We start from the raw sequence: 121896 nt of genomic DNA, 5'->3' as shown, positions 1-121896 counted from the left end.
GGGGTTTTTTTTGTTGGTGTTGGGGTTTCTTTGAGCGGTGGGGAGGGGGCGTCCGGGGTGATGAGGGTTTTGCGGGGCGAAGGGTGAGATGGTTGCTTTGAACTATTCTCTTTAAGAGGGCTTTGGTGGCAGATGGAAACCGGGCAATGCAGCTAAGGGGCTGTGAATGCGATATCACAGAACTAAGCCGCCTGTCTGACCCCGAGAGGGGATCCCGGAGCTCTCGGGTCTCTCCCGCACAGGGCACAGAGCGCTGCAGGGCTGGGCTGGGCTGGACCACGCCCGGGCGCTTTCCTTCCCCTGCAGGCACTGCAAACCCAGCCTTGGTTTTACTTCTGCTATTGCCAGCGTGTAGCGGCGCTGGCCAAGAAAAACACGGCTTTGTAAAGTCATCTCTTTGTTCCGACACTGTAAGTGCTCATGGCTGGCTGCGCTGCACTCCGCAACTTCAGCTGACTGAAAAGTGATGACGTAGGAAAAGAATGCAGTGACTAATGATGAACTTTTCGCATACTTGGTAAAATTTTTACTTCCTTCGAGAGGCGCTGGCACTCTGCCGCGTCTTACCACAGCGCTTAATGGCACTCCCTTTCCGTTTCCTGATGGATTGAGCTGGGTGGTAGCCGGCACACAGAATCAGCTGGCTCTCGATACACGAATTGACGTGCCCATCAGCAGCTTTGCTGTGTTTCTGAGCCCCTAACCAGCTGTTTGAGTAGCTGGGATTCCCTGCGTGTAACAGGAAACAGCAGTCGGATCTCAGCCACTGAGTCGTGTGGAGGGAAGAGTTTGTGGGGCAGAGACTGAAACCCTGACAAGCTGCGACTTCCCTTGGGCTTTCTCTTTCGACAAATTGCATTCTTTCCTTTGCAGTGGCAAGCTCCAAGGCGAGCACAGGGTACCTCATCCATCCCTGCCTCCTGCCTGGCTGGCTGTTCCCTCTCCACAGCGACAGGCTGGTGTGGCAGCCTGACACCAGGACAGGCTGATCCCCTCTCAGCAGCTGTCCTGTGATCTCCCACACTGAGACGTGTTCAAACTTTAACAGGTGTTATTGCCTACGCGTGTTGATTTGCACAGCCAGGTTTTCAGCAGCAGCGCGGTCACAGAGGTGGCTCCTGTGAGAAGCTGCTGGAAGCTTCCACCATGTCCAGCAGAGCCAAAGGCTGGTGGCTCTGAAGATGGACATGCTGCTGGCCAAGACTGGGACAACGAGAGAGGCTGGTAACATCTCTGGGGTGGCATATTTAAGAAGCAAACACAACAAAGTGGGGCATGCACAGTGTTTTTCTAGCCAGAGAAGAGGAGGAGGTAAGAACATGTGAGGGAAACTCCATGGAGACACCAAGGATAGTGGAGAAGGAGGGGGAGGAGGTTCTCCACGTGTCAGAGCTGAGATTCCTCTGTAGATCATGGGGATGACCATAGGGAAGAAGCTGTGTCCCTGCAGCCCATGGGATCCACAGGAGATGCAGAGATCCAACCCCAACCCCTGGGGATCACTGGGGATGCAGAGATCACCCCCAGCCCATGGGGATCCCTGGGGATACAGAGATCACCCCCAGCCCCTGGGGATCCATGGGGATGCAGAGATCACCCCCAGCCCCTGGGGATCCATGGGGATGCAGAGATCACCCCCAGCCCCTGGGGATCCATGGGGATGCAGAGATCCCTGGGGATGCAGAGATCACCCCCAGCCCCTGGGAGGTGCCCATGCCAGAGCAGGGGTGCCTGCAGCAGGCTGTGATCCATGGCAGAGCGGTGGGAGAGGGGCCCTGCTCCCAGGCTGGAGCAGCCTGGCCCTGGAGGCTGCAGCCGTGGCAGAGTGAGCCTGGCACAGCAGCTTTGGGAGCAGTGTGTGCCTGTGGGGGAATCCAGGCTGCAGCAGGGGTGGTTTGGCTGCTGCTTGTGAGAGCACTGCAGAAGTTCACTGGGAGCTGTCTCCTGTGGGAGGGACCCCACAGCCTCACAGGGAAAGGACTCCTCTCCCTGAGCAGCAGAGGAAAATCTTGGTGATGAATTGACCAAAACCATCATGCCCTGTCTCCCTGTACTGTTGGTGGGAAGGAGGGAGGGGCTGGGGGAAGGAAGAAAAGGTGTTTTAAGGGCTTATTTTACTTCTCATTATCCTGCTCTGATTTTGTTAATAATAATCCACTTTGTACCTCTAAGTTGAGGCTGTTTTGCCCTTGGAGTATTTTCTTCTGGTCCTTAACTCGTGAAGCCTTCATTAAATTTTTTCTTTCCTCTGTCCAGCTGTGGCAGGGGAGGGCAAGTGAGCAATTTTTTGTGGGTGCTTGGCATTTGGCCAGCATCAAACCATGAGTTTCTTGGTGGAGTACGTGGACATCAATTCCGCTGCCTCTCGCAAAAAAACTCAGGTTATATTTTCACAGATGCTTCCGTGCCAAAAGTTTTAGATAATCCTTTAAGTGGAATTTTTAAAGTTGGCATCCCAGGATTTCTTTCAAACAGCCTTGGGGTATCTACCTGAGACAACAATAGGCACTGAGATGTCTTTGAAATCTTGTCCTCCAGTCCCACTAATTTTCCGTGTTTATTTTTTTTTTTTTTTTAATAAATGTGAAGGCCTAAAAGTCAGTTGCATGGTTTGGAAAAGGACAAACAATGGAAAGGAAGACTTTATAAGAGATACAAACTACCTGTTCTCCTTTAGCAAAAAGAAAGAACCCTTTTCCACTGAATATACTAAGTATATTTGCTGCCAGCAATTTTGGTGAGGCTTGCTACCTTTACCCACAGCTTTCTAGGTATTTTATTATTTTTTGGTTTATGTATGCACTGTATTGGAAATAGCTTTTTAACTCCAAAAGCAGAAATATTATGGTGTACCTGGCTACTGTATTAATATTTTAGGAATAAAATAGTGAAGTTCACCATCTCTTCCTTTATTTTGGCCTTACCTGTTGCTTGCAGTGATTTGTGGAACTGAAAGCCCCCAAAAACCCCAAACTAATAACATGATAATTTGGTTTAATAGGTTGACATAAGTCATGCATCACCTTATCAGCATTCCTTATTCAGAGCGAAATGGAAGGTGGAAGGGAAAAAAGGTGTGTGCCCTTGGAAGGAAGCGTGGTCCCAGATCACTTGGGCAAGCTGTGAAACCACTGAGTCGGACAATGGCTGGTTCAGCTCTGAATATGCAAGAAAACTCAGCACTGGGTATTGCCCAGACCTCCCCTGCGCCTCCACCGATTCCTCATTCTGGAGGAGCATCCTTCTGTCCCATCCCTACCACAGGCCACTGTGCAATTGGCACAAAGTCAGTGCTCAGCACACTATCGGCCTGTGCAATTACAAGAGGCATTAAAATCTTCTTTGGCATGCTGGCTGAGGCACTTACAGAGCTTCAGGTATGGTTGGGTTTGCTGCTGGGTGGAGCTGGGAACAGTGACCATGCAATTAGGAGGAAAACTGAGCAATGACCATGGCAGTTCTTGCTCTTTCTGGCTCTTGTTGAATAGCAACTCTAATTGCATCTTCTGTGGCCACACAAGCATTTATCCAAGATATGTAGTGCTAGGAGGAAATTAAAGGCTTAGGAGTACAGCTCTGAAACAGAGCATTGTGATGTGGTGCACTATATGCAGTCACAAGCTGTTCCAGGGCATCCTTTGGTGCACCCAACCCATCCTCTTTGTTCCCACCATCCTGCATTGGGACATGAAAACCCCAACTAAACATCTTGGGCTTTGGAGACCAACCAGACACATTTTTAGGTCTTGCTCCTGAAAATATACTCCTTGAAGCAGTTATGTTGCACAAATAAAGGCTTAGTACTGTATATAGATCTGAAAACAAGCCCAGCAACTCAGCTGACTTACTTGATTAACTTTTTATTAAGAATTCCATTAATTCGTATTGGTCGTGAAAGTGCTGTTGTGTTACAGTTGCCTAAGTAACAAAACTCCCTGTCAGTTTGGTGTGTAAAGTGGTACTCAGGTAGTAGAAGATGAATATACAAAAAGTCCATTTGAAAGAAGGCCTGAGCTTATAGTAATGAACAAAAAATGTATTAAATAAATTGTGAGAAATGCCAATCATTTGTTTTTAGAATTTTTAAAAGTTTAATAATAATAAAATGGTTATAAAATAGTAATACAATAAGAGTAATAAAAATTTAGAGTCAGGACAATTACAAGACAATAAAAAGCAAAGAATTACAGATGTCTGGATGTTTTTGGACACTAAGCTGCCAAAAACAAGCCTTGTGAACAAAGGAATAGCCTTAAAAGCAGTAGCCTGTTGCATATTCATATATTTCATACATGATGCATAAATTCCTTGCAAATTAAGAACGTTCCCAGTTTTTGTCAACTTCTTCCCCTTAATCCTGGTGGTTCCATAAAGATGGAGAGAAGGTGGAAGAATGTCTTTTCTGATAAGGAGGGGGTAACTCTTTATGTGCCCTTTTGCTGTTATCTCTGTGCAAACAATTTCTTGATTATCTCATCTCTTTCTTTAGCTGGTTAAAAAGTATTTTAAATAGCATAGTTTCTATTTTAACATTGTGCTATAACCTAGAAATATATTTAACATGCTACTTAAGAAAATAAATACAGCATAATTTTCTAACATTACACATAGAGTATTCATTTTAATATTTGTGAAAAGCCAATCATATGCAATAAAATATGCATTTTTCACATACATATAGTGAACAAAGACTGGTTGAAAGTGTCTCAGATGATTGAAGGAAGGAGTAAGAAGCTAGGGCTGTTAAACATGGCAATGGTAGCAGCTCCAGGATCAGGGACAGCAGCTGTGAACGGACCCTCACGAGTTAAAAGTTACATTTCTTCATAGTGTTATAAATGGAAATTTATTCAGACAGATTAAAAGTAAAAATAGTTTTAGTAGTGGTCAAATTCTATCTAGCCAGCCATGGAAAACACAGTGCTGAACCCGGGAATTGACCCTGGGTGTGTGACAAGGAGTTGACCTCAGCAGAGGTTTTCCTCTATGCCCACACCTCCATCCTGGCACAAGCAGGATGGAAAATTATAGGGAAAATTCTGCCTGAGGCCAAGATTTTGGCAGTCTGTCTTTTCTTCCATCCAGAGTTCATAGGTTAATAAGATTTTCTTTTTTGGTGATGAGGAAGAACAATTCAATGTCCGGAGTTGTTGAATCCCTTGATGAAATTTACGGGAACGCTGCATTCACATGTGTCTGTCCGAGGATTTCCATGGTATTCATCTCGGGTCCATGATATCCATCCCAGGTCCATGATATCCATCCCAGGTCCATGATATCCATCTCGGATCCATGATACCCATCTCGGGTCCATGATATCCATCTCAGGTCCATGATATCCATCCCAGGTCCATGATATCCATCTCGGGTCCATGATACCCATCTCGGGTCCATGATATTCATCTCGGGTCCATGATATCCATCTCAGGTCCATGATATCCATCTCGGATCCATGATATCCATCTCAGGTCCATGATATCCATCCCAGGTCCATGATATCCATCTCAGGTCCATGATATCCATCTCGGATCCATGATATCCATCTCAGGTCCATGATATCCATCCCAGGTCCATGATATCCATCTCAGGTCCATGATATCCATCTTGGATCCATGATATCCATCTTGGATCCATGATACCCATCTCGGGTCCATGATATCCATCTCGGGTCCATGATACCCATCTCGGGTCCTTGATATCCATCTCGGGTCACTTACGCCATGACCAGCACCTGGGCATCCCCAGATATGGCCATCTCTTGGCCGAGCCACTCGTAAATTGGGTTTCAACTTAACCAGGTTTTCCTGCGAGGTTGGGGGGAGGGGGGGGGGGGGCTTCTCATGCAAACGAGCATAATATAACAAGTATCCAGTATTACACATTTCATACAAGGAATGGCGCGAATTATGTTTACTACACATAACAATAGCAGCTTTTATGGGTGTAATTTTTGGGTTTGCGATAAGTGCCGATAACAGAGGGCTGTTTCAGACTGAAACGCTTGCGCTGCGCCCAGGCGCCTTACGCTGCTGGGGGTGCACACGCCGCTTGGGAGGGGACGCAGGCGGGACGGCCGAACCCAAAGCACACACGGCGGGCAGGCGGCTCTCGGGCACTCCGCCTAATTTCGGGTTTGGCTGCGCCCAGGCCAGCCCAGCCCCCGGCCCGGAGCCGCCCCGCTCCGCCCCGCGGGCAGTGCGCATGCATGGGCCCGCCCTGAGTCACCGCTCCGCGCCCGGCGGAAAGGCGGCGGGCGGCCACCATGAGCCGCCTGGGGAGGAGAGCCAACGAGACCCTCATCGAGATGGCTCTGTCGGCGGACGGTAGGACAGGCGGCGAGGGGGGAGATGGTGGTTCTGTTCCGCCCCTGTGCCCCGCGGGGCGAGGAGCGAGGCGGGCGCAGGGTGAGGGTCTGCGGGCTCTGGCTCCCCCGGTTCCTCTGCCCAGCCGGCGGCTGTGAGGTGGGGCTGATCTCGGGTGAGTCCTGGCCTCTCCCGCGTCGAGCCTTTAATCCTTCGGCTTTCACTGGAGAAGAGCAAAACCACTTCTCCGTGAGCACGATCCAGCTGTGACTCGATCTTTATAATCCTCAGATAAAACGAAGGCTCTCGTACCAGCGCCCTGCCAAGAACAAAAGCTAGAGAATCCGCTTGATTCTTATCTTTACGAGACAGAGCAGATAGAAAGGTCCCTCTGCCGGACAGCAAACTTCAGCCGCCCTGGAGAGCAGCTGGGACGGGGGCTGGCTCCCAGGGCTGAGGTGGCCCTTTCGGGGTGGTCCCAGCGCCTGGGGAGGTGTGAGCAGCCTTCCCCCCTTTCCTCCCCCTTTCCTCCCCCTTTCCTCCCCCTTTCCTCCCCCTTTCCTCCCCCTTTCCTCCCCCTTTCCTCCCCCTTTCCTCCCCCTTTCCTCCCCCTTTCCTCCCCCTTTCCTCCCCCTTTCCTCCCCCTTTCCTCCCCCTTTCCTCCCCCTTTCCTCCCCCTTTCCTCCCCCTTTCCTCCCCCTTTCCTCCCCCTTTCCTCCCCTCGCCCCGTCCCAGACAGACCCCGCGACAGGGCATCTGCAGCCACTGGGTTTGTGCCCAGGCCTTGCTTTTTAGCTGTAGCCATGTTACAGTTTCCAATTCATGTCAGTGTGGGATGTCATTACTTAAAATAAATGTGGTCCTGTTAGGATTTTGTGAAATAACGTGACGCAAGTGTGTGTTTATCAGCACCTCACCTGGCAACGTGAATCAACAGTCTGAAGCAAGAGAGCATGTTGATGTTTTCAGAGTGAGACTGTATAGTTTTGGGGGTTTTTTTTCAAAAAAGGAAAATGCTGACCTAGAAAAATTTCTTTTTTTTGGGAATAATGCTTTGTCATCAGTCCTAGAAGTGAAAATCTTAAAGCAGGAAAGAACCACTAAGTCCCTGTGTTGGCTTCTTGGGTTATCTGTTCTCCTTTACAACTTGTCTGTTTTAGAAAAACATATATAGAGCCATTTTAAACACCTCGAGCACTAGCGGCAAATCATGATTTTCAGAATATTTGTCAGTCTTGTTTCAGAGAGGTGTGATGGCAACATTGGCTGTGAAAGGAACCAAAAGAGGAGCTTTGTAGTGGCAGCAGGGAGGGGTGTCCAGCCGTGGGGAGGCAGCAGGTGCCAGCCAAGCTTTGCCCTCGCTGAGAGCGCCCGGAGGAGCTGGCAGGAGGAGCCGGTGGAGCTGGCAGCTCCTTGGGAACCCAGCAGATGGACACTGCATTCTCCTGGCCAGAGATCCTGTTCCACAGGCGATGTGAGAGACCTGAGTCATTGCCCATCCCATTGCCCGGGGGCGATGCAAAGTGCTGGGACTGAGCTGCTCCCTCTGTGGGTTATTCTTCTGAAGTAGCTTGAGGCTAAAAAATATTTACAGAACACACAAAATATTCCTATTTAGGGAATGATTCTGTGAAGTCAGATTTGTAAACTTCATTCTGCATTATTCAGTTTTCCCATGAGCCTTTTGGGGTTTTTATAGTAAAAAATAGAGAATATAAGGAGATTTGAGGGGTTTCAGTGTTCAAGGATGATTAAGAAGGATTTGCCATATAGTAGCACATAACTCTCCATACAAAATCATATTCTAATTCAGTTCAATTTTGTTAATTAACCACTTTTCTTAAAGAGAAACAAATTGAATATGGGGTGAAGTGAGTAGGCTTTTTAAAAGTTATGTTAATTTGTTGCCCAAAAGTCTCTCAAGGTTAAAAAGCCCACAGAAAATTCCTTAAATTATTGTTTAGAAAAGCTAATGGTTTACATATACTGCCAGTAGGAGTTCTTATACATCTAAACATATGCTTTGTACCTTTTAGGAAAAGCCTCTTAAGGCTCTAGGTATCTGATGTGAACAGGGAGGGCCTGTGCAAGTCAATAGGAACAAGGCAGGAGAGAAAACATCTGTTACTCATTTTCTTTAAAGACATGTTTCTATTTGGGTAGTATATGTCTATGTAATTCTGATTTACTACTGTTGTTCATTAAACTTGATTTCCGGGGAACAGGTTATGGGGTGCAAAACTCTACCAGCAAGAGAAAGTTTAACTTGCCTGTTTAGAGCCTGTATGCCAAAACTTTTACCTTGAAGGAAGCATCGTGGCTTCCTGTTGAATTACATCTGTGTGAGGTAAAAAATTCCAATTTTGTGTGTGTGATTTTGCTTCCTGTTGGAAGGTGTGTGTCATTTACCCCAAATATGAAAGTCTAAGAAAACTGAATTTGAAAAATTGAAATGTAAATATTAGAGGAAGGAGGCTATATTATGTTGCTAGGATTATTTATGTTTGCGTTCACTTTCAATAGCTTTTTTTCCCTAGCATGTTTAGGCTGCAGTAGCTAAACATGCTGGGGAAATGTTTATATATTTATATATATCCCAAGTCTGCCAGTTTTCTGGAAGCTGGCTGCATGCCGTGATTTGAAGTATGCTGCCTGTATATGCATGGCTCCTCTTCCAGAACTTCCAGGAGCCTGATTTGCACTCAAAACGCTCTAAGTGATCTTAATTCAAATGCTTACTTAGGTTGGTTGTCATCTTGCTTGCTTCCCTCTGAAAAAGGTGGAAAAACCTCAGCAAAAGGCAGTGGTGCTTGTGCCACAACAGTGCTTGTGCCAGTGTGTTGGCATCTTGCATTCAGGGCCAAATCCTGCTGTTATTTATTAAAATGGTACTGAACTTGATTGATCAGAATTCATACCAGTAACATAAAATACAGGCCTCCGTTCAAAACTACATCTGTCTCTAATTACTGTCATAGTGTATGTAGTAATTTCTGATCTATTTGTGGAAACGTTGAATGGGAGATCATGTTCCCACAGGCTGAAACCAAAGGGTTTGTTAAGAGGAAAGCTGTTTGGTAGTTAATTCCTAGGTAATGAAATAAAAGCTCCAAGAAATTTAGACATAGTTCATAATAGAAAAGGCAGGGGAGAAAATACACTTTTAGCCCAACCAGTGTCTGGTTTCTGAGTGGAATTTCTTTACTGGCAGCCATGTGTCACTGCAGGGGCACAGTGTAAATATAGGTTGTTTATTGGAAGTTAAACCTCTTTCTAACAGAAAACCCCTGTTTGTAGCAGGAAAACCTGCTTTTGGGAACTCATCCCAACAACTTGTGTCATATCACTGTATAGCTATGGTGCTTCTAATGTGAAAATGAAAATGTCAAGCCCATTCCACTGCAGCTGGATTTTTCTCCAAAGATGGTGTCAGTTTAAAAAAAAATTGCTCTTGGACAGCATTTTCATTTTAGGTGAGCACCCTGCATACGAGATTAAACTCACTGTCTGCAGTTCAGTGAATAGGAAAGGAAGGATTAAGTCCCCTACATGCCATTTAAATCCAGCAGCAATTTTGTGGGATATTCAGGCCACATTTTGGAAAACTGGGAAATACAGCTGGATTCCTAGAAATCATTAAGGTTGAAAAAGACCTCTGAGATCCCTCAGGTGCTGAGCTGAGGGATGGTCCTGCCATGACAGATGAAAGCATTTTAGTCTCTTTGTAACAAGGGACCTACAATTTCACTTTCCCGCTCAGAATATGAAAGAAAATGGTCTGCAGCTGTCTCTCCCATTCCTGGAGGAATGGTTTGGCTGAGTGAGGGGCAAAGATTCTGGATTGTGAATGCCAAATAAACACCCAGAAAGCCACTAGGGTCTCTTCTGGTGTAGGGCAGAGTGGTGTTCTCTCAGTGACTCCCTCTCTATCAGTTTGCTGCTGAGGCATTGCCTGGTGTGCTGTGCTGTTCTGAGGTGTTCCCTACAGAAATAAACTGATAACTGGATTATCAAATGGAAGTACACTTTAACCTTTATGTACCAAGACTTAATAATTACTGTGATACAAGGATAAGACAAAAGAGCATTGATGAAAATATCCTTCAAAAATTGTGCTTGTGAACTGTTGGCATATAATTTGTGAAAAAAACCCCAAACAAGCGAATAAACAAAACCACCAAGAAACCAAATACAATGTCTTCATATTTTGTATCTTTAAACCAATAAGTTGCATATGCACATGGAGAAGACAAATAGTCATCTAACCTAATTGTGTCATCAGGAAGGTATAGGTAATGTGAAAATGTGATCAGCTGTTAAGAGGCGAGGTAATAATGCAGTGAATTTTTGCATTAGTTTTTATTGTAATCTGGGGATTGAGCCAAAGAGCAGTGTAATTACCAGGTTGTATTTTCTTATCTAGTAGTAATTTTATTATATTTGCTGATAGCTTTCCACGTGCATGTGTGTATAAATGCAGAAAGGGGAAGGAAGGTTCTTGTGTTCTATTGCTAGGGATAGTTCTTGCAGTTATAACAATAGTTGTAGAGGGATTTACTGTTATTTGCTGAGTACTGAAGCTGAATAACATGTCAGAAATTATTTCTAGAATAAAGTTTGTCCGTAGTTACACATTTTGTAGCCTTGTTTATTTTGTTGTAACAACTATAACATTTTGTGTTAGATTAAACACTGTGTGGGGCAGGAAGTGAGTCTGTTGGGATTTGTTTATTTGAATTTTACTATATAGATATATGTTTTTTTATTGAAATCTAAAGTTGTTAAAGCTGTGATGTTCATGCCTTTGTTCACCAGTGGCTCTCAGCGAGGACCAGTAGACATGGTGAAGTTCCAAACATATTTTTTAGGGAGTAGATCTTTGCATGAAGGGCAGTCTTCTAACTGGAAATCCCAAGGGATTCTCATCTTCTTTACTAGGCTTGAAAGGGTAAATATGAAATTTGAGGCCTTTGGCAAGCTAGCAGAACCCCAGCAAGCCGTGTGGGTAGGGCTCACGATGCAGATGGTTGTCCTTTCATTGCTGTACTAGCCCTAAATTAGAAAGGGCCCTGTGGTTTGTTATTCAAAGGGGTTGTCTTAACTGTTGGGTAGGAAATCAGAAAGTCTATGTTTGCACAATTTATAGTGTGCTAGAAATATACCATGCCAACAAGTAATGGTTAGCAGATGTGGATTTCAGGCCACTTGGTTCTGCAAACCACTTTGACTACTTTAGTTCTGTTAATTGACTGGTGCTTACATACAAAAAGTTTAGGCAATGGAAGCCATGGCCCATTGCCCTGATTTTCTTGATTGATAGGAGCAGTTTCTCTTTGGGATCAGTATAGGAATTCCATAATTTTTAAAGTAATTTGGACAAAAATGCCGATTCTTCTAAGTCTTGCAAATCTGCCATTTGTTTATAAAATGTCTTCCTGTACTGGTATATTTTCATGTTGTGTAATGTGAGAAAATGAAATACTTGGTGAATACAGTAGCAAAATTTACAATGATGCATTTCATTGGAAGCATAACCAGAAAAGTACTGAGTGAGGTAGAGCATAACGAAGCAGAAGGAGCAAAAATTTGCCATTTAAATTTGCCAAATTAAATGTCTGGCTAACATTAAATTGAGGAATACCACCAGAGGACAGTAAACTTGAGGTGATTTTTTAAAAAATACATATTGCTATATTTACATCATTCATTTCCTAGTTTATGTATCCCTTTTCATTTACAACATCTATAGAAGATCTGTCATACAAGGGTAGGAATGTAATGTGTGTGCACAGAATGAATAGTTCATTGGGCCCTCCACTAGTTTTGGATGCTTGTGTACTGCAAACATGGAAAGAAATTGGAGACTGTTGCCTAAGGGTTTGTATCAGTGATTTCAGTGGAAGTTGGAGAAATGCATTAATGAGTGGTGCTGTGAAGTGATCATTGTGTCTCTGGGCACACTGGAAAAGCAAGTCTGTGCCTAACACTTGTTGAAGTGCTTCCATTGGGCCGTGGTGAAAAACATTCCCGCAGTTCCTCTTTCTCCATTGTAGCTTGAGGGAGAGGCAGGAGCACCTGGCACTTCCATGTGTGTGCAAGGCCATTGCTGGAGCTGTTTATTGCCTCTGCAGTCAGTGCTGATAAATCCGGCCCTGAATATATAAATACTCTTAAAGGCAAGCAAGCACAGCCCTAGTGCTCATGCTTTGTCAGAACTCCTGCAGTCTGGTGTTTCTACCATCCTGTTCTGCTGAGATTTGTTTGGCATTCTAGTCCCTCATACTTGCATGCATGTAAATGCTGTGCACTTTAAAAATACCTGACTTAATCAATCTATTCCTACTCTGGGCTTTCTTTTTTAACTGCATTTGAACCTGTTAATCAGTTTATGTGTCATTCTGCAGAACAATGATACCTGGGAGGTCTGAATGCTCACAGCATGCTTTGAGTCCTGCCTGTGCTGGTACATAAAATATGGTGATGATTATTACCTGAACTGCATTAAAATGCCATTCAAGTTCTCTGTTACAACATTATGTTTGTGGGTGTTTTGCTAAAAACAGATTTTCACAACTTCTCTTTTTATTGAATGTATTCCCTTTTTTGCTATCCCAGTGGCTTTTAATCAAAAGGGGAGGTGGTTTTGTGGTTCTTTAAAAGGGAGGCAGCTGAAGGTAAACATCCCATTTTGATTTAAAATACCCAGTTACTATACTTGAGATTAGGACTAGAACCACGTGTTTTTTCCAAATGCTAAATGAGATTTCATTACTATTAGGAACAGATTTCCAAATATTGATGCCTATGTAAAGTTCTTTTACTTCTGATGTGTTGATAATTACGTCTTCTCTGGAAGTACTTGTCTAATAATAAAACACATGAAGAAAATTACTATGTCAGTGAAGCAGCCTACACTTGAATGCAATCTTCTTCTCTTAAGGAACTAACAAGATTCTTTTAAAATATTCACAATAGATTTTCTTGGCTTTACTAAGAATGTTTTCATTGTTAAATAGTTTTAAATTTTTAGAAGCATCTCTGTGGGTGCATGCATCACCACTTCAGTCATCATTTTAGGATTGAACCTTTAGCTCAGCAGCAGTTTTACTCTTCAGACAATACCAGCTGGAGTAGCAACCTTATCTTGCTTTCTTACAAGTCAGCTCAGTGGGTTTCCAGTTCCCAGTGGCAGCTCCATCCAGCTGTGGAGGATGTGATCAGTATGTGCCTAAGTTTAGTTGATAAGTCATTTTAAAGCTGCTTTCCTTATATATGAAAGCACTTGAAATAGTCATTATGATGCTTACTTGGAGGAAGCAACTCATTTTTCTTTCCTGCTGGCCAGGCCTGGTCATTGAATAATGTCAGGGGGTTTATCAAGATAGTAACTTCAAAACATCTAGGCATAATGTTTTCTTTCATAGCATGCTAAAGATGAATATTGGGAATTTTCTTCATAGTACAAAGTAGCTACTTCATAACAACTGCAGTGTAAGTTTCAGGATTTCTTAGGATTTTTGTTGGTTTATCTGTTTGTTTTCATTTTACCTGGACCATCAAAATTTTGCTCTAGGGATAGGCATGTGTATAAACTAACATGCCAATGTGTCAGACATGTGTAGAACAGTGTCAATGGTCTGAGAGCTCCTTGCTTGGTTTTTCTGGCTGAAAAGGATGCTGTTATTGTGTCTCTGAAAATTGTGGAAATAATTGAAAGCAGAATTTTGGAAACAATACTGAAATAGCAGAATCAATAATAATACTGTCTTGCTGCTGCTAAACACCTGCATGAGAATCCTGTCTGTGGTTTTTCCTGTGGAATAGCTGTATCACAGGTCTTAAATGTGCAAATGCAAATGATTTTCTAGTTTTAGTAACAAAACAAATTTTGATCCCTAAAAATGTCTATTCATCTGCCACCTGATTTTTGAGGCACCATTTACATATGCAAATGTTTTTAGTGGTATGAACAACCTGTCAAGAGCTCTACTTGGTGCAGATGAATCAGGATTATAGAAGTTTGAAGAAAGGGAAGCTTAAAAGCCTTCTCTTGCTGTGTTTTCTGATGCAGAGTTGCTCTGAACTGTGCCAGACAGCAGCATCTGCACACCAGCTGCACCATGCCCAGCTGTACCTCAAGTGCAGCATCATCAGCCAAGCTTTTTTCTTTGCCACCTCCCAGCAGACTTGGACTTACTGAGGGTGCTGAAGTAAAAGGATTGTCATCTTCCAGCGAAATTGTGGGTGAGATGCAGTTAAAGGGGCTGGAGCATCCGTGGCTGGGACTGTGCTAGTTATTATAACAGCCAAGGATTTTTTCATTGGCTTTTGAAGATGAGTAGCACAGTCCAGCCACACCTGCATGGCTAAAATCCCTTCTCTCCCTAGCAAGGCATATTTCTCTGTAATACTCTTTTGGTGACCAGACTCCTGTATCCTCCAGAGCGTGCTTCTTCTCCAGCTAGGAGAGTGCTGGAAGCTGAAAACGTTCTTCAAAGCTGAAAAACCATTCTTCCAAGTGCACCAATAGTTGAGTAAGAAGTCCTGTGGTTAGGTCTGTCCTAGGGCTTTTACTTGCCTAGTCGAGGCACTGCTGTTGTGGCCAGGATGTGACCTGTGACAGGTTGCATTCCTCCAACAGAAAGTGCAGTTCCTTTTCTGGTGCTGCTTGCCTAGCTGCAGCTACTATCAGAAAACAGAGTCTGTGGGAGGCCTTGACTTACAATGCCATCCTTACTTTTTTGCAATAGCACTGAACACATGTACTTTTACTTTTTCCTAACTCATCAGTTTTGGCATGAAGAAAAAAGAAGTGATTCTGGCACTGTGAACAAATTTGAAGTATTGTAGAATTTCTGATTATTTAATTGCACAGGGAGCTATTTTTATGCTTGTTACATAAATCATAAGATTACAGTAATGAAAGGACCTGTTTTGTGAATAAACTACTTATATTTTAAGAAATTAAATCAACCTTGATTATTTTCTTCAGTCTTCAGTACTAAATGTTCATTTGTGTTGTGGGCTACTGTTGTTCTTGTCATTCGGGTCTGTAATTGAAGTAGAAGTGGTCTGTAATTCTTAGGGTGGCATACCAAAAGTTTCCAAGTAGGTTGCCCTGCAGCTGGGTGTAGTTTGGGACAGCATATGTTGCCTTATATTGCAGAATTATAGGCCATAGGAAGGTTATTTATTTACAGTAACGTGCACACTGCCAAGGCAGATGTGTTTAAGGAGTTACACATAATAGCTGTGCTAAAGACACCAGTTACACTGGGAAAGAGGCATTTCTTTCAGGTAGGATACATGCACTCCCATGAACAACAGTGATTTGAACAAATAATAAAATTACACATTTCTGAAATAATTTAGTGAGGTTTAATAGTCATGGAGTTGCACTGGAGTTAGTTTTGAACAAAAAACATTTCAAAGAGTTTCTGCTATTTATACAAATTTTATAATAAAGGGCCGCTTCATTTAGTAAGTGTCCTTGTTTGTTGTTCTTGGTGTGCAGATATTTTTAGATCTGTTTATATACCTAAAAGCATGTAGTGTTGAAGAATGAGGGCATACCCTTAAATAGGGAATTTTATCAGAATATTATTGTTTTACTCCCATCTTTAGATATGAAGCAGTAATTTAATGAAGAATTTCAAAAGCCTTTTCTTGACTAGTAGAAACTGTTATGGTCCTCCCCGCAGCTGATAAGGAAAAGTGGCATCCTTGTTTGTGTTGCTGAATAAAGCCTGGACAAAAAGGTGAATGTTGGTGTTCCAAGAGGAGCCAGTGCCATGCTTTCTGTCTAAGTTGCAGTCTCTGGTGTCCAGGGCTTATTCTTTTGCTTTGTAGAGTGGCTGTATTGTAAAGGATAGAGAAGAATGATGAAATGAGTTCATGTTGAAGTGAATTTTACTTCTGGTTCTTACTGAAGTGTTTTTTCCTTTCAAAGATGACATTGCGATTCTCACCAAGTTCAAGCCATCACATTCAGAAGGTATTGTACTAACACGTGTTTTACCTTTCTCCCTTCTTCTGTTTCCTCTATCCATTTTTCTGGTTTTTTTTCTGCTTGGAGTCTATTGCAAATCAGACTTCAGTTAATGTGAGTCATTGGTATCACATGTGAGCCAGGTCTTTTGCAATGTGATTTGCAAGTCAGTTGTTGGCTATCTGTTGGCAGCTCTCCTGCTTGAGACCTAGCTGTGCATTTACATTCGTGGTGCTTGGTGCAGTTCTGGGATGAGGCCTCTTTACACCTTCCTGTGTGGTTTGGGTGTGCATTGCTTGTGCTGCCTGTGTTCAGGAATCTGATTACATGTTTTACAAGGAGTGGACATATTCAGTATGTTGTACTTTTCAGTTAATATATGTCTTGAGTTCTCTTTTTACTTTCTCGTGTGCTGCCCTAGGGTTATTCAGGTTTATTCTGGTGGAGCAGAGATACCAAGAGGATTTCCTTCCACAAGTTGCATAAGTAATCAGCTGTGGTACTGGGAAGGCATTTAAAATGTGGAACTCTCAATTTTATTTGTTCTCAGGTTGGACTTTCACAATTACAGAGAGGATAAAATTCAGAATGGCTGCCCTCCCCCACTCCAAGGCTGTCATAGGCCATTGAATCTGTTCAAGTTCACCGAGCAGTATAGAAAATGGAATGTTCCTGCTGCAGGGACCAGACAGTTTCTGGCCTGGAATAGGAGAGTTGTGTGACAAAACATCTGTGTTTCTGCTCCTGGGCCCTGGGCTGATACTTTTGGCCAAGTCTGCAGTAGCACCTGCCTCCCAGGGCTTTAGACAGCACAGGTAGCAGAGCGTGGTAGGGTTGCTCCCATTCTCCCTGGTGTTCAGATTGTCTCTACTAATACAAATTTTCCAGGTATAGTTTGCCTTAGCAGAATAGCATGCAACAGTGTTAACTGTCTTGGCATTCAGAAACTTATTTGTTGTATTTTACATACCATTGCTTGGTTTCTCATCATACCATATGTATAGCTAAAAATTACAGAGACCATTTTCTGTAAGTGAACTTTGAAGGAGAAGAATTGTAGGAAACAAAATGCTCTCAAGGTGTACTTAAGTAGCTTATTATATATTTTTGAAGAACGACTTTATATCCTGCCTGGATGCAATTTTGACATCAAATATTTGCAGATTACAAAAAGAAAATAGGCTCGTTTTATTGGCAGAAATAATGTAACTATAGTTGTCTTGGCAGTGGTCCAGTGTAAATCTGTCCAGTCTAGACTACTCAGCAGTGCTTCCTTAATGGAGGAAGAAGATGAATCCTCTTTTCTGAAAGAAAGAGACAATGGTATCTCTAGACACAGTCTAGATTTTGATCAGCTGTTTTCAAAACTGCTTATCCTTTTCTGGTGGAGTGATATAGATGCCTGATTGAAGAGACTGGTCTGCCTAATCAGCAGAGATGGTTGCTTACAAAAACCTTCTTGGAGCAGGAGCCTAGCTTATGGGCTTGTTGTTCTCCATAGGAAACTGGTGACAGTGTAAAGTCAGAGGCACAAACCCAGCCAGTGTTTTGATCCAATTTAAGATTATGAAGGTACTGAATAGGATTTTCCCTTTAGCATTAGCATTTCACTAATAGTGTCCCACAAATACAATCATTTCACCAAAGAAAGTCATGTTAGAGTTCACTACTGTTGTTAAAACAAAAGCTGTTTTTTTTTGTTTAGTTTGTTTTATCAGCTGTTGTTTTGGACCTGAGATTTTTAGGGTTTGTTTTTTGAACAAGAAGCTAAGTAATAAAGTTCATTTTACTATTCTTGATCCTGTTGTCATGCCTCCATGACATGGGCATTTGTAATCTTGAGGTTATGCATCGACTCCTTCACAAAAAAACCACACCCTAATTTGATCTCTAGCAAACACTTCCACAAGTAATTTGACTTCCATAACCAAGGCAGCAAAACTCTGAGTTGAAAGCCTCTTAGACCTAGCAGATATTTGAGACAAGAAAGGTAAGTGATGACAACAGATTTTTTTTCTATCACAGTTAAAAATACATTTCTGTGAATGCAAGGTTACACCAAGGTAGTACAGACTGAGTATATTGTGTCTTGCAGCATTTTTTCTCAAGTATTTTTGCAGTTGTATGTATTATGAGTATTATTTTCCATCCTTTACTTGTTCGTAGTCCCATGCCTTCAAGGTCCACATCATTTTCAGATAGAAAAATATTTTTTAAAAAGGGATGTATTTATGTGAATCTCTTTTTCAATGTTCCTTAGGGGAAGAATGCAATGGACCTGAAACTATTTCAACTGCAGGATCAGAAATCCCAAGCAGCTCTGAGGTAAGGTGCAGTAGGAATGGTGTTAGTTAACATACTGCTTGGTCAGAGGGAAGAATAGTTGTTGTGAAAAAGACAATTAGCTTTCAAATCTAATTAGATTGTCTTGTACCTCCTTTTTATCCATGTAAAAACTTTCTTCCTGTATTGTTTTGAAAGAGCAAAGCCATGAATATGACGTGACATTCACTGAGTCTCAGAAGAGACTTACCAGTGTTAGTGCTACAGCACTGGTAGAAAACAGTATGAGCTTAATGGTGTTCCCTGTATCAGTCTTGAAATGAGAATCACAGGATCTTTAAATGTTTTGACAGTTGGAAAAACACACTGGTCCTGCACAAACCAGGTAGTTTGTTTTGTGCTGTGTGTCATATTGCTGCCTTGCTGGGGAAGTCAAGGCACACTAGAGTTACATGGCTCTGGGAACCTTGTGACAGTGCAGTAAGAGTCATGAGAAAGCAAATTAAGATTTGAGTAACTAGAGTACCTCATTATGTGCAACATGGAAAGCATCACCAGCTATACATGTTTTCAGTGCTTCATTGCTTAATATGTACAGTACACAATGTCTTGAAGAGGTATTAGTGTGGCCAGTATTCAGTTGAGAAACTGATTCAAAATGAATATTGAAAATATGTCATCTTTACATTGGTATTTTATATTCATTCCTATTGTCTGATTTCTTTATTGTTGTTACATGCTTAGAGGAAGACAGGAAGTTTTAGATAGGAAACGAAACAGCTGTTCTGTCATCTCAGACTGGCCATGAGCACTGATCAGAAAATATGTCTGTTGAATTGAGTGTTGAAATACTGCAGCTGTTCTGCTGAGTTTCTTAAAAGTGAAACATGTCCTCAGCATCTTCTGAGGACCAAATCTGGAGTTGTTCACACAAAGAACTCAGAAGGGCTTCCTAGATTGCACAGGTCTTGGTCTTCTTAGAACATTCAGACATATCATCCCAATGTTTTAATAAATTTACCAGTTCCATTTTAAAACTTGTTCATATGTTCATGCTAGTCCCTTCTGAATCTGTTGTAGGAGTTGTAAGCATCTTTTTCTCCAGGAAAGTTTTCGGTGAATGGCCATATCAAATGCTTCACTGAACAATGGCCATCATACCATGATTAAGCTGATCCTGAGCTAATTATTAGAATCTCTGAGTGGATGACCTAATAGGAGATGACCTATTTCACCAAAGCTTGGAAAAAGTCAGTTCCTGACTTAGGATGTGTGAAAAGGCAGGAAGCATGGGAGAAAGAGTGCAACATGTGTCATATATGTAGGGAAAAGGGATTTCAACCTTGTTTGAAGGATGGAAGATTGATGATGGGGTGGGGAAGGAGAAGGCTTTGATCTTCAGCACATTCATGTCTGGGAAAAATTTATGTGGTATCCTCTCAAAAATCTCTCCTTGGTAACTTCATGCAGCCTTTTCTCTTATCCTCTGCTTACATGTTTCCTTACATAATTATTTTTCTTTATACTTTGTTATTAAATGTCACAAAGTATTGTGATTATTATATTAGCAATATCAGTAAGTAGTTGATAACTTGGGGTTTTTATTTTGTTGTTTTCCTTGTTCCCTCTGAGACGGCTTGTTTGGCCTTAGTTTGTTTCTGCATATCAGGTGTTTATCTGATGTTTGCTTACATTTAAATTAGCACTTTTCAGTGCTTTGCCCTGTCCTACCCAATGAACCCTAACATGTCATTTATCCCATTTTTGCTTTCCATGCATTAGCCAGACATAAAGTTACAGTTACTCTTGATCTTCTTGCCCACACTCTTATCAGTCATGACAGGCTTAGTTCTTGATGATTAATATCCTAGAATTCAGGTTAAGTCTATATTTAAAAGTTCTTCTATTGATTATTTGCAATAGTAAGATAGACCCTCATATTTATGGGATTTTTTTTTTTCATATAGTGTTAATCTTTTGTCTTCATGTGTTGTCACAGTTTCAGTTGTCTTCTGTTTAAACTGGAAGAATTTCTTTTCACTCAGTTATTTTCTAGGCTACCTTTAACATGCTTGATACATTCTGTAGGAATTCAGCAGAACCTTCTATACCAGCATGGTTCCTCCTCCTTTCACCAAGGCCCTTCTGAGCTCAGGTCAATATGCTTTGTTCTTGGCTTGACAGGTAGCAAAATTATTTAATTCCCTATTAAATAATTTTACCTCTATGATAGGCTGGTAATTTTCTTGTCACTTAATAATGTTTCTGCAGTTAAAAAATATGAACATTTTGAATTCTTAAACCAATCTACATTAAGTAATTTTAAAACAGAAATGGAATTAATTTAAAAAAACATTAGGAAAGAGTGAAACAAACTTCCATTCCAGTCACTACTTCATTATGCTTAGGCTGTCTTTTATTTTAGAAGAGAAGAAACATAACATCCAGCAACAGTAAGCTTCTGTTCAGCAGCACAGGAAAAAAGCTAAGGCCTTATTGTTGATTTAGCAACAGAAGAGGGATAAAATAAATCTAGATTTTAATATGGAGAGCAGGAACATTACCCACCCATAATTCAGTGGTTGTTTCTTTCTTTCTTTTGTAATCTGCAAAGGGATATGTGATTTGGATATAAGGAACGATGCAAGTAAAGCAAAAAGTGAAGAACAGTCTGTAGTTAAGCCTGCCAGCATATATGCAAAAGTTGGATGAAGTCCAGAACTCAAAAAGCATTGGAGCACCAATAAGTGGTGCATTTGGTCCTTCATGATTTTGCATTCTTGCCTATTTCACCTTGGATTTTTTCCATTTTTTTTTTAAACTGCTTCTTCTTGAGTCTCATTTTTCTTATTCTTGAATCTCCCATGGGACCAAAAGAAATAAGATCACTTGGACTTCATCAGCTTTTCATATTCCAAGACTTGCAGCATAAATAATTTCTAAATGCTTTGTCATGCGGGGAGGCAAGATGTTTTCCACAAACAGCAGACTGGATAAGGGGAGAAAAAAGGATATAATGGGAGTATTTTCAAATAATTGCTGCAATGGGGACTGCTTCAAATTATGTCCTTGTTAAATCAGTAATACTTAGCCACTTCTGTTAGGGATGGGCAACTGTCTTCAGTGAATCCCTGCATAGTATCTACCTGAATCAGTCTTTATGGAGTTCTTATTCCAAGAAATACATCAATGCCTCTGAAATCCTTTCAAGCAAATTGGAAAATGAATGAAATAAAACCTGAGAAACTTTTTTCCCTCTGTGCTTTCTATTTGTGCAGGAAGCACACTAGAAAAATACATGATGGTGTGTCTGCTCAGGGATTGTAATTAGTTCAGGTTACTAAGTAAATGAAGACTAAATACACTGACAAAATAGAGTTCCTGTGCCTAAGAGGAAACAAGATCACTCAGTTATTTCAAGATTGGAGGAAAGGTTAAAAATTTGAATTTGTATTACATTTTCTAATAGTAAAAGTTCAGGCCATTCAGGTGGGATGAATGTAAAATTAGTACAGCTTTTATGCAAAATTGAATCACCCTGTTTGTAGTTTATCAACATCTGCAAAGGTCCATCTATACAGAGGGCTATTTGTTATTCCAGTTAAAAAGCACAAAGTAATGTAAGATGTTTTCTTGGTATGTATGTGGACTCTGCCTCATAAAAGACAGGAGATTGCACTACTGCCTGAGTAAGATTGCAGGAACTGTGCCCTATTCTACCTGTAAAGAGATTTTGCACAGTTGAATTGATTTTGCACAGTTATACATTAAATTTTTACCTTTCCATTAATTTCACACCAAGAAAATACTTACTAAAAATTCCTGTTAATCAGGATTTTCCATAATGTCACTAGATAATGAGAAAATCTGTGAACAAGCTGTCTTTATTTAAGCCAGGTTAGCAGAAGTAAATTGATAAATTTATTAAAGCAGTGCATTTTTACCACAATTACCACTTGACTCATAGGTTGTCATTTTTCAGAGCAGCAGGTGCTGCAGGTGTTCCAAATTAATTGGTTGAGGTGCTTTTTCTGAAGAAACACCATCACATTGTACATTACTTCTCATACTTGTTCATTTTTCAATTCAGACTTGTGGATCTTCAAGTAGAGAAACATGAAATACCATTGTTAATGTTGCAAAGATAACCAAATTGGTTTCAAAATCTAGAAAGAAGTAAAAAAATTCTTCCAAGTCTAAAAGAAACACGAGGGCTCTTTTGGGGAGAGCCAGAGTGCATTAAAGACTTAAGAGAGTGGATTCCAGAGTGAGAGGGACCAGCTCAACACTGCTGCCACACTGCCAACCTTCTCAGTTTTCATCTCAGCAAATTTGGGTGGATTATTTGAGTTGATTCTTGTTTTGCACGTCATGTGTTACCAACGCTGGAGCTCCTTTGTGCTGTACACAGACTTTGGCATATCATGAAAAAGCAGTGTGTTCCTATCCTCCTGCTTGAAATGTGCAGGAGAAGGTATGAGCACCAATTTAAAAATAGTTAATCCTAATGACTTGAGCTAATTAATTTCTGACAGTTACACGGAGCAGGGTAAGATCCCACGACTAACAGGAAAGCATTTAACAGGATGCACAGGAAAGTACAAAGGCCTTTGCCAGCTGTGTCTTCACCTCCCAGCTTTGTGTTTCACTAGCTGTAGTAAAATTCTGTCTCTGAGTGAAGCAGTGTGGCAGTAAGGACCAGAGGGTGGCTAAAGCCTGTATTTCCATCTAACCATGCTGGTTAGAGGTGGTGAGCAGTGGGTGGGAGCAGCAGGGGATGGAGAGCTGGATAAAAGCAGATGGAAGGGAACCAGAGTGGCTGGAGGGGAATGTGTGCAATGGGAGGTCAGGATTCCATCCAGCCATGGAGGAGGTGGTGAGCAGGGGATGGAGAGCTGGATAAAAGCAGGTGGAAGGGAACCAGAGTGGCTGGAGGGGAATGTGTGCAATGGGAGGTCAGGAGCCGTAGGGCAGCATTGAAAAGCAAGGCTGTGCTTTCATCGGTGTCAAGTTTGTGCAGTGCTTTCCATGGCAAGTATTTATGGTGTATAATTGGAGAAGAACTTCCTACTTAAGTGTCTCAGCCCTTAGTTCTTTACTCAAGTGCAGGTTTTTCCAGTAGGATCAGTGACAGGAGGATTGGACCTTTAAACCCAGTTCAGACTACCTTATGGTAAGAGCACAGTGCAGCTATTTATATTTGCACTATTTCTCAGGGGGATCCCTTGCCAAAAAACAGATTGATCTGTTTATTTTACTGCATTCTGAAGAGGATATTTCTGACTTATTTAGATAAGCAAATATCCAGACATGGCATCATTCAAAAAGAATGTAAAGATGTGTGCATTTATTACTTGATGTGTAACCAGGACAGGAATGGACCTCAGTGATTTCTCTCAAGAAAAACTGTATTAAAAGTGAAAAGTATTATTTTAAAAATGATAAAACAGTAGTTTATGAAAATTGGATTTGGGGTAATAAACTTTCTGAAATTTTACATCTCTAAACCAGTAAATGATACAGTAATAATAAAATTCTGTTAGTATTCTTCTATTGAAAGTTAATTTAATTCCACTGGGAGCTATTGCGTTTTCATAATGGACTTGCACTGTTTGGTTGCACTTTTTAAATCTGTGGTTTGTATTCAAAGCACACAAAAGCAAGACAAAAGTGTGGTAAGATACTGGCTAACAGAATTGGATATGGAGAAATTGGATATGGATTCCAATAGCAGCACCTGATCTCAAAACCCATCGCTGCTGCAAGGCCACAGGGGTGGCAGGAGCCAGAGAGCTGCTGGCCGTGTGTGCAGGATGGCTGTGCTCAGCAGAGGATCTGCTCTGGGTGTTCTGTCTGTCATTCCTGTGTGGATCCTGCCCTGAGGCTGTTGCAGCAGCCTCCACACTGACTTACAGGAAAACAGCACCCAGATTTTGTACAATTAAAATTAGGGCAGGGCCTCGCTGGGTGTGGATCAGAACTGGAAGCTGGGAAGCCCTCGCTGATCTCATTAGGTATAACTGCAATTACTGGTACCAATTTACCTTGTCTGCACTGTGAGTTTAAGGATTCGTCTCACTGCATTTGTTTCCCTTCAGTGTACACTGTATAATTGCAGTTTGTAGTTAAAAAATAGCCAGGTAAGGAGCAGCACATTTTTTTCCAAATGCCCAGTCATCTATGCTGTGTACATTTTCTCTCTTTGGGATCAAATGAAATAAGAGTACTATTAACAGTTGTCCTTCACCAGTTTATAAATCTGTACCAACTTGTTTAGACTGTATTTCTTCTAAAGGAAATTATGAGAAATACTGTTTAACTCTTAGCAAAAGTTGTAATTATTACTGCTTAAAAATCAGTATGGACCATGTAAAAGTTGGTTCTGTAGGCTAGAGACCAACCTGCTCTGCAGAATAGAGGTTTGTGTAAGCTCTATCTCGACTGAAAATACAAGTATCACTCAGAAGAGCTTTTCAGCAGCTTACAGCAGGAACTACACTGTTTCTTCTGAATTAGCCTTTACTTTTAAATCTGAATTAGCCTTTGCATCATCGCTAACGACGTTGTTTTTCCCGTGATGCCACTGGCAGGGCCTAAACAGCACTGAGACTACTTTACTCATCCCTGAGCATCAAGTGGTAAGCAGTAAGAAGTATTCATGCTTCCTTGCATGAATTTGTGTGGCGTCTCCTATTACAGTATGCCAAAACGTCCCTCACCAGAAAATTTTCCAGTTTCAAGGATGCCATCCTTCTAAAACCAATTTTTTCTAGTTGATAAAAATGAACATGGTTTTGCATTTATTCCTAGAGATGACTTAAGAGATAAATTCAAATAAATCAAAAGGATAATGGAAAAAATTGAAAAGTTGAGATTGGTGGAGAAAACTGGAAAGTTTGCTTTTTTATCATTGTTTTGGTTTGATGGGATATGGGATGTATTCTGACTCTGGTGTTATTAACAGTGTGGGATTCCTTTTTATCATGATGGCCTGAGGGTTCTGTGAGTCAGCATGATACTTTAAAATGTTTTAAAGAGCAAGAAACAAACACTGACATCATTTGAAATATGTTGCCTCTTTTTTTTGATTGTAGTAAATAATAAGGAAAGGCTCAGGATAGTCACTTACTGAAATTCATAGACAAGATAACTATATAAATTCTCAAATATATCACAAAACTTAAAATAATCATTATTGTTTTTTGAGAAAAAGTTAAAGAGTTGTTTAAAATAACTGAAGAAGTACATGCTGAGGTGTATTAAAACTGTCTGCTTGCTCACTTTGGGCTCTGGTGTCTTCCATTAACATGTATGCTCTCCTAGCTTACTTTTTATTTTTCTTGGTTCTGTTCTTGTTTAATGTATTCTTTTATCCTGAGAGGCTTTTTATGTGCATTTATATTTCAGTGCAAATATCTTGGTGTCTTAAACTGCTTTGAAATGCATGTTTTCAAGCTTTCAGATTTTAATGTGGTTCAGAATTGAAACAGAGTGAAGGTGAAAAAAGCAGCTTGCAAGTTTCAGCTACAAGAAATACATGGGATTTTGTGTTTCTTGGAATGGGAAAGGTTATAGTTTTGTGTGCAACCTTATAGCCTGCATGAAGTAAAACTGGAAATTGGGATGGGTGGTGTTAAGAGTGTTGTTAATACATGTCTTCAAAGTGAGTAAGCTCTTCAGTTGCATAGATTCCTTCAGGGAAGAATAATGATGAGAACTTCATGGAAAGGGTCTCTGGTAAAGTGGGAAAAGAAATATGCCATTTTGCTTTTCAGGAGTTACCTGTATATTTGTGTGTGTTCTGTAAATGTATTTCCAGGAACATTTATATTATTTAGATATATATTTATAAAGTTATGTGTAAGTTATAAATATATATATATTTATATTTAGTGTAGCAGCACTTAAATCCATGTGGTTTTCCTGTAGCATGTTTTAATTCAGTGAAAAGGAGGAGTATAGAAATATCCCATGTAAACTGGGGATCTAAGTGAAGGTGATAACTTTGTTTTTAAGCCATTTAATGTTTCCTACCCTTTCAGTTATGGAGACATTTCTCGTATTTTGATTCAGCTTTCAAACCTTATAATTTTGTCCATTTTTGTATTCTGAAAGTTTTCCTGCTGTAGATTGCTAATTCATAAATTACCTAATTGCATTTTAATGTAGTTCCTTGGGGTTTTTGTAGTGTCTGTTTTATGTTTAATTTGCTGTGTGATTATCAAAGGTTTGCAGTTAATAAAATAAATATTGTGTTTGCAGACTGTATCTTTTAAGCCAGCAAAATGTTATAAATCAGTTTAATGTTGTAGTTTCAGGTAGATTTTTTGCCTGGTAATGTATGACTATGATAAACTAATTGAATGGTATGCCGATGGAGGATCATAAAAACCGTTTCATGGTATTAATGTAACATATAGTCTTTCTTGTTAGTCACAGCCAGAAGTGCTTCCCTCTGCTGTAATTAATGAAGCTAATGGGTTCCTCCATCTCTGCTTGGTTACTGAAAATGCTGCTCTAAACCACCTTCCCACAAAAAAAAAAAAAATACAAGATACAAAAAGCAGAAGGGAAAAGGGTGCTCAGTCAACCTGCAAACCTGCAGTCCCTGCTCTGTGGGGTTGGACACTTGGGAAACCTTGAGGTGTGAGGCACTGGATTTGGGAACGGTGTTTCTGAACATAAAGAACTTGCAGTGTTCTGACTGACTAATAATCTGAAAAGTATTGCTCTAGGACAAGTTGAGGTGTGGACATGGAGAGGGCTGGGATATTTATTAACAGAGTGTATTTGGAGGAAGCTCCTGCCAAGCTGAGAGCTGTGTAAGTGACCTGAAAGGCTACATTTCCTGTTGGGTGGATAACCAGAAATAGAAGTCCCTCAGAGTCCCATAAAAACATACAGGAGTAAATAATTCAGGTATAATCCGCAAAGCATATTTGTGTTTTGGGTCACTGTCAGTGTGCCAGGTGAGGCACGGAGATGCTGAGCAGGCTCAGCTTCAGCCGCAGTCGTTCCTCCAGAGCTCTCTCTGTGCCAGTGGTGGTTACTGCCACTTCCAGCAGGGCTTCCCTCCCCAGCTCCCTGTGCCCACTGTTTGCCTTGGCATGGAGAAGTGTCTCAGAGGCACCTGTGGAGGGGGCCAAGGACTCCTCAGCAGCACGGAATGGCAAGTCTGGGTGGATCTGGTTGCCAGCCAGCATTTACACACCGTGCCCGAGCCCGTCTGGGCAGAACGGACCACGGGCTCTTCACCTTGAGCTGTGCTTTGTTTTCTTGCTGCCATCTTGCCCTCTCCTGTCACCTGTCCTTTGAGCCAGGGTTTCCTACTGCAGGGCTTGGGACTGTGTCTGAGGTGAGTATTGCAAGCCTGGGTACTTGGAGGGTTGTGTGGTTGGATGTGGTCCAATAGCCCAGCCTCTGCTGGGTGTCTAGAGAGAAATCATCAAATATAGAATAACTATAACTATCAATATAATACAGTATGAATCCTGTTAGTTTGCACTTACGCCACATGAAAAGAAAGTTTATCTCTTCATGATAGACCATTATAGCTTTCAATTAGCACATGTCCACAAGCTGAGTGGTCACAGTTCTTAGAGAGATAACTAGGCTAATGAGTCTGGAAAGCTATTACAGGATAACAGGAAGACGTTATTTGTGTTTGGAACAGGTGGGTTTTGTAACTTGCTTTGTAGTTGATAGATTTATTCAACATTTTGAAAGCCTTGGTAAATGCTGAATGTCTGCAGTAATGTGATTGCATAGAATCCTAGAGTGAACTTGGATTGGAAGGACCTCTGGATGTGAACTTGGATTGGAAGGACCTATGGATGGCTGGCCCCCTACTCAAGGCTGTGCTGGCTTCAAACGTAGATCAGGTTGCACAGTCAGTGCAGATCAGTCCTGGCCTAGGATAATCAGGCTGTGTTATCTCTGAGGATGGAGATTTTGCAGTACACTCTGTTGTACCCATTCCCACTCAACCACAGCTTCTCCTCCAGTAGGAATTTCTCCTGTTATAACTTGTGGTTGCTGCTTCTTGAGTTTTCACCATATGCTTCAAGGCTCCATCTCTTCTGTAGTTCCTCATTGGGCGTAACTTAATTAGTAAAAAGCTTCAACTTGCTATCTGTACTGTGTTGGGAAGCTTTAATTTGGTTACTTGTATTAAAGGCAGAAAACATTTCATAATATTTTCTGTGATGAGGTGTACCTTCATTTAATGACTACAGGTTGTTGAGGATCACTAACTGCATTTATTCCATTCTGGAAAGAGCTGTTAAGAAATAAGATGTACAAATGTTTAATGATTCACTGATAGAATCAATGCAAATTACAAACTTTTTGCATACATTAAATTTGTAGGCACACATGTATGCACAAACCTTTGTGAATGTGCAAGACTGATCTTGTTCTCCTTGTGAAATCCAAATGCAGCAAAATGGAAAGGAATAATTTATGGGTTAATAAGCAGGCCTGTCACTATCCACAATGAATAATCCTGTGTCTCAAAGGATAATCTCCAGAAGGAGAAAGAAATGATAAGTATAACCCTTCTAAAAGCAGATCCAACAATGACTACTGCATCTTCTTAAATTGATAGTCAGACCTTTAATTACTGAGGATTCTGATACATCCTAGAAAATGCCCAAATTTTGATGGCAGTAAAGATAAAATACTTCTTCAATTGTATTGAATAATCTAATTGTAACTATGCAACCCAAACAATTTGGGGTGCTCTTTTGGCAGGAGCTTTTTTTAAGTAAATATTGATTATAATTTTAATTCTTTGTGTATATGAATTTAGTGCACTAGAACAATTTCTGTGCTTGTGAAGTCACTGTCTTTTTTTAATCAGGGATTGGGACAATTGCTAACATTGTAAGTTTGGGGTTTACTTACTGTAATGCTGAATAATCACAGAACTGTTGATTTTATATAGATGTTGGCATTGGTTCTATGCACTGTTTTAACTTCATTAACTTAGAATCTGAACTTGCAGTTTGCATGTAGTCGCAATTATATTTGCAAAGAAAGACCTATATCTCTAAGTACAAAATATAGTAGAAAAATGCCTTTTCTTTTCTGCTCTTGGATTCCATGATTTTTGTGAACCATTTAATAATGAAAGATGATGTGCTGCATTTGGAAGCAAAAGCATTTCTGAGGTAGCTGTCCTGATTTCAGCCATATGAAGTAGTCTAATTGATCTGCTGTAACTATTTCTCAAGAAGATCAACAACAAAAAACCTTAACAGATTTGCTGAAGAGGAAGGGCAAAGAACGGATGGCAGCATTTTCAGGAAATAATCTCCTTTAGCTTTTTTTGTGCTGCATTGATTTGCAGCAGTGTTTTGTACCTCCCCAAGGGCTAGGATCAGAACACAGGAGTTCTCGTTAATGGATGGCTGCTTCAAGTGTCTAATTTCAGCAGTTACTAGTGTGTCTAATGGAGATGCATAAAGTTGTGCACCAGCAGGATTTTCAATTATTTTTATTTAATTTAGCCTATTTAAAGATAAATACGTGAATTATGTGGATATTATTGCTTGTAGTTTTGTCAGCTCTGGAATGATTGCTATTTGTCGTTTTATGTCCCAGTTGGTCCCACCAAACATGAGCATTACAGAAACATGCATGCACTATGCATGAAGCCAGTGCTTTGGTACCTTTGCTCTACACTCAAAACCACTTTTTTACTATTTTTAAAATCTGCTGAAGTACCCAAATGATAGCAAGTAGTATTCTATAATAAGTCATTGTCTTAAAACATTTTTACTGCCCAAACGGATTCCAACCCAGCTTTGCCTTTACTAAAAAAGACATGATAATCATATTATTTGTGGATGCTTGTGTTTTTCTGATGTTTGGAGGCTTTTCCTGGCTTTAAAGGACATGGATTTCTTGCTCACTGGGGTTGGGGTGTATTGTTGGCTCTTGGGGAGGAGCAGTGGGCCTGCTGACTCCTTGTTGGTTATTCCAGCAGAGTGGAAGGAAGTATAATCTGTTCCTGAAGCGACGGCTCAGGGTAAAGCAGTGATTATGCAAGTGGCTTGGATGCTGCAGAAATAACATGCTTCACTGTGTGCTGCCTTTTGTTAACTGGGAGCAAGGGTCACAGTTACAAATAAATATCCTGTGCTTTCTCAGGGAGCACATGCATCCTTGCATGGCATGAGAGGGAAAAGACAGAGACATAGTACTCTGCTTTGTTCCTACTCTAATAAAATAAAACCCCAATTCAGCCCTATGCAAATACACTTTTGCTGATATGTGTGGTTGAAAAAGTAACAACAACCTTTCTCAGCACAGAGTTACATTTAAACTAGAATATTCACTCCCATGGAAACCACTTTGCTGTGTCTTGTATGTGATTTGATAGAGCTGAATATTGATATGATAACAAACAATATTACCTAATGATATAACTTCCCTAGGAGAGTGGGGTTACAGGCTTTTATTTGCCTAACATTAATTACTCTGGCCTACTAGTGAAAAAGGTGGATGTTGTTATTAGGACATTCTGGCATGTTGGTAAATTAAAATATGACCTTTAATAGATCAATTGGAATACTAATTACACTGTTACATTGATATCTTTTATTAGGTGTATTTTTCCCCATGAAAGTAAATACTCAATGTTGAAACATCCCCCCTGTATTTTTGTGAGCTATATTTGTGTGGTCATTGCTGGGACATATGTCTCTGTGGTGATTGATTTAGTGAATGTTGTTATGTAGAGAAAAATGCATGGAATTTACATTTTGCTACCTGTTTCAAGTATTCACAAGTATTGCTACACTAACATATATATTTTTTTTCTGTACCAGTTATTTACTTGTAATGCTTGTGGATATATGCAGTTAATTTTGAAATCACTTAAACTAGATGTATTCCTTGGTAAAACTTGCCCAGATATATCTTCATCTGTAAAGCTGAAGAACTGTGGCAATGTGGGGGAACTTCTTTGCCTTTTGTGGTATTTTAGAGAAACAGCAGTGCTTGTTTTTTTATATTCATATGCCTGTATCTTCTACAGATTGATAAAAGACATCAAAGCAAAGATTCTATTTTCTTCAGGGATGGTGTCAGGAGAATTGATTTTGTTCTCTCCTATGTGGATGATCTTAATAAGGAATGGGAAAAAAAGTTGGTAAGTTTTTCTTTTTGAAGTCTTCTTAATTTTTATTTGTAATAAGATGACTATCAGTTACTAAATCTTTCAGATCACTAGACTCATCTGGAATAGAACTTGCCTAAAAAATCTATAGCTATTCCATATATGAACATTTCTGTGTAATTTACTGTTGTTTGTCAGGATCCATTTTATTAGATTCTTGTGTCTATGTTTATTGAATTGATCACTCTTCATTACTTATGCTGAGCAATATATTATACAATGGAGCAAAGTAATCCAAATTATTTTGCTTCTTCATTTAACTGTCCAGCTAAGACTTTGGAGAAATATTTGTAAATACTTGCACCTGTAAGCACTTTCAAATGAAGGAGGACTGTTCTTCTAAATATGCAGACTTCATCCAAACGAGATTTAACAATGACTAATTTTTCATACCCTTTGGCTATAGTTAGAGGAGAAATAGATTCTTAGCTCCAAGACTTAATGCAGTTTTCGTTTAATACTTTTGAGACTCTTTTCTTAAAATATACTCTGAGTAACACAAACACAGCATGTTCTCCTGGAGCTTTTCCCTGTGTTTGACGCACTGTCTACATATGTGTGTTCATTCTTCTAGAAGAGTATTTAAAGTAGCTTTGATAAGAGCTCTCCTATGTAACAGAGCACAAAATCAAACTTTCTCTAAAATGCCACTTAGTGATTATCCTTGAACTTGCCAGCAAGACCCAGTTGCCTGAATGGTAGTATTAGTCAGATGGAATCAGTTAATGACAACTGTTTGTTACATGCTCACACTGACACATGAGGTCTCACTTGCCTAACATAAATTCAAGTTATATAAAAAATTCAGTATAATGAAAGGCAGTCAAGATGACAAATTTTATATAAAGCACAATATTAAAAAAAATAAGGATTTAAATTTGTTTTTTCTCTGTATTTGCTACCTTCTTTCAGAGTCAAGAAAGGTTACATTTACAAACTAGTCTCTCTAATATATAATTCAAAAGTTTATTCACGTTAAAAAAATTTAAAAAGGAGAGAGACACTAAAAATTACATTCTCAAGTAATCATATGTTTCTGAAAGATAAGGATATCTGAAAAAAACTAGTTACACCAATGCTTATGACAAAATCATGATCAAAACTATTGGTCTTTGAAACAAAGAACAGTTAAAATCTTTATCTTGTAATACTGAAGTATTTCCTAATTAAAAATTCAAATTTCCTTTGGAAAAATACTGAAAGATTAGGCTGTTAAAAAAATTGCATATTGCTTTCATACTTTTATGAAGAAAATACTGTTTTCATTAAGAACTTCTGCTGCCTGTCTTTGCATCCAAATACAATCCAGCATAGAACACAGCCCCACTATCCTACTCTTATTATGTTAAAAAATCCAAATATTTGTCATGTCACTGTTTGATGCTTTTCCCAGATTAAGCATCTCAGTCAGTTTTGCTCAGCTAGCCACATTCTAAAGATTTTCTTGGGTTATTTGATAACTATGGTACCATAGGTTTATATACAAGCATACATTTTCAAACTCACCCTGACTCTTTGTCAGGCTGTAGTCCTAGCTAGATGCTTTCTTCTCCCCTGAAGCAAAATGCATTTCAAAAAGGAAGAGAAGGCCACTCAATGGAGGGAGAAGAAAGACACCCATACAAAACTTGTCAAAGCAGCTCTTAAGCTTTTCCATTAGTCATACCTGAATTATTTAAAATGAGAGGAGAAGTGAATACTATTTAGGTTATGTTTTGGGTGGGAAAGAAGATGAGTCAGATGATCAGTTCAGGCACTCACTCATGGTGTGTGCAGCAGTTTCCTTCTCACTGGTTTATTGCCCCCTTCTCATTAGGGGGTAGTAGGAATCTTTGCCAGACCACAGTCCGTGTCCTTGAGTGTCATTATTGACTGAAGGACTCACATGGGAAAAAGCCCAAGTGTTAGTAGCTAATATTGTCCTTCCTCTTTGACATAAAAATGCTCTTCCTAGGAGAATATCTCTGTCTTTCAGAAGGCCTAAGCATCCACATTAAGTCTTGTGATATTTATTTCTGTGTATGTCTGTTCCTTGCAAAACAGTTTATGGCCTCATGGAGGGATGTCAGGGGCCATGTAGATAAACTCTGTGGTCACTGGACAAACAGTCATGGAGATACCAATTTTTTTGCACAGTTTTCATGTTGCATATGCCCTACAATTATGTTCACCATAGACCTTTATGCAATTAGTATGTCCATAAATTAGTGCAGACTTCTTAGCATACAAGTGCTGTGCTATTGTCTTTGTGGTAACAAGATTTAAATATTGATGAACTCTGGAGTTTGTCTGGTATACACTGTACTTGCTATTGTACAGTTGTCATAGAAAGAAATGTTTGTTTTATGGCAGTACAATGATGCAGTGAAATGGAACAGCTAAGAATAGAAGTGTTTATATGAGGAGAACAGTTGTGACAAAGGGTTTTGTTTCCTAGTCTCAAGGATGAGAGACTAGGAATTTTATTCTGCATTTCTAAGAATGGGATAAATAACTTCTTTGTGTTTCAGCATATCCCTAATACAGATGTAAGAGACAGAGTTTTCATCTTCTCTCTTAGCTTCATGCAGAACAACTTTTAACTTTTTTGATATTCCCAGATACATTCCAACTTCAACTGGAATGCTGTTTTGAACTTGCCTTCAGCTATAAGCTACATGAATAGATCCAAACCACAATGGTCTCTGAATAAAAATTAGGATTACAATTTTTTGAGACAATATTATTCCTTAAAGCCTCTAGCGCATGTGGAAGTGTTTCACCACCATATGAACATAAAAAAATAAATAGAATTTATAAAAATATCTAACAAAGTATTGATGTATGACCACAACATACTTCTTATTGTCCATAAGTCTATTTCTTCACAAGAGCTGCGGAGCATTAGGACTGTGCAAAGTAACTCCACTATTATGTTGACTGGAAGTAAAGACCAGTGAGTGACAGGACTGAAAGGAATGGCAAGAAGCTGAGTCAGGGGAGGTTTAGGTCGGGTATTAGAAACTAAAGTTTTTTTACCCAGGGGCACTGGAACAGGCTCTCTAGGACAGTGGTCACAGCACCAAGCCTGACAGAGTTCAAGATGCATTTACACAACACTTTTAGGCACACAGTGTGCCTCTTGGAGCATCTTGTGCAGGACCAGTAATTCATAGAGTTAAAGAATCACAGATTATGCTGAGTCAGACTGGACCCACCAGAGTTGGACCTGCACTGTTACCCATTGTTGTAACAGCATTGTTATCACAATTGGGTTTTAGAGAAGTTATCTCTCTTCCCTAGGTACCTGATTATGCAGTGTTTATAATAGTATTGCTGGGCATAATAGTACTGCTGGACTTTGGACTTTAATCTTAGTGAGATGGTTCATTACAGCCCAGCACATGTTAGATGATAAAGTTAGTCTGTGCTTATCCCACATTATGTGAGATAGCCACATAATATGCTGGATATGATGACTTACAGAGCTTCCCTCGTGCCTCTTTGCAGATTGGCATCTAAAGCAGAGTCAGAAATATAGGTACCAGGGATAGTTTATTAGGTTTGGAGCAGTAAGCTTAAAATTGTAAGTACACATTAAAAACAACCAGCTCTGGTCCAAGGATGGGTTTTGTTCATTTTAAGCTTTTGGTGGTGACATGAAGAAATCCAGTATTTGACAAGAAAAGGGAGAGGATTTTTTTTTTCCCAGCAGATTGATTTCATTTTAAAAATATTTTTCCCATTAACTGGAAAGTATAGTACATTTCATAGGTTTCAGGAGGGGGCTTATTGGAGAAAAGCAAGGTAGTAAAAAGAGCATAATTTCTATTAGAGCACTGCAGTTGGTCACACTAAGTGTATTGCAAGGAAAGATAAGTAAGATGGTGCCAGACCCTTTGGCTCTGTCTGTGCTGGAGCTGCACAGCTGGAGAGAAGCTGGCTGCTGTCTGGTGGCAGAAGCCTCTGACCTGACTTGCTTGGCTCTCTTCCAGTGTCTGCTGGAGAAAGAATGCACACCAGTCTGCTTTGTTAGGAGAAAAAGTGATATAGAGTAGCATTTAGCTTTGGGTATTATGCTTGAATGTCAGCTTTTCTGTAGCATCTTAACATAGATTCTTAAATGACCTTTCTATAGCATCTTAACATACATTCTTAAATCACCTTTTAGTTGTGGTGTTCTCTATCTGATTATCATGTCAGCAAACCAGAGTTTTCTGACATGTTTATACAGTTGCATTTAGGCAGGTTTGTAGGAAAAATAGTGCATGGAATTGCTTTTGCCCCCAGCATGTGCTAGAACTCAGGAGTTAATCATATTCATAAGTTTATATAGTCCAGTGTCTAGTAATACTTGGCAAAATCAGATGTGACATAAAAATGGGTGGCCACTAACACAGGAAAACATCTGAGGGCTTGGAAAGCTATTCTTCAGTTTGCACTCATTTGCCTGAGTAGGTTATGCAAACTGAAATGTAGAAATGGCAGTCCTCACTGACATGCAGGAAAAGAAAACTGGGTGAAAACTATCATGTTTTGGGGTTTTTTAAGATGTTTGAAAGCTATATTTTAAGACTTTTCAATAGTAGACATATTAGACAGCATGGCAGAGTTTAGCTAGAAATAAATTTGAGGTCTAGCTTGTTCATTTTAAAGAGAGTAGGGCTTAATAGTTGGCTTAATTTATTGTTATTCTGGCAGTTCAGCAAATTTTGTATAATTAAGAGGAAATTAATACAGTTTCTCAATAATAGCAAAAATTATACAGAGAGGGAGAGGAGGAAAATGTTCTTACCTAAAGACACAACTTAGGAATTACTTCGCAAAAAAAAAAGAGTTCAAGAATATCAAGCTCACACAAGTCATGCAGCCACCACACACAGCCGTGGGCAGGTTTGTTATCTCTGCATGAAGTCCATGCTTATTTTATGCAAGCTAAGCACATGCAGTGATTTGTTGGTTCTTATCAGTGATGTTTGTGAAATACTGTTTGAATTGCCTGTAATCAGTACTTGAATGTCTGTATCAGGCATAATTGTGTAACTAAATATACAAAATAAATAGATGAGGTAAATGGATGAAGCTGTAAGCACTCAGAAACTGTAAGCTTCCAGAATTTTTCTTTCCATCTTTCTCTTGGAAATACAGCTAAACTCGAACACACCCCACACACCAGCCCCCTGAAGTCAGAAGTGCTCAGTTGCTTCTCTGATGACCCAGAAAGGCCAGAAAAAGCCTTTTCCTACCCAGTGGGTGCCCTGTGGCCAGTCAGTGCAGTTCCTGGTGGGCTCCCACCACAAAGCTGGCCCTCACTAGCAAGTGGCCTCTGTGTATGGGCTGGTTTTTGTCAGCTTGCTTTGAGAAGGTCACATAGCCTTAAGGGGTTGTCATCAGGGCAGCTGAGAGAAGTGAAACCCAGTGAGTCATTGAGTGATCAATTAGTTGCTAACTTCATCAGGTACTGAAATGTCTTTGTTTCTCTTCAGGAAAGGAGAAAAGAATTTGAGAGCAACCTGCAAAAGGCTGGTTTGGAGCTAGAAACAGAAGACAAGAAGGTAAAAAAGAAGAAAAAAATAGGACCAAAAATAATAGGACCTGGAAATTAATAAAACACTTTCTCTGAGAAAAATTATAAATTATACTCGTGGATTTCAGTGCAGTGTGACTAATTTAGGGGAAACAAGGTTAATTTGAGTGCTTTTTCCTGATACATTGATAAGAATTGTCGAAGCTTTGATTCAAGAGGAAGCTTTGGTTTTTGCTTTCATAACAAGAATGCAAAATAGCTGTAATTTGGTTTATAGCCACATAAATGGGAAGTCTGCTTACAGCTGATTTTAATCCAACCTAACAATGATAACAAGTTTGGAAGGCAGAGAATGGATTAGTTGTGCCCACTGGATGTTGTAAGTATAAGGAAGGACCCTGTAACCTTGAGGGTGTTTGATTAGTGGTACTGTTTGCAGTAATAACCGGAGACCTGTGATTTTGATTGATGGAGTCAGCATGCCAGAGGCTGAGTTGAGTAAAATAACCCTTGATGAAGTTCAGACTGTAACATCCATAGGCTGGGAATTCACTGAGCAATATTAAAAACCCTTCTGATTGCCAGCTTCTACTGTGAATGCAGAGCAGCACTAGAAGAACTGCATGTTACATGAAGTTTATGACAAGATTATTCTATGTGTTTCCAGTGTAATTAGAATTTTTCATGCTTCAGTGTATGAGATGAATATAGTTTGAAAAGCCTTTGTGAGCTTATAGGAGTGCAAAGGTTATTGTTATGAACAGCCAACCACTCAGATAAGGTTTTCAGTAAATATATATATACACACACACAGAAGGTCCTTCTATTCCCTCCTACTTGATTTTTAAATCCCTTAAAAATACGTAAAAGACAATACCTTTTATATGAAATATATTCCCATAAATCTTGCAATAAAACACAGTTTGGTCAAATGTCTGATTTAACTTTTCTGGAGCAGGAATCTGAAGATGGAAAGATTTTTTTTGTGAAGATCCATGCGCCATGGGAGGTTCTGATCACATATGCAGAAGTACTGAACATTAAAGTTCCCATCAGGGAAAATGACATTCCCCCCATGGTGGAGAACCCCCTGGACTGTGTGCTTTTCCCACTGAGGCTGCCTGAGAAGGTGATGCACCCTGAGCCGGATTATTTCACGGCACCGTTCAGCAAGGACAAGCAGGAGCTGTACCTCATCAATGATGAGAGCACTTTCTTCTCACCTTCCATGAGAAACAGAATAGTACGTATGTGAATCTGGCTGCTTTTGGTTACATGTAGATTTACAGGAGTGAGTATAGAAACCATGGTAACTGAGGTACAGAGAGGCCTGGGTACCTGTGCATCTTTCTTAGAAATACAGAATAATTGTTGGAACCGATCTTCTGGATGTCTACAAGGCATCTGTGCCCCCAGTATTCTTGTATGAGATAAGGCCTTCTGAAGAAATACCTTTTACTCTTGCATGTTGTTCTTGCAGATTATACACAGTTCACATCTATTATAGATTTCTATTAAATGGCCTTAGAATAGGAAAGGTCTGAAATTCTCATTCTTGTATCTCAGGTTAATTATATTCTTACACGTTGCCCATATGGAACAGAAGAAGGGAAGAAAAAATTTGGGATTAAGAGACTGCTAAACAATGGCACCTATACAGCTGCATATCCTCTTCATGATGTAAGTATTTCAGCTTTTTGCTCCCTTGAGCATTTCCCAGTGTTTGCACTCTTTTACCTACTGTGACATTTGCTGTTCCAGGAGATATGAAAATATACACAAACCTTTCAATTTGTCCCAGTAATTGATTCTGTTTTATAACACAAGACATACCTGTCAGTCCTACTATTTGGCTTTTATGTGCTGAAATGTTTCTTCCTATGGATGAGTTTTCAGAATATGTGTCAGTCACATCATTTCTTTAGAGACTTACTCCATGATGTTGCTGTAATGTTGATTGCACGGACCACACAGTAGTACCTTAGATTATAACAAGGAATTAATCTCTACTGTAGATGAATACCTTCATCAATGTGTGTGCATAGGGTGTGCGCACACACACATGCTATAGTTACACAGTACTGCACACTACCTGCAGTTACAGAAAAGCTCTTGGCATCACACAGTTTTGGGACTGAAGTCAGATAAGTTGCCTGAACCCTGCCACTTCAGTGTGGGATGGTGACTTGTCCATCTCCCAGTGACCTTTGGGTGCAAATACTGAATACTGCTAATGTGGTAAGGATAGTAAATACTATGTTTGGCTTTGCTGTAAGGTCAGTTTTTAATATGATATGTGTGGATTTAGTCCTGAAACTCCATGGAGAAAACAAGAGAGAGATGGGTTACAGTGTTTTACGTGGGTTTTTAGCTTTAAAATTTTTTCCTCCTAAATTGTGATTAATTTTTTACTTAAATCTTAAAATTCTGTGTTTTTCAAGGTTATTTCAGATGTCACTATGCTTTAGTGAACTTAAGTTGCTTATTTATATCTCTGAATTCTACCATAAGACATTATTAAATATTGTATATAGATTTATATTTTTAAATGTTTGAAAATGTTTTATTTTCCTTAGAAAAAAAAAATTAGCATATGGATGTTCCTTAGGTTTTCAGGAGGAAAGTTTGGCTGATTAGGATCTAGAATGCTAGTGTAGGCTGGGAGATACTTTGTACTGTTGGGATTACCAAAACCACAGGCAGTAAAAAGTAAGAATCTCTTCTATACAACTACAACCTACTTTAAATGCTAACAAATCTTATGAAAATATTCTAAAACTTGAGAGACAGACTCAAAAATCTTTGTCTAAAAATAATTATTTAATCTTTCAGAATATTTTCAAAATGCAAACTTTAGGTTACTTGAACTTCTATTGGTTGCTTCCTATTTAGAAACCATTTTTCATGCTTTTCTTTGTGATTGAGAGACATTCGGAAAAAAGGAAAACCATGATCACAAAATGAATAATCGACACAGCCAAATATTTCTAGAAGTGGAGTTCTGGGGCACAAGATAAAAATGCAAAAGCTGTCAGAAACTGTGGTTATTTTACACTGTTTAATTTGTAGGAAAGTGTGGATATTCTCAGTTCAGTCAGAGAGAGAAAGAGAAAGATTTCTCTAAGAGAAAAGCCTGGGAAGAAGTCCTTAGAGAGGGATATAAACAATCTGTTATCTTGCTTTCTGTCCATATTGTTTATAGATAAGTTCTGCCACACTGACCTAAGTCCAGCGCACCAATCAGGTGAAATGTTTTTACTTTAAGACCAATGGAATTAATATTCACGTTCTCTATAAAAGAGAGAGGTACTTTTGAATAAAGATCATTCTTTGCCCTCTGAAGATGGAGTCACTTCATTCCCATCCCTGCCTCAACAGCGACAGCAACAAAGTTCCAAATTTTTCATAGTATTTGACAGTTGAGATACCTGACAATGACCAACACCACAGTCTTAAGAGGGGTGTAGCACCACTCCTGTTTGTCTCTTTGGATGTAGTACGTGGGGCTGAGGTGTGTTCCCTTGCTGTGCTTTGCTCTCAGTGCCAGTACTGGAAGAAGGCGAGTGACCCGAACTGTGACAGCGAGCGGTACACGCTCTACATGGAGTGGGCCCGCTTCCTGCGCTTCTACAAAGAGCAGCCCCTGGATCTCATCAGGTGAGGTACTGCCTGGGGGTCTTATGTGTCCTTGCTTTTCCCTGGAATACAGTGGATGTCATCTGTAACGTGATCCTGCTAGCAATGATGCCTTGAGAAGGCTGACATAGAACAGACCCTAGACAGAGCTAAAGAATAAAGTAGGTTTTTATTAAATGGATCCACCTTGGGCAGCACAAGAGCCCAGCCAGGGCTGCACCCAAGGTAAACCAAAATGGTCACAAAATGGACAACCGCTCACAAGGTCTCACACTTGTCTAAGTTTTGGTCTGTTAGCATGTTGGAGTTAATTGTCCAATTATAACTTCAGGTTATGAAGTCCTGTTGCCCTGATTCTTAAGATTTTCTAAATCCTTCTGAGTTTACATTCTTGTAGAGAACTTTCTTACACAACTTTCTGTAAACAACCTATTGCTTTGCATTCCTCCATAGAGGCGGAGAAACTTGATGTCCTAGTAGTTTGTCCAATGTCTTTGGAGAGGTGGCACATTCACCCTCCAATCCACTGTCACCTTTGGAAAAATATAAATTCTGGAGTCAGAAAATAAACGTCCTCTTTTTCACCTTTGCAGTAACAGCAGCTCGCATCGTGCCTTCACGTGTCCTGTAGTGACAAAGTCCCATCCTTCTTGTTTTCTCTCTTTAGTCCACATTGTTTATGCTCTTGGGCCTGAAACTTGTATAGGCTGTCCTTGGTCCCCAGCTAGAGAAGGAATTGTATTATCTAACTACTTGTGAAGAGATCTTACCATCACTTAATATGAAGCTCAGAGCTACACACTAAAGCAGCACAGAATCTGAAATATATAAAAGCCAAAACTTAAGGCATCCGGAAATCTTTGCCTCTTTTAATATCCAGTGAGAACTGGATATTAATTGAGCACTATGTTCTGGGAGAGCATGACAGGGCTTTCTACTCAGAAGTGGAAAAATGCTTTATCTCAAATCAAGCCTCTTTCCATCTAGCCAGTCTTCCTGGGGTCAGGTGTATTACAGGTAATTCAGGTGTTAAAGAAACACATGCATAGAATACCTCATATTTTTGAAACAATCTCTGCAAAGTTTATTTGAAATGTTAAAATTTCACTGTAGATTTCACTCCAAAATTTCACTTGAAAAAAACACAGATAAAATCAGTTTGGAAGTCTGATTCTTAGTTCTAACCCCAAATTTAAACTCACTTAATATCTCTTTGGTTCAGCTGATGTGATACAACAGAATGTTGCTTTGTTCACAGGTTACACTTCCTTGTTTGTAACACAAGTGGTTGTATTTCTGTGGGTTTACCTATTTGTTTTAACTGGTCAGAACTGTTGTGCTGTTTCATTTGTATAACTTCTAGGAAAAATCAGAAAGTAAGTCTTCACTTACAGTATCCTGTTGAAAAGAGAAAAGAGCGATTTTAATGTTAGTTTCTTCTAGGAGGAAAAAAGGGACAAAAGAGGCAATACTTCCTGATCATTCACCTTGTTCATACAGCTTGAGTAACTTCTCATGGCCAGTTTCAGCCCTCATTTTCCACAGTACCTCAGTGCATTTACTCTTCTGTTAAAGGAGAATTTTGCCAAGTATTTCAATTTTACTCTGGCCAGTTTGCTCTACTACAGTTTTAAATTTTGCTTTGTATTCCTATTAATTGCTTTTTTTTTTTTGTATTCAGAAAGTACTATGGTGAGAAGATTGGAATCTATTTTGCCTGGCTGGGATTTTACACTGAGATGTTATTCCTTGCAGCAGTTGTTGGCTTAATCTGTTTTCTTTATGGTTTGTTTACAATGGATGAAAATATGAGCAGGTAGGTATAATGTTGAAAATCTCCTGGGCAAAAGCTAAGCAACGTGAAAATTTTATTCCTGTAAAAAAGTTTATTCTTGTTGTTACTCAACAGGTAACAAGCTTTTAAAGCTTGTCAGAGCAGACAAATTTGTTCTTCAGCTGTCTTTATTGACTATAAAGGGGGTGGACCACTAATGCAGAACTTGTGACTATCAATTAGTAAGACTCAACTTGTAGGTGAAAAGCAATATTTTGTTAGCCGTAGCTTTCTGTATTGGAGAAGCTGCAATATATGAAGACCTGAGAGTACCCCTTAGATCTCCCAAAATTGTTTGAGTGTTTAAGCTCAACTATGTCATCTGTCTTGCAGAGCAGTCTGACCTTTTTGTGCAGGTCATGATTTGTACTAACCAAAAGCATGAGTAAAGCAGATCAGCAGTGTTCTCCCATAAAAGAGGGATCCAAGAGCTTAAAAGCCACAGTTTGGTGGGTTTTTTTTGAAGCATAGTATTTGTTTTATCAGAAGTCCAAAGATTTATTGTATTCAGGGATTGGGGGTGGGGAGAGGAAAAGAGGGTTTACTTCTCGTTGCTCACTGTTTTCTGTAAGAAGGCTTCCATAAAATTTTGAGTTTTAACTATAAAAAATTACAAGTTAAAATTCTCACCTATTCTGTTGAATAATGTAACTTTGAGACTTGTATTTTAGCTAGGTTAAGAATTCATCTGGGAATACTGTTATAGGTATTGAGATTTCTCTGAATACCAAAGGACTATGATAGAAGTCTAAATTTTACCCACTGTCATTGAATTGAAGTAACAAATTTTACTGCTGATATCAAAGCTGAAGTGGTCTCTCTGCTTTTAGAAAGGGTGTTTTGATGTCATTGCTAACCTGATGAGAAATAACATGGTTTATATCTTGCCCAAAAGAAGTGCATGTACAGTATAGTTCTTATAGACTCCTGATTCATTGCTGGTGCAGTCAAAAAGCCATATCAAGGGAATTATTAATTCTACTCCTTGTAGCAGTTGCTTCATTTCTCATTTGCCTTACCCAGCCACTGGTTAATACCAGTGAATGTGACAAGATGTGGCATCTTTGCTGTGCAGCTGCAAATGTTGAGCTTCGAATAAATGAAGCTCCTATTTACTTTTAAATGAATTTCATTTCAAATATCTTTTAAGATGCTGTGGAAGCAGGTACTTTACAATGTTTTCCTCCTTAGCAAAGAAATCTGTGACCCTGCAATTGGAGGAGAGATCATCATGTGCCCGCTTTGTGACCGAGACTGTGAGTATTGGAGACTGAACACCACCTGCGAGTCCTCACAGGTGTGTATCTGTTTTTTTTGTTCATTCCTGTTCATCCTGAAACCTGGCTTGGCACTGACCTGTTCCTGCCTGTTCTCTTGCAGTATTCCCATTTGTTTGACAACGTGGCAACTCTTTTTTTTGCCATTTTCATGGGTATATGGGGTGAGTACATTTGATAAAGTTTTATGTCAGGCAATAGGGAGATCTTGGCCAAGCTGCTGAGGGACATGGGAAGTGGGAAGAATGGCTTCACGTTAGTATCCTGCCTCAAATGCAGAAGTGATGAATGAGTGAAAATAATTTAAAAGTTACAGAGGAATTGAGACTTAAACCCAAGCAGGCATCTAGGATACCATAACCTAAGCATTGTGTACTCTTAACTGCTAACATTTGATTCTTTCTGTAGTAACCAGAAACCTTACGCAGCCCAGACAAGAGTCCTCTCTGCTCAGCCCTTCACATCATCAGTGTGTCAGGGAGGGAGTGGGCAGCTTTGTGCCCTTTCACTGGGTGGGTGATGGTCCATCACTGCCCTGTATTAGCTGCACTTCTGGGAGGGGGAAATCCATTGGGATCTACCCCAGGGAACTTCATACACTGTAGTGTGTTTTGATGATGTAGAAATAGATGGATTTCTGGCCTCTATAATCATAGTTTCACACCAATGATACCTCTTCAGACTTTTAAGAATATTGTGTTGAATACATGTTCTTTTCTTCAATTCTGTGAAGTTTTATAAATTCCAGATAGCATAGTTATTGCTTCTTATTTCCTTAAATACAATTGTCTTGTTCCTTGTTTGTATGAAATGTCATCATTAAGTGTTCAACTTGTATATAGATATTTCATTAACTCACAAAGATTCTTGTGTGCTAATAGAAAACGTGTATTTTTTACCAGTGGATCTAATCTCTCACTTTCATATAGGTTATTTAAAATCTAATAAGATTGTTGCTGTATGGCTGTTTTCCTAAACTTTTCTTGGTTTGTAAGAACTAGCATTTGTGTGACATGGATTAGTCATTCAGGAAGTACCAGCCAAAGAGTTTAGAACTGCAGAAGATAAGCTTTCCTGTCTTTGTCTAAACCATAAAACTTCCTCAGTTCAGTAAAGATCAATCAGATAACAAGATTGTTTTAAAGTAATTTATAAAGGGCTCTTAAAATGTTATATTGTTTATATATGAAATCAATTCCCTCTAATATCTTAAAAAATTCTTAGGCCAGCCCAACCCTTGATTGTATGAAAACCATCAGATGTTCACTGTCTTTAAAATGAACCAGGTGTCCTGGTTTAGGGCAGATTTGGGAGGAAACCTCCAAAAGGGTCCCTCTAGAAAGCAAATTCAAGTGGCCCCTCCCAGTCTGAGAGACATAAATCTCCTTTGAGAAAATTGGAAAAGACTGTTTATTTAACAAACAAAGTATTCACAAGCATAAAAAATGAATAATGTTAAAGAATGGAATCTGCCATGGTTCTGAAGAGGTGGCAAATTCAGCAAGTCCTTTCCAGGGGCAGTAGCTCAGCTCACTCTGTCTCCATCAGTCCCTCCTGCACTGGAAATGCTGCATCCCAGCCCCAGTGGGCCACAAGTGTGAGCTCCAGGTGTTTCTCTGGGGTTTCAGTCCAGAGCAGGTTCAAACAGTTCCAAGAAAAAGAAAAGCCATGCTCTGGGGAACTTTCTGCCTCAGCTAGCTAAAAAAACTGACTAAAAGCAAAGGAGAGTTTGGTCCTGCTCCCTGTCCGTGCTGCAGGCAACACGGTCTGAGAGAGAGAGAGAGCTGAAGCTCTTATCTCTGTTTTGAATACAGCTGCAATAAAATTCCACCCCTTTTCCTTCTCCCCCTTTTACTCTCAGATCTAGTTTTAAAGGCACAAACCTTATTTCTGGGCTAAACAGATGAATGAGGATACAATTCATTATCATAAAGTCACCCTAGGGACACCATGATATTAAATAAGCATCAAAAAAGCAACAGAAGTGTTGGACCATAGTACTTGAAAGCTGTTCTGCTTATTTGTTGAATATTTATGTGTTGTAGGTTTATACATAGTAATTAGTTGAATTATCAGGTTCTTTTCTTAATTCCATGTTGCTTTTTGCATACACAGAGTAGTTAATTGAACATGGTCACCATAAACATGGAAATATCCATATCTTGTCTTGGCATCTTCCTTGTCATCCACTCCTGGAATCCAATTAGCTGATATATCACTGGATCCATATTGTGGTCTTATCTGTGAACTATAGTTGGTAGTCAGTAAAAATAAGTGAGTCACACTGTAAGGATAAATAATAAACCACAGAAAAGAAACCAGTGCGGATGTTTAACTTGGTTCATGAATTTGTTCACTTCTTCCTTAACTCTATTTTAACATTTGTAAATTGTAGTTACACTTTTCTTGGAGTTTTGGAAGAGGCGGCAAGCAAGACTGAAATATGAATGGGATTTGGTTGATTTTGAAGAGGAACAGCAACAGCTCCAGCTGAGGCCTGAGTATGAGGCAAAATGTACCCAAAAGAAGAAGAATCCTGTAACTCAGGTATGAACATGCTGTGCTTACATGTGTGCAAATCCAGTTGTATTCTGAAAGTTTTGTAACATGGAAATTGATATATTAAATCAGGAAAATATGGGCAAAGTTTATAGCTTTTATGTGTTTTTACAGCATCTTTCACAATTCAGAGTAGCAGTCTCTGAAACTTTCATGCCTTTAAAACCACTCATTCTTATCCCTACACAACATATGAAGAAACAGTCACTGTGATCTAAAGTGGTGAGTTGGTCTAGCTGTGGTTGGGGGAACACCAGAGGGATGAAGGTGGCCAAAGTCCTTTCTCTGAAATGTAATTGAGATGCAATTAGTGACCCCTCTTAACTCTGTTAAACACTCTATATTAATACTAAATGTTAATTGTTTTCATCTAAATTTATTTTAGGTAGGAGTTATTTGACAAACTTCAGGATCAGCTGGTTGCATTCCAACACAGTATCTACCACACCCATTCAATGTATTTTTAAATCATCTTTTCCCTTTCACGGAAGTGCTTATAAATAGCTTATTCTCGCTAGTCCTACTGAGATAACACAGTCTTCAGAAAAAAAATGGAAGCTTAGACAGAATGTGGGATGAGTCTTTGTTCTAAAAACAGTAGCCTTGTCTTTCAGGGCTCATTTCCTCAGTCATTAGGAAATATATATCCTAATCTTATTTCTCAGGAGAGAGAGTTTTCCCCCCTCCACATACACAGCATTAATTGTGCTGTTTTAACTAGTGCTTTGTACCTTGCACAGAGCTCTTTGATAGCAGTGCACTGTGTTTAAGAGTATCGCTCTGCTGAAGCATTACCTTCTGCATGTTCAAGGAAACAGGTTCAAGTAAATCAATTTTTATTAGTTAGCTCTCTTAATTGAAAAGACATGCCTGCCAGTTATGTATTATTTGCTGGTTTGCATGCCTGTGATGCTCAGGCTCAAATCCCCCCACCCCTTCCATGGCTGCGCAGGGCTCAGACCCTGCCAGATTGCGGTGGCTGTGCTGAGACAGTAGAAACTTAACAAGGTAGAAATCCATTTAGATTTAAGTGAAATGTGCCACTTCAAGCTTACTAAGTATGCTGTTTAGTCTAGTGACTGCAGGCCTAGCAAAACTATCCCAGCTAAAAAGAAAAAATGCAAATTTCCACACTAAAAGATAAAAAATAAAAAAGACTTCTCAGACCTTAAAACAAGCAGAGCAGAGTGACCCAAGAGTTCTTTCTATGCTTTCTAACAAAAACTAAGTACAAGTGTAACTAACTAAAACTGTAATGTAAAATCAGCAAAATGAATGTGCATTAACCTATTGTGAAATTCTATGCATATAGAAATTAGGGTAATAAAAAAAAATCAAGTGTTCTCAAAAGGACACGTGTCCATCAAAGAGCAATAAATTCCGACATGCTTCCACAGCACTGTAAATAAACATACCGTTCCCTACAAATCTTTCTTAGAATTGTAGGGTTTAATTTTTCATCTCATTTTGGTGCTGCAGCTGAGGCAGGGAGCAGGAGGAGCTCTGTGCAGCAGGCAGAGCCCGTGCTGCCCTGCTGAGCTCTGCAAGAGAGGCTGATCCTGTTAGGAAGGCACTGATGGGCTGACCAGGTAGCAGTGCTTGTGTACAACATGGACCAAAACCTCTAGCCTGAGGAGGGGAATCAGCTGTACCAGAGCACAGCCAAAGGCTTGGGTGTGCTTGTATATTGTCCTGAGGGAGAAAAAGTTGTGTCTCTAAATTAATCCAAATCCCTTAGTTGAGATAGGGGTTTGTGAACTTTATTTAGGAAGTAGAAATGGACTCTAATACTCTTATCTCAATGTGAGGTACTGCACTCCTCTGTACTTTCTAAGTATGCATTAACAATTGCCATAAAAATTCAATGACTATACAAGCCTTTATATTACGACATTACAATTTACTGTCCCAGTGGTTTTTCAGAGGCTTTTTTGCAGAAGGGTTTATCGGTGATCCTTAACAGTACCCAATTAATTATAGGCTAACCTGTACAGGTAATAGTGATTTCCTTCTGTTAGAGCATGTCCTATAGTGAACACATGAAAGGTCAGTGCAGTTACTTCTGCAGGAACCAATAAGGCTGTGTGGGTACAGGACAGTGACTGTGTCCCACAGCTGGTTTTGCCTCACTCAGAAAATTATTTCATCATTATTCATGATTCAAAGTTTTAAGTGCACTGAAACCAAAATTGCTGATCTTGAGGCTATCATGAGCATACTTGTTCATGGTGCTAAGCTGTCTAACAAGATCATAGCTAAAATCTGGGTTTGCTGATCACAATAGAATTGTAATCTACATAATGAAACATTTGATTCAAACTTCGGCTCTGTCATTGCACATTACTGCCTATATTACATTTGGGATTGCAGCTTCTGTAGTACACAGTGCCACTTTGCTGAAGAGGAGTCTAAGCATTCTACAGTGCCTTGTCCTACAGATTTATCAAATTGAGGTTATTTTTCACTATATCTTCTTCCACTGGCATTAGTTTTTAAAGAGAAGATTGCTTCATAGAACATGTACTCTGATATTTTAAGAACTAGAATTGGTTGCATAAGCTGTGTGAGCATTGAAAATTGTTCATGTGTTGTCTGGGGATACTGGCATGACCCAGTTGCCTGGTGCTGCAGCAGAGCTTGGCAGCTGCATTCAGCCATTTCATAAACTAAAAAAACAAATAAAATTGAAGGAGTGGAGAAAAACAATGTCTGACTAGCACATCCAAATGACAAGTTTTAAGCAATCTTGGCATGAAGAATTTATAAAATTGGAGTCCTGTTGTGGACTCAGAGCTGTTTGGCAGCTAACCTAGCATTACAGTAATAGTTGTGGCCTGCTTCTCTCAGGAAGTTGGTCTTTTTCCTTTAGCTGCTGATTGATTTTGTAAAAGTTTAACCATTCTTTCCAGGTACTGTCTTGTAGCAGTTTTATGGCAGCTTCTGTCCTGATCATTTTGCCCTGCCCCATCCACCCCCTGCCCCGCCCCCCAAATTATGTTCTGTCTGCCATTTGAGAGGGGCAGGGTTCTGGATGGTTTCCCTGGGATGTGAACACTTTTCACACAGTTGGTGAGAGCTCTGTGTGCTGCTGGAAGTTCCAGTAAGATATGGGATTAACAGAACTGTGCTGTACTTGACTGTTTCAGGAGATGGAGCCTTACTTGCCTTTAACCAGCCAGGCTGTGCGATTCTGCATCTCAGGAGCTACAGTGTTGTTCTGGGTGAGCACCTTTTTGAATCGTCATTTTGACATGTATCCGAGATGCTGTTCATTACTAATCATCACCTTAACACAAATTAGTTTTAATCATGATGTTAACACATGATTTTATTGCTGTTCTGCACATTTCATGCTGTAATTTAAAACACTTCCATTCTGATAATTTTATTTTTAAAAGGGCAGTGGAAATCTGTCATTAATTAGTCATTTGATTGGACATTTTAGCATAGGGGTAACTTTCTCTGTGACTTACTTGATGTTGACAGACATACCAAAAATATTGTGGTAAGGCAAACAAAAAAAAGAATTCACAACAATGAATGCAGAGTGATATTCAGAGTGGACAGTTTAATCTGACTTGTCTTTTCCATCTCCTGTCTATACTTTTCTGCACTTTCTCAGATATTGGTAGTAGGTTGTCAGCTTTTCTTATGTTAACAAAATAATTTTGTTGGTTTTAATGTATACAATATAATAAAGTATTTTGCCTGTGTACTTTGTGTTTCAGTGCTGCTGAACTCATACCCCCAAAGATTAAAATTTTAAAAATATAAAGCATGATGGTTTACTGTGGCAAGCACATTTTTTTCTTTCTCAAGATTCTTTATAGAAGTGTACAGAGTGAAATGAAAGAAAAAACAATTTCTGTTTTTATTCTTTGTTTTTCCTATGTGGAATGTGTTTAGAAAATTGCTTACCTGAAGTGAGTACTTAATTAAGTTCTAGTGAGGATTGTTTGAGCCTGATGGCCAATCCAATCCACCTGTGTCTAAACTCTCAAGAGAAAGTCACAAGTTGTGTTAGAAATAAAGTCAGAGAAAGTAGTATATAGTTTTAGTATCCTCCTTTTATATAGTATATTAATGTATTTTAGCATAGTTATAATAAAGAAATAATTCAGCCTTCTAAATTAAGTCAGACGTTGTCTGACGTTAGGTTTACCTGCATTTACAGTAGTTTCCACGCTGTGTTTGAAGCTGCCTGCATGTAGCTGTGGTGTGCAGTGCTAAGCTGGCAGTGCATTGCCCTGTCCCTGCCCCGCAGGTGTCCCTGATCATCGCCAGCATGATCGCCGTGATCGTGTACCGCCTGGCCGTCTACGCCGCCTTCGCCAGCCTGATGGAGAACACGCAGACGCTGCAGCCCATCAGCGGCCTGCTCACCCCGCAGCTGGCGACCTCGGTCACCGCCTCCTGCCTCAACTTCGTCATCATCATGGTCCTGAACTTCTTCTACGAGAGAATCGCCATCTGGATCACTGACATGGGTGAGCTGGGCTGCCTGGAGGCACAGCTTGGAAGGAATCCTTGGTGGTTCCGTTGCACACCAGCAAGGTGTTCGGGCTGTTCTCAGCCCAGGCACAGTGCGAGCTCTGTAGCTCACAGTAGCTTGCAGCAATGACTCGGGAGTATCCATGCCATACTGAACGTTTTCCCAGCGTTTCAGTAATTCTCCGATGTCGCTGTTGAGGCAGGACGGGAATGAAGAGACTTGACTCAAAAGGCTGCTGAGAGTAAAACTCCGATTTATTCAAAGTACACTGCTCTTTTATACAGAGCTCCACAAGGACCAAATCCATTGGTTCTGAAGGGAAAACAACCCACAGCATTGGTGCAAAGTGCTTGACGCACAGTGATAGAACTTAACTATAAACAATGTGAAAAATCAGAGAGATAAAGAATTATTTACATTCTTTCCCAGCTCTTTCCCAGGCCTCTGCCTGGCTAGAAACTCTCAGTTTTTTCCTTTGACTGAATCTGAGTCCCACACTCCTAATCTAGTTTCTCTTCATATAATGCTTGTTTATATTGGAACTAGTCTACAGAGACAATCACAGACCTGAACATAGTCACTTGAATCACATCTTGAGTCACCTAAGCAATATCAGACTGCCTTGAGCTAGCAGTATTTCAGTTAAAAATCCTGCAAATATATTTGAAAAAATAAATCATAGCTGTCTTTACAAGAAAAAAGGACAAATCACTACTCTTAGTCTGGGGAAAATGGTGGGATGAAATAGTTCATTTTCCATGTTTTTCTGAGCATTGTTTCCTTCAGTTCTGGCTGTACAGATTTGGAGTTACAAAGATGAAAGGCATAGGTTGAGCAGGATGAGAAGCTGTGCACAAGATGTGCTATTGTGGCAGTAGCTATTGATAGAGCAGTACCCCTGCTTCCAAGCTGGAGGCCCAGAAAGAGGGCCTGCTTTTGTCGTGTATTTTATGTTTGACTTCTGCTTGCATGCTGGAAATAACCATTCCTAAGAGCCTTTGTTAGACTTTTTTTAAATTTTACTTCATTTTATTTGTCCTTAATGATTTAGAGATAGAAGTCCCTGAAGGTGTTTAATAGGAAGAAATAATTGCAGAATATATTCAGCTTGGGGAGGGGAGCTGAAAATATTAGGTAATTGCAGTTTGTGCACTTGTCATAAAAACGGTTGATTTTTTTTGAGATCTTGCAAGCAGAGTCAAGAGTTGAAAGGTGTTCCTTGCAGAATCTTAAAAGGATGTTGCATTTGGTTTATTTTGATTTACCATGGACCATCTCTGAGATCTGTATTGCTTATCTTTTTTGGCCAAATCAGACCAAACTGAAACAGAACAAGTAGTAACTAAAATTGCCCCTAACAAACACAGAAACAAACAGAAATCATAATTTTTTAAATCTTTCCTGAGGAGCAAGAATTGTAAGCGTGAAGGCTCAGCGGTGTTATTTTGCTGATTTGCAAGTGTGGATAATGATTTCTCAAGTGGCAGCACCACCTGGGGCTGTGGGTTCCAGGGGGAGCATGCCAGGTCACTGGTGTGAGCAGGACTGCTGCCCTGCTCGGGTGGCCTGAGTGTCAGAAGTGTCTGCCCAGACTTCATTCATCTCGAGCTCCTTGAAAGGGTTAGGCCAGATTTGGTGTTCAGACAAGCAGGATGATCTGCCTCTGGTGCTCTGAACATTGTGTGCCTCACATCAGTATTTTAACAACTCACTGAAAGTAAAAACATTATAGGGAGCTGCAAGCTAGGCAGGCTGCCTCACCTGAGAGCTGCCTCTTCTGTCCTACACTCTGATGTCAGGTTCCCAGTAAATGCCTCATGTTCTTCTGGCATGCAGACTTACACCAAGCTTGGAAACAGTTTACTCAGTTACATGAAACAACTTTACAATAAGGCAGATAAGTTCAACACATCTGCCTCACCACTTCAGAGGGACTTGAATGTTGTATTTTCTTACGGTACCTCCCAACTTGAATTGGTTATATGTTATTGTTTGACAGGACATTTGACAATAGCTTAGGGCTTCCTGCTGCCCTCAAAAATATAAATGTGATAGACAATGAGCAGCAAAAGGCAGCAAAACCCTAAGCAAAGGTTTGGTGATCTACAGTAGCTCCAAGATGCTCGTACTCTCCCCTGTTGTTCTGCCCCTTATGAGCCTCATCTTTCAGAGGCACATGGGCCTTGCAGTTTTGCTGATTTTAATGATATGCATACAGTATGTTGGTAAAAAAATATTGTTAACATACTTCTCTAACACAAAAAAAACCAATAATCATGTGTTCCCAACAGGGAGATCTTCATACTACAGGAGAGCCCTCTAGTTACTGTTTGAGATTCATCTCAGATCTCCTAAAAGAGTGTAACATCTGGGGATGGACAAGTGCTAATGAACAGGACAAAGAAGGGGAAATTAAATTTTATAGAGGTTTTAAATTTGAATTTCCTTTGAGTGCCTGCATCAAAAGTTGCATTGCAAAGTAAGGGCAGGGTGTCTGAAAGCAGGAACTCCATCTGCTGAAGTGTTTGTAGGTGTTATCCTTTTTTTTCCTTTAAGGGGCATGATGAATATTTGTGAATTTTTATCCTTTTAAAGAGAATAAAGGAACATAAAAGTATTGTTTTCTGGTTTCACAGAGATCCCCAGAACTCATATGGAGTATGAGAACAGGCTCACTATGAAAATGTTTTTGTTCCAGTTTGTCAACTACTATTCATCCTGCTTCTATGTGGCCTTCTTCAAAGGGAAGTTTGTTGGTTACCCAGGTGCCTACACATACATGTTTAATCGCTGGCGAAATGAAGAGGTAAGGTTTTCTTAGTTAAGGTGAATTGTTCCCTTCAGTCTGCACAGCTGTAAATTTCCAGCTGCAGGCGTGGTCTGAGCTGAGCTGCACCTCAGCTGGCTATCCTAAAGTTGATGCTTCCAATGACTCTTCCTGCTGTTGCTAGTCAGGGCAACACCAGCAGTGAAAATCTGGCAGTCACAAGAGTGAAAAATCATAAAGCTTTTCTTAGTCCCAGCTCTCCTGAAATACCAGTGGGTCTCAGCATGGGTCTTAAAAAAAAGCCTGGTGCTGAGAGTTCATTGAGTGCAAAAGACTCACTTTGCTGGGGCTGAGAGGTGTGTGCTGCACGCAGATCCTGCTGAAGCATCTCTGAATTACTCTGTCTTCATGTGGTTGCTATGTTTTGGAACGTGTTTTGTCTCACACTTGAAACACTTAAAGCCCTTCCTGAGAGAGTGGCTTAGCTGGCAGTCCATGTGGAAATAGAGTATTGTCCTTAGAAGTTTTAAGATCTCCTTTCTTGCACTTACACAATAGTAGACTATAGTTTATCTGGGTGATACCCATTATCCATGTCCATTGACACTCAGTTTGTCTCCACCAGTGTGATCCTGCAGGCTGTTTGATAGAACTGACGACACAGCTCACCATTGTCATGGCTGGCAAACAGATCTGGGGGAATATCCAAGAGGCTATTGTTCCGTAAGTTCTCTCTGACACTGAGAAATTCTTGGGAGGAGTGATTGCCATGTGAGGAAGATAAGAAGAATTCTGTAAATTAAGTGCAAAAACTTCTGACAGTTATTACATAAAGGCTTTTAGTCTCTTGTGAAAGCCATGTTTGTAAAAGCATGTTTGTAAAGTTGTATTAAGAAGCCTGCTCAGATAAGGGGAGGGACTGTGACTGGTTGTTTGCAATTAGAGATGGGCTGGAGGAAGATGAAGTGGTTTGAGGCTGCTGGGGCATAGTGACCATGAAATTATAGAGTTCTCGATATTTGGGGAAATCAGGAGGAACATCAGTAAGACTTCCACTTACAAAAGGCAGACTTTGGTCTTATTTAGGAGACTTATCCAGAGTTCCTTTGGAAGCAGCCCTTAAAAACAAAGGAGTCCAGGAAAGGTGGGCATGCTTCAAAACAGAGATCTCAAGGTCACAACAACAGACTGTCCCTGTATGCTGAAAGATGAGTCAACAAGGCAGATGTCCAGCCTGGATGGGCAACAAGGTTTTGAAAAGAGGATGTGTCATCTTTGGAAGGAGGATCAGGTCTCTCAGGAAGTATTTATGGGAGTTGGTAGGGCTATAGGAAAAAAATTAGGGAGGCCAAAGCTCAGTTCGAACTAAATTTGGCAGTGTTTGTAAAGGATAATAAAAGATGTTTTTACAAATATATTAATGGCAAAAGGAAGGGTAATAACAACCTTTGCTCTCTGCTGGATGCAGGAGGAAACTTAACTGCAGGTGAGGAGAAAGCTTAAGTGCTTAACGCCATCTTTGCCTCAGTTTTTAGTGGGAAGATGACTTGCTTTCAGAACAACTGACCTCTTGGGTGGGTTGATGGTATCAGGGAGCAGAATGATCCCCCTGTTACCCAAGAGAAGGCAGTCAGAGAACTGCTGAGCTGCTTGGATATTCATAAATCCATGGGACCAGATGGGATCCACCCCAGGGTGATGGGAGCTGGCAGATGAGCTTGCCAAGCATCTCTCCATCATTTACCAGCAGTTCTGGCTCACTGGGGAGGTTCCAGATGACTGGAACTGGCCGTTGTGACACCCATTCACAGAAAGGGTGGGAAGGAGGATCCTGGTAATTACAGACCAGTCAGCCTGACCTCAGTACCTGGTAAGGTCATGGAACAGTTACACTGAGTGTCACCACGCACACTTACAGGATGGCCAGGGTGTCAGACCCACCCAGGAGGGGTTTAGGAGGGCTAGGTCATGTTGACCAACCTGATCTCTTTTTATGACCAAGTGGATGCAGGAAAGGCTGTGGATGTGTCTGTTTGGTGCAGTCACCATCCCTGGATGTGCTTAAAAAAAGACTCAATGTGGCACTTGGTGCCATGGTTTAGTTGAGGTGTTGAGGGGCATGAATTAGACTCAATGATCTTGAAGGTCTCTTCCAACCTGGTCAGTCTGTGATTCTGACTTCACAGAATATTCTGAGTTGGAAGGGACCCTCAAGGATTGAGTACAGCTCTCAAATGAATGGCCTGTACAGGGACTAAACTTGGTGTTATTAGCATGGTGCTCTAACCAAGTGAGCCAATCTGATCTGCTTCTCTCATTGTTAACATTTTTCTGCATATACAGCTGGATTTGTAACTGGTGGGGTCGTCGGAAAGCCAGAAATAATCCTGAAAATTTATACAGTCGCTGGGAGCAAGACCATGATCTGCAGACATTTGGAGCCTTAGGCCTGTTCTATGAATATTTAGAAATGGGTAAGTTCAAAATTACACATTTGGAATTGAGGACAGGACACCTTGTACTGACACTTCCAAAAGAACATTTTCTTGATTAATTGTTGTGGGTTGATGCCACCACTTTCATCTGCATAGCGGGAGGATTAACTGCTGGAAGTTATTAAATAGGTCAGCCCAGTTTAAAAAAAAAAAAAGCTGTCTTTGCATCTTGAACTGCTGGGAATTTCACAGAAACACTGCAGACTTTTGTTTTCCTCATTTGAATGGGGAACGTTATTCTCAGTGCAGCCAGCTGCCTCTGTGTCTGTTCTTGTGTTGTTCCAAAGCATATTCTTAGCTGATGTCAGTGGAAATTTTAAGTATGGGATGAGTGCCAAGTGTGCTGTAAGGCATGAGATCTACGAACTGGCTGGAGGAGAATCCCTTCAGATTTAGTGTGGCACTGATCAGTGCTTCCCTTCAGGCAGTTAGACCAGCAGAGGGAGTGTGGGCAAGGGAATCTGGGTTTTCAAAGGTAACGCGAGCATGTCAGCTTGTAGCAGTAGTATACAAACCTGAGAAACTGAAACCAAAACTAAAGCCAGGTTAAATTTAAAGGATGCTTTAAAGAAGTTAATATTTGATTATTACAAGGATACATTTTGTTGAAAAATGAACCTTTGTATTGTTTTATTTCTGCACAAATAGTTTGAAGTGTTCTAGAGATGCGTAGTGTTATTATCAGTTTAATTTGACACTGTGATCATGTGAAACTAATACACTCAGAATACACAGTTGCAAGCCGTGTCCTTGCTCTTCCAGAATCAGAACTATGCTCCAGCATAGTGGAGGGCTAAGTTAGCAGGTGTTTTGTTGCTTATCTGAGGTGAAAAACTTACCACTGAAATAATGGAAAAGTGAATGACTGTTGTATGGGAATTCATTTTATATACTACCTAAACCATAAAAAATACTCTGTTTCTTCTATTTGAAACACTGTGGCAGTATTGGCTGTGTACTGAGGATTATCACATTCTGTACTGAGAAACTTAATTTTGGTAACTGAAACTATCATTTGTATATTCTCGTCACAATTCTTAGACTAATGTCAGCACTCCCCAATGGAGCTATTGCATATAGAGGTGTTATGAATGTTTTGATTGAATCAATAACAATAGGTGGAGATAAGGTTGTGAGGTGTGTAGTTGATAAGTAAAAGAAGAACAAGATGGTACAAACTGCAAGAGAACAAAACTGGCTTGATAACAGTTGAGAAATTTGATGGATTAATTCATCCCAATTCCCCTACATTTACACACCATTCATATGAGAACTGCAGCACCCTGAAAGAATTGCTATCCAGCACTGCTGGCAGCATCATTTCACAGGATGCACATGCCCATTTCTGTGGGTGCTGCTGAATGGCAGCCTGAAGGGACTGGAGAAGTGTTGGGACTGGGGCTGATGCCAGGGCTGAGGATGACTTGTGCAGTCTGGCAGAAGTTTGCCACTTGTCTGCTCATAGTAGACCCCCATCACTCTGAGGATACTTTGAGAAGGGCATATTTTGACCTACTTTTTTTCCCTCTTGCAGTCATTCAGTTTGGATTCATTACTCTCTTTGTGGCATCCTTTCCCTTGGCTCCTCTTCTTGCTCTGATGAATAATATCCTGGAGATTCGCGTGGACTCCTGGAAATTAACCACTCAGTTCAGAAGGCCTGTGGCTGCAAAAGCACATAGCATAGGAGTGTGGCAGGAAATCCTCAATGGCATGGCCATCCTGTCTGTTGTCACCAATGTAAGTATGTTAATACTTGCTTAGGTATGTGATGTGTTAGCTGGGAAATCTCAAGTTGGAGAACCAAAACCACTGTCTTGTGCTGCATCAACATAGATTCTTCCATGTACTCAAAATGTGAAGAATTAAAAACCACCTGATGCTTTTTCTCCTTCATCAACACTGTATCATGTTAACCTACAAAGATACCATCAAACCACTTAAGTGGTTTGGCTTGTCCATATGTTGGCAGTGTGCAGCTCCCTATCCACATTTTATTTGCCATAATCTTTCATTCAGTTGTCTGTGTTTTCCAGCCTTTTGGAATGGCATAAGCCAGTATGAAGCTTAGTCTGATGAAGCACACTGATTGCCCAGAGGGAGCTGTAGGGGATGGGAAAGGTGGATGAATCCTGTGGGTCAGATGCATTTTTGTCCTTGTTGCTATGAGGCCTGTTCTGTGAGAATTCTGCTCCTCTTCTGGATGCACCTGTGGGACCAGTGGCTCCAAGTATTTTTTATAAACTGGTAACTAAATGCTATGCCAGTATTTCATTGGAAACATACTGTAAAGCAGCCTGCTGAACACAAGAGATGCCTCTTTTTAGTGTACCTCAGGCAGCAAACCCACTTGCAGGTACTGCCATAGCAGCAGGATACCTCAGCACCTTAAGTATCTCAGGCTTCCAGGAAAAATGTGCTGAGGCTGCAGTCAGCATCTTTCACCAAGGTGAAGTGCCCCAATCATGCTTCCCACCCTTTCTTAAAAGAGTCTAGAATGGGTAATGCTAGAGTCACAGAACCACAACGCTGTTACAAATCTGCTGACAGATTTTGTGTGCTGCTTTCCTTATTTCTTTTTCCAATCTCTTTTCAGGCTTTTATTGTTGCATTCACATCAGATATGATTCCTCGTTTAGTTTACTACTATGCTTATTCTGAAAGTGAAGACTCGCCAATGTCTGGATACATAAACAACAGTTTGTCAGTGTTTCAAATCTCAGATTTTCCTCTGAGAAATGAACCTAAAGAGAATCCAGAAAACTTTGTCATATGCAGGTTGGTGTCGCTTTGTATAGAATACAGCATAAAAATCTAAGTTGTCCATTAGAAAATAAATTATGTCATTCTCATTATTCCAAAGTGAGAGAGGTAATATTTAGACTATTGATGAGGTTGAGGTGGTAAGAGATCGAGCCAATAACAAAAACGATCACCTCAAGAAAAATCGCCACTAAAAGTCTCATTGCTTATTTGCATTTTGCTTTTTCTTCATTTTACTTTTTGTTTACTTAATTACACTATTGATTTTTGAGTGAGGAAGGAAATTAATGCCCCTAAAGTTGCAAACTTCAGCCTATGTTTTCAAAAATTTTCAGGCTGAGTAAGGAAAAGAAGGCAGAATAAAGGAGATTATTAGATCTCAAAGCTGAAAATGAGATATGGTGTTTAAAATCAATCCTTATTTTGCTTGATCAGACCAAAAATCAGACCTATCCTGCTTTCATTTAAAAAGTAGTCCTTTCTTGCTAGCCAGAAGCATTGGAGATTCTAGAATAATTACAAAATAACTTTGGAAATGGTAAAATAAAAGTATTGATTGGATGAAAAAAATCTCAAAGCAAACAAAACCACCCCCCAAACCAACCACTTCAGTTCTGGAAACGGCTGCATTTGTTTGGTGGTGTAGAACATGCACTCAGGTCTGTCCTTTCATGAAACCCTGCATCTGTCCAGTCCATAATCTGCTCGTGTGTGTCACATTTATTCAGTGCATGTCCATTACCCTGTGATGCATCCCACCACCCTGTCCTGCATTATTTGATCATTGCCTGAAAAACAAGTCACCTGTGTGCCAAATTTCACATCACACATCCTCATCTCTGCTCTGTTGCTGTGTGTGTGAGGATGTTTAAGCAAACACAAAGATAGGAGCAAATTGAGAGACAGCCTTTTTCTGCAAAAGGAAACAGACCATTTAAAACAAGAAAAGGTTCCTTAAGTGGCAGCTGTACTTGCTTGTAAGTGTCACTAAGCTTGTAATCTGTCCCAGGCTGGATGTGACATTTCACCTTTGCATGTCTGTCATTCCCACAGGTACAGAGACTATCGATATCCTCCAGATCATGAGAGGAAATACTTACACACTATGCAGTTCTGGCACATTCTTGCTGCAAAACTGGCCTTTATAATTATTATGGAGGTATGTTCCCTGCAAAATTTCCTTCTGACATCAGTACCTTGTGATTTATCTAGATAGTTAGTAGTGTAACAGCAAATAGATTTGCTGGGAGTATAAAATAACCTGTTCCCTAGACAATACCAAGTATTCATGTCCTAAAAGATAACTCTTACTGGGTCTTTTAACTTCAGTGAGCTCACCTCAGAGTAGGAAAAGTGAAGATGGCTGAGGAGATTGCAAATGCTGATCAAAATAATGAGGCAAATAAAAAAGGTAATAAATTTTTTTTTAAAAATGCCAGTGTAAGAGATGAAAGCCACCAGGACTCCAGGACTAGCACTTCCACTCCTCTTGCTTTCATTATGGAGCTGTATGTGAGATGACTGTGTTCAAAATCCACACAGCATTTTGCAGTGATGTATATTGGTTAGAAACAGCTAAATCAATAGTTTGGATTGGGACACCATTGTTAAGCCACTGCTTTGCAAGTTGTGAAGGGAAAAGGGAGAAAGTTCAAGTGCTCACCTCATCACTTTTCCTGGTGTGTTTCCTCAGCTCTCAATAGCTAAGTGTTATCAGCACAGCTGTGTGAACTTTCTGACAAGCCACACAGAGGAGTTAAAAAGTGATGGTTGAGATTCAGGCCTTGACACTTTCCTCTGGGGCTTGCTAAGTCATTAACGCTTTGGAATTAACATTTCTGCATAAGAAGATGGGGTTTAATCTTCATACACATCTTAGATACACATTAATTCAATGTGTATTATTCCAGGACAGCGAAATGAAATGTATTTTATTGTGAACAAAAAGTGACCTATTTGGTGTCAGATAAAACAAGAGGTGCTTCTTTTGGTAATGAATTGAGGGGTTTTTTTTGTTTTTTTAGCATGTTGTATTCATCGTCAAATTCTTTGTCGCATGGATGATCCCTGATGTTCCTGCGGATGTGAAAGCCAAAATAAAACGTGAGAAGTATTTAACACAAAAAATCCTACATGAGTATGAACTTGAAAAACTGAAGGAGAGACTGTGCCAAGGTGATAAACGAACCACAGAAAAAGAGTTCATTGCCACGGAAGGGAGAATGGAGCTGTCCAGAGCAATGTAACCAAAAACCCAGCTTTTTGGGAATTTAGCTTGTTCTAGCTTTTTTCATCTGTGGTTTGCTCAGTATGCATCATGTTGAAAGCTGTAGGAGAGTTCAACCCTTCTCTTTCGATCCAAAGATTTTATAGTTTTGTTTAAAAGTTTTACTGAGCTTTCAGAGTTAACTGTATGATTTCAGCACTGGTTTTTATTTACCCATGACTTTGAACAGTAAATGTAGTCTTGTAATCCTAGAATTTGGACTCCTGGGATAGGGACTGTTAACCTCAAAGGGCTCACAGGACATGATACGGTCATTTACCACCAAGCCCTCTCCCTGTTGCTAATTGCAACATTCCAGGCTGTATCCCAGCTGGCTGAAAAGGATACCACAGAGGACCACTGCTGTGGAAAATGCTGAAAATTATCATTATTTTATCAAGTGGTAATTTAATAGAACACTTCTGATACAAGGATTAAGGTTTGGGGCTTTTTTTTATATTCACTATGTCTTACGAAACATTGGTTTGAACTTCTATACATTTTGTAGAAAGAATTGATTTTTAAAGATATATTGGCATAATTCCACTTGGAATTATTTATAGGCACAAATTCTGTTAATACAATAGTGAAGGGAATAAAAAAATCAGTGAAGGGAGAAAAAGCCATAATATATGTTCATAAATATACAATTTATGGAAGAGTTTACTCTCTAAATGCAGATATTGTGGAATCACCTAATTGCAGTGGGTTTTGAAAAATATGTATGTGATTTGGACAATAACAGTTATTTAATTTCTCATTCTCAAAAACTACCATTGGAAGATTATGTTTGACTCTTTTCTGGGGCTACAGCTGCTTGTTTATTTATTTATTTTGCTTGGATTCTCAATGAATGCCAGCAAAGGGCTTAAGCTGTGTGTCTGTCCTCCATGCATACTGTGGAGTGTGCCTGCACTCCATGGCAGTGGATTGGGAGCTGGACCACCATACCAGTTGATTTAGCTGAATGGTTTGGTCTTGGATTTTAATCCAAAAGATTTTAAGCATGCCAAATAATCTATGTTTATGGTGTTATTTTCCTTATACCTAGTATCCTGAGGCTTGGAGGTTGTTCTGTTGGGGCTTTTTTCTCCTTTTGAATATTTGGGAGATTTTTTTTCTTTTCTTTTTTGTTAAGAGGCTTTTCTACAAAGTTACTGAGTTTATAAATACATAATAACTATTGTGCAAAGTAGCTTCCAGCTGTTTTAAGAATGTGCCCTCATTTTCTAGTTTGAAGCAGGTAGGCATTTTTGTGACTTTTGCTGTATATTTAAAACATATCAGTGCTTCCGTGCTTAGTGCCTTGCTTCTTTGCATTTGGCAAGAGGTGTGAAAACGATCTCTGCAGGGCAGTGCCTATTTCCAAACTGTGCTTGCAGGCATTAGCACACTGTGACCCTGCAGACAGAGCTGTTCAGGGTTAGGAACCCATGCCTGCCTTGGCACATTCTGTTCCAGTGCCATGTGGACTGTTGGGGAGCAGTTCCTGCCTATACTGCAGACTGAGTATTGAATTCTCTGATGCTGAACACACCAGGGAGACGAGATTAGGAAACTTTGCTCTATTTGCACTTTGAAAGTTGTACTTCCTCGCAAGTATACACCTAAAATTGAGATTGGTATGCCATATCAGCTGAATGATGTACTGTTTACTAGTACCACAGCTAGTATTTTGTTTTAGCAAACCTTGCCTGTGTCTTGGAGTACTTAATGTTGTAACAGTTTTAAATGGATGTCTTGAGTGGAGCTGTTATTAGCAAAAGGATGAAGTGCCTACCTCGAGCACACATCACAGTTTGGCTGCCAGTCAAGGAGCTGATGCCGATGTACGTTTCTCATTTACTGTAAGTTATTCACCTTCATTCTCTAAGGCTGCTTGATCAGTCAAGCATGTTGGCAATTTATGTTCATGGTGAACTGTTCATGTTCTTGAATATTCATATATATTTGAAGTGATGGATCTATTGGAGGAGTGCATGTGTAAATAATTTAGCTCTGCTGCTTAACGTGTAAGCCAAAGAAAAGTATCAGCCATCAGTCCTGATCACATATCAGACACCACATTTTGCACAATGAAAGCACTGTGCTGCATCTTGCACATAAACTGTTAATTAAACTGCTTAATTTAGATGTTGTGGGTTTGTTACTGTTTGCAAGGCAGACAGATGCTTCAAACAGAAAGGTGATGAGATGCAAAAGGATATTTCTGTGCAAGATGTACAACCTGACTGAAGCTGAAAACAGATTTGGAAATTCAGTGTTAGATGCACTATTTCTGCTTCTGGAAGATTAGTATCTTCAAGTAATAAAGTGTCCTAATATACTACCCTTGAAAAGATATCAGCAAAATAGGTGTGAATGAACAATGCTATTTAAGAGCAAGATGGAGGAAAATAAGGAAATACATGTGTTTTGGACACAGCATTGATATGCAGACCTTGAATTTGAATTGAATTTTTGACTCCTACTTTGTGCTTCTTACAAACTTATTTTTTAAGATCACTTGGTATTTAATGCAGTACAGATGTTTTGTATATGTTGTATGATGCAATAGAAAGTGGAAAAACCCTGGGATCAGCTTATTTAGAAAGAAATATATATCTTAAAAACAAGTCATTACACTTCACAGCATTACTTCTTCGTATACAGAAACAGTTGAAAAGAGAATCTGTTTTCATACCAAAAGCTAATGTCACATAAAAAATTAGTCTTGACACCTTTTTACATAATAATTTTCCATTACTTGCCATTAAGCAGTATTTTGACTAAAGGTATCGCTATGGTTGGGTTTACAATGGTTCACATAAGTTTCCTGAAGTGTTCTTGGAAAGTGCAGAAGGTAAGGAAGGCCTGGTCAGTTTGAAGATGTACTGATTCTTACTGTTGTAATAACTTACTTTGATGTCATTCAGTGTCTAAAAGTGTCCTTTAACCAAAATGAATAAAGTTCTGTGTTGCAATTACTGTAATTTAAGCAACAATAGACTGCCTTGTTAGAACTAGTTACACAAAACAAAATTGACCTTTCAGGTGCAATACAATCAGGGATTTTTTTTGTTGTTTTTGCAGTTAAAATTCAGGTTGTTTACCTTGGGAAGGTTTAGTGTGGTATGTTCTAAGCAAAGGACTGCAAAAGAAGAATGCTACTATGAGACACTATCATATTTTTTCTAGAAATTTTTTTTACTTTGCTTTTACTTTTTTATGTAGTGCTGTCAATTTGAGGCAACAGAACTGAGTGAAAATAGATGGAGTTTCTGACTATTCTACATGTACCACTTGTTTGACTTGTACTGTTGTGTAATCTGAGTGGCGTTTTTGTCTGCTATGTATGTTGCTGATATATATGATACACTAATGTCAGAATAAATTTTTTAAACATTCTGCTAACATTTAATATACGCATTTAATAAGTTCCAAATCTAGCAAATAAAGTTGTGTTCATTTTTCATGTGCTGTCAACTTGTGTGGGAAAATTCTAAAATTGAGAGAGGAGCCGAAGTACTAAAAGTCAAATACCTGGAGCACCTTGTGGAAGAAAATATTCATGCAGATTTCTGCAACTCACAATGTATGTCATGTTTATACAGATCCATTTTCAGCTTTCAGGCTGCTTTTCCCTGCCTTATCTGGATACAGTTTTTATTCCTGCAATGCCAGGACCTGAGGTGACTTCTCAGGTTCTCAGTCACACACACAGTGTTCACATATATGTATTTTAAATAGCTTGGAGTACATTTACTGCAAAAGATGGCAGGGCCGAAGCTTTCACATGGGACTGGTCAAGTCTTACAATACATGTTTTAATCTTCCTTGAAAGTCACTTTTTGGACCAGTGAAAGGCTTTGGATTAAATCACAGGGAACCTGGCTTGAAGTTTCTGCCTTGCTCTCAATAGATGTTTTTATCTCCGCATGTCACCTCTCCTGGTGTGTCACCTTGTCAGGATTCTGGGAACAGGGTCAGCTGCCACCCTTGGCAGGTTATTTCCTTTGTAACTTGGAAATTGCAAACTAAGACACATGCAATTTAAGCAAATTAAAGAAAAGCATAAGATGAATAAAAGCATCATCTCTAAAAAAGGAGAGGAAAAAAATACCAAAACAAGCAAGGAGTAATTACATAATATGGTACCACTACTGTGCTCACTACTCAGGTGAGATAGGGTACTTAATTAAGTATGAAAATTAAAAAAAAAAAAATTAAAAATTAGAGGTACAAGAAATTGGTAGCAAGAAAGAGAGGAGCGAAAAAAAAGATGAAGGAAGGTGCTGTTGATATGCAGGATATAGGGGACATTTATATTAAGTTATGAGTTTTCAGGTGCATTCAAGTTTTACTGTTGGAGGTTAAACTTTGCCTCCACCAAGGCCTGTAGTAAATGGGTCATTTAAATTTAAACTAGGAGAACAATGTCAGCCAAAGCCAGGTATATTTTATAAAAAAGAGTAGCATGGTAGCTTGTGAGAAGACATTCACAAATTCTGGTACAAACCTGGCTCTCCACATTATTAGAAATAGTAGCTACCCTTCAAAAGTCTTAATTCCTTCTTTAAACTCATGCACCACAATGCAGTGGTTCTACTTTCTGAATCAGAAAAAAACGGTAAGGCATCTATATAATCTATCCAGTTTAAAGAGTATTTCTTAAAAAACAGTCCAAATTTATTCTATACAAAGAAAAAAAAATACAGGGAACACTGAAATAGAAGACATTTTTCCAACATTTGCATCTCAAATGGTGTAAATTATGTTGTCTTACAGGAGTAGAAAAATAAGTAACCCATTCCATTATCAGTGGATTATTGGGAAAGAACAGCAAGATGTGGGAGAAACAATATGCCAGCATCTGAAGTCTGCAATTTGAGTTGTGTAGGCTGGGAAAAAAAAAAAATCTTGTCTAATATGACTCAAAATGTTCAAAATTAATTTAAAAACATACTGTCTTAAATGTTTAGGACACACTGCTGGGAGGCACAGAGGAGGGGTCAGGGGTCCTGACATCTGGTGTGCAGAAATTGTATCCAGAGAGGTGAAGGGACCCCTCACAAAGGATTTCTTTTAAAAACCTCCCTTCCCTAAACAGATGGAAAGAAGTAAAGGGGGGAAAAGGATGATCATTGCCATATGAAGGGTAACACAATTATTTCCAGACTCTATGAGTTATTGTGTAACCTCATTCAGCCACAGCCACTTTTTCTTGTCTGTCTGCCTTCTTAAGGGTGGTCATAATAATTCTTGCCTTGGCATCCTTAAAAAGGAGCAGCTAAATTAAATCTCATTCTGGTTTTAAATAATCATTGTCTTAACATTTACATCATTCATATGCAGCTCAGGAAGGTTTTTTTTTAAGCAAGTACTGAGGAATCTGCTGGGAGATGATGAGTAGGATGTGAAATTCAGCAGCCATATCAGTTTTTGGAAGGTGCATACGCACATTACCCTGCAATAATTAGTGACTATGCTTTCTCAGCCAGAAATGAGTCAGTCTGAACAGTTTGATAAGGGTAGGATTTTTTTTTTTTTAATTATTCTTTTTGACTCCTCAACAAACCAGTGCTGTTAGCTTGTCAGAAACATTTGTATTTAAATCACTGGCTGACCTTGCTTGGCCCTTGGGTGTTCAAAGCATCCAACGCCATTCAGCATTTCAGTTTTGGTGCTGAAAGATGCAGGGGCCACAGCAACTGCTTCTGTCATCAGGAGGCATTAAATAAAGGAGCCTTGTTGTTATGTTGGCCCCTCGTTAGCCACAGTGTGTTTGGAACACCTGAAGTTGTGGGTCTGTGTGGCCCACGCCATCCCCAGCGATGAAAAGCTGCAGAGGTGGAAAAGCTCTGGCTCGGGTGGCTCCTAGATCCCTGCTGGCAGCTTTTCTCACTTTTCTCAGCTGGTGCTTGGTGAAATGTGATCCACAGAGTGCTGGGTGTTCCAGGACTGCATGCTCAACAGCTCTCTCAATAGGTTTTCCAAAAAGGGAGAGAAGGACTCCAGACAGAAGGTTTTAGCAGGGAAAACTGGTAGGAAGGCTGGATTCCCTGCCGTGGTACCTCTTCACAACAGACAGTTTTGCTGTCAGGTTATCTCATACATTTCTGCTGATAGGAGCCCATTGCTAGTGCCAGCAAACAGCAATGCTGCAGGTAAGCCTCTTCTCTGCTGCTGGCATCTGTGTATTACTCTTCACCTAAAACTCTGTCTCCATCTAATATAAAGGGTACTATTATTTTCAGATATGGCCAAGATTCCAACATCTCTGTAAGAAAGATCCAGGTAAAAAAACAAGTAGATGAAATAGGTAGGCCAAGAAATTTATATATAGCTCACCATGTCATAGCAATTTGTTAATTTTAAAGTATTCTTTCAGCAAAGAAGAATTAATGAGGATCATTTTGAAATCTATTAGAAGTGCTGGAGAGTACAGGGCAGCTTTTGAAAGACAAGCAATCGATTTCTGAAGCCTTTTGGAGAACACTACACAGGGTACAGGACACGAGTGAAGGAGAGGTGCTTGTGTAGATGGGAAAATCCTGTGCAGGGTGAAGCCCTGAGGTGTAATGCCAACCTGCTGCCAAAGCAGCTCTCAGGGGTCTGTGATGTGTCCTGGTGATGGAGCACACACTGATCAGAGAGGGATTCATATTCTTGTCATAAATGGAAAGAAAGGGGCATCCTGCCAGGGGAATTTGTCTATGAAAGCAGAAGCCATCTCAATGCACCAGGAGTGGCTCAGTAACATGAGACTGATTTAACACATGGATTCAGTGGAGATCTTTATTTACTCTATTTTTATTTACTTTTATTTTTATTTTATTTTTATTTAGGATTCCTCCAGGGAAAAGTGTTTTCATTAGTCAGTGAGGCCTCAGAGTAAAAATGGGTTTGGAAGTGAAGAGGACATGACTGACAGAATGTATTTTTTGGGATTACTTGCTTTCCAGCCATTCAGTTTGGGGATATGTATTTCAGAGCTTTGATTATTATATGATTACTCCTAACAGAAAACAAAAAAATATCAAGCCTGTTGTTGTAAAGGCACTAAATCTAGCCTTTGTAATGGTTCTGATGTGTTCAGCACATCAGAAGCCAGAACATATCCACAAAAAAAAAAAAATATATAACATCATGGTAGGTGTGAATTGTGGATGAATTGGCAGTCTCAGACCAATTACTAGACACATCAAAACAAAACAAAACTAGGGAAAATGAGTACCTAAAACTCAGTCTATCATGATAAGGAGAAAAAAATGTTGTGTACAAAAAACCATTCAAATCACTGTAATAAAATTTGGGTCCTTTTTTCTGAAATAGCAACAGTGATTTTATTGGAATTATGTACAATGTAAGACATACAGTGTGGAAATATAGGAAAATATTAAGTGAGAGAACAAGAAAATAGACAATTAAATTTAACAACTTAAGTGTTGCAGACATTAATTACCTGGCTGCAGCCCTGGGGTGTGAACTCAGGATATCTGGCAAACAGCAACAAAACTCTGCTTGCAATCTCCCTTTTCTTACATATTTATTCACATCTCAGTCTTGATCTTTGCTTGGCTTTAGCATGATGGACATTTTTCATGGATAAAGCAGGCTTAATATCTAAGAAACACTTCAGCAGGGCTTCAGAACAAACAAATGGTAAGACAATTTTTTGAGCAAGTGGCATTACTTCTGAAAGGAGAGCATAGAGGATGTGAGAATTCTATGGAATCTTTCTCAGCTGGTAGAATGCCATGAGCACATTTAAATTAGTTCCATACAGATGGGCAGATCCTGAATTCCTTTCTGAATATTATTCTGAGGTATGCCTCTTGCTCTACTAGGTAGGAACACAGTCCAAGCAGAGACTTTGGCATTTGTCTCTTTGCTCCTTCCAGCTGTTATTTTTTCTAATAGATTGAGAAGTTTCTGTAGCACTAAAACAGAATAAATAGCGTTGTCTCATGAGAGCTTTCCAGCTGCACTGTGGTGTTTGGCTTTGGCAAACAGAGTGGGATCCCAGATCCCAGCAGAGCAGAAAAGGGAAACAACCAGCAAGTCTTTGCCCCAAGAGCAGTCAAAAAATGACTTAATTACAGAATGAGTGGTAATAATCAGACATAATTCTATAAAAGTCCATGGTAAAGGCTCAGAATATCTCAACTCTTAAGATTGAGGGCTGTTGTAAAGAAAACCAAAATTCAGAAATGCTTGTCCCTGTCGCTGTCGAGGCAGGACGGGAATGAAGAGACTTGACTCAGAAGGCTGCTGAGAGTAAAACTCTGATTTATTTAAAATACCCTGCTCTTTTATACAGAGCTTCCAAGGACCAAATCCATTGGTTCTGAAGTGAAAACAACCCACAGCATTGGTGCAGAGTCCTTGACGCACAGTGATAGAACTTAACTATAAACAATGTGAATAACAAGGGAGATAAAGAATTATTTATATTCTTTCCCAGCTCTTTCCCAGTCCTCTGCCTGGCTAGAAACTCTCAGTTTCCTTCTTTGACTGAATCTGAGACCCACATGTCCTGGGTTTCAGGATGGAAACACCAGCTTCAGAGACAGACAAGGAAACCTTGGGCCTGGTAAGGGACAAAGGCTCAGCACAATTCTCTTGGACTGTTTGAACTTCCAAGTCTTGCAACCAGGGCACAGAACAGGTAATTAAAATTCACTTCCCCCACAGAAGAAACACTGGAATAGCTAAAAATGTCTAAACTGGTCACGCAGAGACTGAGTCACACAAAAATCAGCAGATTTTTTCCAGGGGAATCAGTTAGTTGATCTACCAGATCTGTGATGATTTATTTATAACAAACAATAAGAAAAAATAGATGCAAAATATTTACACTTAAACACCAGATTATAAAATGAAATGCATATGAAATCTGAGCTCAATGCTGACATTCAGAAGAGGTGTCTGAATAAGGAACTTGATATTTTTAGTTACATTTAGAGATCACAGATATTTTTAAATGTATAGCTTGAGTGCTTTGGCCTGAAGTAATCTATCTGTATGACATCCTGATTTTCCCCCCTCCCCTGTGGAACACAATGCAACCACCACTGAGGTCATTGCCAGTGCCCTCAAATAAAGCAGATATTTTCCTGTCCTCTTAATTTATGTGCTGCTCTAATATTTCAGGGGAGAAGGAACATCTTAAGTATTCCACATGTCAACAAGAATAGCATTTCTGTCTTTTCATTCCCTTAAAATTTTTTACAGTCTTTGGTTTTCCTTTGCAAGAACATGAACACTTGGATGTTTCTGCCTTCAAACCCATGGCTATGTTCTCCAAAGGAGGTATCTAGCCCTTCTGAAGTGTTTATGAAAGAGGTAAGATCTTGTGGTTTAGAGAAGACTCACACATTGCCCCTCAAAAGATACAGCAACATCAAAGAGAGCTTCTGCTATTAATCAAACATGAGATCAACACAACAGTATACAACAGTATCTAACTCTGATGGCTTCACTCCTATTTGCTAACAAAATGAGACATTTCTTTTTTTGTGTGTGTGTTCATTTCCTTTCAGAATCACTTTTGAATCCATTTTGGTTCCCATTTGGCAGAAATATGAATATGCCAGCATTACAAGTTCCCTACAATTAAAAAAAATATATATAATTTACCAAAAGCAGTGTTCTAAAGGAAGATAAAAGAGGCACAATAAGGAAGAAGGAAAAGGCATGTCAATGACAGAACAGAAACTATGCTGACAAGAAAGCATTGGAGAAGGTGCAGGGGAGGACCTGAGTTCTCATAGATCCTGGTGTGAGGAAAGGACAGTAGAAAACCAGGGCTGCTGAGGACAGGCAGCCTCAGAGACTCAGATGGATTCATTAACAGCTGGACTCAATTACCTTAGAGGTCTGTTCCAACCTTTATGATTCTATGTTTCTGTGCTCACAGAACAAGCAATAGCTGATTTTATATTATATTTAACATATAATTTATATATATATTTATATTTAATATATAATATACATTTTATATATTATATTATATATAATATATTTCATATATAATTGTATATTTTATATTTAATATGTCAACACATGGGCACTATATCTAAATCCTCAAAATTATGTATTGTACAATGATGGGAGTATTCTTATTAAAGTATTAGTCACTTGAAGACATGCTAGCAGTGTTAATGTGGGTTAGTGTTATCTACTGCAGATGCAAATGTATGACATAAGAAATCTGCAGCAATTTCACATTCTCCTATTTTGGATCCATATTGGAGACAATACTTTTCTGCTAATTCCAAGAAAATTCAAGAGAATTACATTCAGTCTTGAATTCATGCAATGATTGTCAGCTTGTCAAGAAATGAAGCCAAAGAAGAAAATCTGGGATGAATAAAAGTCTCCCTCAGATTTCTTTCTTGGGAAAGAATAACAATTACATTCTACAGACTCCACTAACCCCAAACATCAGCTAAACACATACTTCCTTCTTATTTACTTTTTGCTACAATGAGCTCTACTCATTATCTCAATATCCTTCTACAGAGGAAAGTTATGGCTTAGCACATGAAAATACACTATTGTCAACCAGTAAATTATTTTTGTGGATATACGTTGTGAATGCAGGCAAACCTGGTGGGAAGGGATGATGGTGTCTGACTCAATTCAGAAGGCTGAATGATTTCCTTATTATAATTGTGTTAGAATACATTAATATACTACATTAAGGAAGATACCATAAACTACAAACTTACTTGTTCTAACTCTCCCACAACTCGTGACCCTCTCTGAGAGCCCAGCCCCAGGTGGGTTGGGTTGGCCATCAGGCTCAAACAATCCTCACCTGAATCCAATTAAGCAATCACCCCAGGTAAACAATTCTCCAAACACATTCCACATGGGAAAAACAAGGAGCAGAAATGGAAATTTTCTTTTTCCTTTCTCTCTGTGCACCTCTGTGAAGAACCTTGAGAGAGACAGAAATGTGCCTGCCACAGGTATGGATTCTAATATGTATTTCTCCTTAGGAAAGCAACTTGATATGTAAAATAATCTACACACAGTCTTTCTACACAGCATTTACTGTATTCTGTGTTAGTCTATTGAAAAAGCAATATTTATCATAAAGAAGAATAACCCAAAAAAAAATCGAGGCACATTAAAGCTGAGTGACAAATTTGAGTTGTAATATCAGTCTCAGACCCAACAAGGTAGTCCAGAACCTGCTCTACCACCTCAGACATCAGTTTTCTGTTGTACTAAGCACAATTATTTTCCAGATATCTGTTATGAATTTTCTTGGGTTGTTTTCCCCCACCAGGAACAGTTTCCTGATCAAATGATGTATCTGATCTACTTTTGGTATCTCAAGTATTCTAGCAAATGAAAGCATATAGTAAATTTGAGCCCTGTTCAGATCAGTGAAACTTGTGACCTGAATCAATGGAAATTCCTCCCCAAACTTTTCTTAGTGCATTTTAAAATGCTGCCAAGAGACAAGTCAACAGAAAATAAAGGACTACTGCAGCCTTATAAAATCTGCTTCTGGTTTTCTAATTCTTGCAATAAAAAGCCACCATAATGCAGCCTTCAATTGCTACGTTTCTCACAAGGTTTCTCATGCAGTGAGAAGAGACCTGACTGTCACTAAGACCAAACTGACCCTTGCATAAAAGCTTTTTCTAAGCTCTTAAACAACCCAGTGATGGTTATCCTGGAATAAAAATATAATGGCAGATTAAGGATATTAATCATCATAGTAATAAATGATAGGATAATGTGCTGCAATCACAAATCCTTGGCTGAATTTTGTTATGGGTAATTGCATCCCACTCACCAAGTGTTGCCTTGGGTACTGAGAGAACTGTTCTGTGCCTGAGCCCCAGAGGTGGGAGCATTCCTGCCTGTGTGACAGGACAGATGGCTCCAGTCCTTTGGGATCCTCTGCATGGAACAGCACTGGAATTCAGAGGAACAGATGTTCCTGTAATATGTGGGAAGAATATAAGCTTCACCATTTACTTTTAAGATAAATGTATTGAATGCTGTTACATTTCTGCACAGAAATTTCTCCAGAAAAAAAAAAAAAAAAAGTAATATCATTCCTTTCATGATTTAAAAGGCATTTGCTGTTGGGTGGATTTTTATTAGTTTGTTGGGGTGTTTTTAACAATCTATCTGCTGATATTAAAAATTAACTAGATTTTAGACAGGAAAGGCAGGATGGAGGAAATAAATGAATCTTTCTGTAACATAGCCCAAAAATTTCCAGCCGTGGAGTAGTCCTATATAGTAACTGCAAATCATCTAGTGATTTTTTTTTCACAGTGAAATCTGCAACACCAATAGAACATAAAAATTGGCTGCAGTTCTAGTCATTTACCTAGCCCATTTACCACTAGAGGGCTGGAGGAACAGCTTCAACAGCTAGATTCTGATATTTAGGCACTATTAGAATGAAGACTAAGAATTTACATGCTTAGGAACAAGATATTCCTAAATTTAAAAAACAAACAAAAAAAAAAAAAAAAAAGGAAAAAAACCTGGACTTTGTAGCATATCTTTAGAATATTTCATCATCTATGTTAGTGCAGAGATCCCTGAGCAAATTACCTCCAGTTTGGTTTAAAACTAGAAACTGCCCTGAAAAATGTGTGAAACTCCTGTACTCTACCATGTTTCATTTCTTGTGCCCATCAGACTGCTGGCAAAGCAATGTCAGAACATTCTGAATCAAAGCATCTGAAGGAGCAGCCCAATTTGCAAGCACTGAGCTCCCAAATACCAAACTCAGCTGAAGCAGTGGAAAAGCCACTTTGCTTGACAAAATCCCCAGCCACCTTCATGTGGCCAGATTCCTGCGAGGTTTTTCTGTTTGTCCCTGTGATGGTGGCCTGAATTCCAAATTTTTATTTCAAAAAGGCACAATCTGGCTGAGAAGGACCACGTGAATGTGTAAGTTCTGCCCAGACACTTGCATTCTTTAGCATATTTCAGCCCAGGCATAGTATAGGCACAGCCCATTTCATAAAATATAGGTTTAGACACTGCTGGATGGGCCTCTAAAAGGCAAAATTATCTATAAAGTGTTGCCAGCCCAACTTTACGTAGTTTTAACTTAGATTTAGGAATCTTTACAGCTTGGCATGCAAAATTCAGCATAGACACATCTTTAATATGTCAACACGTGGGCACTACATCTAAATGCTCACAATGATGTATTGTGCATTTTTCAAGGGGTTTGTCCAGCAGTGAATCATCGTGGCTCAGGAGAATAAGACAAAAGCCCACCAAAGTTGTTCAGGAAGTTATCCTTGCAAATTTTTAGGGAAAATGAGAAAAATTCCTAATTTAAAACAATATTTTTGACACATTTTTCTGCCTCTTAAGATTTGGCACAAGATTTTCTTTCAGTCTCTTAATGATAGAATTTCTTTCAATAAACAGTTTACTTTAGAAAGAGTTTAGAAAGCTCTTGCTTCTTCCAGAAAGCCTTCTTTCTGGTGGCCCAGCAAGCATGATGATTATTTTGGCATTGCTGTGTGATTTTGCAGTTCCATAGTCCCAAAGAAGGTAAAAAATCACTTTTTACCTTACCTTTGTCACCTGTTCTTCAGGTGACATCAAATTCCATTGGATTTAATGGACAGCTACCATAAAGAGGAGTAATAATCAGATCATAATTCATATTTTTGAGGCATGTTTATACTATCCTCAGTGTCAGAAGTGTGTATAGGGGGTTTAATAGCATAACTAACATTTTGAGCACATGATTTTTTTCCTGAAGATGACACTGTATTATTGAGAGCAGTATTTTGTCACCTTTCTGTAAGCAGGAATAACAAAATGTCTTAGACTTTGTATGTATGATTATATGAAGTTAAAGTAACACATATTTGCTTTTTCAAAATGGATCATAAAATATGTGTCAATTTATAAATTCTGCTTGCATGACACTTGGGAAAGAGAAAGTTCATTTTGCAGTGAATCAACAGCAAAGATAAGGTCAAAAATAGTATTTAAACAATTTTAAAATTTTAAAAGTTATTTTTAAATCACTGGTAGTTGAAAATTACTGTGTAGTCTTCTTGAGAAAGACTGAAAGTTAAAGAGAAGGTATTTATGTTGGAGTATTGGCTTTGAACTTCTCTAAGAGAGCTATACAATATTTAGGCACTATTCTGAGGGTTAGCATAGAAAAATTTGAGATTAGATACATAGCAACAGGAAAAAATGAGCTAAGAACCACACCTGTAATTCTTCACCACTGAAAGAGATTAACTTATTGAAATAACTCAGTTCAACATTTGTAAAAATGAATTTATAGAAATAAAAAGGTAAAGATTCAATCCTTTAGCCTTCACATGAGCAAAAGTTAAAGAAAATACAGTGACATGAAGAAAGTTGTATTTAATTGCAAGATTTCAGGATGAAACAATGATTTTTGTGTTCTGTGAGAAAAGCAGAGGCATCTGCAGCATCTTGGATTCCAGCAGCTCATCCCACAGATGCTGTGAGAGCCATTGCAGCTTTGGGGTGAATCTCTTTCCTCCTGGTCACTATGTGAACACTCAGCAGTGATCACCTGGAGCAGAACATTCTGCACTACTTCCTATTTCCCCTTACCACTGACACCAGTGGAAAGAGCTCATTGTGACTTCACTGAAGTTCAAGTGCACTTTTGTGAGTGGTCTATGACAGGTGTTCCTTATAAAAATAATTATCAGCAATTTTGATTAATGCTATGTGCTGTTTCTTCTAGAAATGGCTTATTCTACCAAGGTTAAATACTTAATATATTATGCTTAAGAAGCTGAAAGGCTCTACAAGTTTTGTATAAGTAATGAGATTAGCTGCCTACTGCTCTCGTGGGAAGCCAAACCAGCTGAGATTGATCCAGACGTGACTCAGTAATATCTGGATGTATCATATGATAGACAAAAAATTCCTATTTCAGATAGCCACAGCAGCAGAGCCTGGTCACTATGGGATGTTACTGTATCAGGGCTGCTTGCTATTTTACATATTTTATGCAATTAAGGACTATGTAATCCTCCTCTACTAAGAGAAACAAGCAGGAATGTGCCATCTGGGCTTTTCTTCTCCATTATGGTGTGATATGATAAATTATGTACCTTTCCCAAATCAATCATCATTTATTTATTAAATGCTATTATTTTGCTACTAATTATTGCTGCTACTTAGTAGCCATAGCATCAAAGCCATGCCAGTGCTGAGCTTTCTAAAAAAAGGGCCAGAGCTCCTTGCACAGCATAAATAAACAAAGCACCCTTGCCCAGCAGGCTTTACAGCCTCAAATTCCAGCTCAGAAAAGGACTCGGGACCTTTCTGCAAGGCTTGAATTACAGAATCCAATCCCGTTTAATGCATCCCTGCAAAACAATATTCCGTTCCTGCTGCCTCTCAGGAAAATCTATTAATATGGGTTTCCTTTGAGCATCTGCAATGGCACAGTGGAGCCATGCTGCCCTGGGAAGAAGTGCTTATGTAACTGTGCAGCTTTTCCTCTCCTGGGAAAAAACCTTCCAGGTTTGCAATGGCACTGACAGTGCTGCAAACCACATCCAATAGCCAGAAATCAGGGCTGTGTTATGATGCTAATTAGCAACATTTCAACTTCATATGCTTTATTTATAATTTACTTTCTGTTCTAGTACTTTCTAGTTCTTCTACGATTTTGAAAGGAATTGTTGAAATTCTACGTGGACCAGTCATTATGGGAATTTCAATATTAAAATAATTGGTCGTGTATAAATGTGCTTTGGCGCTGTAAAACTTCATTGACCCTCCAGCAGAGGGCAACATCTGAAAGAAATATTTCTATAATCCCAAAGTGCAGTTCCTTTTAGGATTGTAACTACATCATATATCAGGGAATAATCCTTTGAAAATACAGTTTGGATTTAGTTATCCACTGGGCAAGTGAAGGACCTTAATAATATTAAAAGGAATTGTTTAAAACAGAAATTTATTTCTTTAAAGTAGCACATTACAGAAACTTCAAGATTAAAATGAAATAAGAGGAATATAATGGTGATGGCTTAGAAATACCGGTTTTTGCATCTTCCATTTTCTTCAAAGAGATGAAAGTTTCTTATTATTCGATTCTGAAAGGAAAAATAATTCTCTTCAGAATATGCTCAGTTCATTCCAGTGCTGTAAACACCACAACTCAAGACTGAGCGTTGCAGTGGCCTACTCAGAGGCATGAAAACAGCCAAAAGAGAGATGGAATATATGGAACGCTTTAGAGAAAGCAGTCCCTAATGGATTCCTAACATCATCTAAAATAAGCTGTGCGAGTAAACGTGAATACAGCTGTAAAGATACCTATATAAACCTGTATGTATACACCTATATAAACCTGTATGTATACACCTATATAAACCTATATGTGTATACCTATATAAACCTATATGTGTATACCTATATAAAGCTGTCTGTATATACTTATATAAACCTGTATGTACATACCTATATAAACCTGTATGTATATACCTATATAAACCTACATCTATATACTGATATAAACCTGTATGTACATACCTACATAAACCTACATCTATATACCTATATAAACCTGTATCTATATATCTCTATATCTATATATATATCTATATATCTCATATATATATAATATATATATTATATATATATAATATATATTATATATATATTATATATATAATATATATATTTATATATATATATATATATATATATATATATATATAATCCTGTATAATCCACTTACATAAACCCACAGGCACATAAAGCAGCAAGGCAAGTGTTCGGCCCTAGAGCAGCAGCACTGCGCCGTGCCCGCTCTGCCAGGAGCAGGATGCCCGCCCGGGGCCGCGTTCTTTGCGCCCACCGCGCCGCGCCGGGAGCGCCATTGCCCGCCCGGGCCGCGGCGCTGCCCGCGGTGCTGAACTGAGATTTTGAGCGCATCAGGATTTTTTTTTTTTTTTAACCCTGAAGATGCATTATCGAGAGCAGCATTTTGCCAGCTTTCTGTAAACAGGAATAACGGAACGTCTGCGACTTTGTGTGTGTGTGGCGGTACAGGCACCCAGCGCCCGGGGAGCGGGCAGCGCTGCCAGGGAGGGAAGGAGGGATGGAGGGAGGAGGGGGCGGCGGCTTCGGCCGCGGCTCCGGGACTCGGCAGCGCCTGCCCAGCCGGCTCTGCCTCCACCCAGACCCCGAGCCGGGCATGGCCCTGCCCGGTGCCGCCGAGCCCCGGCAGGGAGAGAGCTCCTGACCGTGCCCGGAGAGCTCCTGACCGTGCCCGGCACCGCCGAGCCCCGGCAGGAGGGCAGGGAGGAGAGCTCCTGGCCGTGCCCGGAGAGCTCCTGGCCGTGCCCGGAGAGCTCCTGACCGTGCCGGGAGAGCTCCTGGCCGTGCCCGGCACCGCCGAGCCCCGGCAGGAGGGCAGGGAGGAGAGCTCCTGGCCGTGCCCGGAGAGCTCCTGGCCGTGCCCGGGGAGCTCCTGGCCGTGCCCGGGGAGCTCCTGGCCGTGTCCGGAGAGCTCCTGGCCGTGCCCGGAGAGCTCCTGGCCGTGCCCGGGGAGCTCCTGGCCGTGTCCGGAGAGCTCCTGGCCGTGCCCGGAGAGCTCCTGGCCGTGGCCGGCGCCCCCGGAGCCGGGGCTGCCCGCACCGCGCCCCTCTCGCTGCGCACACAGGCGCGCTCCCGGCCTCGCCCCCCGGCTCCGCGCGTCCCCACCTCGCTCTCTCTCTCTCACACACACACACACACAGGCGCGCACTCTCCCTCTCGCTCTCCCCTCAGCCGCAGGTGCACCGGCAGGCACTGAATGAGGACGAAAAGTTAAGGGATTAAAGCAATATGAACCATCGTTGCTCGTAGCGGTGCCGTATCCAGAGCAGAGCGTTATCCAGCCAGCATCCCCAGAGGAATGGAGTCGGTAAAACAAAGGATTTTGACTCCCGGCAAGGAGGGATTGAAGAATTTTGCTGGAAAATCTCTTGGTCAACTCTACAGGTAAGACCGATATCTCTTACAGGATTCTACTTCCCAGGAAAATCTGGGAGCTGTTCGTAAGCGCCCGTTGCTGCAGGAGCTCGAACGCTTGGAGGTTGGCGGTGGCAGGGCTGGAGCTGTGGCATTCTGCTGGATATAATCTAGCTCCTGGAAACTGGTGCTGGAGCTGTTCAATATGGCACCCTCGCAACTTCCCTGTCTGACTCGTACATGGTGTCAGTACAGATGCAGCAAAAGATTTCCCCACCTTTCTCCCACAAAAACAGGATCCCATCTTGAAATCCTAATCAGGAGAGAGCAGCGACCCGTATTTTTGTTCCATCTTAATTTCCCAGTGCACTCACAGGATCTTGCCCTCTGCCCTTAACAAATAATTTTTTAAAAATCTGGTTTTGATTAGTCTCGTCCTTTATGTAATTCGTCGTCAGATGAAGGTAAACATGGAGATGTATAAATAATTGATATCCGAACGATTTTTTTTCTCCTGAAGCTGAAACATATAGAGGAATGTGTTTAATTATTTATACATCTGCCTTTAGAAGCATCTGCTTGTCCTATAAATGATATACAGCTGCAATTGCTAAACTCAAAAGCATTACTCTTGTCTATTTATGTGTGCGAAAACCATTTCTATCGTCATCGAGCCCTGTGCACACAGATAAATAAACCCAGATTCTTGCATACCTACGAAGAGCGTGCACTAAAGTTCACACGTTGCTCTCCATCCAATCTGGTGACTTTAGTGACCTGCAAGGCGTTTGAAAATAGTCTGTGAAATTCCAATTATTTTCGATTGTACCGTCTGCTAGAAATTACTCTGAAATATTTGGTTTGGCTTAGGGTGCTTTGTTAGTTTGGTTTGGGTTTTGGTTGTTTGTTTGGGGTTTTTTTGTTTGGTGGTTTTTTGGTGGGTTTTTTTTGTTTTGGTTTGGTTTTTTTTTTTTTCGTTGGTTTTTTGGTTTTGGGTTTGTTTTTTTTCTTCCCCTCGAATTGCAGCTATAAGGTAACTGCGGATTTGTCTGCCCAGGGTAGGTCACGTAAAAATCTTTTTTCCATACCTATGCGGCAGTGCTGGGCACAGACACCAGGCTGTTTCACAGCATGAGTCACAACTTCTGCTGCCATTTTAAGGGAAGGGGACGTATCAGTGAAGTGATATAGACAAAATTAAAGCTTCCATTTTCATAGGAAGTGTACCATTAAGAAAAGCCAAAAGCAAAGTTAAAGTTATCAACAATGAAATTCACCTCCTACAGTTTTTTATTATATTTAAGTCATTTTCAATAGCTGAAAATTAATAATAATAATAAATTATAATCCAGAATAACTGCTTAAAATGTAATTTAGGAAATACACCCTTTTTTTCGTTCTTAAAGACTCTACAACGTTTAAATAAAACTATTATCCCTACTACTTGTAGTCACAGAGTGAATAATGGAGAAACGGTGTTTGTATTTTTCAGCAAAACTCCGTTTGAATTCACACCTCGACTGACAACCGGGCGATTTGTTAATCTTTTTCAGCTCACGGCAATTAAGTACTTTGTTTACTTTTCTTAGAATCTAAACCATTTTCTTGCCTCTTACACATTGATTTCCAGTCTATTTTCGAAGACAAGACGCCCATTCAGGGAGAAAACACTCCTACCCTTATCCGCACGAACGAATTTTGAACATAAACCCACGGTGTTTTATTTTATTCACAACTTAAACACATTTCTTAATGCCGCGATCTTTAAGCGTGGAAATCATGCTCCTAGAAAAGAAAAAAATCAGGAGAATTGCAGCTGAGTGGTTTTTGGAGAAAATCCCTGTAACTTTCTCCCGAACACGAACACGGCTAACCTTTTTAGCCTTATTCTAAGCTAATTGTTAGTGCCCTATCAGCCGGATGAGTTAACCTGAAAGAGATGCTCCTCCGAGTGAGAAAACACTTCTACAACAGAGTTGAGAGGTAGTGGTTGTAAAGTCCAGTGGCAAATAGTCACGTCTTTGCTTCTCAAGACGGCAAAATTGGTTAGCTTTTCTGGTTTTTAAATATCTCATTGATTTCAGAAGAAGATTTAGGGATTCAGGATGGGGCACTAGCTCTATAAACCTGATTTTTCTTGCTACCGACAGAGCATTTTAAAAGGTTGTTTTAAAAAAAATCTGAATGTTCTAAATCACCTTTCGTGGTATTTTCCAGCTGATTAGAAATAGCTGCGAACAACAATTTCCCTTCAGGTTTGTGCTTTAGGATTTTCAGGTAAAACCGAGGGAGTGAGGGCAAGGAGATAGCACCAAAAGCTGCTCTGGGGAGGTTAAAGCTGCTGAGTGCTCCCACGCCCGCAGCGTGCAGCCGAGCACCGAGACCTTTGGGGAAGCCTTCTCCGGTGATGCCAGCCCTCGCTCATGTTTTCTTTCACTGCAGGTGACAGCCATTTTGCAATTCTAAAATAAATAGCAATATCGCCCTCTCCTCCTCCTCGCTCCTCCCTCCCGTCTTTCTCTCTTAACATTTCTTTTGTTCCCAGACCTGAAGCGAGGTGCACCCCGAGATCACTCCCTTGGTGTTTCTAACACAGCAAGGAGGTAATAAAAGCTCCAGAAGCCTGTTTTTCTCTATTCCTGCGCCTCTTGGGCTGCCAACATGGCGCCTCTGCAGTGCTTACAGATGATGTCTTCTTGCTGCGTCCTACATATTTAAGCAGAAGTCTTTAATGATAGATGAGCAATTCCCAGCTAGAGCTCCTCCCTGGGCTGCTGCGGAGAGCGGCGGGAGGAGCTGGGGATGACTAATCCTGACTCCCGCAGGTCATTGCTAAGGAACAGCTGAAGGTGAATGGGAAGCAAGCGATGAACCCTCAAATCAATCTCCGAGCCAAAGGAGCCGAGGGAGTGGTGAATTTAAACCTCCGGCTCCCCGAAATTGTTGTGCCTTCAGGCGGCCAGGCCTTGACTTTCTGTTCTTGTGTCGGGCAGAGTCCTCGAGAAGAGGCAGAAGCCCGGGGACACCATCGAGCTGACGGAAGATGGAAAGCCCATGGAAGTGCCCGAAAAGAAAGCCCCGTTGTGCGACTGCACGTGCTTCGGGCTGCCCCGGAGGTACATCATTGCCATCATGAGCGGACTGGGATTCTGCATTTCCTTCGGCATCCGCTGTAACTTGGGAGTGGCCATCGTGGATATGGTCAATAACAGCACCATACACCGAGGAGGAAAAATTATAAAGGAGGTGGGAACTTTTCCCTCGTAAATGCCACATCCTCCCCGGTACAACTCTCAGTCAAACACCTCAGCGCAGGCGGGACGGGCTCTGGATGGTTCCGCGGCATTTGCCCCACCTGAGCCCCGATTCTCCCGGCCCCTTTCCCCCTGCCGGCCCCACCGCTGCCCTTCGAAGGACGGAAATCCCGTTCTCGATGCAGAAACGATTTCTCCCGATTATTTCTACTTTTTCATTTCAGTTCCTCGCCCCAGTTTGTGGTATTACTGTGCAGGCAATTCGCCCCCCGCCGTGTCTTTCCCGCACAGCCTTGAAAAACGCAGATAACTCCTAAAACAAACGGGAGTAGGGCACGGGAGAAGGGCGGCATCGAATCCGGGCTGTTACGGGGGTACGGGAGGCAGGGAGGTTTTGCAGAACGTTTGAGAGCACTGGGGCGAATTTGCTTTGACAAAAATGATGAGAGCCATTTCAAAGCGGGGTGATAAAGACGTGACAAAGGCAGACGAGTCTTTAACACCGTATCCAAAGAACCCCTCAGGGCAAGAGGTGGGTGCGGGCTGTGTGTGCGGGCCGGGGGAAAGCTCTCCAGCGGCACAGTTACAGCTTCCCCTTGTCTTTCTCTCCTTCTGGCCCGGCGCCTCGCGTTGGAAGAAAGCGAAGTTTAACTGGGATCCCGAAACGGTCGGCATGATCCACGGCTCTTTTTTCTGGGGATACATTATCACGCAGATCCCCGGAGGGTACATCTCGTCCCGGCTGGCAGCGAACAGGTAAAACGCAAAGGTGTCGTGCGGGCTGGGTCCGGTCTGGGCTCCGGTCCGAGCCCCGGGCCGGGCTCCGGTCCGAGCCCCGGGCTGAGCCCCGGGCTGAGCCCCGGTCCGAGCCCCGGTCCGAGCCCCGGGCCGGGCTCGGGTCCGAGCCCCGGTCCGAGCCCCGGTCCGAGCCCCGGTCCGAGCCCCGGTCCGGGCTCCGGGCCGGGCTCCGGGCAGCCGGGGCTCCGCAGCCCTCGGCTTACCCCGCTGACGGGCTCGGGAAGGGCAGGACTGCGCTCCGCTGGGATGGTGCGCTGCTCACCCTCCTTCCAGCAACCCCCCGGTTCTGCGGGGATGCCTCGTATTGGTTTCCTTTTCCTTTAGACACTCACTTAAGGAGGTCGTGGCAACGATATTCAAACAACACGTATTCAGAGGCAAATTCAAAGATCCATTATTTCATCAAAGCTTGAGAGGTTAGGTTTTTTTTTTTCTCCCCTGTGACTGAATTAAAGAATTTTATTATTTTTTGCTTTAATGAAAAAGAAAACCGTCAGCAGGAATTTTTCATTAAAGCATAAATGAATTTAGAATGGTCAAAAAACATGCTTAAATGAGACTTCCACAATGAAAAGAAAGTGCAGATGGTCCGGGGACTTAAGGACTCGTTTCTATGGTGTCTGGCAGTTTTTCAAGCACCCAGGGTGCGATTCTACCTGTTAATTAGATCCACTGAGTATTCGAGACACATGAGGCTTTCACATCCCTGCTTAATGCCACAGGCCCATCGTTTGCAGAAGCAGCAAAGGTCCTAGTGCCACTCTTCAAACCGGTCCTGCACTAAGTGCAAATGGATGCTAAACTCAGCCACATGTAGCTTTAACTCTTCTCAGGAGTGGGCAACATGAAAGGTAGGCCTGGATGGGCAGGGAAGCTCAGCCTAATGAGAAGGATGGCTTATGTGTGCTTGAGAGAGTGTGGCTAAAGCAAAAAATGGTCTCCTCAAATACCTTTTAGACAGATCTGCAGTAGAAACGAGTATTTACAAACAGAGAGATGCTCTGTAATTGAGAAAATACTCATATCCTACCCTCAAAAACAAATAAATCAAAACACGTAATTTTTAAACTGGGGTGTCCATTGCCTTTCTGTTTACAAGTGACATCTTCCTGATAATGGTTCAGAAATGTAAAAGGCTTTTTCAATTAGCCATTAACAGCCATTTAAAGGATTATTTACCTTTTCTTCCTCCTTTAATCATTTTTGCATCTTTACACAGTCTGTAGCTACTCAGGATTAATTGGAGTTTTGGTTGAGTAAAGACTGCAGGATCTGACCCAGAGAATCAAAAGCTGTCTTCATTCACCCAAACATCAGAAAAGCCATTTGAACCAACTCAGATGTAAAGTGGTGCAACTACAAAGATTTGCAAGACAATGACATTGCCAGGGAAAGTCCATAGCAGAAGCACAGGAGTTGTCATGTCAAATCAGATTTTTCTCTTCCTTACAAACATTTACACTTATGACAATAACTGAGGACTACTCCAGTTAAGGTAGGTGTATTTTATCTAGTTAGGTACTATTCCTGTGGAAGCACTTAATGACTCAGGTGTGTTCTGTCATTCCCAGGCTTCTCACTACCTATAGATTCTGTAGGGAACCTAGGTTTTCTGGGGTACCTGCCCCAAGGGGTGCGATGAAACACCTTCTTTTCTTTTTGTGGTTTTCACAACCAAGTCAGCAACTGTAACTGGACTAGTGACATTTTTCACACTGGGAGATGATGATTACCTGGCCAGAGTTTATGAACCTTTCAAAGACTCGGATACCATTATGATACTGCTGATACTTGCTGTGGTCTTCACATTTCATCAGTCATTGGGGGAATATGCATAAATGATGATAAACGTGTGGGTACCAAGGGATCCAGTCGATCAAATGATATAGTAAATGTTTGGTTGACTGAATTATTTTCAATATATGACAGTTGAGTGCAAGGTAACATCAGGGAGGATATTATGAAAAGTAGTCTTACTGAGTGGGATCTTCAGCCATGTGGGACTAGAAATGCATCACAAGCTTCCAGCATGATGGTCTACTAAAGTAATTAGTGTAATCCCAGAATGTTTATTTTGCTTTATTTAGTGCAATGAGTGTATTTAAGTTAATGATGTTAACCTTGGATTTTGTGGGTAATTTGGACACATTCATATTAGTATGGGTGTTGAAAAATTGGAATTGCTCTAGAGATCTTTTATTTCTTCAAAAATGACAGTATAACGTGATGCCTAGTGAAAGAAACAGCAAGAACTATGTATTCAGGATACATGTATATAAAAAGATTACTAGGAGATAATCTGATTGTGAGTATACATAATAATTCCACTGGAAAAATTGCTTGGTATAAGTGTATGCTTTAGTTCTCTGGAAAGAGATGACAAGAATCAGCTATTGACAGCCATACAAATGAAAAAAAGTGTAAATAGTAACAATGATGACTGCCCACTACTGGTCCAACCACAGAAATTATGTTGTAGTCTTTTTTATTGGGTTTTAAATTCCTATAATGGAAGTTATGCTTTAGCTATTGTGAAACGTTTGCAGTAGAGGGACAAGTAAGCAAAATATAAGAGATAAACAAGGTTAAGGGCTGTTGCCATAGTGAATTTCAGGCTATGTGGTCCTATAAGTAAGCACATGTTTTGTTTATAATCTAGAAATTTAATAATTTAGTTCAAATGAATATTCCCTGTTTCACATTCATGCTACTGCAGCTGTCTGTGAATAAACTGCCTGCTGTGCTCTCACACGTGTATGGAAAGGTGTGAAACTGTGCTCAGTTTTATCCCTTCATCTCAAGATAATTTGGGTATCATATTTTAAACTTCTGATACACCCTTTAAATATCCTTTATGTTGGAAATCTATAACAAATCCTACAAAAAGCAGTAGTAAAATGCTGTGGCAGAATTTCCTCACTGATTTCCAAAGTGAACTGTTTAAACATTTACTGTAAATCAGGAAAGATTATTTGAAATTAACCAGGCATTGTTAGATTATGCAACAGAGAATCAATTCCCAATGCAGTTATATATTTAAAATAGAAATGCCATTTTTGACTGTATGTGCCAAGCATTTTTTCAAAAGTAAAAATCTGCAATAATCACAGATTATTTTTTATGAAACAAAACTGAGTAACCATTTTAGCTCATTTGTGTATATTCAAACATTAGAACCTTCTGACACAAAGAGACCCAAAGGGCAGAATAGAATGCCAATTTTTAAAAAATTAAAGTCACCTATGGTAAAGCCATATATTTCCTATTATCTGTCAAAGCTCAAATCCTGGCACTGTTCACATTAAAAAATGTAACTACATGACTATACTACATTTCTCTTTGTAATTATCTCTCATCTATGCTGAACTCTTAATCATTGTCATTCTAATCTGAATGATATGATACCAATTAACATTTCCCTTCAAATTAATCTATGTTTCTCAAGTGCCATTCTTCTTGTTATTAAAGACTAAATCTTTTTTCCCAGAAAGTAATCTGGTAGGATTATTGGTATGAATAAAAAGAATGATATATCAGATGACTGTCAGTGCATCTTGTCTCAGATTTTCACTGACACTGTCTTTAGCATGTCAGTGAATCAGAATCTCTCCAACTCAGCCTTAATGACCACAAGCATAACAATTTAAGGTAAACTATAGGTTTAGAAATACAAATAGAAAGATGTCCAGAAGTCCATATCTTTACATTTTAAAAAGAGAAATGGTTCCATTCTTTTACCAGGCAGGCATATTGTGCATTTTCTGATTGGCAAACAATGATTAATTCACAGCGTGAGCAGGGGATTAGTGGATGATTAAACAAATGCCAACTTCTGAACTTCTGAGGACTTGGGGTGACCTCGCACTGTGAGGGGACCCACAGAGCTGCACTGCCAACCCCACCTTTCATATTCAGCCCGAAATCCTGCAGGCTGAGCTGGTCTCTGCTCCCTGGCACTGCTGTGGGGCTCATCTGCTTCCAGGCAAAGGAGCCAATATTGCACAAAAATCCCCAAGATGATTTTGTCACCCCACTGCATTGCAGATTCTTTGAAGTGCCAGCCTTCCCAAGAAGGGGACTGGGGGAGCTGGTAGCTGGTGCTGCTGCTCCCTCTGCCATATGGTTCAGGGCCCTTCCATTTGTCTGTCGCGAGTGATGAAGCTGTTTTCACAATTTAATGATGCAACAAGGGATTTAGGTGGGGGTTTTGCTCGATAAAAGGGGGCCTCAGATGTGTGGCAAAAATTAATAATGTATCCAAGCCCTTATTATACCAGATTAGATGGCGGGAGGTCGGCTTTTACATATTAATGCTTCATGAAGGGCTTATAATAGGATTTAGTATGAAGAGTACAGAGACACATCCCCCTCCTCCCACATACACATGTGAATGAAAATAACCTGCTTTATCTTGATTTAAGAAAGCCAAATAAAGCTGCTATACTATGGCTTCTGGCCACAGACCATTTTTAAAGAGGTTTGGTCTTAAGCAATTCACCTGTGAAGCATGTTCAGCTTAGGACTGGTGCTAGGGAATATGTGTTCATCTTTAATGGCAAAGGTAGATTATTCTCTCTGGTTTTTTGGGAGGCTGAGTTCATCAACCACTCTAATATTCATGGCACAATCCAGTTTTGTTAGCCCTGTGCTGTTTTATGAAAATTAAAGGCCCAATTCAGAAAAAAACACTACATTCTGTCTATCATTTAGGAAAACATAAATTGCCAGGGTGAGCATTTCACAGGGATATGTTTACAGTAGAGGGGTCAACTGAGTTATTAGGAAACCAGCCTGTACTAGACATAAGTCAGAATGAATGTACATGCCACAGAATAGCTGAACAGTGTCTCCCCATAATGGCTTCAGTTCTACTTAGTTAATCTGAACTACATAAGCATAAATAAAAGTCATCCCAAGAAGGGTTATCAGCATGATTACAGACTGAAAAAAAAACCAACTAGACTAAGACAGATATTATTGGGAATATATAGGTTATGAAGGAAATGAAGAAGTGAGACGATAGGTATATAATTTTAAAAAAATCAATACAGGTAGTGTAAGTCTTCCAAATGAGTGGCTACTCACAGTTTGCAGTCAAGGAGATTAATACAAAGAACAGCTGAAATTGCATGTGGAACAACTGGAAAAAAAAAAAAAAGAAAAAACCTCACACTATTATTAAGCCAAACAATCTTTTCAGAGTCAGTAAGAGCACAGTTTATGTTTATGTACATTGGAAGCAGGTAAACCATCATTAACAGTGCTTAACTTTTACCTTTCAAGGCACCTCATGCAAGACTGTTGCAGGCTAAAATGTTATTTTCTCTGGTACTGAGAAGCAGCTGTATAACACTACATTGACAAATGTGGAATTTTGTGGAGTAATCCTCAAGACACAAAATGCAGAGAACCAAATTTATCCTTGACTAATTTTTTTAAGACTAAATCTAAAACTTTCAGAATTTAGCCCTCCTTGCTGAGCTATAGCTACAGGAGGAGGGTTATGTTTGAAATTTGAGCTTATTTTTTGCATTCCATCTTCCATTGATGAAAAGCCTTTGAAACCCTTATCTGTATAAAATCCACTATACAGTTTTCATAAAATTATACCAGATACTTTCAGAAAATCCTAGAATGGTTTGGGTTGGAAGAGACCTTAAAGATCACCCAATTCGAAGCCCCATGTCATGACACCCCTTTCAGAACAAGCTGATAAAGAAACTTCTTAATTTTTAGGATTATATCATCTATATACATCAATGCTGTCAAATAACTTTGCCCCCAGTTCTCTTCTAGTCCTGAGTCTCCACAATCCTTACTGCATTAACAGTGGTATCTAATAAATAGAAGTGTCTCTGACAGTTTTACAAACAAAACCCAGGGATGCTTCTGAGCATTGATTGCATGCACTCTGTGCAACAGGTATCCTTAATCACCCCACCAGCTTTGCTACTGCAGTCCAAAACAATTTGTACACTGGGGTTGATGCAGCAAAATGTTATCTAAGATGGTTGTGTAAAAACACTGTCATTTTGCTCTGAAGGAATCTGCTTCTGCTCTGAGCAATCCCGATACAATCAGCTCTAACATGTGCCCCATAAATCAGAAAACACTCCAAAAAGCAGGACAGAAGCCCAGCTTCTGAGTCCCACACATAGCAGTTATCCTCCCAAACAACTGCACAAAGCATTTTAAAATGAAACCCACAGATGATTCCTTTGATAAACGTGTCACATATCTCTAAATCAGCAGAGACAGTTGAACCACAGCCTGAGCCCTGCGTGTTGGTAAGGTGATTTGAATGAGACAGTCCTGGCTTGAAACATTATTTAGCAGATTACATATTTAAAGAGCAACCTGTCCCAAAGCTAATGAGCTAGAAGGAATGACTCAGAGCTTTATCTAGATATATATAGATATAATGAGTTGTAAGACAAAACCACAGTTTGAGGGATTCCCCAGCTGAATTCAGACAGGAAAGAGAGGATTGGTCCAGTGAGCAAATGAATGAAGAAAAAAAGCAAGGTAAGGTGTAGAGGATCTGATTTGCTTAGTGATGCAAAAGCAAGAAAATAGTATTGAGGTTGTGGAAACTGAAGAGATTAAAACCATTAAAATAAAACAACATGGGTAGAAGACATATACTGGATATATGAAGCAAAAGGCTGGAGAGGAAAAACTAAGTATGGCAAATGCTTGTAACTTCTCAGATGGAAACTGATCTGTTTATGAAAGGATAATGTAATGCACTTGATGGTAAGAACAACAATTTGAATTTAATGACCCAGGATTCTTTTACATTTGGCATCCATTCCAATGATGCTGCCATCCAACAGTGCCCAAGTTTTTATAAAATACCCTTTGACATATCAGAAAACAGGTCTGAGAACGAGCAATGGAAGGCGCAGCCTGAAAGCTGATTGTGGCCTTGGTGAGCCAGTGGCATCAGTGGGGTTTGAAGAAGGCAGAAATGTAAAGGGCTTCTTCTTCTTCTGGCTTGCTGATACACATCAGCAGAATCTCTGCATGGCACTTCACATCGGGGCTTGATCCAGTCCCTTCTATCCTCAGTTTTGCTAAAAGTCTCATGAATATTTTGAGATTTTTTTAATCTTCCAGCCTGGCAGATCAAACCGTAGCAAATTCAGGTCATCAAAGTGCAATGTGCAATGTTCTGTATCAAAGGCTTAGAAGGCCCTCATCACACCTGATATAGGTAGAGATATGCTTTGTGAGGAGGGAAATGTTAAGTGTCAGTTAACCCCTGAAATTTCTATATATTCAAAGAAAAATCTGAGCTAAGAAGTTGATCACCAGCTGTCATTGCCAGCAATGTTTACAGAAAAAAAGCTTCTGAAAATCTGCTGTAAGCCCACAGACATCCCAGTTAGCTTCTGCCTTGCTTCTTTCTAGACATTGTGTTTTACTGGAAAAAATGAAGCATTTAATACAGCATTGAGCCTTGCAGTTCCCCTCAGACCAAATATTATTTGGATTGTATGAAAATACAACGTAAGCAAGTCCATGTCCTGTTGCTGCCCTTTGCAGGAGGAGTGTCACAGATGAAAGACAGTAGTCAGGTAAAATAATAATAGTCAAGTAAATAGTAAAAGAGTCAAAGAATACATTTTAGAAAACTTGAGCTGACAGAATAGTCTAAAAAATCACATTATGTGATACATATTCTGCTACTCAGAGCTGCTGCTGCACGAGGACTCTCCCAGACAAGCACTGTTCAAGAAAGAACAGCAAAAGGGAGTCAAAACCCAGCTCCAGTTTTTATTTATGTCTCATAAAATAAGTCTTTGTTCAACATATTTCATGTGATTTATGTAAGTAGAATGGCAAACCAACTCACCAACTGGAATCCAGACAAATTTCATTTATTTTATAATGGCAGGCTTTTTTCATCTAATCTTTAAACTAGGTTGGGAAAACTTCACAAGAAAGTTCATGTTTTCAATCCTCTATTTTCCACCCTATTTACCTAAGGAATTTGTAACTATGACTACAGAAAATGTTTTGTCACTGCTTGCAAATCAAGTATTTGATCAATACATACATATCCAATGAAAACAATGTTCTCTAGAATATGATCAATATTCATGTGAAATTGTCAAATCAGAGGTTTTTTCAGAAAAGAAAAAGGGTTACATTTTCCATAGGTTACTGTTTACAGTCAGAATAAACCAATTTATAACATTTTGAATTTAATTTATTGTAGGGGATGCAAAATGCTTTCACACACTTCCTCACTCTATGATTCCCTAGCAAACTAACAAAATAATCAAACTTTCCCATTCAGTAGGTAGGTCTTCCATTAAATGATGATCAGTGGTGGGAAAAACTATTCAGATACAGACCTGAATTAATTTCCTATGGAAGCCATTAAATACTTTCTATACTTTTATATTTTTCAATGCAAATCTGTTTAAATACACGCAATAGTGTTTTGTAGTTATAAGTGACCAAGACTTACTGTTCTTTGATTATTTTGAATTTTAAAGAAATTGCATTAATAATTCACTGATACAGCAAATATCTACACATTTAAAACTGCAGGATTTTCTTGTTTAAATAAATGCTTTAAAAACTTTTTTATAGATACAGAGTTACTTTTATATTGTTTTTAAATTTAGCTAAGGTAGTTCATATGCTTTAGAAAATACTCATTCAATGTGTATGTTTCATTTTTCCAAGTGACTTTGCTTATTCAGAGAATTGAGACACTGCTAATTGTGGAATTTACCAAATATATTAAAAATGGACATAAATAAAAATACAAGCAGCTTAAGATGAGGAATTGATCCCACCACATACACATCTAAAAGGATCTTTAGTTGTATGAATTCTTTGCAGCAGTTCTCACTCCCAGTCACTGGGTAAAAGGATGCCCCCAGGAGGAGGCTGTGCTTTTTTTTGGATATCTGATCTGTAACTCGAGGTGCCCTCCTCCATCTGGCACTCAGCACTCCCAGTGCCCAGCTCAGCTGTGCTCAGCTCCCTTGCTGGGCTGCCCCTGCTCCCAGCTGTAGAACAAAATCTGGAACAGGCTCAGAGTGCTCACAGAACCTAAAAATAAATGTATTTTTAGGTTTCTAATCTCTGCATAGATGCAGAGATTAGAAACCTAAAAATACATTTATTTTTCTTGTGCTTAAAAGATAAAAATGAGCCAATTGACTTGGAACCCAAACAGATTAATTCCCCCTGCAACCTCCTTCCATTCTAAGCACTTCTGAGCTGTCAAAGTAGTTTTATTTCTCTTCTCCCATCCCAAATGTCTCACATTCAAATATGATTTTGCTATTATTACTATTTATATTACAGGAGGATTAAAGTCACAGTTCATGACCTTCGAGGCCAGTGTCAGCAAAACACTGACACTGTTTGAAGATCAGTGTCAGATTCTGATTTTTGGGACTGAGTCTAATTTTTTGTTTCAGGACTGCTCACTGTCACTTATGAGGACCAGAATTTATTGGAGTTTTGCCCCTCTCCTTGACATACTACTACTGTATTTATGGTCTTCTTCTGTATATGGTTATTTTCTTTCAGATATAGTTGCACAGTTGCTGATTTTGAGTCAGAAAGGGATTTTTTTGCAAGGTTGGGGGCTGCTGCATGACATTTAATTCCATCCTAATGCAAGGCCCAAGAATTATGGCAGTGTCATTGGTCTGCTTTATCTCTGTGATAAAACTCAGTTTCCCCAGAGTTTACCTTCAGTCTGCTAAAGTTCTCACTTTGTGCCACAGCATGAAACCTTTTGTGGGGTTTGGAGTGTGCCCAGAATGAAATGGATTTTCAAGGATAGCTCTGAGTGAAATGAAACACAAAGGATCATCAATCACTAGCTTAATAGACAGAAAAAAATGTAAGAAAAAAAAAAAGGATTACACAATTTGAGGGTTTGATAAGTGAGTCAGCAAAATAGTTTAGAAATGTCCTAGGAACAATAAGGATGTTCCATTTCCCGACTAAATATATTCAAATGTGAGCCGCATTCAAATATATTTTGGTTGACTGGAGTTCAAAATGACTTTTACTTGACCTAAATAATAATAAACATTGCTAAGTAAGATATTTAAGCAATAATGCAGTAAGGCTTTACAAAAACCAGCACTATATAACAATAATTTGTTAAGTAGAATTTAGTATTTATGGAAATAAACGTAAGAAGATTAAAGAGCCCAAAGGAGAAATGCTTATGATATTTATGATTATGTGCTGAGAGATGCAAAGCAAATATAGGAAGATTTATTTGCTTTTGATTAAGAGTTGTAGAGGACATGGACTCAGTAAAATAGCCATGAATGACATCACTTCTAATAGGGACTCACAGAAAGACATTTCTTGCAAGAATCATTATTTAACTTATTCTTCTTTTAAATCCTTAAATTTCTGGGGGGAGAGAGGAAATCATTCTTATAAATCATAGTTCAGAGAGAGAATTGACTCACAAGTGATGCTGCAGAATTATTTAATTGTCTATATCCTGATGCAACTGAATATTCACCAGTATTTGTGTGTTTAAATCCAGGCAAGAGTTTAATCTGGAAGAAGCATGTCTCTGATCATTCCTTCAGTTACATTTTCCTTTGCCTTCTAGAAGGAACAGACTCAAGGAAACAGCTTCTCTCCAGCAAACATGAGAACACAGGCAATTCTGGCAAACAAAGCTTTCAGCTGTGTGCAAACAGAAGCTGATTTCAGACACAGGATTAAAAAACTAGAGTAAATTTCCTTGAAGAAACAGTTACCTACTGCAACAACTTTCTAAATCTCATCCTTGTAAAGAGATGGCATTCTTTAACATCCTATCTTCATGTGGTTTTAGCAGGACAAGACACCATTGGTGTTTATGTAAGGAGGTATTGCATTGCAAGGAAATGAAGTGCATGTAGTTTTGGAGTAGAAACATACACAATTAAAAATCAAGAGTAAAAGACAATTTAGGCCAGAATAGTCCTTACAGTGCAACACAATCATGTGCCCAGTCAGTCCCAGCAAATGTATTGGACATGCTGACGAGCAAAGCCAGAAATACACTGTACAGAATGTTCTTTAACTTGAGATGGAGATCCAAGGGAGCACAATGAGGAGACAAGATTTAGGGCTCTCGAGCAGATTCCTTACCATGCCCTTTAATATGTGTCAAATATGTGTCAAATGCATAAAAATATGCATGCACTCAGTTTGCTACTTGAGGATTTGTTTCAGGCTGTGATTCTAAACACAGAATGTGGAATAGTGTGTGTTTGTGGAGAATTTTCATCCTGCATCTTTAGCCCAAGGTCTGTTTCTCAATGAGTTATGGCACGGTGCTAGTTTCTGAATAGCACAAGTGAAGGTCAAAGGTTTCTGTCAAATCAGTTCCACATCAGATACTGTGATGTCATGTGTCATCAGATTTATATTTGTATTATATAGCTTTAGACAAAAAAAGGCACAATAATGCTGGAAAAAGGTTTTCTCCTACAAGAGGTGGATATTAATCAAATCAAATACAAATTCAGTCAAATCCGTGGAATTGAAAATGAATCATCACTTCATGCATTTATTTGGACTTTGTAATGTACTTTATTTCAAATTAGGATGCCATGGAATCAAAATGAGCAATTTTCAGTGAGTAGCCTCTGAAAAAACAGCAGTAAGAATTATTACAGACATGTTTTTCCAGGTTGATTAAATCTTGTGTCTAAGAAAATCCCAGCTCTAAAATTATTCCTGATGCTTTTGGCCTGTATGAAAGTGAATTCTCTTCTGCTTTATAAGGAGTAAATGTATGGTGTCCCTTTCTTACAATTAAAGCACATGAGAAACTCTTTTACTGACCATCTGTTTTAGCACACCTTTTGGAGACAAAATTCTAATTTTGTTTTCAGAGGGTGGAGAACACAATGAGATTTGGTTGAAATTAGTGTGAAAATTAAAGTAAAGTGGGTGTTTATAGGGAAAGTAATATCTATACCTGTGATTACATAAGATATATTTCCTTAGGAAATTATGCTAAATAGATAAACACATCCATGTTTGGTCGGGGTCTTATCAGACAGCTTATTACACTAGAGAGAAGTAGACACTTATCCAGTGAATATATAAATATATAATTATAAATATATATAAATATATATATAAACATATAAATGTATATAAATATATATACCCATATAAAGAACATAGAGGGAGCATCTACATTGATATATGAGTTTATGTAGAGCAAGTCACTTGGGAGAGCACTGAAGTCACTTACTTTCCCCTTTTTGCCTCCTTTGCAGAGTATTTGGTGCTGCTATTCTGCTGACATCTTCCCTCAACATGCTAATACCATCTGCAGCCAGGGTGCACTACGGATGTGTCATCTTCGTTAGGATCTTGCAGGGCCTTGTAGAGGTATGGAAAATTGCAAAACAACTAGTAAATGCTTGTTAGCCTTTGACTAGCAACTGTAGCTTTGGAAGGAAGATAGAAGTGGTTTCATATTTATTAGTGGTTTTGAGTGTAAAGGATTTCAATGTATGGATTGTAGCTGTTTGATCTTCCTTCAGCTATAAAATGTCATGGCAAAATGAGAAGCCAGTGAGATATGCATTTAGCACTGCTGTTTCACTAAACTCCCACACTGCATAAGGCTTGTACTGCTTTAATTCCCAACTGTTTCTTGTTGGTCATCATCACAGAATAAATATATAGCAAAAACCTAGGGTTATATTTTAAGTCCTGACCATGCCACACTTTTGTTGGAATGAATAAGAGATTTACCATAATTTAAAAGAGAAAAAAAAAATAGTCTTTTTCCTTTCCTTTCCTTTCCTTTCCTTTCCTTTCCTTTCCTTTCCTTTCCTTTCCTTTCCTTTCCTTTCCTTTCCTTTCCTTTCCTTTCCTTTCCTTTCCTTTCCTTTCCTTTCCTTTCCTTTCCTTTCCTTTCCTTTCCTTTCCTTTCCTTTCCTTTCCTTTCCTTTCCTTTCCTTTCCTTTCCTTTCCTTTCCTTTCCTCTCCTTCTCCTTCTCCTTCTCCTTCTCCTTCTCCTTCTCCTTCTCCTTCTCCTTCTCCTTCTCCTTCTCCTTCTCCTTCTCCTTCTCCTTCTCCTTCTCCTTCTCCTTCTCCTTCTCCTTCTCCTTCTCCTTCCCCTTCCCCTTCCCCTTCCCCTTCCCCTTCCCCTTCTCCTTTTTTCTTTCCCTTTCCACTGATGGCTGGTTCCAGGCTCCTCAGAGCCACAAAACCTCTGTTGCATGACCTGCTTTTAGTGTACTTTATTGTATTAAAAGATTCAAAAAAAGAGTGCAGAATTTCCTGAAATTTAGGTGACTGCCAACCAATTCCTTAAAGAGTAGTGTATATGCATAAATCTAAATCCATTCCTGGTGAGTGACCTGCCTGCACAGAGCTGTTTCACTGCAAAGATGAGAGGAGGAGAAGCAAGTGGGTAATTAATTACACAATAAAATAGCTATTGTAGACTCACGCATTTCTCCAATACTGTTCAAAGGAATTATGAATGCAAATAATTCCAAGCAAGACTTTTTGAAGAAGGTTTATGATAAATAATGACAATCTTATGATTATATCTTTATATTTTTTTTAATTGAAAAAACACTGAAATGAGCAGAAAACTGGTTACATGATCTTCCTTCAAAAGAAAAGAAGTGATTTTACAATTTTTTACATATTGAGGCTCATCCTCTCAATATTTTTGAAACCCTCAGTAATTGCAAAAAGTTACTAATTTTTCTAATTTTTGCAGAGGAAAAAATATCAGATTAGGAGAAAAGTAAATTTATATAACCTATATAAAAAAAATATATGGTCTATATGCATATACCATAATTTTTAATCACAATTAATTTGTGTGCATTTGTACATCTTAATCAGGAATTACTGTACATTTCATATAACCTCTTTTAAAATTTCAACACTGCAGGTTTAATTTTTTTATTGCTAAGTTAAAAGCTGGTTTTGAAGAGAGACATAAAAGGTAGCTGGCTTAAAATAAAGTCAGATAATTCATTCAAATACTTGCTTTATATGCTCAAGTATGTTCGTTAAAAACAGAGTGAAAAACTTCTCTTAAGAGTATATTTCTAAATGGTTATAGAGTTTATTTTCTAGTTTTAGAGCAGTGGCACTTCAATCTGTATTTCCTAAATTGTGCTTTAAATGTTAGGTAAAAAAAAAAAAAAAAAAAAAAAAAAGGGTTGGATAAATTGGTCCTGCATTAGAAAGACTGAAGAAGGTCTGTGTTGTCATCCTTCCTTTGACTCTGGTTCTTGTGCACTAATACTCTTTAATTATTTGGAATTCTTTCCTGGAAGTGGGAGGGGAGCAAAAGGAAATATGTTTTATATTTGTTTAATACGGTCTCTTTAATGATTTGAAGTGATATATAAAACCCATTTCAAATTGAATAGATATTGACAGTTTTCTGTGGCTCTGCTCAGCTTTCGCTATAAAGGTGCAAAGCATTCTCAGCCTGTTGTTTATAGCAATTAAAACTAAAAACTCATGCAAAGCCAATGAAGTGAGAGAGCAGCTTTATTCCTCATTCCCCAGGGGGTCACCTACCCTGCCTGCCATGGGATTTGGAGCAAGTGGGCCCCCCCTTTGGAAAGAAGTAGGTTAGCAACCACTTCCTTCTGTGGTAAGCAGCTTTGCATTTTTGTCTTCCTTCTGTTTGTAATGCATGAGTGTTTTGGAACTGCATTTTTCCTCCCTGCTCATCCCCATGTCTTGTTTTGTAGGTTCCTATGCAGGAGCTGTCATTGCAATGCCTTTAGCTGGGATTCTGGTGCAATATACTGGGTGGTCTTCTGTGTTCTATGTATATGGTATGCATTTCTGCTCCTTTCATTCCTCTTCTCTATGGCCTTCCTCTGCCCTTTCTAAAAATGTACTAGCTACTGTTAAAGGATAAAAACCTCAGAGAAGTGGGACTTCTAATCTAAAAATACAGTCTAGAGAAAAGAGCAGTGAGAGAACAGAATTTTAAGAGAAGAGTATGTAAGAAAGCAATATAATAAAATAAGAAAAGCTAGCTCACATTGAAACCTTCATTACTTTTAGCACAAGCAGTGCAAACATCTGGGCAGATCTATAGTGTCACATTAATATCTCTCACTCTGATAATACTGCAAATTCAGAGCACCTGCCCTGAATAAGTTGTCCTGATTTTTAACTGAAAACCTACATAACTTTATTCACACCAGCTGTGTTAGCCTGCACTGACAGAAAAGAATATCCCCAGGGAATTCATTCTGCATTTATGTGAATTAAGTGGAAGCATTCTAGAAATTTAATAAACTACTCAGGAAGTTGATTGCTATGTTGAAAATGTTGCCAGAGTCTTCTATTCTGCAGGTAAAAAATTTAGTGCAGTAATCAAAGAGCAGCATCTTAAAGCTGAATGAGCCTTCATTTACAGTTGGGTGAAATGAAATGGAAGCTGTTTCATTCCATTGTATTGTACAAATTGATGTTAAGATCAGTGAATATTTACTTACAGTGAAATAATTTTGTAAACAAAACAAAGACTATTTCACTGTGCTATAGTTCTGCATGTATTTTGCACAAGTATTATTCACAGGACTAAACTCTCTGTTGGAGAGTTATCTCTACTGAGAGAACTCAGAAATAAACACTGACAACAATTGCCATTTAAATTTGTTGTAATTCTTCACAAATTTTTCTACTTTGTTTGCTGCTTTATTGTGCATCTCATTTTAAAGTCTTTCTTTCCATTCCAAAGGGAGCTTTGGTATAGTCTGGTACATGTTTTGGCTTTTGGTTTCATATGAGAGTCCTGCAAAGCATCCTACAATTACAGATGAAGAAAGGAGATACATAGAAGAAAGCATTGGAGAGAGTGCCAACCTCCTAGGTGCAATGGAAGTAAGAATAAATATTACCCACACCCTGCTTTCCAATGAGATAGTGAGAAAAAGAAAATCCCAGCAACCAAATAAATACAACAACAAAACCCCAAACAATCTCATTAAGATCTAGAAGTGTATTTTGAACAATTTGAACAAATGTGCTCCTGGGGGATGGGAAGATCGTAAATCTGCTGGTGGGTTTCTGGGTGGATTCTGCTTTTGCATTAAGAGAACACAGGTTCCAGTTCTTCTGGCAGATGACTCATGGGATTTATGCCTCTTTGTCTACTTCAAATTATAAAAAGAGGTACAGCTACATTTGCAACTGCATCTTTATTTAGACTTTTCTTGTATCTTGAGCTGAAAAAGTCAGTTTCTTTTCTATATAGTAATTTCTGGAGGGTTTTCTCTTCCTAAAAGCAAACTCCAGGAAAGACACTACTCAGTGTCTCTTGAGGTCCCCAGAACATCAGAAAATGCCCATCCTTATTATTTTATGTTTTTTTCTGCCAGAAGGACTGCAAGTTGCAGTAGAGTATGTTTGAGATCTGTAGAACAGCTCCCATTATTGCAGTCATTTTGCTGGAGACATAATACCAAGCCTCTCATAATCTTAGTTCTGTACTGGTTTAGTTCTCAAGCACCATGTATGACCTAAAATCCATGTGTGAACTCTGAATTTTCCAGCCACTTAACACTCCAGTTGTGCTAACTAATAATCATCTTATTTCTGTAACCGCTGAAAAGCTTTAAAGAAACTATTACCATGTTTCCTCACTCACTCAGGAAAATAAAAAAAATTGTTTAAGCCTCACTTCATCTGCTTAAATTTTTCCACCATCCATTCCCAGTAGACCCTCATTATGCTTTCTATTTGGTCAGAGCACTGGTTCTTGATTGAACTCAGGAATTAACAGTTTTTGACTTAGTAAAAACATTGCTTAGTATTAAATAAGGAACTGAAAATATTACAGAGTAATTTTTTGATAGCTGAAATTTTTAAGTGTTATTGGGGGCCTGTCTCAGTTGATACTCACCAGCATTCAGTAGGGTTCATGGTTTTGAAAATCTGATGTGAAATTAGTTACTCTGAAGGATGTCCAGACAATTCTAATATGGATTGTACAATTTCTGTCTATTTTTTATTGTGGCTTTTTAATTAAACATTATTTTTTCAAAGTGATTATCTTGTATCAATAGTTCAGTTGCTTCTAAAATAATTAAGCTGAAATTCTTCCCATACCATCAAGTTAGATTTTCTGGCTGGCTTCCCATTAATTAAGTCACTTAATCCTTACCTCTCACTTAAGTTAATTTAATAGGTATACAAGGATAGATGTTGCACATACCTACCTATGGGCTGGGTTTTTTTGAGGAAAAGCCAGTATTCAAATAAATAATAGACTGAATTCAGCCTGAATTCTTGCTGAAGATTTTCAAGTACTTATCTGGGTATGGATCCTGTGTTTGGATCAACACAGATGGGTGGAAGCCTGGGCTTGTGGACAGGTGCTGGGACTCAGCAGGGTTGTCCATCTGTCTTTCTTTTTTTCTTTTTGCAATTTATTTTAAAAACACAATAAAACAAACAAAAAATATATTGACCAAGCAGTTTCAGCTGAGATTTGATAAAAAAAGAAAAGGTTGAATACTGCCATTAACATTTAAATGCTAAAATACCTGTTTGCAGTAAATCTGAAAGAAATAATGTAGTTAGTGTCAAATCTGTTTCATTACATACAACAACAATGTATTTTAAAGACATTATTATTTAAAGACATTATTATTATTATTATTATTATTATTATTATTATTATTATTATTTTGGTCTTATGACTGAGATAAAAGCACTTGTACATGAGTGTTGTGATACAATTGAGTATCACTGAGTTTCTCCATTTATGCATTTTGTAGTAACAATTATATGCTGTGCATATATGTGCTTGTTGGATCATAGCTAAAAAAAAGGGTAAGGAAAGGGAAGATGATAATGATCAACATGGTAACTGGATCCCCTTTCTATGTTTCAGAAATACAAAACACCATGGAGAAAATTTTTTACATCTATGCCAGTCTATGCAATAATAGTTGCAAACTTCTGTAGAAGCTGGACTTTTTACTTGCTGCTAATTAGTCAGCCTGCTTATTTTGAGGAAGTGTTTGGATTTGAAATAAGCAAGGTATGTAAAAAGAATGTGAAGATTTTATCTTAACTATGTAAATATCAGAGCTGTATTTGTAGTATTTATTAAGAATAGGAAAGAAAAGTGTTACACATCTTTGTCATGGATTTGCATCTTAAATCTTACTCATCCCAGTTCCTGTTTCCTTGACCAGCATGAATAAGTGAAGTAACAACTATGACAGGATGGGACAGGGAAAGGTGGAGGCAGGGTGAGATTTAGTGATGATTTACTTGGGGATACATTGCAAGTTAAGTGCTCAAAACCAGATCCTGCTTGGTGTTAGGAAGGTGTCAGCAGCCCCATTGCACTCTGTCCCTGATGCCCCAGGGGTTGCAGAATCCCACCAAAGCTTATAGCAAGCATTGACAAATGGATTTTTCCAGGTGCCTTTTAAAAAGCAGGGCCAGCCTGTTCTAGGCAGGACAGTATAATTTGTCACCTTTCTATAGGCACCTTTAATGTAGTGAGAGCTGCTCCCCCTTTCTCGTTTGGAAAGGAGAAAACTCGGTGGCAAAATGTGAGATTTAGGGGTGATCCAAGGTCCCATGTGATTCACACAAACTTTGGGTCAGACCTGTAAGGTAAATATGGGTACACACATATAATCTATTGGAACAGGCATCACAAAAGTACATCTGATTTTGCCATGCAAGCATAGCACTTGGAATACTACCAATGGATATTTAGGATTTTATCTTTCACTACACACAAAGTTTTTCAGACATATCTTTTGCCCAAATACACTTTGCAGCTTGGTCAGAAATCAAAGAGAAATGGCCATTGTGCATGTGATGATGATCCACAGGCAATTTGTTTAGGCATGTGAGGTTTACTGCAAAGCTGCACTAAACACCATAAGAAATGCAGCAATTCAGTTTTACACTTTTGGTTATGAATTTTCTGAAAATTCTGATGCAAGGACTATAAGTGAGGGGGGAAAAGCTTTAGCTTAAATATAAACTATGAAAAAAGTGTCATGGCATCAGGGGTTCTTAAAAATTCTCACTGCATTTCATAAAATAAAACAAAATAAAATAAAATCTTCAGATCACTATTTTTGTTCATTTTAGAACCCAACACTTTAAGTTTTAACACAGAATGTGACCCTGAAAAGAAATAATTAGCTGCTGAATGCTTCAGAAAATGAAGAATCAAAATTTTCTTATGGTTTATACTTCACTAATTATAATTTTAATTTTAGGTGGGTATTTTATCTGCTGTGCCACATTTAGTGATGACAATTATTGTTCCTATTGGGGGACAAATTGCTGACTTTTTAAGAAGCAGGCAGATTGTTTCAACGACTAACGTGAGAAAGATAATGAACTGTGGAGGTAAGTCTTTCTATTTTACTTAACAGTTTCTTGAAGGGATTTGATGTTCACGTTGTGTTCTGTATAGAATAAAGAAACAAACTGCACAGTTGTATGCTCTTAGGAGGCAATACTTCCTGCATTTTTTATGCAATGCAGATGCAGTTACTAAATAAAGTAAAACACTGGTGCTGTCATTAGCCATTTCCATATAGTTCATTGTTATTTGGAAACCATTTTGAGTATTATAGAAATAGATGAGGTTTTGGAGGGGAATTTGCCTACTCTTAGCTACTTACTCAGTTCTAGCTCCTCACCTAAACATCCTCTGCACTAAGAGAGCCCAGACAACTCCCTGAGATTGCATCCTCGACTTCTGAGGGGTTAAAGCCACTTTAGGTGTGGTAAGGGATGGGAAATTCACAAGCAGGTTACCCATGAGAGTTGACTGGAATGACTGAACCACATCACAAACGTTTATTTTCATCTTACAAATGACAGAAAGTGGCAATATATTAGCATATAAAGAGTAAAATAGGTATTATTTGAGAAAGGAAGAACACATGTTTTTTTAGAGTTGAAAGAAATACCTGATTGTATCCCACTCTGAAGTAATGTTTTATTTGTGTTCCTATGAATTATGAAATATCGTGGCATCCTAAGGCCTGCAGTATTTGAGAGGGAATTTAATTTGATGCCTGGTTTTATTTATTATTTCACCAGGTTTTGGTATGGAAGCAACTCTTCTTCTGGTGGTGGGATATTCACACAGCAAAGGAGTGGCTATTTCATTCTTAGTGCTTGCTGTAGGCTTTAGTGGATTTGCCATATCTGGTAAGATTATATTACTATTAACACTAAACTATTTTATCTTTAAGAGACAAAACATCTATCTTTGCTTTTCTTCATGGATAGTCATTAAAAAGCCCACTCACTTTGGAATTCCCAAAGAACATTATTTATGATCATAATAAAGGAATGTACAATGTATAATGCACAATCTATAGTTTGGTATTACAGCTTTTGTATTAGATTATTTCTGTTCAAATAATTCAATCTTTTCCATGTTCATTGCAGCAAATTAGGCTCTCTTCTCATTAAGATGCTAATGTACACTACAGATTTTTCTTGAAATCAAACATAGAAGACAAATGGACTTGTATTAAATAATAATACCTAAATCTACACATCTTTGTTTAAGTATTTTATTTTTTTCCACATTGTGCTGGTTATTGCTTTGTTAATATTGTAATATTTTTTTAATTTGGCACCTGTTAGTATTATATTATTTTGGGGCCTAATTACTAGAATTTCTTCTCTGAATTAAATTTCAGCTATTCCCCTTTCCTGCTGATTCATCAACCCTTTGCCTTTGCCTTTCCCTGCTCCAAACACAAGTCACCTGTCCTCCCCTTGTTTTCCAACTGTGATTTTAGCATCCTCTCCCATGCTGGTTCCTTATGTCTCACACAGGCTCTCTTTCATTTTGTGCCAAACATTAAAATCTCCTCTAATCAAATCTGTCCTTAATCTCATGTATTCTGCAAGGTATCATTCTTGCTTTGTACAATTTGGGAAGTGAATTGCACTTTCCCCAAGATGACCATATCATACTGCCTGCCCTTTCCATTATACTATCTCTATCCCAAGGTTTGGTTTCTGTTTTCACTTATTTAAGTACTTATTTTGGGAATAATTCTTTCTGCTTCTTTAGATTATTTAAATAGTTACTGCAGACATTTTCAGCAGAATCGTGCTGCTGAAAATGCAAGAGAACAAGTAAATATCTTTCAAAATTAATTAGTAATTTAGTTATAGATACTGTGTTTTCCCTCCAATTTAACACTGAAGAATAGAAAAGAACTCCCTTCTGCTGGTCTATGTGACAAAAAGTAAAATGTGGGCAATAGGAAAAGAACATGTTAGATACTGGAAGGAGAAAAGACTTGTTATTTACAGCATGAAATGGTTATGGAAGGGACTATGAAATACAAATTATTTCCCTGCCTAAATATCTTCTGGATTCTCTACTCCACACTGACACTGCTGGGAGGTTTTGGGGTTTTCTGAAACTGCAGTTTTGGGAGAAAATTAACCTGGTATCCCTCTAAAATATTTTCTTAAAAGGAAATGAAAACCCAGAGTCTCTCTAGGAATATTTAAGCATTGTAAGTCTTTTAGGGATAAAGAAATGCAACTAAGCAGCCAAAATATGTTCTAGTAAAAATGTCATGTCCCTTTTCTCAGCTGAAGTACTGCTCTGCTCTTGGTGTGAAAGCTCACTGACCTTTCTATTGCAGGATTCAATGTCAACCATTTAGACATTGCCCCAAGGTATGCTAGCATTTTAATGGGCATTTCTAATGGAGTCGGGACCTTGTCTGGAATGGTTTGCCCTATAATTGTTGGAGCAATGACAAAGAACAAGGTAAATGGAAATACAATTTTCAAATCTTCCTGTTTGATACAACTGGTTTCAAGAAAAAGACCTTTCTGTAAAACAGCCTGCCAGGATATCCATACTGGGTCTGGGACTTGCATCCAGGGATGCACGTTTGAGGCAGGCTTCACTATGTGCCCATTAGGTTGATGCTCTTGTGGGCTGATAAATTTTTCAAAGAAAGATGGCTATAAATATTTCTGAAACGGACACGTGAATGTTTTAGCTGTGCTATCACAACCTCAAGCCTTAATTTAAATCTTGCAGCTCAGAAGAATTAGGTAAATCTCTGTGCTACTCTGATTTAGCAAATTTCCTCTTTACAGACACGTGAAGAATGGCAGTATGTCTTCCTCATTGCTGCTTTAGTGCATTATGGAGGTGTGATCTTCTATGGCATATTTGCTTCAGGAGAGAAACAGCCCTGGGCAGACCCTGAACAGACAAGTGAAGAGAAATGTGGCTTTATTCATGAAGATGAACTTGCTGAGGAGACAGGGGACATTACTCAGAATTATGTAAATTATGGTACCACCAAGTCTTACGGTGCTACAACCCAGGTCAATGGTGGCTGGCCTAATGGCTGGGAGAAAAAAGAGGAATTTGTACAAGAGGAAGTACAAGACTCATACAACTACAAGGAAAGAGATTATTCATAACAAACTTAAATATTTGGTATATTTTGTAGTGTTTGTGATTAAATTCATTGTGATTGTTTGCACACAGAAATAAAATGTGGTATAAACATGTAAACACATATCAAACAGGAAGGTCTTACTGTAAAAAAATACATCAAAGTGCAATCTGTATGAGTTGTGATGTTATCACTTTCATTAGGTTATATTTGTTCTATAAACATTAGAGTTTTAAGGGTTTACTGGTCAAAACTATAGAGGCAAGTAGATACTTTAAAGTATACAAGAGCTAAAACTCATAATTACAGATTAAAGCACAACTAAGCAACCAAGTTGGCACATCTAATGCTCTTTTTAGAAAGCCAAAATTACTTGATCATTACAAATGCACTTATATATTTGTTACACTCTATTGAGGTTGTGTTGAAGACACACATTTACTCAGTGCAATGTAGGAGTTGTGTGTTTAGCCTAGGACAAGGACTTTCTTAGAGAAGAAAGGTTGAGTCCTAGGCGTTTACCAGGATTGATTCAGTTCCCTGAAGGGTAATTGCATCAAGCCTAAAGAACAAATAGGGCATATTGTATGTTTATCGTGGTTACATGCTGCAGGCTACTCTGTGATAAATAAAGGAATTATTTAGGAGTTTTATACTGAATGTTTGGGCACAAGTTCTTATTTCTATCCTTTACAGAATCTCATGAAATTATAGACATTGTCATGTTCTTCCCTGCATTTATCAACCGATATAAAAACAATATAAAATATTGAGTCTGACTTTGCTGGCAGCCTGGCAAATCCCTTTATCAAAAAACAAGCTTTATTATTCTATTCTTTGCAGTGCATTCTGAATTTGTACTGGTGTCTTTAGAAAGAGAAAAAATACCCCAATATAACATAGAAAAGAATATAGTCTTTTACAAAATTCCAAAGAGAAGTTTACTATGAGCAAATAGCCCTATGAAAAAAGATGCATTTGTTTTGCAGGATATTTTGAAACCAATAGAAGAAACAGAGAATAATTTAACCCTTATTCTTCCCTTAATAGCTTTCATATTTTTACACACTGTGCCACAATTGTATACATAGATATGTTTATTGAAGATACTGTAATTATAGAAAATGTTATTTTAGAAATCCCTGAAATAAAAGATGTATTTGTCTTTCAAGCAAACCTAATAATAATGGACACTGAATATGAGTAACAGAAAAACTCACAATAAACCAAAGTGGTAAATAACTAGTGTTGGGTTGAAAGAAGCCAACAAGCATCACGCTTGTCTTTTTAGCATAACTCAACAGTGACTGCAACATTAGTGTACCAAGCAATAAGTGCAATGCATCATGAAGTGCATAATCTTCTAGATGATATATTAACTTACATTTAGCTTGTTGTATATACTTGGGGTTGTTGGGATTGAACCAAACTGAACCAACTGAAATTAGCAACACCAGACCACTTCTTAATACTCTAAAATGACAACAATGATCCATTTCTTAATTCAATCAAATTAATATTATTGTATGTAATAATCCATTCTGGATTCTTGGTCTGTTCATTGTATTGTGCTAGTGATTGGAAACCCTGCTACCGCAATATACAACTTGAGGATTGTTTTTTCTCCTTTTTTTTAATGCAAATCATACCTTGACCTTAAGAAAAGAAGTATTTTGCTTTGTGCCTCAAAGTGATGTAAAACGTGACCATAGCTTTTGCTGTGTTTAATGAAAAAGATGTGGACTGTGTCACTTTTGTTGCTGCAAAAAAGTGTTAATAAAATGCTCTATTTATCCTTTTATATAAAAATGACCACTAGAGTTTCTTGTAATTTTTAGATGTGTTTTAATATAGACGACTAAAATTACAGTCTCTGCAGAACAAATTCTGCTATGGACATGGAGAGAGTCTCTCAGCTGGGAGCTCTGCCCCACACCCAGCTTTTTACTCTGCCTGTTCTTGCCTCCAACCATGTGCACGCCTGTGTGGGAGTTGTACCTGTCTCAGATTGTTTGTCCTCTCATGAGGATGGCTGACATAGATGTGGAAAAAAAAGGAGAAGTAGGATCAGTGTGAGAGATGCAGTGAACCTAGGAAGGACAGATTAACCTGTGTCAGCGAAAAAGATGGCATAGGTCAAAGAAAATTAAAAGCTACACATCGCTGTTTGTGGAATTTTTCCTTTTCTAGATTATCCAACAAGGCTCCTTAACTGAAACATACTACTTTCCATCCATTTATTAGATAAACCCCACAGCAATCAGTAACTTTAAGAAACCTTATATTAAAAAATAAGTATTTTTCTAATAAAATTTTTTACTTTTCAATAATTTTCTTTCATCAAGTAGAATAGTACAGAAACATCAAACTGAGCAAAAGGCTTCAGAACATGAACCAGAGGCAGTAACAGGCCCAGGGGCTTCAAAATTACTGTTGTATTTATTGTGATAAATGGACAGGTCAGAAATTACAAGCTAAATAAAAATCAATTCTTCTTAATTTTCAGTCTAATCTTACATGTTCTCTATATTGGAATTATTTAAATTATTTCCTTTCATTAAATATAGGTAGGGTTTTTTCTTAGCTTGAGACTTTTGAATGATGGTAGAGCAAAGGAGAGACTTTAATCCAGGCTTTAGACACTGCACTGTTCAGCCAGCTACATCTCAGTAAGGACCTAACAATTGCCTGTGAGTGCTACATTACTCAAGGGATCTCCACATTCTTTTTTTTTTAGCTCTCTGCTTCTGCTTTGGCTTCTTCACTTCCTCTTTCACTGGCAGAGCAGAAGAATCATTCTTTTGGGAAGGAGAAGGAGCATGATAGGTCTTAAGGTTTTTACTTCTTCACAGGCTCCTATTCATGTGAAAATACAGGAAGCAATTATCAGGAACATGACAGAAGGAAGAAGAGAAAATGGAGAACATAATTGGGTTCTTCAAAGACAAGCTCTGTCTGCTTTAGGGAAAAGGAGAGCTGGGGGGACATGCCCTTTCATCTAAGCCTCTATATTTCTTCTCGGTAAATAGGTTTATGTTTTTCTCTTGCTACTTCATTTTTCTAAAGTAGCATTGCTAAAATATACCTCTTCAGCCTCTTCTGAACTGTGCTCTTTCTGCTCAGAGGTTTCTCTTCTGCAGAGGTTCCCAGACTTTCTCTGCAGGCCTGTTGCACATGCATGGTGTAGTGCTGCTGTCCAAGATTGGAAGCACCAAGATGTTTCCTATCACCATCGGAGTAGGAGCTGCCTCGGGACAGGTTTCCTTATCTCCTGTTAATGGCCCACCAATGTCTGCCACATGGCTCAGAGATACTCTCCAGAGCTATTTCTGTTTAACAGGGGATCAAAAACCCACCACATGGCTCAGAGATAACTCTAACACTCAGAGATACTCCCCAGGAGCCAGTTCTCTTTAACAGGTGATTTGTGACTCAGAACAAAATCAGCCCATGGTGAGATGCCCCGCCCAGGGGGAGGAGCCAGGCATTCCCACCTGGATAAATCCAGGGATTTCTAGACAGAGAGGCAGCCTTCCCACAGGTTTCTGAGAGGACACAGCAACCACATCTGCCATCTCAAGAGGACTGCAGCCACTCCAATTTGGACTGCATGCTGGCCAGAGGGGTGTCAGGTTGTATTCTGACTTTGTCAGTGGTCTTCCTTTTGTATCATTGCATGGATTTTTGTCTTTTTCCCTTTTCCCAATAAATTGTATTTCTGGTTTTGCTTTCAAACCAGAACTGTTCCCCTTTTGGAAGTCTCAGAGGCTTGAATCACCTCTGTTTGTCAATCAGACCCTGTTCACAGTCACTTAATGGTTTTGTCTTGTCACCAATTTCTGTTCTGTTCCCCATCTGGTACTCCCCGCTCACTTACTATGTTGAAAAAAAAAGAAAGGAATTGTTACTCACATTTTTATTTATTGCTTGGTTATCTTTTCAACAAGATGAGTAAAAGGAAGGGGAGGAATCCAGGCTCCATTTAAATTGTTAGGAAAGATTGCATTTAGTGGGCTAGAATAACACTTCAGATGCTCATCTTCATGTCCTTAAATGATTCCATATAGACAGTATCAGTCAAATTGACAAGTCTCAAAATATTTGAATCTCCCTCAGTGGGATCCCTTCTGTTAACACATACTCTTTGTTGCAGAGATAAAGCTATCATAACGTGTTCTTTACTTTCAAAAGTGATCATGAAATTCAATTGATCAAATTTTAAAAAAAACTTGCCTAAGGGGAAAAAGAAAAGCCTCAAGGTAAAGGTTGAATAAAAGTTACAAAAGAATATCTGCAAATACGAATTAAGTTCTCTTTCAGCATGAAGCTAGGAATAGGAATGAGGGTGAAAGTCAGAATAAATGTCACAGTTCAAAGCTGTACCATAAGAATGATAACATCACAGTCTCAGTTGCTGCCTCTGAGAGATGAAATGTTTTGTTCCTTTCATGATAAGCTGTGAAGGAGTTTAAAGGCTAGTCTAAGTCTAGATTAACTACTTAACAGCAGCTTCTTTTGTACTTTTTGGAATTTGTCTGTGTCTTTTGCATGAGTAATTTTCATTGTGCTGGCAGATTTAAGAGTAAATAATCAAAGGACTTAGAGCTACAATCAGATATTTTAATTGGATAGCTATGAATATCCTCCCTATCCAGCTAGTGTGCTCATTCCAGCTGTGCTTAATGTCTCTTCACTCAGCTGTGACCCCCAGCACAGCAAAGAATGAAATGTATTATCTGTTTACTTATGAGACACTACAGAAGCCTGTGTGCTTAGTTATACTGAGGTCAAGTGCTTAGAAAATATTTGCCATGTTTGGGAATTAGTGTTCAAAATGATTATTGGCAAATGGCTTTTTGGTAAAATTTTAACATTAGAAACATATAATCCTTGCAATTTTTGTTTCAGGTGAAACAGTTTATTTCAAACACCACAGGTGAGATGTCAGAAAACAATACAAAATTACATTTTTAGCAACAGTTTAACCTGTGACAGGCTCTTATCTTTAAGAAAGTAGGTAAAGAATAAGTATGGAACAGACTTAAAGTCAGGCATAAAATGCATGGATAGATTGGGAATTACGGGAAATAAAGCATGGTTCTGATTTTTTTTCCATCTATCTCAGTCATACTGACCCAATTAAAGACACTTCTCTCTCATTTTTGTACAGTGAGGACATTTACTTTTGAAAGGGACAGAAATGAAAATCTAAGAAACCACAATTTCATTTTCAGGGAAATTATTCTAAAGGACATTTTCGTGTGTCTTTGTGTTTCACATGAGTAAAAAGTAAAGGTAGTTTTCCAAAAAGCATTTTCTAGTTCATTTATTTTCTTGACTTAGAATATTTTTATTAGCCTAGAAACTTACTCATACAATGCTAGCCTTATGCAACAGTAATTTACTGTTTATATCACTAAATGTAAATACTCCACATTTTATTTAGAATGGAATCCTTTGGGCCATCAGTGGCTTATTCGTTCTTGTGCATGTATTTAATTTGAAAGGAGACAAAAACTACTTGACAGAAAGCATAGAAGCTGAACTAATTCTGGTTGTGTTGAAATAGCAGCACAGTTTAACATTTAACTATGGGCACTCGTTTAAGATCAATTCCCTAAGTTCAGTGTGACACTTGGGAGAACAGAGTGCTGTTCCTCTGTACCAATACCCAGTTCTGTTCCCTGTGGAGGCAATGTGTTTTGGAGGCACTGATGTCACTACAATGAAGGTAAGCCAAGTTCCTCAGAATTGTCCCTATTAATGGGTGACTAGGCACTCTGCAAGCCCTGAAATTCTGTTCTGGAGGTGTCACCACCAGGTAGGAGAGTCCCACAGGGCTTCTGCTCACTAGAACCCGCTCTGTGCTCCTTTTTAACGGAACAGAAGGAACAGAGAAAGCCCTTCCTATACATTTCCCTCAAATTCAGAGCTCCAGGAATTTGTTCATTGTCTCTTAGAATGAAAGCTTTTTTTCCACAGGACTTAACTGCGATGTTTAAGAGCAATTTGTGATAAATTAAACTACTTAAGTTTACAATATAGCCCCTATATCAGCTGCAGTTAAAAATGCTCTGTTGTCATCAATCAGATGCACCATATGACCAGAATCAGACTGCATCTTCTCTAGCATCCCAGAAATAAGAAGTACAGTTATTTAATACCTCTAAGAAGTTTTGCTTCTGTTTTTTTAATAGCTTCATAATGTTCAGTCTGGAAATGTTGGAATAAGAACAAAAGGAAATCACTTAATTGGGGTGGCATTCAACCACCTCAAGTAAAACATCATCCCCTTTTCCTAGTAACTTGCTAGCAATCCTCTGCCTCAGCCAAAACACATTTGTCAATTAATGGAGCAAGCTTTTTTTTTTCATTGACATGAACTATTTTCTGTGTAATCAATTATCCAATTATTTTTATGTAAACAGCAGTGCCCAGTTCCCAACTCACTGCCCAGCAGACCAAATCTGCAAAGTGCAATTACCAGCCCACATTTATTATTTCAGCTTCCCTTGATTCCTTAATCCAGAGCACCATATTTGGACAGCAAAATTTTGCCTCTAATCTGTTCATATGCCAATCCTTCCCGTGGTTGGTAAGAGCAGCCATAGTGGTCTACATCACCCATGAAGTCTTTTTCATGAGGATTCTTTAGGAGATGGAACTCTGCACACAGAAAAATGTTTGTGCCCTTGAGTACAATGAAGTGGAGCATGTTTTTTTCAAAATTTCAGTGGACAAATGTAATGATTGGACATGCTGCTCTGGAGTCCAAATATTTCACTGCATACTTTCAAAAATTTCAAGGTTTTAAGTATTGCATATCGATTTAACTGTCTAAATGAGTAATTATCAATTTCTGAAAAGTTTGCTTCTTATTGTGTGAAAGAATATTTTCATTTTTTCATGTATGTTGCAGAAACAGGCAAAAGGGGACAGGGATATGTTGATAGAAACAAAGCAGCAGGGTTGCAAAGAGATAGTCATGCAACTTTGGTAGAGCAGCTCTGTTCAGGTGATTCAGGCTAGGTTAATAAGTATAAGTGCTCCATACATTTGTAATTTAAATTTTGGATGATTTCATCTATGCACATTTTTTAATGAGATAACACAAAATGAATAAAAAGTCAGGCAAAAACCCAAGTAACAAATCAGTTTGAAAATGCCTATCATGAAACTGCTGAACTACTTTATAAAGAACTTCTTTCTTCAAATATTTGGGTCATTTTTCCTAGCTATTTACTTAAGAATTAAAACCTCTATATACATTATAGTAAATGTAGAAGAAAAACCCCTTAAACAGACAGTGAATCATGTGCAGCTTAGTCTAAAAAAGGCAACTCCACAAGGAGCCACTAGAGTATAAGAAATTTCACTTATTTGTAAATTCATGAGAGACACAGTTAGTCAAATCCAGGCAATGAATGGTTCTGAGCAAATGGGGAAAAATTGTACATACTGTACAACTGACAAAGAACAGTTTGACATCCCAATACTGAGAAAAGTACTGAATATAAAATAAATAGTAACTGAGAATATAAAAATATATTCTTCTATTTCACAGTGACCAATCTAGTGGTGAAGTATACAGTTTGAAGGTGTTGCCCTTTGTTTCAATAAAGAATGAAATGTTTGCAAGCGCGTGAATTGTGTTATCTTTCTCTGAGTTGCCTGCCCATCTTTTACTTAATAATATCTCTTTTTTCAAACAGCTGTTTTTAAAGAGAGAATTTGGCTACTAGCTCCATTTTGTGAGTGTATGAAAACTAGCAGTGTGGCTATTATTATATTTGGTAACATCAAAGAAGAGCTGGCAACATGATGTGCCATACTCTCCAAAGTGTAGTTGTGTACTTCCAGCTATTCACACTGCTGCATGCTTTGAGATGTGTCTCAAACCTTTATCTCTGATTCCTGAAGGTTGCTAATCTACCCACTCTAGGTGAGTTGATTGGATCCAGAATATACAGAATATATACTAAGAACAAGCACCATAGCAGGGGGGTTGGAATGAGATGACATTTAAACCCAAGCCTTCTCTGGTTCTATTATGGGAGCTTGACATGACAACTATTATGATTTTCCTTTCAGTAAGATTAATTGCTTTCAGGATTTTCAGATCACATTGGTATGAAGAGAAATATTTCCCTGACTGAAAATTTTAAACAGAATTCAACATCAAATATGGCAAGTGTGTTGAGTTTCATTTTAATTCTCTCATGAACACCTCTTTCTGCCTGTATCATAAAAGCCTATTAAACCAAATCTTTCTCCCTTTTCTCCATTTCTAAGTTTTCTGTCAGAATTCTGGCATAAAAAGGCCTTGTGAATAGATAGCAATCTATTTTTTATGTCCACCACCAAAGTTAAGCATGCACATGTGACTTTTTCTCTGTCCCCCTAGTCATATGCTCTGCTCATATAACAAATCTGGCATTTGGAGGAGAAAGAATTAGTCACTGAGCAATGAGGGAGAGCTACGGATTCTTTACAAAAGCTCTGCCTTCAAACCATGTGTCTGCTACTCATCACTCCCTTCACATGAGAATTCTAAAATATGTACCATGTTTTATGGCAAGTTGCCTTTCAAAAAATAAAATCCTAATAATGGGCACTGTCTAACAGCTGCCCCATGGTTTGGAATACGAATACTGGTCCCAGTGGAGGCAGATGAGAGGACAAAATACAGATCAAATGGTGAAAGGTTATTAGCTTGAGACATGTATTGCCAAAATGTATCTTGGAGATCTTTAGGGCATAGCTGTCCCATTGTGTGTACATCCCTGGTTTACTGTTGGTTGGGTGCTTTTTAATGTACAGTATATCTAAAAACAAGATTACATATTTATTATATATTGTTAGACCTGAAATAGCATTTAGCAATCTTTACAGAAGGTTATGAAGCATAGTAATAAAGAAAATGTCATTAGTATGTCATATGGCATGACCCTGAGATGAGCTCAGTTGGTGAGATTATTGCACTAATAACACCAAGGTTGTGAGTTTGATCCTCATAGGAGCCATTCACTTAAAGATTGGACTTGATAATCCTTTGTGTCCCTTCCAACCCAAAACATTCTGTTAATATTCTGAGAATGTTTTGTATTAGGAAGTAGATTAATTACCTACAGAGGAAAATGATTGGACCAAATATATTTCCTTTGTCCAAAAGTTAGTTTTTCTATATTATATGTATATTTCTATATTTTTCCTACCTAAAGCCTGCACTGTTATAAAATAAAATCCTATTTTTTTTGCTGTAATCTTTGATTTTCAGGAACAAATACTGAAAATTGTCATAATCAGCTGACTAGCTTTACTACATGAACATTCTGCAAATAGATATGCACAATCACTCCAGCTGCATCAGATATTGCACAGAAAACCTGTGAAAACTGCTGGGAGCCACTGTCAAGGCTGGGAAATAGGATATGCTGTGAGATCATCAGGAAACATTTCCATAATTTCATCATCTGATGAAGAACATTTGCAAAGCAGCCCTTTCTTGCCTTGCTTAGAAGAACACTTCCTTCAGCAAGAGATGAAGAAAGCTGAATATGTTTTGGCCCAAATTGAGCTCTTTTCAGGATTACAACATACAAAATATGCTATCATGTAATTTTTAGTGGCAGCAACATATTGCCTAAGGATTTACTCCCCTCTGACACTGCAAAAGGTAAAGTCTGCTAAAATCTTACACAATATGAGATTTCTCACTTTTTTCCTCTTAAAGACACCAAATACACAGTAAATATAGCATAGAAATGTTCTTAAAAGAATGTTTTAATTACGCACTTGACATTTGGGAAATAGATGAGGTAGACATGCTTCTGAAATGTCAGTGTGTATATCTTTCTATACATGTATGATAAGGTTTTTTAGGCATCAGTTGATACATGTTGCACTTATTTTGCACGTAAAATGTACAGAAAGACAACATTGCTAAGAGCTCTATGCTATTTTAAATTCTGCTTTTTCAAATACTGAAAGTCCTAAAAAATTCACTATTTAAACTATTTTAATACTTTTTTTTTTGGTAGTGTTTTACAATGATATTCAGTAAAAGCGCTTCTATCCAGGGAAGCATGTTTTTATCACTCTGAACCTCCCAGGAGGAGCTGCAGCACTGAGAGAGTGATCAATGCTGCAGAAAACATCAGACACATGCAACTTTTTTCCCTTTAGAGCATTAGCACACAGGCTCTGCAACTTGATGCTCGAAAACTTCCCTTAAGGTCACTATCTCTAACAATTCTTAAGTGGGAGGATAAGACATATATTAATAGGCTAATAGTAATAACTTTTTCTCCAAATAAAATTCAGTGCAAGTTTGGAAAAAGAAATTAATAGAAATAAATACATTGTAGAGACCCCCTGAGTAGAGGCAGTTACTGTGTACTGCCAGTGAGCACTGTCAGGATAGATAATTTCATTACTGGAACTAACTCAAGAGAAAACTCAGTTGATTATTGTCTTATACAGGGAGTGACATTAGCCCATGGCTCAGTAGTGGAAAATAATGCAGCTTTGTGGGGCTTTTAAATCTAGCAGGTGGCAGATTGTGATACTGACAAGGACAAAGACTAGGAGCAAAAGACAGTTAACTTATAATAGCAGAATTCTTTGTTCAAAGTCAGGTGAGATGTAATATTTTGGGTTTTTTTCATTTTCTTTGCCCTCTGCCTTTTTAGAATTTACATGGAGGCAATTCAGATGTGGCAACTATGGAACCCGTGAAATTTCAATTTTATCATGACTATGTCTTCCAAGTGGCATATGTGAAGTTGTAACAATCCTGATATAAAACACCAGTACAAGCACAAATCACCATGAAACCAGCCTTTATCATCTCTTTGGTTCTTCAACTTTTTTCCTCAACATTTTTCTCAAATATTCAAAGGAGTATTGTGGCAGGCACATTTCTCTCCCTCTCAGGATTTTTCACAGAGGTGCACAGAGAAAAATGAAAGAGAAAACAATTTCTGCTTCTGCTCCTTGTTTTTCCCATGTGGAATGTGTTTGGAGAATTGTTTACCTGGAGTGAGTGCTTGATTGGATTTAGGTGAGGATTGTTTGAGCCTGATGGCCAATCCAACCCACCTGGGGCTGGGCTCTGGAGAGGGTCACGAGTTGTGTGAGAGTCAGAGAAAGTCATATGTAGTTTTAGTATCCTCCTTTTATATAGTATATTAATGTATTTTAGCATAGTTATAATAAGGAAATAATTCAGCCTTCTGAATTGAGGCAGACATCAGCATTTCTGCCCATTGGGTTCACCTGCATTTACAATTGAGTATTTGAAAAAAATGATAGCAGCTCATACTCCTTTATGCTGCTTTTAGATGATGTTCCTTGGGCATCTCTTCCATCATGCAAGTTGCTGTCCTGTGGCCTGGCTGTCACCTGGCATGCATTTTGGAGATAGGCTGTGGAGTGTGCTGTGCTGGGAGACATCAAAGGTCCTGCTCCAGCACTCTCAATTCTGTGACCATGCAGAAGGGCTGATGTGCTTGCCTGGGGAACAGCAGAGAACAAAGAAGAAAGATGCAGCTGCAATACAACTGATCTAAAGTTTTTTTCATGATGTCACCAAAGTTATCATATGTTACCTGAGTCATCTCAAAGATGTTTTCACAGAGAAAAGAGAGCATTCTGCTGTCTTACAGGTGGGTAAATCTAAGGTCAGTAAACTACAACTGAAAGGACCACGACACATTTATACAGTAAATATAGCTCTGCTATGGGCATAACTAGAAATAGTTCCCAGTTTCTAGCACTAATGTACTATAGAACTATGGCTTTGGTGAAGAATTAAAAATAGACCCATACTTGGATGAATTGGAGTGAGGTTTGATTAATTTCAGCCTAATTTAATTATTCTCACAGAGCATTTGACCTATTAGAGTCTGAAAACTGTGGCTGAGCTGCAGGGAAATATATTCTCCACACTCATTTCTGTCAATGGGACTCCTGTAACATGAGGCTGTGAGTGCTGAATATGTTCAGCAATTCACAGGATTTAAAGCTAGTTCTAAATAATTTGATGGGGAAAATTATTTCTCTATCTCAATTTTGGAGCCTCCTGTCTAAGGCACAGATTTGTGTTTCCATTTATAGTATTTCTGGTTTTCTCCTTCCAGCAGTGAATTGCAAGAAACAAGTTTTTACTGGGTCCTTCAGTGACCTGCTTGGAGATTCTTAGCTTTGCAGAGATGCAAGGAATGAGTAACAAATGCTCCTTGAGGGATCAGAACAATTGCCAGTGAATGAGATTACATGCACAGGCTGTTGCTCTGTCTTGGTAGCACTCACAAAAAACAACTCTAAGAAGATATTAAAATTATATTATTAGGGGCATATACAGCTGTTATCTCCTAAAAATCAACATCTGTATTTCAGGTTCTACACCTCTCAAAAATGTAGCTTTCCCAAGAAAAATGCTTTAGCAATCATAGCAATCCTATGTAAGAAAATGCAATTTTACTGATTTTTCTGCATTCATAGTTCTTAAAGAGCATGAAATACACATTTCCCTTAAGGGATAGGAGTCTGTGAATTCCTTTTTTGTAATATATATTAATTTCTATACAAATGTTACAGAATAATACAGAAAGCATAATAGTTTATCCTTGAGATTAAGGAACAAAAGGCCTCTTCACTTTCTCATTCCTAAATACAAGCCAATGTGTTTCTCTGAGCCACAAATCACAAATATACAAGAAATCCAATTAATTTTGCAATAAAATATGTCTACTTTGGATTTAATGTATGAAATAGAAAGATTCCTTCCTAAGACAACAGCAATGCTTTTATCACAGTGGATGACTTAGCTACACAAACCAAGGGCAACAGGAACTTTTGTTGCCACCAACTTTCACAGCTTCTCTCGCTTTCTCATTGTGCTGTACAATAAAAAATGCATACAAGTAGTTACCATGGTAATTCCTGCACCACATGATAGTCAGAAGCTGCTGCAGAGATACAGAGCATTTTCTTAAAGAAGCATGCATGGATGCACAGAGGTAACAGATAATAATTTCTAGATCAGTGTCCTTGTACAGTACATCTTTAATTTGATCAGGTGTGAAAATGTTAGCAGAGAAAGAAATCATGTGAAGACTTCTCCACCTGTGCAACTCTAACAATGAAAACACATTTGCACATAACTAGTTCAGCAAGAAGAAATTAATAATTAGATTTTAAAACTTCAGGACAGAACTTTTTTTCTTTAGCAGTGCAAAGAGTATTGCGCATACTTTTAAAATAAACGTAACAAAAACCACCACCAATTATTTCCTTTGTAAAATAGGCCTGAAAGCATTTGACAGACCTGGTAATAAGGTATCTGCATCTGTTAAATTAAACCCATTCACTCATAGAGAAACAGAATAATGAATCTGATTTTGAAATTCTGGATTTTTTTTCAAATGTGGAAGTAATAACTTTCATTAGCTAATGTCTCTTAGGCTTCATTGGCAACCTAAACATGTATGAAAAAATTATCCCAATTATTCAAACAAAATACAGCATTTCAAGCTTAGGGGCATGCCCTTGCTTCACCATCTGAGAACAGAGCTCTTGTTGCTTTTGAAACAGCTTGTCTTCACCTGTGAAGAAATCTTTTATTAGAAAACTCTCTCTCTAAACTTCTCATTTGGTTTATCTGAGAAAATGCCTGGTGAGTAACCAGGGAAGAACATGGTAAGACAGACAAAATAAAAAATGCTCCATGAGAAGATTTGCTTACATGTGTGGAAATAGCAAGGAGAGAAGATGCAGGAGGCCACACAATTATCTCTGTCCCCACATCTCTTTTGTTTCACTAATGCAAGTACTGAGTTTTGTATGGCTCACCACACATGGAGCACCAGAGCCCACCAGGCAGCCTTTTGCTGCTCTCTAAAAAGAGCCAAGGCTGATATTCTTTTTCAAGCAAAGGTTGGGAGAGAAAAATAAAGCAACTCTAATTAGGGATAGAAATTAACAGTATATTTATTCTGTGCAAGGAATTGAGACTTTCAGCTTCTACCAGAATCTGAAGACCAGGAGAGTCATAAGCACTTCACAAATGCTTTTTCCAGTACTTGGAACATTTTTTTTGGCATATATTCTTTGTCTATTTTCCATATCGGAGAAGGCCCCATTTCTCCTGTTCATCACCATAAGGTGCTTAGAGTTACAAAACTGAGTCTCAGGAAAATGTCAAGCACAATGCAAAAGAAAGAGGAAAAAAAAATTACAAAAGAGAAGAAGTTGGCAGTGAGTTCTCCTCTGGGTCTCATTCTCAGAGGTTTGGCAAGTTCTTGTGTTTCATCACTAAACCAGGCTGCCAGCTCAGCTGCCTGTTCCACCAGGGACTGTCCCTGGACAGAGCACTCCTAAAAATGGCACTGCAGCTTGAGAACCACTGCAGCTTCACCCTTCCTTCCTTCCTTTACCACCAAGCAGACTGTGAAAGAAATTGAATATAACAATTTTGATGAAGAAAACACGACTTTAGTGTTTAGTATTGCAATGAGATGTTCAAAGATAATTTTGAGGATATTAGAATATATAGATTGATCAAAAACCTGTGAGTATAAAAAAAGATGAGGTTCTCCAATAAGAACTACAACACTGAGAACCCTTGACAAAGGGGAAATGCTACTGGCATGTCAGATATAATCAGTATTTCATTCTAGCTCTTTGAATGACAGACAGACACAACAGAATAAAAAATATACTTACAGTTAAATATTAAGCTAGTGGGAAAGTGGCCAAAAAAAACCAAACAGGAGGCATGTCAGTAATTTTAAAATACATTTTGTTAACCTGTGTGTTGATTTTGTATGTTGACAACTGGTTTATGCCTAGAGCACAATTAAATCTTAAAAGAATAGAAAAAATAATATCAGTCAGACCACTACAGAGATGTATCTTGGAACCTCCATTAAGATTCCAAAGATTATAAATAACATAAGGTTTTCAAATTAGCCACAGTGAACATTAAGGTACTAAAGACTATAAGAAGAAAGTGGTTAAATATTTATGTTTAAAATGAGTGTAAATGGGATTCTCCATTCATCACTTGCTGATGTTTAGGAATATATTATATCATTGTAGAAATCTGAAAATCTATCTTATCTTAATATCCTTTAGCAGCAACAGAAATCTGGGAATTGTCTGAAGCCTGAAACAGTGTGAGATAAGGATTAAAGTATAAACTAGTTTATATTAATAGAAGTTAGTTAATCAGTTGTCCAACTATCTGACCAACAAGATCCTAAAACTACTTTCTGTATGGTTGTTGAAGGGAAGAAACCTAAATATTTTTAAGATGAAGTTTGATCATGTAATAGAAGTGAGTGTGTAATGTGTTTGTTTGAATAGCAACAGAGTACATATTTGGATTCACAAGTTTATCTCTAGTCCTTGCAGTATGTGAGGTTACTGCTAAAAGGAAAAATATACTTTTGGGAAATATTCTTAATGCAGGCCTCTCAACATCACATCCACAATATGATGCTGTTATTATTTTCTTTAGTAAGATGGATTCTGCTATAGAAATTACAGTCTTTGGTTTTCTTTTACAGTGAATTTCTAAGGCAGAATTCCTAAGGATTAATCTTCAGACCGAATAGAGCTTTCTCCAAACGTTTCTGACGAAGTGATTATTGAAGCTGGGTCTGCTCGTGCTTTGGAAGCAACATGGATGTCTCTGTTTGGATTTCAGGTCTGCACCAAGTATGGTAACACCAGGCACTTTCCATAGCTGCTGATTCAGACTGCCAGGTACAACAGGATCTGTTCTCTTTTTTGCCCATATGTTTTCTGGTTGTGAAAAAAAAAAAAAAAAAAAAAAGAGTTTTAATCTCTAAATAACCAAACCCATCTTCTAACTTTTAGAAGTATGAAAAAATCTGTGAGGATCAAGATGAATCATTTGACCCACACATATTTCAACAAATACATGGGTGTACACCAGAAAGTTAGTTTTGCTGCTGTTAGCTTTTAGGCCTCAAAATAATCAGGTAACAAAAGTATGTTGTTTATTCCACAGAATTTTCTGTAAAAAACTCTGCTGGACAATGACCAAAGAATTATTCTGAGATTTGAA

At 39.0% G+C, this 121896-nt stretch overlaps 2 protein-coding genes across 7 annotated transcripts; both read left to right on the top strand.

Annotated features, from left to right (window-relative positions):
* Window positions 1–6194: 6194 nt before the first annotated feature.
* Window positions 6195–62133, top strand: ANO5 (anoctamin 5). 6 transcript variants are annotated; one of them, XM_031505090.2, is made up of 23 exons: window positions 6195–6323; window positions 16252–16296; window positions 18551–18615; window positions 25164–25211; window positions 30563–30604; window positions 31616–31729; window positions 37222–37290; window positions 38221–38505; window positions 38829–38942; window positions 40804–40919; window positions 42580–42714; window positions 43924–44029; window positions 44113–44173; window positions 46405–46556; window positions 49715–49789; window positions 50833–51055; window positions 53697–53866; window positions 54453–54550; window positions 56171–56301; window positions 57857–58062; window positions 58919–59100; window positions 60139–60244; window positions 61110–62133. In XM_031505090.2, exons 1-23 carry the CDS (start codon window positions 6263–6265, stop codon window positions 61329–61331), a joined length of 2826 nt encoding a protein of 941 aa, XP_031360950.1. In that variant the 5' UTR covers window positions 6195–6262; the 3' UTR covers window positions 61332–62133. The 6 variants fall into 6 exon arrangements, with proteins under 6 accessions (XP_031360950.1, XP_031360949.1, XP_031360952.1 ...); XM_031505089.2 differs by having other exon boundaries at window positions 30560–30604; XM_031505092.2 differs by lacking the exon at window positions 16252–16296 and having other exon boundaries at window positions 30560–30604.
* A 16127-nt stretch (window positions 62134–78260) lies between these two features.
* Window positions 78261–107612, top strand: SLC17A6 (solute carrier family 17 member 6). The gene is made up of 13 exons (XM_021528538.2): window positions 78261–78382; window positions 79121–79333; window positions 82297–82549; window positions 83195–83313; window positions 95637–95751; window positions 97909–97996; window positions 98097–98183; window positions 99101–99243; window positions 101258–101407; window positions 102615–102747; window positions 103450–103560; window positions 105027–105154; window positions 105493–107612. Exons 2-13 carry the CDS (start codon window positions 79248–79250, stop codon window positions 105823–105825), a joined length of 1746 nt encoding a protein of 581 aa, XP_021384213.1. The 5' UTR covers window positions 78261–78382; window positions 79121–79247; the 3' UTR covers window positions 105826–107612.
* The last annotated feature ends 14284 nt before the right edge of the window (window positions 107613–121896 follow it).

The sequence above is a fragment of the Lonchura striata genome, chromosome 6 (assembly GCF_046129695.1).
Source record: "Lonchura striata isolate bLonStr1 chromosome 6, bLonStr1.mat, whole genome shotgun sequence".
NCBI lineage: Eukaryota > Metazoa > Chordata > Aves > Passeriformes > Estrildidae > Lonchura > Lonchura striata.
This window is presented reverse-complemented; position numbering and strand designations above follow the sequence as displayed.

Excerpts from the sequence above, each read along its gene's own strand:
- ANO5 (XM_031505089.2), top strand. The coding sequence starts at position 6,263 with ATGAGCCGCCTGGGGAGGAGAGCCAACGAGACCCTCATCGAGATGGCT. Across the intron at positions 58,063-58,918 it reads TCCTGTCTGTTGTCACCAAT|GCTTTTATTGTTGCATTCAC; the intron begins GTAAGTATGTTA and ends ATCTCTTTTCAG. Across the intron at positions 59,101-60,138 it reads GAAAACTTTGTCATATGCAG|GTACAGAGACTATCGATATC; the intron begins GTTGGTGTCGCT and ends TCATTCCCACAG.
- SLC17A6 (XM_021528538.2), top strand. The coding sequence starts at position 79,248 with ATGGAGTCGGTAAAACAAAGGATTTTGACTCCCGGCAAGGAGGGATTG. Across the intron at positions 79,334-82,296 it reads TCTCTTGGTCAACTCTACAG|AGTCCTCGAGAAGAGGCAGA; the intron begins GTAAGACCGATA and ends TGTGTCGGGCAG. Across the intron at positions 102,748-103,449 it reads AAAGATAATGAACTGTGGAG|GTTTTGGTATGGAAGCAACT; the intron begins GTAAGTCTTTCT and ends TTATTTCACCAG.